This window comes from Glandiceps talaboti, chromosome 5 (assembly GCF_964340395.1).
Source record: "Glandiceps talaboti chromosome 5, keGlaTala1.1, whole genome shotgun sequence".
In the NCBI taxonomy this organism is placed as follows: Eukaryota; Metazoa; Hemichordata; class Enteropneusta; family Spengelidae; genus Glandiceps; species Glandiceps talaboti.
In genome coordinates this window covers 22,732,709-22,876,887 of record NC_135553.1, presented here as the reverse complement: position 1 = coordinate 22,876,887, position 144,179 = coordinate 22,732,709, and the positions used below count along the sequence as shown (strand labels likewise).

Here is a 144,179-nt window from a genome sequence, read left to right as displayed (position 1 = left end):
TCATATTTGTTCTGTGGGTCGGAATCCCGAAATTAAGTACATTTTGGCTCGGGTATTGGAGTCTTGGCAGTGTGCTTTGTCGAATTGTCGAATAGGTTCGATCCGTCCATCAGTCTGTAATTTTATATGCCATTTCTCAAACGTGCAATGTTCAATTTCAATCAAACCTGGCACAAACGTGACATATCCTATGGGGCATATGCACGCATATACAAATTTGACCGAATGGTGACCATGCTTGTAGTTAAAATTCTATATTTTAATTGCTTAACTTAAAAACTGTATTAAAAAAAAGAAGAAAAAAAGGACTCCATTTAAGCGGGTACCCCTATATTTTCAGGTGCAAGCTCTCTTTTCAGACATTGACCTTAGACCTTGACCTTGATCATCATGGTCAATCATCAAGATCAAGTTAGTTCTTGCATATTGCAGACACATTGTATTTTATAACATCTTGGGGACAGGTATAAAAACAAACAAGTACTAAATCAAGCTTTAAGCAATTGTGTAATAACTCTGGAAACATTGACATTGAGACTTTATTCCGTTTGTTAGTCACACAGATGTATGGTGAGGGGGGGGGGAGCTTGTTTTTACTCATTTGCATAACTAATTTTTCTTAAGAAAGGAAAATTCATTTCCATATTTTTTATGCATATTACATTGATGAAACATAGTGAACGTGAATTTGCTTTATCAATCAGTTTTACCTCTAAAAAGAACAAGAGATGATGTAATTGGGTGACAGAAAGTCTGTGTGTGTATGTTTGTCTGTATACAAAAAAAACTCAATAACTACTCAGGTGATCGTGATGAAACGTTGCACACTTATTTGTTACATATATGGCGAGAACCGATTAGGTTTTAGAGATATTAAATTTCCCGTGGTTCGAAGTAAAGCGGGAAATTATTGTCTTGGCATGACGTAACTACTGGCCAATAGGAGGCCAGATTTGCACAGGTGTTCTGTGCAACGTAGTGGTATTTAAGTGAAAGTGTGATAGTATTCATCAGTCTAGCATTGCCACCAGTACGTTGTGCATATCCACTTTCAATTTTTCGAAATAATTTATTTCGTTTTGCATGTCTGAGTCGAAGTTCTCGATCATCTTTTTATTTTCGTTCCACAAACGTCACTTTTCTGTAAAAAGATGCCCAACTTTTTTCAGCACATGTAGCATTGCTTTTGGGTACAGGTTTCCAAAACTTTTTTCCTTAGAATTACATGGTTTTTATTTCTGGTTTTTCCTGGGCGGCTCTGTGCTCTCTGGACGTTTTCAGCCTTGTAGATTACGTGTGCCTTTTCGGCAAATTTACTTTCGTTCATGTACAATCTTTTGCGCCGTCAAACAATTTCGTTTCAAGGCTTTTTCAGTCAGACTTGTACTGTTCAATAAAGGTTTGCGTAGCCGTGCACATTACTCGGGCAACGCTTCCCCCTACACTATGACTTGTGTCATGTGTGTGTTTGTTTGTATGTATGTATGTATGTGAAGTCTGGATAAGACAATCCATGGGCTGGTTAGCGAGATTTAGTGAATTTTCGTATGCTGATTCTTGATGCGTCAACATTTTCACACTCAAAACCTAGCTATTGATGGTCCTTTGTTCTCGATCCTTTGTTTAACCTTACCTTATGTAACTGTTGGTGCATTATATATTATTTAAAGCCTTATCACTTCGCTTAAGGGGGGGGGGGGCGGAGGTGTCAAATTCAAAAAAGGTTTTTGCATACTAAACACCTGATCTATTTTGGAATTTTCTGATCTTGTAATTTCTTTAAATTTTCAGTGTTAAACCTTAAAAATTTAACAAAACAATTCGTTTTCTCCGTTTTCACATTCAAAAAGTGGATTCTATAAAATATGACATGAAATCCTAAAATTCCTTTAATCAATTTTGAAGTATATCAAAACTGGTTGCTTTTAAGACTTCTACTCTTAAAACAGAAAAATGATCAACTTCTTGAAAGCATAGATGGGGCTGTATCAACCCAATATGTAATACTAACCCAATATGTAATACTAACCCAATATGTAATAACACCTTAACCCAATATGTAATACTAACCCAATATGTAATAACACCTTCACCCAATATGTAATACTAACCCAATATGTAATAACATCTTAACCCAATATGTAATAAAACTAAACCAATATGTTTTAACACTTAACTCAATGTTTCACTAACCCAATATGTAATAACATCTTAACTCAATATGTAATACTAACCAAATATGTAATAACATCTTAAACCAATATGTAATAACACTAAACCAATATGTTTTAACACTTAACTCAATATGTTTCACTAACCCAATATGTAATAATACCTTAAACTAATATGAAATTCTAACCAAATATGTAATAAAAATGACTATATTTGTCATTTTGTTAAAGTTACATAATTTAAGTGAAAATCGACAAAAACGCAGTTTTTGGGTAAAAAATCATTTATTCTTGAAAATGTAAATAATCACCACAGAAACCACAACTTCAAAAATAGACTCAACATAATATATGAAACACATCAAATTCAATCGAGCAGCATGGAAAGAAGAGACACAACTGTGATTTTCAAGATAAACTCAATTGATAAGACCCCTGTATATAAACAATTACACTCTTTGAAAAGTTTGATTCAAACAATCAATGCCACGTGTGGTATTTGATTACAGAAGGTCGTACAATACGACGATGCATTTAGCTAGACGGAAGTTGATGTTATTACACTATTCTTATAGATAATAATGCAATACAATGGTTTGAACATTAGACTGAGATTGAACACAAGACAATTATTCCAACAAGAGATACATGTAAGTGTCAAACGACCAAAACTCAACTCGACTACAAATCAATGTAATCAGTGTCAATAAAATACTGCCGTGTGTCACCAGATGTAATCAAAGAAATTGCATCATAAACTGCGATGGCTACGTTCTCGTGCAGCAAAGTTCTGTATTGGTCTCTTTTTAAAAAGTGCTTTTAGCTTATTAAAACAATTTTCCGCCAGATTAAAGTCAGGTGAGTATGTCGGAAGATATATGAGTTCAATGCCATGGTCATCCAAATAATTAGAAAGAAGAACTTCAGCTTCGTGGTGATGAAAGGGAGCGTTGTCGACTATAACAATATCTCCAGGAATAAGTGACGGGTTTCCTAGATCAGTGAATGCATTGTTCGTTTCCACAAAGAAGTTTACAAATTCATTGGTGTTTGATGCTCCGTTGTTAACTGCTGAATATTTGATGCCGTCTGCACCTACAAGTAAATTTAGTGTATGATTTGCACCCGGTAAATAACGCCCAATTTCAACACATATCGATCCTCTCAGTGAGTGAACATACGTTGACTGTCAACTCTGGAAATAACATCGTTGCGGTTGCTTGCTTGTGGCAATGAAGAATGGGGCAAGTTTCAAGCAAAGACTTGTAATATAAACAGTGCAAGGGTTTGAGGCAACAATTCTGTTGTCTATAACAATATATAATATTGAATAACGCCGTGAATATAGACAACATCCGTCAAGTTCTTGTTTATCATTATATTCAGTATCTTGAATCGCTAATTAATATATAATTATAATATGCAGAGAAATACATATATTTAACTCGATCGAATCGCACTGGAATACAAATAGAATATACGGGACACTGTGGAGTGTACCGATTGAATAGCGCCCCCAACGGTCGTAGAATTTACTTCTGTTCTTGTCGCGCGATCGCGAGATCGAATGAAAATTCAACCTCCACGAGCTCAGCATTTGCTCATTTGCTAAAAAAGAAGGGGTAGGACACTTTGGTGTGTTTTTTTCAAACCACATCGCCCTCGTTCACGGACGCTTTCTGTTTCCGGCAAACTTACGAGTATTTGTTTACTCAGTCAAATGATGTTGTTACGTTTTCTCATTCATTCAAAGATATATTTTGAAGAGACACAGATATGGCGACAAGCGTTTAATGATTATTTTTACGTAATTTTATGAAAATAATATAGACCAGAATCGACTATGTGTTAATGGTCGAGCCTACCTCAACTCTACGGCACCAAATATTGATTAAACTAAGATATTATCAATTGTGTTTTTGTTTATATCCCTCGCAAAAGACGCACCGTTTCGGAGCTTCAGTTCATATAATATGCTGTTTCGGCAATCTGTTTTACTGTCCCGCAAACGCCACAATGTACTGCAACATGCAAAATATATATCTCACCACAAGAGGGCAGCAGGTGGTATCAAGCTTCGAGAGAAAATTCATGGATCACATGTTCGATTTTAAGTGTCCTGATTGGTTTATTCGATGCCGCGTCCCACCCCTCTGTATTACAAGCAAGGAATACGTTTGAGCTCGAGCACGCCAAAGAGCGGAGCGCGTCAGCTGTCGCAAGCGCACTAAGCGTCGATTTTGCACCATGTCTATCGTTATACTTTCTTTTTTCTTTATTCTTTTTTGGAGTCTTCCATATTTATATAAACTTTTTTCCTGCGATTATTATAAAAAAATGTTTCATTTCATTTTATTTTATTTTATTTTTTTATATTGTCAAAAAATTTACATAACACAGTATAATAGTAAGTATTCAATCAAAGAATTTTTTTAAAATTCATTCCAGTACACATAGTGGGAGACGTTTCCCATCGCTCTAACCTGATAAGCGTCTGTGTTCAGAAAAGGAATCAGTCCATTCATACTTGGCATCACTTTTTTACAACGGCAATTAAACAGAAACTTTTTAATCAGTAATTAGAAATAATTCATTGATTTCCAAGTTTTCTTGGACAAATACAGCTCAGAATCTTTTTTTATACCTAGTATAACATCAAAAGGAGAAAACTCAAAAATTATGTTGCACTTGTTCTGTAATCCAATCTCTACATGTTTCCATAAGTCTAGAACATAATTACACTCAAAAAATAAATGCAGAATACTTTCCTCGAAACTACCACAGAATGAACAATTATCTGAGTCAACCTTTCCTCTTATTTTCAAAAAATTGTTAGTGGTAAGAATTCGACTGAAAATTCTGTACTGAAAGTTACGTAACGTACAGTCCTTTGTAATAATAAATGGCAAAGAGAAATACACTTTAGCGTCAAAGTTCCCAAATTGGCGTTCCCACTTTTGTTTACAAATCATCGGTTTCAAATGTTCTGTTGAAAATATCTCGAACAGTAGAGCATAACTTTTTTTACATGATCCACTAGACAAAAATATATCAGGAAGTATGTCATTTTCTCGAGTGAAAGGTGACCGGCGCAGTTTTCTTAACCAAGGTCTAGGAATTGCATTTACTAATCCCATGTATTTGAGACGGTTCGGAGTAAAACTATATTTATCACAAAAACCCTGAAATGTCAAGAAAGAGCCAGTCTCATCCAGGAGATCAGACAAATATTTGACTCCTTTATGATACCAAGTATGGTAGAACACTGTGTCATTATTCACCTTCACTTCCGGGTTAAACCAAATACATTCTGGGGAAACACAGTCAGCTGGTTTCTTACATTGTATTTTGGACCAACTTAGTAACACACCGTACCAGAAGCTGTTTTTGAAAAATCTTTTTCTTGCAAAATCAATTGTTTGGTCGGCCGACAAATGTGAAAGATTAGTGGGACTGATACCACCCCAAACAGTAAACAATTTAGCCCACTGTGAATCTTGATTTAGTATCAATCTGTGAATCCATGACACGTGAACTGCTTGAATAAAAGAAGGGAGATGTGTCATTCGTAAGTCATCGTGCTCATAATCACAGCAGAGGCGCAATCTGTTTACTTTATCTAGCTTTGAATTCCAAATAAAATTATAGAAAACTTTTGACAGAGAAGTTACATTGCTATTAGAGAGAGGGGTAAAGAAGTGAAAATATGAATAAATTTTGAAAGGGCCAGAGTTTTAATTACAGTGACTTTACCACATAAAGACAATGGGCGCCATGTCCAATTGTCTAAAAGAACTTTCACTTCCTGCATCCTATGTATAAAATTAAGATTCTCAAGTCTGTCTAAATCAACACTAAAAGCGATACCAAGTACAGAAAAGGGTTCATCAACCCAAAGCAAATTCCTTTCTGGTAACATAATGTCCTTAGAATGGCGCTTAGAACCTATCCAAACAAGCTTTGTTTTCTCATAGTTGATGCGAAGACCAGATAATAGTGAAAAATCGTGTAATACATTTAGCAAATTTCTTAACGAACTTTCAGACCCATCTAGAAAAGAAAATGTATCATCTGCGTATTGCCCAATAAGAAAAACTTGATCTCTAAGCTTAATACCCTTTATGTTCCCATTTGTAATGTGACTAATATGCTAATGAGGAGTGAACGTGGTATTCAGCGCTCTGAAAATCTGTACTTTTTTGATGATTTACAAGTCAGTTTGGAAAGTAAGTTTCTGCTGTCTGCTTCGTAAATAGTTAGAGACGAGGTTGGTTGACAAAGAACGTGAACTTTTGGATTTCGTGACGATTTATCGTGGTTTTGCTGTTTCGCTATTCTGAGTGGACCATAACCAACGCTGCGCTGTACGTGCGAGAACGCACACACACCTGGTGGTGTTACATAATCCCAGGCCTTTATAATACTTGTGGAAATTTTTTCTCAGTGCTGTATGAGCTGTTTTTGGTGTCAAGACTGGTGAACTTTCATGCAGAGTCAGAATCTGTCAGGGAGATATGCATTTGTGTCCACCCTGTAATGCCGAGCGTTTCGGAGGGAGCAACAGCTCCAAACAGCAGGAAGACGAGGAAAGTAGGATTTCAGCAGATGGTGTGGTAATCAATGAACTCTTATGTTTCATCGTAAACAAAATGGATATACTCACAACCGATATTATTGTAAAGTTGTGCAGTGAGCACTTCAACGACGAAGATGTGGAACTAGCTAAAAAGACTCTGTTCGACTTGTATAGTAGTGATATAACACGGTTTAAAAAGAGACAGGGTCAGAACAAAAGGGTGAACAATATGCTTGACATGGTGAAATTGCTACATGAGATAGAGGAAGAAGATTTGCCGTGTTTCGTTGCTTAGGACTTATCGAGGCTTCCCCCTATAGATGTGTCGCATGTAGATGTTTCAGTTCTGCTGGGTGACCTGAGAACTTTAAAAGATGAGGTAACCCAACTAAAACAGGCGATAAGTCGGCCTGGTTCGGGTGAATCTGTCAGCGAAATTGAATCTTTGCGGTTGGAAATTTCCCAGTTGAGGAACTGTATGGAAAAGTCGCAGGTAACACGTGGCAGAGATGTGGAGTCGACGTTGGATGAATGCTTGAAATTAACATGTGGCAATGTGCCTAAGCAGCTGGGTGATAGTGTTGAGGAGATAACAGTTTGTCATGGTATTAGGTTTGAACAGCCTAAAACAGTTTCCTATGCTGAGGCAGTGTCTACAAACATACCCGCCAAACCTGGTAAGACGACCGTTTGCCGAACGACGTAAACAACGAACATCAACATCGACTCCTGACAACAAAAGTGCGGACAAGTCCGGTTTTACAACTGTAACGCCTCGTCGTAGAAATTGTTCACATGTTGCCGTAGGCACAGCCAAGGTAGGGGATAACTGTGTAATCAAGGTAGCAAATACTGCTCCACCGTTTAAAGTTTTTGTGTCTCGGTTGGCGCCTTCGACTTCTGGGGAAGATATACAGCGCTATATCAACGACCGCTGTCGGGTACCAGTGTCTTGTGAACAGTTGAAAACAAAGTTTAGTACGTACTCGTCGTCAGTGTGGCCACATGGTGTGTTGGTTTGGAGATATTATTAGAATTTTTTAACCTACTGTATGGTTTCAAATTTAATTTCTTATAACTGTCGTGGGTTTAAATCGTCCATTGACGTTATTCAAAGTCTATGCGATAAGAATGACATTATTTTGTTACAAGAACACTGGCTTACGAAATCCAAGCTCGGTTTAGTTTCTAATATACACAGAGACTTTAGTGCATGTGGTGTATCGGCTATGAACAATGAGCTTGGCATACGAATAGGTCGACCCTACGGCGGGGTAGCAGTCATGTGGAGAAAGTCGCTTGGAAAAACTATTAAGATTAAAGACTTCAATGACACTAGACTTATTGGAGTTGAATTAACCACAGATGTTGCGACTATATTTATACTCTGTGTCTATTTACCGACATGTTCTAGAGAGAACTACGATGGATATTCGCGTTATTTGGCTAAGATTAATAGTATCATTCAGGAAGTTGAAACCGTTAATACAGTAATTCTTGGGGACTTTAATGCCGATTTGGGATCACTGTTTGGGAATGAATTAGAGCAACATTGTGGAGAGAACAATTTGTTTATTTCTGATATCGATATTTTGGGTAGGAACGAAGACAATTTTACGTTTTATAGTGAAGCCCATGGGAATACATATTGGTTAGATCACTGTCTTAGTACTCAATCTGTGCACAAAGCCATTTGTAATGTAGAGATTTTTCATGATTTTATCTCGTCTGATCATTTCCCCATCGGTGTTAGTATTGAAACATCAGGTTTAACTCGTTTCGCTTCTGATTCTCAAAATGGCATTAATGCTAGGCCAAATTGGCAGAGAGCAAAGTATGACAATTTGACAAGTTATCAGCTTATGACAGGAGAATTACTTTTACCTTAGCAACGTTTGCATTCCATGTAATACCCTTAAATGTCTGGATCCAAATTGTACCAACAGCGACCACCTTGCCGATTTGAATTTGTTTTATTCGGAAGTAATTAGTGCCTTGAAGCAGGCTGCTAAAAATAGCATATGAATATGAATAATTTTCGTGAAGTGCCGGGTTGGAATGATCACTTACGCGATCTACATGATAGAGCACGGGATGCGTTTAAGATATGGGTGGTTTATGGGTATATACGCATTAACTCCCCTCTGGGAGTTAATGCGTATAACGCGAGCCAAATTCAAGCTAGCGTTTAGGACTTGTAAGCGGAGGGAGAATACGGCTAGCGGCAGATGCTTTGGCTAATAACCTTGTACAGAATAATTCTCGGAAATTTTGGAATTCTGTAAGGGCTTGCTCTGGAGCTACTAACTGTCCTTTACCTAGTACAGTTGGTGGTTGTACAGGCTATAGGGATATTGCTAGTTTGTGGAAAACACATTATGAGAGTTTACTTAATTCTGTTTCTAACAGTCAGAATAAGGAATTTGTTCAGTCTACTCTGTCTAATATCGAGTTTGATGGCGGAATGATCGTTACGCCTAATGAACTTAAAGAGGCAGCTTTTAATCTAGAAAAAGGAAAAGCTATGGGGAGGGATGGCATAATGTCTGAACACCTCATCTACGCAAACCCGATCGTCTTTGTCTTGCTCAGTATGTGTTTTACTGCATTCTTTGTCCATGGATGGCTTCCGAATAGTTTTATGGATGCCACAATTGAGCCAATAGTAAATGATAAAGCTAAATATCTCACTTCAGTAGATAATTATAGACCAGTTGCTATAGTTACAACAGCTTCTAAATTATTTGAAATGTGCATTTTGAGTCGCATTGAGCAGTATATTGTGACTAGTGATTTTCAATTCGGGTTCAAAAAGAACCATTCCACTGACATGTGCATTTTTGTACTCAAAGAGATTGTTGATTTTTTACAAAAGACACAATTCCCCAGTTTTCTCTTGTTTCTTGGATGCGAGGAAAGCATTTGATAGCGTTAACCACTCAACTCTGTTTAGGAAACTAATTGATAGGAAAACGCCATTGTTTATTGTTCGCATCCTTCAGTACTGGTATCATGCTCAGCTGTTTTTTGTACGCTGGGGTTCTACGGAATCTAACCATTTTAAAGTCATTAATGGGGTACGCCAGGGAGGCATAATCTCTCCAAAGTTATTTGCAGTCTACATCGAAAATCTTACCAAAAGGCTGAAGTTGGCAGGAGTCGGGTGTCACATAGCTGGCAAGATTTTGAACCATTTGCTTTATGCAGATGACATTGTATTGATTTCGCCTTCGATTCAGTCCTTACAGAAACTAATTAAGATATGTGAGCAATTTGGCATGGAACACGATATTCTGTTCCATACAAATTGCAACAAAAACAGAATGTGTGTCGTTTATTCCTAGGCAATGGAAACCAACCAGAATGCCTTCTGTTTATTTATATGCCAAACAGTTGAATTTTGTTACAGTTAAAAAATATCTTGGATACATAGTGACCCAATGGGTGTGATGAAGCAGATGTGCAGAGACAACTTAGAGCTATGTATGCGAGGGCAAATTTTATTGTTAGAAATTTTATTCATTGCTCGGAGCGTGTGAAATGTACACTTTTTAGGAGTTTTTTTATATATAGTATTTACTGTTTACAAGTTTGGTGTAATTATAGCAACACGATGCTTCGTAAAATACAGGTGGCATATAACAACACGTTATGATTAGTTTTTGGCCTTAGAGGGGCAGTTAGCATAAGTACAATCTGATTAAAATCCGATGTGGTGAAAGCGGCTAGATGTCCTTATTTACCTCTATTCATCGTGTTGTGACGTTTGTTTTGTTCGGAGTGATCGCCGTGGGAAGGCGGCGATCACTTCGAACAAAACAAACGTCACAACACGATGAATAGAGGTAAATAAGGACATCTAGCCGCTTTCACCACATCGGATTTTAATCAGATTGTACATGATACATGACCTGTGTGTTTCTCGGAGCACAGAAAAACTGCTGAAAACAAGACCCAGAAGCTAGTGTTCTGTACAGCAGTTTAAATTTCCTGCATTTGCATAGATTAGCCATAATCCTCTTTATATAGGGCAGTTCTGTCTTTATTAATGGATGACAAAATATTTCATCATGTGCACCACATTTGTCAGTTGTTGGCAGTATTTGGTAAATTGGCTGCAAACTAACTTCATACAACCGCAAGTCAAAACTTTGCACAGGACGTCAGTCTAAGTATAGTACTTCCGGTTAGGCCCTGTGTAACTTTCGGTCGGTTGGCCCGTCTTCCCTTTACTTGAGACGCGACGAGACCACTCATAGTTGCAAACCACGTCCTGTTTTACGGCACCGTTCATAACGAGTCGTCTCACGTTTTTTAATTCGAAGTGTAGCAGAAGAAATAACAGCTCTGGTTTGCGAGAATGAGACCGCTCGGACTGGCTGGTTCCCGCAATATTAACGCATGTCGTAACAACCTCTTTCAAGTAGTTTTTTGAATAAAGGTTATAATTAGAACCGTAAGGCATTTGATTACACAAATATATATCAAGTAGACCTTTTTTTAAAAAAAAAAATCTGTACATCAAAGAGTATTTCTTTGGTGGGATTTCTTTCACCAATCCTTTTCTAACCGACAACAGATATAAACTTGCAATCTCTACTGTTGGAACGAGTCAGAGTATGACGTAAAATTGCAAGGTTGACCTATTTAACGCGTACGCTTTTAGTGACAGGCTTGTGACGGAGGGTCGATTTCGTCGTCGATTTTCTCCGCTGTTTCGAGCCTCAGATTCAGGAGAACGTACAGTTCTGTTTTTGAAGACATGTGAAAATAGAATTTGAACTTATTTATCGTATTTTTTGAGCGTGAAACCCAGGTCCATCCTCTGAACTCATGATAGCAGAATCACATTTTCTAAAGACTGTTACAATAAAACTTCGTTAAAAAATTCAACACATGAAGAAGGTACTATTGTAAAGATATTGTGGAAGTTTCGAGCTGGTATCTTTCTTAGAAATATCGAAAATGCTCTTTTGAAATCTAGTTTAGTGTGACGTGAGTGTATTCAGTGTGGCGGTTATTTTCAAATTGATTCCTTCGATCTTGCCGGCCATTTCCGCAGGCTAGCGATGCGACTGTTAGTATTCATGCTGTTTCTTGCCAATTACTTTGTAATAGAGAAACATTCCATAATCAAAAATACACACCACTCGGTTTTATTTTTACCAAAATTACAACCTGTAAGATGTAACATTTCAAAATTCAAAGACCAACCCTACCGAGAAATACATGTAGTATGTGCTATGGTGCGTCTTGTACAATCTTATCTAATGTTATCAGCAGTAAAGGAAGTCACATGGGATTAATGTAAAAAGTCACTGCGGGCAACGTGTTACACTGTACCACTTTTGATCTTGGATGGGCAAGTACAATCCACAACACAGCTTGCTGTTTATGTAGTAAATTGTTACATGTCAAAGTCAGAGTCAAACTACATTGATCAGCTGGTACTAGCGCGTTAATTTGAAACGTGTTAACATTGATAGTCTACCCTGTCACTTCATTCAGTCTATTGTAGATCTATGAAAGTGAACTTCATTGCTTCTGGAAAATTCTCTCCTAAAATACTCTTACATATAAAATACAACTGTATTCAGTAACATCGAGTCTATAAGTTCCTGACAACCGTATTCCGATTATACACTAGCGATATCTTCATAATAGGTCAGGAACTAGACTGTACAACGTTAGGACTCAGACCACTAGAGGCCATGACAAGGGTAGTGTCATTATGACAAGGGTAGTGTCATTATGACAAGGGTAGTGTCAATATACATTACGCAAGTACTAGTAAATGAGTCGGCATGAACAGTCCTAGAACACCGTGGGAGTTTATTTTAGAACATGACAGATATAAACACAGTCATACGCTTTCCGTCAACCGACATCAGAGGCACCGGCTGTTGTTTTATGTCACTTATCTTGTTGTCTTTACGTAAATTTTCTCTGTTTGAAGCTCACTTAATGCAAGCAAACGCAATGCTATAATTTCCAGCGTTAACACATAAAACCGTCTGAAAACACTTTTTCATTTTCAGTAATATAAACATTACCATCAGCTGACAGGGTGTCAACTTCGCGCCACATGTTGGAATATACCATTACAGGAGGGATAAAGGGTATTTAGTTTTGTTCAAGAAATTTACAATTTTCAATGAAATTATTGGTGGATGACTTCATGATTTTATTTTTATGCGTAAATTAACATTATTGCATACTGTTAATAAAGTTCATTCTACACATACAAGCCTAGAATAAATATCCTCCCCCAATACGTTATCATATACAAAATCCGTCTTAAAATGGATTACTCTCAAAATGTAAACATTCTTTCCTGTCAGTCTCCCATCACGAATGATAGTGGTCAGTGAATCCAGTGCCACATTTCAGTCCCATCAGTGTTGGAGACAACGACGCCACCCGTCACAGTCACAGTTTCGCAAAGCACTCCCTATTCGTCAGCAGCTCTTTCATCATCGTTATATCAGACACCAACTTCTCATATCATACCACCTATACCATCGTACGGGTCATACCAGCAACCATTCTACAATCCATACTTGGTAAACCAACAATTGCCGTATTATTTACCAAGTTCAACTTCACACGCAAATGTTTCACAAGGTGTACCATTACATTGTATCCGAATCCTATTGTCTATCAGCCAGTCCCTGATTTCTATAGCTCCATGTATAATCAAGATACGTCTAATCAAACTCATTTAGCCGTATCATCGCTGGATAATGTATCTGCAGCGCAAGACCAAGACGACACGGTGCACATGACGGGAGAATGTCAATCATCACAGCAAACTTCGGAATTGCCTTTACCGTCAGACACTTCATCGCACGGGAATGAGAAATGATTACCATCGGCCATCCGTTTTGAAAAACTGGCTTTGCACTTGTACAATTCAACGTTGTTGTGTGTTTTTTTTGGTATTTCATGATCAGTACCTCCTCTGAATTCAACCTGTGATCGTTAGTTTTATATGAAAATTAAACCCGTCCGGTGAACGATTGTGTCAGTCATAGATGCAGCCAATACAAGCTACTAATATGTTTTTGTAAGATGTGTTTCAATATATGTATTCGATATTTTAGTTTACATGTAAAGTTATTGACTTTGTTTGGTTGATTATTACTTGTTGTTCTGAAGTTCAAGTTTTGTGGCAAATTAACTGTTATAATGAGGGGCTTGCCATGCACAGTGTGGCAAAAATGTAAAGAACCGTGGTCGACACGACACGTACGTGATTTGTTTTGTTGTGAAAAAAAATGGTACGGTTTTGACATTTTTTAAATTGTTTTGTTTTGACATCGTTGTTTCATTGTTCATGAATTATTTACAATAATATTTTATTTGTTCCTCACTAGTCGCTGTTATTCTGATTGAAAGAACATTTTTGAATTTAAAATACATTGTCCTTTTTCTTGGGTCTGTGTTGTAATAGTGTAGTAATAATAACATCAACTTCAGTCTAGCTAAGGCAATGTTGTATTTTACAAACCTTCTGTGATAAAATACCACACACGGCGTTGATTGTTTGACTTCAACTTTTCAGAGAGTGTAGTTGTTTATATACAGGGGTCTTATCAATTGAGTTTATCTTATCAATTGAGAAAATCACAGTAGTGTCTCTTCTTTCCACGCTGCTCGATTGAATTCGATTGTATCTTATCTATGAAATATTATGAAGGAAAAGTGGGCCAACGAACCTCCATCCGATCCTTAGTTTTGGGACCGAGATGTTAATGGTTCCCATCCCCTGCTTATGGTCCACATCCTTTTCCTTCCACTTTTATAATATTTTCTCCCAAACCTTAAAGGTGATTCAAAATGATCACATTCACTATCGCTAATTTGCTAGACTACATGTTTGTGAATGCATTCTGGTTTTAAAACTTTTCAAAAGCGTCTGCAAACACCTTAAAATGACCTTTTTTCAGTCACTTCCCTTCGGATTTACTTCGAGAGTTTTCGGGTATTTCCGGTCCCACCTAGACCACGGGATTTTATGACGTCATAAGGAGACATTGATAGCACGTAGCCTATGACGAGCGTAGTCAACAGGTGAATAAAACTCAACAGCCTTGTGAAAAAATACATTGCTGGTGGTTGTAATAGACATCAGTAAACAAAAACTACACTCTACATGTCTTTTTAACCAACATTTACTGATATTTACTCACACTTTCTCAATAATTGGCAGTGTCTGTGGGTATAAATGCTAAAATATGATCTCCCCATATTATGGCAAAATAAATCAAAACGGCTAGACTAGATATATATAAACACTTGTAATGTCGCGTGTTTCACATTCATTGACTTTTATTTATCTGATTTTTTATTATTTGCCGACAAGAAGCATTACGATACCATCGTGAAGTTTGACGGCATCCCCGGGCAAAGGACGGCATATTTTAGCCCAATCGTACTCGCGTCGCCTTTTGAACAGTGCATTTAACAACAAAGTAAACATATTTCATCTCGAATAAATATACTAGCTATTAGAATACCAATGGGAAACTTCAAGAAGGCATATCGGGACATGTGCCACAATATATTTGTTGGTCCCATAATACACTAATTGATTCGATTTGCTCCCAGCATATGGAAGTACGCTCCGAGTCATTGCATCATGCAAATGGAACTGTGACCGACCTAATTTTGTTGTCCATATATAAAATGAGAGTGACCTGTAAATTTTTCACAGTTTTCGTTGTGGTCTTGTATTGTCACATGTTTGGCTTGTGAACACAAGTTTACATCTATTATTGTCTAGGGCGTAATACTGTAGTCCGAGTCTGAAACCCATATAAAACCTAAGAAACTCGCATTCGGATCGGACAGAACAGAAGTAGGTCTCATCGACTTGTTGGGGACTCGAATTATTGCTTGTTTTTATCACGGTATACAGGTGATTATTATATATCAGTAGAGGGGTAGTGTTGTCAAGTTTTGTGCAGTCACCGCGGCCGCGGCAGTAAGCTTATACTAGGATAGTTCTGCCGATCAAAGTTGAAGCAGTGTATGTACAATGTACGTATGGAATCGGGAGAGCACAGCGCACATTTGTGTCGGGTTAAATTTATCCATGTGTTGATGTAATCCATATTTATCAATCAGATATATTGTAAAATTCTTCAAGTCGTACAGAAATAACGTCTCTAACTTCAAAACAAACCCTGAGAAACTGGACCGGACGTGGCTAGCCAAGTATCTAGTTGCAGGCTTTCTTTCATGACCATGTACTGGGGTCACGACCTTGATTGCCGACGTCAATATTATCCAATCATATTTAATATCATGAACACATTTGATTTGTTGGTTTCCTAAACTGTATACTTCGAGTACCATGATTCGTTACAGAATTCTTCTAATGAATATTAAATAGGCCGCTTGTTGCATTAAGTGATATCGCAACAAGGGAAACCATACAAGTTTTCTTCCAGACGAGTTGCTAAAGTCATGTAAATGACAACACTAAACTCACGAAATTTCCTCAATTCTTTACAATTTTATTGCTGATAATATGGCAATCTAATAGCTAGTATATTTATTCAAGATAAATATGATTACTTTGTTGCTTAATGCGCCGTTCAAAAGGCGACATCAGTGAGTATAGTCGAGTATAGTGGGCTATAATATGCTGTCGACGCCATACCTGTCGAAGATATTGTAATGCTTCTCCTCGGCAAATAATAAAAAAAATCAGATAAAATAAATTGAAACACGCGAGCGACATTACAAGTGTTTATGTATATCTACACTGTAGTCTAGCCGTTTTGATTTATTTTGCCATAATATGGGGAGATAATATTTTAGCATTTATACCCACAGACACTGCCAATTAGTCAGGAAGTGTGAGTAAATATCGGTAAATGTTGGTTAATAAGACATGTAGAGTGTAGTTTTTGTTTACTGATGTCTGTTACAACCACTAGCAAAGTATTTTTTCACAATGCTGTTGAGTTTTATTCACCTGTTGACTACGCTCGTCATAGGCTACATGTTATCCATGTCTCCTTATGACGTCATAAAATCCCGTGGTCTAGGCGGGACCGGAAATACCCGAAAACTCTCGAAGTAAATCCGAAGGGAAGTGACTGAAAAAAGGTCATTTTAAGGTGTTTGCAGACGCTTTTGAAAAGTTTTAAAACCAGAATGCATTTCACAAACATGTCGTCTAGCAAATTAGCGATAGTGAATCTGAGCATTTTGAATCACCTTTAAAATAGGCTTTTCCTAATCCACTCATTATTGTACCCCATACCCCATTCCAATACGAACACTTACATAAGACACAGCACTACATACTTCATCCCAATACTCCATCATCACACTTAAGGTGTGGCATTGTCCGCAAATTTTACTTAGTAACACTCTGCTGACCGCATCACTGTATTTCCAACGTTGTCGGCAAAGTAGTGTCTGTTACCGAATAACTGATCCTGGACCAGTTGAAATTCCGCTGATGCATGCATTGCTCAGTTTCCATTGTGTTCCAACTCAAAACCACTAACTGTTCCCCTGTCCTACAACCAAAGTAAATAAACTAAATCCAACTCCAAACCTTATCACTAATTCCAGTATGTAAGCGTTCTGATTAGTCTCCAGTAAGATCCCCTGTTGAACCTCAGACCACTCATTTTCAGTAGTCTGAGGTTGAACAATTTCGCGAAATCAAAGTGCATACATGTACATATCAATTAGCGATGGGTGATTCTCGTCAACAGATTTGATCACGTGTCCCAGTAAAATACTGCCAAATACTGAACGTGAACGAGCTCCCTTGATATCATGTTGATAGTCCCTGATAATATTAACTGTCGACAATCACATTGCTAATAATTTTTTTCACATAATGGCTTACACCTTTAGTAACCCTTCTGGTTTAATTCTTGAAAGATATTAAAATGAAAAGATGCATTATTCTTACCTTGCATTATCTCCAATTGAGAAATTGGCAATACACAAAAATGTTGTTAATGGGGTGTATGTGCCATGAGAATCTGTTTGGGATCCACCATTAAACTACCCGTACAGCTAATCTTTCATTGCTAATCTTTACCATTGACGGAATCTAAATCGTCAATGACACTTGGCATCGAAAACTGATTTAGTATTTTCTTGAGTACTGCTTCAGTTATGCTGGAATGAAAACCAACACCTTCAGTCGACATCCCACATAACTGAAGCAATATTTTGTGACTTGTCGTTTTTCTTGTATCAACATCCTTCGACGTATGCCATAATCAGTGGGCAGCTCCCAAAGCTTTCCACTACCCTGAGATAGTGCATTGCCATGAGGTCTTAGGTAAGCACTCCCACTGCTGGCAGTTGTGCATGAATATCGCCTGTAGAAGATATTAAAGAGACAAATAATTAATGCCTCTCAATATTTAAAAAAAAATTCACAACTTGCCAAAAAGCTTATGCCCAATATTGTATGTTAGCTTTTTAACACATTTAAACAAATCTGCCAGTTCATGGCCACAGATAGACACAGAGACCATTCTTGTGACCCCTCATTCAAAGGCAACGCTCTATTTTCAAAAGCTGCAAGTATGATATCATCTCAACGATTTGTTATACACTTTAGTATCTCATGATTGACTGATTTTACATTTACTGATGTGAATACACGTATGAGCTTGGTTCATTATATAATGATTACATGATATCATAATTTCATATACTTATGATTGATTGGTATTGAAAATTATTGGTGTCAGTAGGCACACCGTCACGATATGCATGAATTTTGTTTTATATTGAGCATGTATTTCTTTCGATGCAAAGTTTCTGATGTGCCATAAAAGAGGCTTGGGGTTTACGCTGACGTTACATCCCCAGTCTGTATGTTTTCCTCATTTGCTTTGATATCCCCAATGATGAGTAATCCTAAATCTTCACTTCTTGTATTAACAGATGAATACCGTCTTCCCAATGATTTGATACATGTATTGATCTTGATCAAATTATACAGACGTATATACAGTATTTATTCAAACTGTCCATCACTAGACTAATACAGGTTGAACACAGGATTCGTGGGTGGAAAATGCGGGAAGCAATGAGTGGTTTCAACTTGGCACTCGCTGTTTTATAGTATACTTTTATTCTCTGGCTACACCACCCATGGAGGTACACTAATTGGACAGAGGGTACTTATCTCACTTGTTGATGTTACTTGATTAAATGTGGCCTATATCAAACATATTTGACCATAAAACCTGAACTCTATTTTGAGAAGGGCTGTAATACTCTGCTGACCGCATCATTGTATTTCCAACATTGTCGGCAAAGTAGTGTCCGTTACCGAATAACTGATCCAGTTGAAATTCCGCTGATGCATGCATTGCTCAGTCCATTGTGTTCCAACTCAAAACCACTAACTGTTCCCCTGTCCTACAACCAAAGTAAATAAACTAAATCCAACTCCAAACCTTATCACTAATTCCAGTATGATAAGCGTTCTGATTAGTCTCAAGTAAGATCCCCTGTTGAACCTCAAACCACTCATTTTCAGTAGTCTGAGGTTGAACAATTTCGCCAAATCAAGGTGCATACATATCAATTAGCGATGGGTGATCCTCGTCAACAGATTTGATCACGTGTCCCAGTAAAAAATGACAAATACTGAACAGTCCCTGATAATATTAATTGTCGACAATCACATTGCTCATAATGTTTTTCACATAATGGCTTGTACCTTTAGTAACCCTTCTGGTTTAATTCTTGAAAGATATTAAAATGAAAAGATGCATTATTCTTACCTTGCATTATCTCCAATTGAGAAATTGGCACTACACAAAAATGTTGTTAATGGGGTGTATGTACCATGAGAATCTGTTTGGGATCCACCATTAAACTACCGTACAGCTAATCTTTCAATACCATTGACTGAATCTAAATCGTCAATGACACATGGCATCGAAAACTGATTTAGTATTTTCTTGAGTACTGCTTCAGTTATGCTGGAATGAAAACCAACACCTTCAGTCGCCATCCCACATAACTGAAGCAGTATTTTGAGACTTGTCGTTTTTCTTGTATCAACATCCTTCGAGTATGCCACAATCAGTGGGCAGCTCCCAAAGCTTTCCACTACCCTGAGGCAGTGCATTGCCATGAGGCCTTCAGCAAGCACTCCCACTGCTGGCAGTTGTGCATGAATATCGCCTGTAGAAGATATTAAAGAGACAAATAATTAATGACTTTCCATATTTAAAAAAAAATCACAACTTGCCAAAAAGCTTATGCCCAGTATTGTATGTTAGCTTTTTAACACATTTAAACAAAATCTGCCAGTTCATGGCCACAGACAGACACATAGGGACCATTCCTGTGACCCCCTATGGGTGGTTCAAAATCTCTGCATCTGCTATTGATACACTGTGACTACTAAATGTGCAACTGTTGTCAAGGACACATGACCTGTATTTAGTCCCATCTTCTGCTGCTAAATGGTCGCCAATTTAACAATAACATTCCCATCAAATTTCAGGCTAATCTGCCCAGTAGTTTTGGATTTTAACTTTCTTGACCCAAATGGCTCTAAGTAAAAAATATGCATCCAATTTTATATATATTAATCCACGAGTATTCAAATCAATCATAACAATTTGTGTAGTGGTTGTTCACTGTTGTGCAATGGCAAATCAATTGTTGGCACCAAGTGCTTGGTATCCTCGGTCACTATAAATTTCATGTCGTCCAATATAACTCCTTGATCAGAGAACTGCAACTGTTTCATGAAACCAAGGATTAAACATTACAGCATTCTTTCATACACTGTAAAATACTAGTAAAGTTATATAGAGTTAAGTTCACATTCCCCAAGTGTCAGAAGTAAGCCAACGACTACATGTATACCGGTATACATTGTATATATGTTACACCAATCTGTGAAATTGCCCAATTCATAAAATGGGTAGGTAACTTTGCCCACTTCTTGAAATAGGCAATCGCATTGCCCAGGTTATGAAATGGGTATGGTAAGATATTCCCAATACATAAAATGAGCATCTTTTATAGGACACACACACAAAAGAAGAATACTCAAACAACTTTATTATAACGTATAGATTACGATCTAAAAGGGGCGAAATTAAATTTTTGGAGCAAGAGTTTTGAACTGGCATGTTGATTATCGAACTCTATAAAAACCACAAGCTACACTGAATTATAATAAAATAAGAATTGTGAAGTGATATGATGAGTTTGTAAATACTCTCATTTGCATAAGGTTTACCATTTCATTTCATGAATATACATAAAATCAATTTATAATGTTTTCCTTACTTTATGAATCAGTTTGGTTAAATTAAACATTCGACAGGAATGTTTCAGTCTTTTTACAGTAATTGTGACATGCTAAGTGAAACTCAATTACATAATGTTTCAATGTAATGTAATTTAAGTAGTAACTTACTGTATTAGAGAGAACAAACACCTTGTTCGCCTTGTCGTATCCAATGCAACTTGTGCTGATTTTTTGGTCTGGTGTCTTGATTTTCTTCTAGGGCTTGTTTATAGTACAAAGCTACTTTGTTTTGGATGTAATTATATAAGTCAGTTTTCCTTAGGTTGCAGATCAGCCCCAACTTCGTCTGTTTGTTCATTGTTGTAATGAATTTTTCTGGGTTCATTATATCATTCATTGTTGCCAGAAATTCTCTACAAAAGAATAAAATGCTATAATATCAGTGGATGTGAGCTTTATAACCATCTCCATTATTTCAATGTAAAACGTTCTGGCGGAGTACAGAGTACTTGTGAAGTACACAAAGACATGTACATAATGATAGATTTGAGGTGACAAACAAAGGTTGTAGAAATTTATACTAAGGGGTGGACCATTTAATATTCTGGGGGAGGGGTGGGCTTGGACGATTGGGGGGAGATGTCAATGGAGTTATTGTAAGAAAAAAATTCTGGCTATAAGTGGGTGATGAAAAAAAAATTATCGACAGGGATATGCACAACTCTTGGTAGGGATATGATTCACAACATCCAAAAATATTCTGGCAGTAGCCCTAGTGTGATATGCAGCCTAACACAGTTTCAGGTTAAAGGAACAATAACTTATAATTATTTCTACATTCACTTCTGTACATAAAAAGATGAAAATCTGATAAACAATGTTACATCAGAAACAAACACAAGCATCATAACATGTTTTACACATATGTGCGATGTGAAGTAGAATGGAGAAAATCAACAAATATTTTACTCCAAGCTGTCCTGAATGTATATCAATGAAGGAGGATGCTAAAATATACCATAAAGCCTTAAAACTATATAAATTGGTTTATGTTAAACATCTTATACAATTTCAACCACATAACACCAAGTATATTGAAACAGAGAGTGTGTTAACATACACTACATCAGATACTTTTTTTTGAACTTGTGAAGGAAAAATAAAATAGCTCAAAAGCCAAGTTGATTGGCAAGTATACCTTCACTTTGGGAAATTTAACTTTTTTTCTTTTTTTTTACAAATTTAACAACTGAAAATAACAACTCTTCTGGAACAAAACCAACTGTTGTGGCTAGACTTATATTTGTCAAAAAAACTGGAAAACACCAAAACATTTAAAATAACATAATAACTAAAATATTTTGAGAGTTGAAGGCTCTATCATAAATAGTGTCTGGTGCTCTCAAAACTCATGTACCACATGGCACTACTACATATATAAAAGACAAAAAGAGAGGTACAAGGTAGAACACCAGATCACTGATCTCTATGAAATACAAGATTTATAGTCTTTAATTAGTTTTCTAGATACAATCTGTGATAGAACAGCATTTTTTAATTCTATTTGTTAATCGGTGCGAAAACCGAATTCACAAATGTGGCAACACAAGTAGGTATTCATCATTGGCACAAAAAGAACGGTCTGTTTCTTTGGCCTAGGGTGAGGGGGAGGGATAAGTAGTAGGGATTCTTGAAATTGGCAATAAGTGGGGTCATGCTGTTTTGAAAATTGTGGATGGGGTGGTTATTGTGTTTTGGATTGTGATGGAAGAAAAAAATCCTTTTCTACAATGCCTTGTCTGAAATGTGGTACATGTATATATTTGTTCTTGTCTCTGTTTCTTGCATAAATTCTTTAATATTACTTCACGTAAGAGTTCAAACATAACTATACATAATACATGCATTACCTAGCTACCACGCTAACGCTAGTTACAGAACATGTCATGTAAATGTTTGGCTGTTTCACAATCAATGCTTCACCTATATTGCACTTTGGGGCACAAGTGAACTTGAAGGTTTTGTAATGGTAATCTTCATCAACCAACAATAAGGTGCGCCAACCTTTTTACTATCATATTAGGTTTTTAAATATTTTCACCCTATGACGATTTGAGATGACATCATATTTTAAAGAAGTGAAGGTTTTGTAATGGTAATCTTCATCAACCAACAATAAGGTGCGCCAACCTTTTTACTATCATATTAGGTTTTTAAATATTTTCACCCTATGACGATTTGAGATGACATCATATTTTAAAGAAGTGAAATGTATGCCAAAATAGTCTCAACATTGCCTTTAAATTACAAATCTCCCCTACAAATGAGACTACACCATTAGATGTGCTGACCTATACTGTAATGATGCCATTTGAACATATTTCAACCCTATGTACATGTACGTTATAAAGAATAGTTTCTGATACTTGATGGTGCTGTCTTGTAAAGCTTGGAGGTTATTGCCAGTAAAGACAAGAAAGGGTCTGAATCACCTAAAAATTGCCTTTAAGAATAAAAAAAAAACCAAGAGCTTCTAGGAGGGACCCCTCCCCAAGAGGTGGACACATCCCAGTCTCAAACTATTCCCCTACCTCTTAATGTCAAGATGCTTTCAAACTTTATTTCAAAAACGTTTAAACCCTATAATGTTGGTTGCTTTTGACATTTTGGTGCTGTCTTTTAAAGCTTGAAAATTATTGTCTGGAAGTGTCTCAAAATTGACTTTGAGGGTAAAAATCCTTCAGGGCTTCTAGGGGGAGACCCTAGAATCCCCCACGACAGGTGTTCATATTCTCAAACTTTCCCACTACCTTTCACTGTCAAGATGTCAAGATATTTACCAGGTGTAGTCAATAATTAATATAGTACTACCCTGAGATCTTAGAAAGTATTTGTAAGACTGTCAAACAATGTGTCCGATCAAAAACATACGTCATGTGAACGTGTTATATTGTGAGAGGAGGGTCATCATGTTTTAGAATTAAGTGATAGGGGTCAAGCCTGTTTTTGGTTTTGCAGATGGGGGGGGGGGGGCAGTAACTTTCTGTCGGCCCAATGGAAAACCAACTGAACCCCCCCTCCCCAGAACTGATTGGTCCCTAAAGTAAATCCCATTATCTACTGCATATGTCAAGGAGAAAAAAATGTATTCACAGGCAGGCAGGAAAAAAACAATGACGCCACCAATCTTTTAAGCCTCCACCCCACATCAAATGATCCACCCCTAAAAGCATCCATTTACATGGTGCAGTAAACTTGTTCCCATAATTGTAATCGTCTTGTTTAGAAATACTGACCATATTGACGTTAATTTATAACACAAATTCCTTGACGACAAATTCTTACAAGAAAACATTACTGAAAAATGGTTAACTTATAAAGTGCATGTAACTGTTTAGATGAAAACTTAACAGGGAAATTAGTTCCTTTATGTAAAATAAACAAAAACATGTAAAAGAAGACTATGCATTTTCAAAGAAAGACCATAAATTGCCATTTAGAATTCATTTATTAACCCTCAATTGAACTTTTAAAGAATCAACAGTGACCAGAAGAGAGGCCACCAGTAACCTGCACTGAGGATGAATCCATACAGAAATAATCATTAAAGGTGTCACTGTATAAATAATAACTAACTTAAATAATTATATAATAAAACAAGGCACTGGTGATTTTGTTGTCACTGGCACGTGTGCAAGACAGAAGAAACATGTTTTAACTTTAATTTTAAAATAAGGAGCCCCCATTTTGATTTCATATTTTAATTAACATAACAATATTTGAAGTTTGAAGTTTTTTGCTAGAAATGGCACCAACTCCATGTCATATGCAATTATCTACATAAATTAATATAGTAATACATGTAAATGATCACTTCCAAACATGGTTTAGAGTTGTAACTTTTTCAGTCATGACATCACAATACTATATGTGTTTCAAGTGAGATATGCTTCACGAAATCGCCGTAAAAACACTATTCCGATACATGTTTCAAATTAAATAACGTGGCATATCATCAGTCAAGGTTATCGATTTCAAAGAATTTAAAATGATCATCGCTTGTAAAATCACAACGAGTCGAGTATAAAAGGCCCAACAATCATATGACATGGAGATGGTATTTCTAGTAAAAATCTTCAAATATCTAGAAAGTGTGGATGAACAACTGAGCACGTTAACACGATCTGGATAGGAAGGCGATATGGTAAAGGCATTAATACTAGGTAAAGAACGCAAGAAGGTTCGTAAATTACACAAATCAAATCTTGTACAAAACATATGAACCAATAATGTCAATTACACATAACAACGACAATGTTTTGATTTCAATAAAGTCAGTCTTTAAATTTATACATTGTAACATTGGATGTATTGTAAAAGTTAAAAGAAGGAAAATAGTTACCTTTCTGCAAATTGCGGCGGTCGAGAAGATGTTACCTTTAATAGGTGCCCTTGAACGTGTCCCTCAACTTTCGATTTTGCCTCTAAGGTAAAATCCCCTCTAAGGTAAAATCCCCTTTACTTATAAATCTTTGGCCAGTTCCAATTTTACCAATCTCCTTTCCGTGCGACGGGAACTCGCTAGGTATTTGCTGATCAATTCTACTTGTCATTTTGGTTCTCACACACATATACAGCCAGATCGACCGAACACTCTATACTAGGTCTACCGTCTAGTGGCAACTAGCTCTAGTTAACACACACATGAAACATGTGGAACAAATGTAATCCAAACACTCTGTATTCATACGTACGCGAGTTAGATGTTATTTTATTAGCTCTGGATTTATACGCTACAGGGTTTCGACAGTCTTCTCCCACTCCCATATGGTTCTTCCCTATTCCAAACAGCGATACTGCACTTTTCACGGATATTGAGAATAAAAACCACCCATACCTTTGCTGATGACAATAAAAATAGTCCTGTTGCCAGATGGCATTTTAAAAACATAACCGTGCATTGTGTTAGAGGGAAGGTTTTATGGTTTTTATTTGTTCTCCAGGGTGTCCTGAACAAGAATCCACCGGGTGCCCTTGAGCATTTTTTTTTTATAATTTGCATAAATTAAAAAAATTATAAATTCATGATTTGGCTATTTGATAGCACATCTATACAACATTGCCATGTATGAATGGTCAATATTTGGGAAAACAACTTCTTTTGAATGTTGAAATACAATACAACTTCCAAAGTTAAAAAATAATATAATTTGCATAAATCGTAATCTTCTCCCTTCTGTAATCAAATACCACACATGGCGTTGATTGTTTAAATTCAACTTTTCAAAGAGTGTAGTTGTTTATATACAGGGTTCTTATCAATTGAGTTTATCTTGCAAATCACAGTAGTGTCTCTTCTTTCCAGGCTGCTCGATTGAATTCGATTGTATCGTATCTCTGAAATATTATAAAGGAAAAGTGTGACAACGAACCTGCATCCCATCCTTAGTTTTGGGACCGAGATGTTAATGGTTCCCATCCCCTGCTTATGGTCTACATCCTTTTCTGATCCAGTTGAAATTCTGCTGATGCATGCATTGCTCAGTTCATTGTGTTCCAACTCAAAACCACTAACTGTTCCCTGTCCTACAACCAAAGTAAATAAACTAAGGGAAGGCAGATATATCAAGTGTATCGTAATTACGCGTTAGGCCGCGTTACGCCGGGTAAAGACGAGTGAAGACGATAAAGGCCGACGAATATTCATAAGGTTTCACGCATATTCATGAGCCAAAGTTTGTACATAAACATCTATTGTCTGTCGATCACTAATCTGAAAGACGCGACTTTACGTGGTTTTACGGGTTAAACAATACATATAGAAATTAGTATGTGTCTACAAAGAGTAAACCATTTGTATTATTTCGATAGCTTCCGATCAAACAACATGTCATACGTACGTCTCTTGTCTAATTCTCAACGAAGATCAGAAGGTACAGGGAATATTTTCCGTGTCGGCCCTTTTCAGGGCCCTGATCTTCGTTTCAACATAACTCCATTCAACATGCTGCCGTTCACCCCAGTGGTCGACAAGGAATACACGAAAGCCAAGCCACGGCCAAAGCACGGCGGAAAGAGAGAGGGTGCTGGAAGACCTAAGATAACGGAGTTGTTCCCTTTAGCGGTGCAGGAGGCAACTTCGTTCATCGAAACAAATGGCTTCAAGGCTCACATGCGACGACGTGAAACCACCGGGAGTTGTGGGGTGACGATCGAGCAGATCAAACAACACCTCTGCAACACAGATCAAAAATTGAAGGAACGTGGGATCAGTGAAACAACGGTGGCTCGATGGATGGTTCCCCCCAACAAAAGAATGTGTTCGGCAGCGACATACAGTTCAGAAATCGACGCCAAGACAGCCAGCATTCAAAACAACACCAGAAAGACGAACGAGAACGACCACTACTATTTGAGTGTAACTATTGTGCGGTTTGCGGGCTGCTGCGGACCGCTGCGGGTCACTTTGTTCAGGTTGCGGGCTGCTGCGGGTCGCTGCGGGTAACTTTGTTCAGGTTACGGGCTGCTGCGGGCCTGGGAATGTAACTGTTGTGCGTGTTGCGGGCCACTGCGGGTTACTGTGGGGAGTGAGTTTAACTATTGTGCAGGCTGCGGGTTGCTATTTTTACTCACTTTTCAAAATCAAAGAAACTTGTTGGCTGGCCACTGGGGATAACTTATTGTACAGGTCACATGCGACATGCACTGTATTATTCGATAGAACCTACCTGCTGTGCTAACTGCACTCATAATTTTGTATATTATACCCCCACCCCTAAACGTGATGGCTATTTTAAAACAATGATTATAGTTAGCGTAGCATTGACCTCAGAAAATATCTCAATTCCACTATTACAATGTACTTTAAATGATTACATAACATTAACTATATACTGTAACAGAGATGACAGTGGACCAACTTACCAACTTTGGACATAACAGCGTTGCGGTTGCTTGCTTGTGGCAATGAAGAATGAGACAAGTTTCAAGCAAAGACATACAATACAGTGTCGGTAACTTTTCAAAGTATAAACACCACAGGATCCCCGGTGACACACTCTGTTTACTGATTAGGACACTACATGTGATAATGATCAAATGGGACAGTGTGGCTCATACCAGAGGCTCATACCATTATGAAGTATAATATTAAATTCAATTTCGTATACAACAACAACAACAACAACAACAACAACAACAACAGTAACAACTTCATCTTATTATAATTCAAGCTACATACAACATGTTATTTGTTGATCACTGAAATCAGTATTGAAATGGATTTATTATTTTGTCTATTCATGTACTTCGAATGATTTATTTTGTTATCCAGCAGGCGCACACATAGCATTACTTTTACAAAATGAAGTCATCCCTCGGAAAATGGTTCATGTAAATTTACGCTCAAAAGTTGTGAGAGTTGGAACAAAAATACTCGACATGTTATCAATTTATCATTATTTCAAACCCAACGGCTTGTCCGACATGTACGACTTTGGCTTTCCCATCGGCATGCAAGGGTAAACAATGCCTTCTGTAAACATGCTATACCAAATCATGTACTGTTGTCCTCGCTTGGTACATGTAATTCCGACATCTTTGCTACCTCTGATTTGCAAAAAGATGACTTCAATTCTGGTCGACACATTATGTGACTGTACAAACACGTGTGTGGTGTCCGGGCCTTAGTTTGCTGTCAGTATACGTAAGTTATATCTCTCTTTCCATCTCTCATTCCATTTTGGCTGTGTGTTGTGTCGGCATTGATAACACTAATGTACGTGTATCTAAGTAATAAATGCTATTTCTTGCCAATTATTTTGTAATAGACTAAACATTCCATAATAAAAAATACACACCACTCGGTTTCATTTCACCAACATTAAGATGTAACATTTCAAAATTCAAAGACCAACCCCACCGAGAAATGGTATATGCTATGGTGCGTCTTGTACAATCTTATGTTATCAGCAGTAAAGGAAGTCACGTTGACGGCATGAACAGTCCTAGAACACCGTGGGAGTTTATTTTAGAACATGACAGATATAAACAAAGTCATAAAGCTTTCCGTCAACCGACATCAGAGGCACCGGCTGTTGTTTTGTGTCACTTATCTTGTTGTCTTTACCTAAATTGTCTCTGCTTGAAGCTCACTTCATGCAAGCAACCGCAACGCTCTATATTCCATAGTATCATCTCTGAAACAACTCTTACTGATAACAGGAAGTTGTCCCGTTGTTTTAAAAAACACCAAGTCAAGATTATGGCTGAAATATATCTTTTACAATCAAAGTAGTCTGACTAGTTACACAATGGCTCCCACACACTACCCTGACCACGGTAAGATGACAACCAGTAGTCAGGCAGTAGTTTAATACATCACTGAGGAACAGAAAGGAATAGCGGAACAGCCACAACCTTGAAAGTGAATAATGAATAATTGAATAATCAGTACATCCAGTAATTTTGTCTCTATTATTGTCACAACAGAGCTCCAAAAAATTAATCATCATCATAGTGAGGTTGACCACCATTGACTGAATACTTATGTGCTCATACAGATTATTTACGTATATATGTATTCATTTGTCATTATTTTTTGTAAACTTATATATGTTTTGAATGATTTTATACAAATAATTGTCGTTTGAACAACCCGCAGATCGACCCGCAGTTAGGCCTGTCGACCCGCAAAATAACGATACTGTATACTATTTTGCCCAAGTTAGATATATTTTGGAGTTCGGGGCCAAGTATTCATCTCAATCGTTGTTGTTGTCATGTGACAACATGAACAAAGTCAGAATCGGAGGAACCGCTGTGTCAAGGCACTTCAAAACTGCCAGATATTTTCCCATGAACGACAGGCCAGACGTACCCGATCATGATTTTCCAACTCCGGGGTATTTAATAACTCCTAACGGCTACATGGAACTGGAAAAAAAAACCGGAGAACCAACCGTGACGAAGGACGAACATGGACGTGAACATTACAATTATGGGCGAAGTGGACCGCTGTTCGTGAAAAATCGTGTCGAAGATTTTCACCCCACCAAAATATCAACTTATATTACAGACTTGGCAACAATTATAAGAGAACGCTGGCTGCTGGCAGCCTATCGTTTGCAACGTAATAGACGGTGGCTCCGATTTCAATACAAACTTCATTACCAACATATTTATGTATATGAGACTCTGGCGTGACCTCGATCTTGACGCACTACTACTGACATCATTCTGCCCCGGTTATAGTTGTTTCAACATGATCGAGCGTGGATGGGCCACTCTATCTAAACGACTGGCAGGGGTAATGTTACCCGACACAATAGAAGGGGAGACGACAACGCCATACACACTGCGTCGGTCTCTGTCTCAGAATGACCGAAGAGACAAGGAAGCGAAGGTAAGTTCATGAATCTACACCCTGACTTATCCAAAGCTAAAACTGATACTTTCACTAAAATTGGTTTGGCAACTAAATAATAATAATAATAATAATAATAATAATAATAATAACAATAATAACTTTATTACACAACTATGTTGTCTGAGAACTAAATAATGCCACGTGTTCTCATTTGGCCATTTGGGGAATGAACTTGACTACGAATGTACAAAATGATATGAGGTGCACAGTAATATAACGAAAGTATTCTTCGTTTATTCTTTGGGGAAATTGAAGCGACAGTGATCGTGTTGAAATAAAAGATACGACAGTGCGTGTCTGTCAGAATTTGAATGCTTCCATTTCAGACTGATTTACTTTATCATGTTTATGTTTGTGCACTTGTATGGTTTTTATGTTGATGGACTGCAAAGACAATGCATACTGGCATTCATTAATGTGTATTCATGTTTCTAACTTTTATGGCACGAAAGAGAACGTTGTGGCTGTAGCCTATTTTTTTCCCGAGCATGGTTGGGGTGAGCAAAATGCGATATTGATTTTGCATCAATCAAAATTGTTCATACCATGTTGTGAATGTCGCCACTTTACCGAAATATAGCCCAAACTTGTCTTTGGCCTTCACTTACTTATGAAAAGGTGTGGTGTTTCGCTTTATGGGGGGGGGGGGTGTCACCGTTTAGCCTTGCATTCATTATTTGTGATTATTACATTTTGTTGATGATGGTGATTATGATGACGACGACAACTTATTTTATTGTTCCTTGTTTTCAGGTCTTTGATAACGCAATGGGAATGCTATGTCAATACTGGAATGGTATTGAACACCATGGCTATCCGGTGACAGCAACTTATGAAAAATGCAACGAAGACTCGAACCTCATGTATACGGACTATGAACGCGTCCACACTTTGTTACAGAAGGGCAGCGCCAAGGAACTACACAAGCCAGAAAACACAGACATCAGAACTCAATTAGAATTCTTACTCGATCACGTTGACAAACGGATCGGAACTTTGATTTTCTCCAAATGTAAAAACGACACGTGCGACCATTGCTCAAGTCACCCAACGATCGCTACAGAGGCAGTCACCGCAATTCAAGCTGGCTTTCCTGCACCAGTTCAAAGTTTACAACACAGCGACCACTTCGCCACATTTATTGAGGCTACTGCTGCCCCAAGAGTATCACCACCGAACTTACACATGCCGAAATACCAGAAGCTTGGTCTAGGTGCCTGCAAGTTTTGTTCAGCGTACACATTTTGGTCAGCCGCTGAAAAAACGCGTCACTACAGATTATGTCATTCTAGTCGTCGGTAACTACAAGTTGATCTGAAATTAGGCCTATTGACTGTTAAAACAAATTTCGTAAGACATTGAAGAACAATAGTAAATATACCGCGAATTGATGTGAAGTTTTGTTTCAATGGAGAATGTAAGACACCAGTTTTGAGTTTATGTTTTGTTCGACATTGTACTACAATTGTAAATTTAACGTGAATTGATGTGAAGTTTTGTTTCAATGGAGAATGTAGGACAATGCCATTTTTGTAGTGTGTATTTTGTGTTTTAATAAATATGTACATGTATTTTCTCATGCACAACTTTTATTCATTAAACTTACATCTGTTTGGTCAAATGAATGGACGACTGTGTTCAATAGTTTGTGAATTGAATGAACTATTTTAATGGGGTATAATAACACACTAAATAGTAAAACATTTTGCCGTCCCACTTTTGAGCCCAAATGATGTTCCGATCTTTAGAAAGTAGAACACGGACAGTATTAGGGTGTTCGGTCACGTGACTTTGGGCTTGCGAACAGTGCACTACAGTGCACGTGCGTAAACTGACACATCCACAGAAATAAACGTGTTATCTATGGTGCCATTTATACCGTTATTACTGTTGGTTTGGAATGAAAACCCGTTCGAAGCGGCGCTATTTGATTTGTTGAATTACGTTATATAATTAAAATTGAATAACTCGAGAACGGGTGGCGAAGTTTGATGGGGTAAACACTGTTGTGCTTGCAATTTAGTTTTCTTTAGAAAAATTCATAGAAAAATGTGGTAAAATGAGTTTATAAATTTCACCAGAACACCGTATCAGTTATTTTGCTGGCTAGTTTCTCCAAGTGCTCAAGACGATGGGTATACAAAAAATAGGCAAATGAAGGTTAACTTCTGGCTGACGAACCATCGCACTTCTTCAGATTTCAAAACATCGCCATAGAGACGAGGTCTTGTAGATTTGCTGTTACTTTTCAAAGAACAAATTTATTAGCACGTCATGCACACAATCATAAATACATAAAACACACACACATACGCCCGGTACACTCAAATGACTAATACACAACAGTCTGTGTTTCACGGAGTGATGTTTATTTTAATAAGTGCTCAATTTAGTTCTGAAGCTTTACACAATAATTGCATTACAATAAAAAGAATCGTAAATTCATGGCTTAATGTTACTGGAAACATAATGATATCCAAAATTAAATAAGACTAATACAGTGAATGGAAACTAGTAGAAACGTCGCCATTGACACAATTTCTTTTATAGAATAACTAACTGTAGTTTGTAGGAAGGATAAAGAATAGTAATAAAACATAAAAATTAATGAATCACACAGGAAAGGCGTCAACATAAATATATTGGTTTGCGGGTCCAGTACGGTATAAGTAAACATATGATAGTATGTAAAACAGCAAATTTTAAACAGATTTACTGTTGTGTGGAAATTTCAGTTATTATTGTTCTTAAATCTGGCTAATTATTACGCTGCCGTGCGTGCCATAAATGGCGACACTTGCCATTTATAGCGTCTACGATGGATTGTTGTTGTGTTATAACAGTGTTCGGGAATTGGAGGTTTGCTTGTTGCATCAAGGCTTCGATGACATCTTTGTTCAACCTTTGCTTATCTACAATACCATTCTTGCATTTGGTTGGGCCACCAACTAAATTTGACGTTGCCATTTCATCTTTCGTGAAAACCACGTCCATCATTTTTAGAACGAGTTTTTGTGCGTTGCTGGACTTCCTCAGACAGTCGCGATATTTTCAGGGGTAGGTAACAAATATTAGTCTAGAGCACGATCGATATAGTAACAAGTACAAATATAAAAGTTGCGGGAAAATTCTACATAGTACCTGGTACAAGTCGTTTAGTTACGAGCAAAGTCTATATTGCGACGAACACAAAGTCCTGTTTTTCCCACCGTCCATTGCGTATTCAACATGGCGGCAAGTAAGATCGACAATCCTGATGGTAAGAATCAGTCGATTTCTACTACTAAAAATCGAAAATACGTATTCCTATAGCGTGCGTTCTGGGAAGAATTGGTTGGAGGAACAACAGGGAAAATTTCATTGATCGATTCCACCGATTGTGGGAGGAGTTAGCGAAAAACTTTTTCTACCGACGGATGTCCTATTCTAAACACACGTCCCTATGCCAATGCATGTACAATATTGACAGTAGTACTATATTTTATGTAGACAGAATAACAAACCCATATGTTGCCTGCAAATTCTATGTAAAAAGTAAAGCATACAATATTTACAACCAACCAGTTAACAAACCCCACAGTACTCTGATAGAAGATCAGTGGTTCAAAATACGTATGTACATGCATTCGGTATAGGGACGTGTGTTTAGAATAGGACATCCGTCGGTAGAAAAAGTTTTTCGCTAACTCCTCCCACAATCGGTGGAATCGATCAATGAAATTTTCCCTGTTGTTCCTCCAACCAATTCTTCCCAGAACGCACGCTATAGGAATACGTATTTTCGATTTTTAGTAGTAGAAATCGACTGATTCTTACCATCAGGATTGTCGATCTTACTTGCCGCCATGTTGATGAATACGCAATGGACGGTGGGAAAAACAGGACTTTGTGTTCGTCGCAATATAGACTTTGCTCGTAACTAAACGACTTGTACCAGGTACTATGTAGAATTTTCCCGCAACTTTTATATTTGTACTTGTTACTATATCGATCGTGCTCTAGACTAATATTTGTTACCTACCCCTGATTTTTCGATATCCATCTTGACCCCACTGTCAGGTCGCCCTATCATCACGTCACTACCTGTAACAGCTGAGAAAACGGGTGCTGACTGTGCAAATAATTGTCTTGATGCATTCTCACACTCTCCGGAAGGTAGGTGGTGATTGATCAACGGCGTTGAGACTCCAGGTTCGGCGAGATGGTTAGGCCATCTCACAACGGGATGTTGACGACCGTATTTTAACTCTGCTACCTCTTTCTGCAAGTCTACTAACATGTTGTAAATGTGTACCAAAAGTTCGGAGTTCGAAAGACCAGGATCGGTTGACTTCGTCAAGGATGTATTAGTGAGCGATCCCAGCAAATAAGGCGAGAGATTATCTAATTCTGGCAGTGAAACTTCTGGTTGGATTGGAAATGGCAGAGGACCGTCGACGTTTGTAGCTGCTTGAGGATGTGGAGTCGGTGATCTTGGGGGTGATGGTGGAGGTGGTGTCGGTGATCTTGGGGGTGATGGTGGAGGTGGTGTCGGTGATCTTGAGGGTGATGGAGGAGGTGTTGGTGATCTTGGCGGTGGTGTCGGCGATCGCGAAAGTGTAGGTGAACGCGGAGGCGGGGTTGTCGATCTATGTAGTGGGGTTAGCGATGGTAGAGGTGGAATTGGTGTGTTTCTAGGTAGAGGAGTATCTGCTGGGTTGACAACTTGCCGGTCTGTAGTTATTGCTTGTGTTTGTATAGTTGACTGTTTTGAAATAGGTGATGATGAAACCATCGGTTGACAGACTTGATCTTGTACTGACGCAAGAACTGGTGTTAATAACTTTAATTTTAAAATAAGGAGCCCCCCCCCCATTTTGATTTCATATTTTAATTAACATAACAATATTTGAAATTTGAAGTTTTTTGCTAGAAATGGCACCAACTCCATGTCATATGCAATTATCTACATAAATTAATATAGTAACACATGTAAATGATCACTTCCAAATATGGTTTAGAGTTGTAACTTTTTCAGTCATGACATCACAATACTATATATTTGTTTCAAGTGAGATATGCTTCACGAAATCGCCGTAAAAACATTATTCCGATACATATTTCAAATTAAATAACGTGGCATATCATTATTCGAGGTTATCGATTTTACAGAATTTAAAATGATCATCGCTTGTAAAATCACAACGAGTCGAGTATAAAATGCCCAACAATCATATGACATGGAGATGGCATTTCTAGCAAAAAACTTCAAATATCTAGAAAGTGTGGACAAACAACTGAGCAAGTACGTGCACACGATCTGGACAGGAAGACAATATGGTAAAGGCATTAACACTAGGTAAAGAACACAAGAAGGTTCGTAAATTACACAAATCAAATCTTGCACAAAACATATGAACCAATAATGTCAATTACACGTAACAACGACAATGTTTTGATTTCAATAAAGTCACTCTTTCAATTTATACATTGTAACATTGGATGTATTGTAAAAGTGAAAAGAATGAACATAATTACCTTTCTGCAAATTACGGCGATCGAGAGGATGTTACCTTCAAAAGGTACCCTTGAACATGTCCTTCTACTTTAGATTTACCTCTAGGGTAAAATTTCCTTTACTTGTGAATCTTTGGTCGGTTCCAATTATACCAACCTCCTTTCCGTGCGAGGGGAACTCGCTAGGTATTTGCTCGACAATTCTACTTGTCATTTTGGTTCTCACACACATATACAGCCAGATCAACCGAACACTCTACACTAGCTCTAGTGGCAACTAGCTCTAGTAGCAACACACATGGAACATGTGGAACAAATTTAATCCATACACTCTGTATTTATACGCGAGTTAGATGTTATTTTATTAGCTCTGGATTTATACGCTACAGGGTTTCTACACGTCTTCTCCCGTTCTTCCCTATTCCAAACAGCGAGACTGCACTTTTCACGGATTTTGAGAATAAAAACCACCCATACCTTTGCTGATGACAATAACAAGTACAGAAAATAACTTTAGATCATTAAATGCAACCTACACTTATCTATTCTGTCATTTCTTGTCTAACGTTCGCTCGGCTCGGGTCGTAACATGGTTCGACTTGCGCATGCGCACAACTTCTACTTCTCCTGAGGTCACCTGAACACTGAAGTAATTGCAGGGGAACCTTCCTCAAGTCAACATCTGAAAATAGTATTATTTGAATGAAAACCCATATAAGTTCCCCATGGAAAACCCCAACAATACAAAAAAAAGGAAAGTTGGGTCACCATGCAGAGAAAAAACAACAAAGGTAAGATATGCTGTGTATATTGAAAACACTTCATTTGAATGAACTAATTCATATGAAAAATCTGTAATAACTTCACAGAGTATTGTCTTTTTGGGGAAAACATTCCAAATGTCATTATCATGAAAATATCAGAAGAATATATATTTAAAAAAAGACATGAAATATATTAGATGATGCTTATATATATATATATATATATATATATATATATATATATATATATATAGTTTTGGTAGTACTGGAACTCTTTCTTGGTTGTAACTCGGAGTTTCACGCATTGCGCGATCATCAGACAACTGCTGGTTTCTACTCTCTGGGTGTGTGTTTATATAGAGTGCAGACAATAGAAATATCATCACTATTGTCTGTGTTGGTGGGTTGGTGTTGTGTGTGTTGAGGTGTTGGTTGTTATTGTGTGAGTTATTGGGTGCGGACAAGTAGGTGTTGGCGGGTTGTTACATGTTGGGCTTTGATGTTCCGTTAGTTAACGGGTTTAGTTTAGGTGATAGATGCTCTATTGAAGTTGGACAAATAAAACTTATTCTCGTGTCGGCATTTGGATATCAACTCAGTTCTTTTGTTTAGTGTGGAGTTTTTGTCTGCTTTAATGATGGTTAGTTTTTCGGTTAAAGGTATATTAGCTGCAACGGGAACTAAGGCACTCTAGATAACACAATATGAGAATGTTTAAACTGATGTAGATAATTTATGATAGTCCACACACACTGTGTTTTCAAATTACCGTGAACCATGGTGAAAAAAAGTTATTTTTATTTTCTCACAAACAACACACATTTCAGTGTAGCTTGAAAACTATCAGTTGGCCTGAAGTCTATATTCAAACACTATAAATATAAAATATATATTTCTGTTCCTTCACCAGGAGTTCACAGTACTTATTTTGAACGAGGCTGTACTAGCCCTAGCAAGAATATACCGACGGGATATCCTGGTATATCCAGACGATGACGACCTACCAAAAGCAAATCGTCATGCTGCCTACAGACAGTTTGTCATGTGACAACATGGTCGCCTTGGAGCTGGGGTGAGGAGAGTCATCCCCAGTTGCTATGTTTGGACAAAAACACTCTCATTCTAAACCATGATTCTTATTGGTTCCTTAATTACTGACCTATACTGATAAGTGAAATGCAATGTACATAATGATATTGTGTGTCACATCTACTCCAAACTTGTGTGTAAATCCTTCTACTACTATATTAATAAAGACAATACTACAGTGTGGTTACACTTAGGGAGCAGTTACATTAAATTCAAACATTTGCTAATATTGTTTAAAGAAATGAATGCATTATTCTGTCAATTGAAAATACATTATAATTACCAAAAATACTTCATAAGTTGAAGCCTTTTTACAACAATACCAGAAGTGGTTAACAATGTGTCTACCCCATTTCAATAATGATTTGCATTCTTTGTTTTGACCAGCCTGTAAAATACAAAAGTATGACCTTTTCAGAGGAATAGCAAAAACATTTTGTTTGCCACTTATAAACAGTTTTGTTTATAGAGACTAAGAAGTAATTGAAATCAATGTAAACTACATCCACAACTTGCCATAAAAGTAGCACATACTAGTCAACTGAATAAGAATAATAGAGTTTTTATGCTAAGTAAATGCCAGGATGGTGTCCTGCTTTTATTTGTATATATCATGCTCATGAAAATAAAGGAGAAAAAACATCACTGACTTCAAGAAGGAACATATCTTGATTTGCCACACTCTAGATTTGTATTGTATTGATCGGTTTGCCCCAAACAACAATTTTCACAAACATACTGGTGCGTTTACATTCTTGCATATACATGCACGATAACACAATTTACAACTTTATTTGTGCTCTTGAAATTATTTATTGCATAAGAAGGAAATGTATTATCTCTAACACAATACAATGCTTCAAAAGTTTGCATCAATTTCAATGTATTTATAATTACCTTAATTATTTTCTTGCCCAAATTCTTGGCTGCATGCCATATATCAAGGAAATGCACAATATCTTGGTAGTTCTTCTCTGTATAAAAATATTGGATTATTTTTTCATAACTTTATTTGTTGCATACTCTAGAGCCAAATATGCATTCAGCCAACATTATTTCAGTAGGCATTTTTAATAATCTGATTTATAACATCAGCAGTGTTTTCTTTTTGTGTATCAACTAATAGAAGAGTAGTGGTATGATAAAGACCATTGAACATTTATCCTGACTACAATAACTGTACTGTTTTACAACATATAAAAGAGAGTCCATACAATCTTCAGCAATAAAAAATGATTTTTCAAAAGTTTGCAAGGAATTAGTTATATGATGTAGCAATTATGGCTGTTGTAACAACATATGCGAGTCTTATCTTCGCATATGACAGAATAGTTTGCTGTATCACTCCCTCAAGAAAACAGTTTTTAACAAAGGTATAAAATCCATTTTGACTCCACTTCATAACAAGGTGGGGAAAAGTCATAACTTTCTCTACAGTTGATAATAATCTACATGATGATATGGCATGGAAAAACTTCAGCCTTGATGCTCTTTAGAATATTTGAATGATAAACCTAAACCCTTTCCTCGCAACTCTGTTATACTCTTTTCAAAACAGGCCTTCTCAAGATTGGTAGATTTTCTGTCAGTTTCCCTTTTGTCCATTGTTACAATGGAAAGAATGTCTTTGACTCATTTTCCATACAAGTGTATGAGCAATACTGTGCACAAAAACCTGGTGAGTCCATTCTCCCATCACCTGCAAAGTAAGAAGCACATACATGTAACACATCAGTCACATATTGTATTGAAGCACCACTGATAAAAGTATATAAAAATACCGCCAATGGCATTGTAGCACAACTGTACAGATTTTTAAAATGTTGATCCATCTGGTAGTCCATGCTAACAATAAGTGTTCATTTTTTGAATGACTATCCAGTTGCCTATCCAACCATGTTGCTATCTTTACGATATATGCTATCATTTGGCTGTTGCTATGGACGTGGTCATGTTGTTAGATATATTTGCATACATTTTTGTATGTTTTTGTTCACTTGTGTATGAATTCCTGATATTATCTTTGCAATATACGTGATCATTAGGCTGTTGCTATGGGTGTGGTCTTGTTGCTAGACATATTTACATACATTTTTTGAATGTTTATTTAATTGTCTATTAATTCCCGTTATCTTTGCAATATATGTGATCATTTGGCTGTTGCTATGGGCGTGGTCTTGTTGCTAGGCACATTTGGATACATTTTTTGAATGTTTACTCATTTGCCTATCAGATGATGTTATTTGACCAAAATATACTGCCATTTGGTTGTTGCTAAGGGCGTGGTCATGGTCGCTATGGCCAATTTTGTCAAAATATTTTGAAGAATATTTAGAGTAGCTTTAGACTAGGTGACCAAGTACTTTTTGAGATATAAGTTTTTGACCAAAAATCACATTTTATGACCCAACATCACACACCTGTAATCATTTTGATTTGAACAATTTCCCAACTAGACACCCAAGGTAATGGACCCACCAAACATCATGGCAATCGGTTCAGCGGTTTTTGACTTTAAGTTGTTTACACACACACACATCCACACAGACAGACGCCGGGCGATCCCTATAGAACTACTGAACCTCAGTTCAGTTGTGCTAAAAATAACATTACTTTAGGTACAAACAACTTACCAAGTACTACAATGCTCTTATCTTTGTATTTACTTAGGATGTCTTCTTGGTGTTGTAGCCAATACTCATCCACATAGGGGACCAAGTAGTGTTTCTGAATTCTATGGAAGGTAGATGCTGACACAACTTTCAAATTTAACATGTTTGCAAACAGAGCAATCTAACCATAGTTATTCCCTGACATTAATATTGTAGCTGATGTCAAGAGGTCACCACTATGGAGTCTTCTATTCAATACTGGTTGGGAGCACCACATGTGGCAGATATGGCCTGAAAGACATACCTACAAAGCAAAATAGTACTTCTAACATTATATATTGTACTTCATTAAAACTAATGTTTTTTATATTATCAACAAGAAATAAAGAAACTAGGTCTCTGGTACAGAAAGAGTATACAGTAGCTACTACATAAAGTACTTTAGTCTCTCAATTTCAGCAGTCAATCACATAATGTATGCAAATATTGTTTGATAAAATATGACATGTATGAATCTACAAATGCACACTACCTAGCATAGTAGTAGTGTATTCTTTTATTATGGTGACATAAGGTTATAAAATAATTCCCAGCCAATCTGAATTATAATTCACCGTGAGGATGAAAAAGATACATTGTGACAATAGTTAATTTACAGTAAAAAAACTTCTACTTTCAAAAAATAAATTAACTCTGATGCATATTGCGACTCAATGACATCAACCTACCCATTTCAAATACACAGCCGATCCTACAGATTCTGTTATAAGCTGCACTACAGCCTTGCAGTCTTTAGTACTACAAATGTTGGCGACGTTCGTTTTGGACAAGGCAACTATCTGCTTCATGAAAACAAGGTAGACACCATCATCCAGTAACCTTTTTACATGTTCATCTGACCGAATTCTGTTTACTCCTTCACAAACATCCTCGGGTATATCCATGTCTTCCTCATCTTCACTCTCTATGCCTTCATCCTCTATGTCTTCATTGTCTTCATCCAAACTACCATCTGTTTCAATTGGCATGTTTTCAAAATAAAAAACTTCAGGCCTGAAAATAAATGTCCAATCCTTACTAAAATGCAGTATAATAAGTACAAAATAAATATACTTTAACTTTTGTTTTCCTCAGACTTATTATAGTTTTTCTCAATATATTGTCTTGAAATCATCAATTCAAAATTTAAAGTATGTCTTATACCTGAAATGTACTAAATTGAATTGTTTTTGTACAGAATATGTTTACTTTACATGTAAATATACCTTTTATCGTTTCATTTTGGTAAACGTACAAGATAACCACCTGGTCTGCTGTATCATGCTAATGTACTGTGACTGAGAATGGGAACAAAATATCAGTGTTACTTTAGAAAATTGCAGTTATATTTATAAAGCAATTAACTATAATGAATTGTAAGTACCCTAATTGAGATCATTTCAATGTTATTAATAAGACTGGGACAGAGGGAGGATGTACATTGTTTTACACATTTGCGATAAAACAACAACATGGATTGACTCATGACATCTTGTTTACCCACCTAATGGTTATATCAAAACTAGGTTCATAGTCTGAATCATCTTCATCATCATCTTCTTCATCCGTGAATTCTTCAAGTGTAATATCTATAGTAACATCATTAAGTCTTGGAAAAGATAAAACTGTGAGTGATATATATATATATATATATATATATATATATATATATATATATATATATATATATATATATATATATATATATATATAATGGCTTATTTTTTTCATGCATATTAAGCTTGAGAAGGGGCTTGTAAAAATAACCACTGTAATATGTGAATGACAATGTCTATGCACTCATCTAACACATAATTATCATAAAGCCAATACAGCAGTGATATTCCCATCAGTACTGAGCATAAATCCTGGTGACATATCACCCTACTGAGTAACTGAAACAAACATTCAACTATAAGAATCTTTCTTTTGGCATCATTCATGGGAAATGTTCCAAGCTTAGTTGCCTTTTGTGAGAAATATATAAAACTTACAGTAGTACAAAGAGGTATGATCATTCTGAACACTTTACCAAAGATTGCAATGTGATTTAAAATGCAACATAGACAGTGTATTGGGATCACATTAATAGTATTAGCAAACAGCAGATATGCATAGGAATGAAAAACGAATACAATGTGCAAACACTGAGTAGTATATAAATCCTCAGTAAGTACATATACTAACATTCCAACCATGTATGCATATCCTAGAGGTAATGGGTTATTGAATAGTTTACCATGCCTGCATACATTGCCCAGCTAGCCCACAACATGTAAATGTTAGTTCAAAGGAATTGTGTAAAACTTTTGCTCAGCTGTAATTTTGGACTAACAACCCCCCCCCCCCTCCCAACTAGCGACCTTCGGTTGCCTTAACAATGTGTTTATATCCGTTGGTCTTTTTGAAAGAGGTACAGGTTTCTGGTTTTATCGGCTGGGATGATCATTTCGCGGGAGTTTTTGATTTTTCTAACATCGTTTCTAAGTGTGGTTTGGAACGGGTCGTTGATTTTACGGAATTTGATGTCTTCTATGAGTTTTAGCATATGCTAAACCAGAAACCTGTACCTCCTTCAAAAAGACCAATACAACAAACTCCTTAGAGATAATATAACCAAACACTACAAACCCGCCAGCGATAGAGCCTACAACAGTATTAATGCAGAAGCAAAAAGTATAGCACAAAAACTCAATTTAGATGATAGGACTGAAATACTCGCCAAGAAAGAAGCTTTTATAACGTTAAAGGACCATAAAGACAATTTCGAACACAGTTTACCTTGCAGACTGATCAACCCTGCAAAAAGCGAAATAGGCATTGTTAGCAAAAAAATACTTGACACCATCCTCCAAAACATAAGACCAATAGTCGCCGTCAACCAATGGAAAAATTCTATGTCAGTCATCGATTGGTTCAAGAACTTAGAGGACAAAACAAACACACTTTCGCCTGCTTCGACATATGCGACTTCTACCCATCCATAACCGAAAAATTGTTATTAGAATCCCTCAAATTTGCCGGCCAATACACCACCATATCAGATGAAGACAAACAAATTATCGTGCACGCACGGAAATCTCTCCTCTTTGATAAAACGAAACCATGGATAAAAAAGAATGGTAATGGGTCATTTGACGTCACAATGGGAAGCAACGACGGGGCCGAAATATGCGAACTGGTCGGAATATTCATGCTACACAAATTAGCCAAAAAATACGGTAAAGAAAACATAGGTCTCTATAGGGACGACGGACTCGCCGCCTTCAAGAACATCACCGGAAGTGTATCAGAAAAGACATAACTAAAACCTTCAAAGCCATGGGGTTAAAAATAACCATACTCACCAATCTGAAAACCGTCAACTTTCTAGACATAACGCTCAACCACAACAACGGTAAATATTACGCATACAGAAAACCCAACGAAAACCCCATGTACATACACACGCAGTCTAACCACCCACCCAGCATCATCAAGAATATATCGTCAGCCATCGGCCGTAGAATTTCCGACATATCATCCGACGAACACATCTTCAACCAGGCAGCCCCACTATACCAAAATGCACTAAACACCAGCGGCTACAAAGAGAACATCACGTACGTCGCCCCGCCACAGAAAAACAAGAAAAACAGAAATAGAAACACCATCTGGTTCAACCGACCATACAGCAAAAACGTAGCCACCAATGTAGGCAAACGATTCCTCAACCTAATCGCAAAACATTTCCTAGCAGACTCCAAGTTACACAAAATATTCAACAGAAACAATGTCAAAGTCAGTTATAGCTGCATGCCAAACATGGCTACCATAATCAAAGCGCACAACGCCACCATCTCCAACAACGAAACCAAACCCACTCAAAAACCATGCAATTGCAGACAGAAAGACACCTGCCCTTTGAACGGCGAATGCCAAACGGAAAATATCGTATACCAAGCCACCGTCCACGGAAAAAAAACAAACAAAAGTATATATCGATCTAACAGAGAACAACTTCAAACAGAAATACGCCAACCACAAACAGTCATTCAAACATGAAAAACACGAAAACAGCACAGAACTATCAAAAATACATTTGGAAACTGAAAAGAAACAACGAGCCCTTTTCCATATCCTGGTCCATCAGCAAGACAGCCCAAGCATACATCAATAAAACAAAACGATGCAACCTATGTTTAACCGAAAAACTAACCATCATTAAAGCAGACAAAAACTCCACACTAAACAAAAGAACTGAGTTGATATCCAAATGCCGACACGTGAATAAGTTTTATTTGTCCAACTTCAATAGAGCATCTATCACCTAAACTAAACCCATTAACTAACGGAACATCAAAGCCCAACATGTAACAACCCGCCAACACCTACTTGTCCACACAATAACAACCAACACCTCAACACACACAATACCAACCCATCAACAAAGACAATAGTGATGATATTTCTATTGTCTGCACTCTATATAAACACACACTCAGAGAGTAGAAACCAGCAGTTGTCTGATGATCGCGCAATGCGTGAAACTCTGAGTTACAACCAAGAAAGAGTTCCAGTACTACCAAAACTATTGCGCTCTGCCACTGCGGTATAGAGCACTGTCTTAGCAGATTGACACTCACCGAGTTATATATATATATATATATATATATATATATATATATATATATATATATATATATATATATATATATATATATATATATATATATATTATAGATAAACATAAGTCATATGGTAAAGATAATTATCACGAGAAACAAACCCTGTTGAATGATATAATCTGGAAAGCAAAATGTGATTCTGATTTTCGAAATGAGCAGAACTACATCAAGGAACAATTAGTAGGGACTGTAGATGAAGAGGCTTTCGTGCTACCCGAAGAACATGTTCGTAAAGTGCTCAAAGGAATTAAGGTGAACAAAGCACCAGGTCCAGACAAACTAAGTGGACATCTCTTAAAACAGTGTAAGGATAGTTTATTTTATATAATCCATTATATATTTGAGCTATCGTTGTCAACATGCACATATCCATCATCTTGGAAGATTGGTGAGATAGTACCTGTTCCAAAGAAAGATCTACCACAGGTTATCAATGACCTTAGACCTGTAACCCTCACATCTATTCTGTCTAAATGTCTTGAACGAGTTGGTTTAGCATTATTAATGCCACATGTAAAGGATAATTTTGATCCTTTGCAATTCGCATACATACTTGGACGTTCAACTGATGACGCAATTTGTACTTTAATACATCGTCTTACTAAGCATCTAGACGCCAAGTCATCGGATACAGCTAGAGTTCTATTTATCGATTATTCCTCAGCATTCAACACTATTCAGCCACATCTAATGCTTAATAAACTGAATGCACTCAATGTACCGGCATACTTGAAATTATGGATCTTAGATTACCTCACCGAAAGATCACAATATGTCCGCACTAAGTATGGTGTATCCGACATAATAACAGTTAATACAGGTGCACCACAGGGCTGTGTGCTGTCACCAGTTCTTTTTGTACTTTACACAAATGATTTGGCATGGGACACTAATAGCGCGATGATTGAGAAATATGCAGATGATACAGCTGTTGTCGGATTTATATCAAATGATGATGACAGTGAGTATGTGGAGTGTATCGAGTTTGTCAACACCTGGTGTAAAGATAACTACCTTGATCTTAATGTGCCAAAAACAAAAGAATTAATTTTTGACTTCCGACGGAATAAAGCAGAAAAACAACCTGTTGAAATTAACAATATGCAAGTCGAAAGAACATCAGTATATAGATATCTTGGCTGTATGGTTGATGATAAATTGTCCTTTGCTCAACATGTGGACAATCAGCTCAAAAAAGCATATAAAAGGTTGTATTTTGCAAGGTCCATGAGGAAATTAAATGTTAGCTCGAATGTCATTTCTTTGTTCTACAATTCAACTATTTATACAGTCCTCAGTTATGCGAACATTGCATTCTATGATATGCTGCCTACCTATCTTAAACACGATCTTAACCGTCCTAGGAACATATGCAGAAAATTAGTTAGTAATGAATTCTACGAACTATCTGATAACTCTACATTGTATAAACTCAAATCGTTTAAGACTGCTACAAAAATTATCAAAGATTCAACACATCCACTACATACAGAATATGAATATCTACCAAGTGGTCGTCGCCTCAGAGTACCACGTGCACGTACAAACAGATTTAAGTATAGCTTTGTTCCAAGATCTATTCATCTCATAAATAACATGTAACCGCTACTGTCTGTATGTATGTATTTATATGTATTGTAATCCTAACTTTACTTTTCATGGATTATGTATTTAAGTTAATGTAAACTGTGTGGATATGTAGTTTGTCTATTTTCTGTCAACGAAAATTTCATGATCGACATGACGAATAAAGTTATTATTATTATTATAATATATATATATATATATATATATATATATATATATATATATATATATATATATATATATATATATAACTCGGTGAGTATCAATCTGCTAAGACAGTGCTCTATACCGCAGTGGCAGAGCGTATATATATATATATACATACATACATACATACATACATACATACATACATACATATATACATACATACATACATACATACATACATACATACATACAGCTCAGACCAACTGTTCACTAAGATATCAGGAAGATCACAAGATGCTTTTCCAACATTTATACACAATGATGGAATAAAGAATAAAGAAGCCATCGCATTGATGGAATTTCAGAAAACGCTGCCTCACTTATGTCAAATGCATGGAGACAGGGTACATCAGCCTCTTACGACTCCACTTGGCGAAAGTGGAGTAGCGGGTGTTTTAGACAGGAAATTGATAAATTCCAGGCCACTCTGGGAAATGTAAAAACTTTCTAGCCTACCTATTCTGTGAAGGCTATGAATATAAATACATATAGATCAACTCTCTCAGCGTTTCACCCCACCCGCCCGCATAGATAATTACAGGGTGGGGCAACATTCCAAAGTCAAAACACTACTTCAGGCAATTTTTAATTGTAGACCACCACAGCCATGGTATAATACCACATGGAATGTAGACACTGTACTGCAGTATATTCTAAACTTGGTGATAATGCTGACAATCATATAAAGAATCTGACATTGAAATTAACCATGTTACTTTCCTTGACAAGTGCTGGTAGACAGTCTGAAATTCATGCATTACAGATTTCTAACATGGCAGACTATGGTGATACAGTAACCTTCGGTTTTTCAGTGTTAACCAAATCAACCAAACAGTGTAAAACTACTAATCAGCATGCTAAACATCCCTTGGGTGCTATCACATTCCATGCATTCACAGCTAATCCAACACTCTGTGTTGTAAACTGTTTGCAAAATTATCCGACAAAGTCAAAGGTCTGGAGGGAAAAAACATGGTATTAGTAGGGATCAATTACTGCTTAGTTACAAGAACCCCCACAAACCAGTAGTCTCATGTTCAGTTGCTAGATGGTTAAAAACCCTAATGAATTTGGCAGGGATTGATGTGTACATTTTCAAAGCCCACTCTACACGCTCTGCAAGCACATCAAAAGCACACAATCAAGGTGTGTCAGTTAAGGATATTTTGTCTCAGGCTAATTGGTCAAACACAAACACTTTTCATCGCTTTTATTGCAAAGAAATTCAAAAGTCGTCTTTTCAAGATACCATATTGCTAACATAATAAGCTTTAAACTTACAGAATGTATGTTTAAAGAATATATATATAATATAATATATTTATATGGAATTGTAGATTTCATAAACACACGAAGTGCGTGAAATGGAATAATAATTCCATGAAATAAAACCGAATTAAGATATAACAATATCTCATCCTCCCATCCCAAGGTGTGTGGTTGACAATAACTATTCTATATTTCTTCATATCATTACAGGTATAGTAAAGGATGCCAACAAATGCCTTTTGCAATGAATTCACTTTGATGATTTCCAACCCGTAGTTAAAATTTCAAGTGTGTTACATCCATGTTACAATGGAAACCTATAGACATAATGAACAGATATATGAAATACTCCAGTAGGAGGAACTGATATTGACATTTTTCTGTTTTAATTGTTCACGTGTTATTGACAATTGTTAAGTTGAACGTCATTGAACAAAGGACTTAAAAAAAAATACATATTTGACAGTTGTGTTGCTATCTTTTAAGCTGAATAAAGCCATAATTGATATGGTACATTGATGAAACAATTCGCGCAGTCATTTTGTAGAAGGATGGTATTGAGAATGTGCAGTAGGAAGTTTGCTTTGAATAGCTTGATCGGTTGAGGGTGCTATAGTCATTTGGGAGAATACAGTGTTATATCTTAATTTCATGGTATTATGATTCCATTTCACACACTTCGTGTGTTTATGTAATCTACAATTCCAGGCACAAACGTGACATTATCCTATGAGACATATGCACGACACTTTATTTAGCAACATATATAAATTTGGCCGAATGGTGGCTATACTTATAGTTAAAATTCTTGTTTTATTGCCTAACTCACAAACTGTAAAACATAAAGACTCCATTTAAGCGAGGATACCACTATATTTTCAGGTGCAAGTTCTTTTTTAAGACATTGATCTTAGACCTTGACCTTGATCTTCATGGTCAATTATCAAGATCAAGTTAGTTCTTGCATATTGCGGACACATTGTATTTTATAACATCTTGGGTACAGGTACAAAAAAAAACAAGTACCAAGCAAAGTTGTAACAACTCTGGAATCATTGACATGGAGACTTTATTCTGTTTGTTAGTCACACAGATGTTCAGTGAGGGGGAGGACTTATCTTTTCTCCTTTGCATAAATAATCATTTTCTTAAGAAGTCAAGATTCATTTTCATATGTTTTATGCATACATTGATGAAACACAGTGAACATGAATTTGCATTTATCAATCATTTTGGTAATATGGCAATATCCTTGAAATGTTATATTCAAATAACATCAAATGACATTGCAATTTCTATTGATAAAATAAACGCGTGATAAGTTATTTATACATTGTCTGAATTCAATTATCTTTGGTATCGCTTAAAAATCGGTCTTAGCTTTTGAAATAAAAAGATCACGTATGTCGCCATTTTGACCTTAAATACCGCACACCAATGTTCACTTTGAGAACTTATGGCATCACGTCATCCTAACACTGAGGGAAAAGTATTCCATGGATAAAACCAGTAAATGTTACTGGCTCCTGATCAATTTTCCTGAGTTCCACACGGGTATGGCCATGATCAAAGTGAAATCACATAAAACATATAAAATGCTTTGAAATTGGTGTTTTAAAATATCTTCAGTATGATTGTAATTTTTTTTAAACAATGCATAGTCCGATTGTACATAATGCAGTGTTTTCTCTTGATATTGCTAGGCCTGCCTGTCAGACTTTAGTGCCAACCATCTCAACCTAAGTTAATAGACCCAAGACTCAAAATCCTGGTGAGTCAAGTGGTGTTCATGCAAGTACTACTAAACCAAGTTTAGCAGCCAGTGATATACCTATAACTCTAAATCCTAATGTGTCAGTTGATGGAAGTTGTACTAAGCGAAGTTTAGCAGCCAGTGATAGCATAAAGCTTTCTTGTGAAAGTGTAGTACCGACCATCCCAACCATAGTTAATAGACCTAAGAGTTGTACTCAAAATTCTAATGTGTCAGTTGATGTGAGTAGGACTACACCAAGTTTAGCAGCCAGAGTTATAAAGAAGACTGTAACCAATAGTATCAGTGTTTCCCTTAAAGAGCAATGTGAAACCTTCTACTGACATTGGACATTCTGATGATAATTCAACTAGTACAATGTCTGATATGGTACAGCCTCCTCATCTGTGATACCTAGTAGTGTTATATCCTCAACAAATTGATCAGATTCTCTTAAGTCAAGATCACACAAATGTACCTCAATAAGACTGCTAAGTAAATCTATTGATTGCTTTACTGTAGGCAACAAATTGTTCATTGATTCAATTGTGCTTACACGTGCTGGATTACAAAGACATATAAAATCCCATGGATATGTGCGAATACACAAGACTCTTGAAAAGCTGAGCATTGACCCTTCTCTGTCATTTGTCAATGGGTATGTTGAAAAATTTGCACTTAAAGCAATACTGAGTCATTCAAAAGCTGGAAATAGCCAAAAAAAGAAGAATCTCTTGTTAGATCTTGAGAAAACTGAAAGCTGTAAAGATAAAGAAACTCCTATCGACATCCTCCTCATCGATATAGGTGGCAATGAAATAGATGATATGTGTAGTGATAATGAAATGTTTTTGGATGCCAGAGTTGCATTTGATTCAGCAGATCTTGGAAAACATGTCAAAAAAGAAGGTTGTAGATACATCAAGAGGCTTTTGTTTCAAAGTCAGTTCACTGGTGGTAATTTCATTGAGCACAACTCCAAACAGTACATTAGGATACTTGCATTAGAGTTTGTTTTGCGAAAATTTAAGGGGGGTGATTCAATTAAAAAGGTTAAATTTCTAGAGAATTTGCTTCTTGTTCTTGAGATGGAGCTTTTGCCAAACATTGCCAATAGAGGCCACCTTGCAACTCCTAAAAGGAAAGGTATTGAAGTAACTTCAGCTATAACCATAACTTCCACCACAAAAATGTGCTCGCCCAAAAAATAACGTAGATTAAAGCGCAAACTGAATTATTCACAAAACAGATTCTCAAAAGAAGCAGATGAGCTTTCAAAAATTTAAGTTCAGTTTTTAAAAGACCATCTTGCAGGGAGTAAAAGTCAGCTGATCGAAACAGTGGCATTATTGACCAAAAACAGCTCTGTAGGCCCAAGGAAATTAACAAAGGAGGGGCATATTTTCTCAGGTTCTTTTTAGTAAGCATGACATGATGAAATTGGTCTCCACTGTTGATTCATCTAGTTTGTGCACTTTGTCACAAACTTACTGTGTATTTTGGAAGAGAACAGGTCAGGGTAAAGATTGACAGATCACCTTAGGAAATTGTTGCCTCAAGCCATTCCAAGTTCTTTAAAAATTAGGAAGTTCAAAAAGAAGTGTAGAAGTGATTTCAATGCTGTTCTTTTGCCAAAAAGAACATCTACTGGCTGGTGTGTCGATCCCGTTCGATTAGTTGAGGTTTTAATGTTTAAATACAATTTTTTTGAAGAAGGTCAACAACTCCGCTGGAAGGTCTATGGAGACGGCAGAGAAATTGGGGGCGTATGAGTACTTATCTAGCTATAAACTGCATCAATGATGCTCTCATTTTGAATAATGTTAGTTATCAAAGCACTGATGGTGTTTGGCCCCTTTATATTTTCTATGAGAGTGATTCCAGAGATAATTTAGAAGAAATATAAATGGTACTGTCCCACTTAACAGTTTCATTAAAATGGTCAATGGTAGAGGCAATTATGCATATTTAGCCGGGGACGAGATATTTTTAGAAGCTGTTCTCAGTGATAGCGGATTAGGGCCAACTACTGATACAGGTTGGAATATCCATATAGAATGTAATAAAGAATCAAGAAAGTTGACCTGTCCAACACCACAGGTTTGAGAACAAAACTTGTTCAATCCGTAAATAGAAAACATCCTTCATCACTTCTTCCAGATATACCAATATCAGGGACAGTCATGTGCCTCCTACATGGCTTAGCTAGATGTGCTGAGAAACTTTGTCTGATGCAAATAAATTTGAACAAAATGGATTAAATACAGGTCAATTATAAAGGATAGAGTTGTAACTTTAGAACATAATATCAGTAAAAGATGTGTTAGCCATGGGAATTTTAGATTAGTGTTCAATGGTAAAGGTGAATTAGAACCAATCACCCTAAATTCCGATCATGCAAAAGTGATATTAAGTCCCCCTCCTCCCATGCAAGAATCCTTATATCCACATCCACTTAATGGTGTCCTTGATAGGAATAAGGTCTTAGCACTTAAAGTGTCAACTCATGTTAAAGACTATATTGGTCTTGGTGATGAAATTTCAGAATTTGAATTGGTAAAAATGATCTGGAACAGTTTTAATGAAATGCACCAAATAGTCAGTACAGAACCTAAACCATTATTGATTGACGGGAGACCCAAGGGTTCAAAAAGGCCTCGATTACAAATTTGGCTATAGTGATATAGATAAAAAAAGGTATCTAGTTTTGGCCGAAACATTCTATCAATTATTTGTTTTTCGTTATGGATATACAGATCTGACCCCATATATGATGAAATTTATTGATGTACATGTAGTTCCGAAATTGACGGAATTGTTGCCATTTCCATTGGCCAGATTTCAGTCACAAGGAGGTGAACATGCCAACTACCAACATGCCAGGTTCGCCAGGATCCTATTTTATCCACATTTTTCCATTTGTGGAAAAAATACATGTACAATATCATGAATGGTGCAAACAAGCAGGCATGGGACTCCTTTGTGATATATTGCCGCCAACATGCTGTTGCTTGTGCTATACAAAAGTATTTCAGGGGTTTCAAAGTTAGGAAACTAATGTCCCATGGTTTATCTACTCTCATACAGCCTGTGTCAGTCAAGAGTGACAGCACAAAGATTTTTAAACGTATGACATTTGTGCTTGTTGGCTCTATTCCTCGTTTATATAATGTGAGTTACACACAGCAAACATTCAAGAAATGGAGGTATTGTCAAAAAAAAACTGCCCTGTGGAAACTCGAAGGGAAAATCGACTAAAGAATACACAGTTCTGTTTCATAAACAGGCGTTAAAGAAAAACAAACCTGTTTATGCTGCGATCAAGACACCAATACATAGTCAACACAAGGTTCGTGCAGGTCAGAAATTGGCATTCAATGACTATTTGATCAATTTCAGTGGGTTCACAAAGATAACTCCTGCTCCAGTGTCGCTTCATGATCAACATTTTAGGTTAGTTAAAAAATGATAACTAATAAAAGCAAGAAGTGTAAACAACGAGAAAATATCTCTACAGTTGTGCATATTCCACGAGTTCCTCGAAACCAAGCTCAGTTTTATGCCATGAGGAAAAGAACAGAAATGAAATAATGCAAACCCATAAAGGTAAACTGTCTTTCAAAGATTCCCATAGAATTTTCAAGGAATTGTTTCAATCATGGAAAAGTCTTAGCTTTGAAGACAAAAACACATCATAAAGATTTGTGGAAAGAAGAGAAAGCTAGAAGTATAGTCGCCAAGAAATTAAGGGAAAACACCATGATAGCGATAGCAGAGTGTAACACAGTTGAATCCCCCATGTATGAACAATATGTATGCCACTTCCGGAATGAATAACTCATTTATTTAGGCACGGTAACAGTTCTCTGGTGTGTTTTGTTTTTTCAAATAGCATTGATTCATTTTGTGTACAATTTCTTTTATTTTATTATAAAGTACAATTTTGTCTAATGTCACTGTTGGTACAGTGATCATAAACTGTAAAATGAGCAATGTTGTAGGGGTCCTATGATATTTACTTTACATGTATGATTGTGAATGTAGAAAATATTTGGGAAAGGTGGAATTGCAGGATATGTCATGATGTACAATGATTCTCATATGTGAGAGTCATTGTACATTAATCTACCTATATATTTTCTATATTTACACTCCAAAGTGTGGTTTATTTTACCTTTTCAGTACTGACAACTTTCTTGCCAAGTTTTATTTTGTATTTAATTTAGTTATTTCATGAAAAAGTGCTTAAATAAAGATGTCATTTGTAATATGAATTACTTGGTTCGATTATACTGTTGGTGTGTTTGAGATTTGGGATGAAACAAAGGATGATGATGATGATGATGATGATGATGATGGTGATGATGATGATGATGATGATGATGATGATGATGATGATGATGATGATAGCCAAGAGTGTGTTTGTACAATGATGAATGTGATTGATCCTGTTCTTTTACTTAAAAGAGATACATAAATAAAAATAAATAAAAACATGTTTTGTGGTTGAATAAAAAACCAAGACCGTATAGATCTCTGACCCAGCTCTTTCAGTATTAGTCAGTATTTGACACAGTTCTTTTGATACAGAGTTCCCACTATAATATGTCATTGAAAAACGGTAATGAATTAAAGTAAATTTCAAGGTGGCCATCACATTCCATTCACTACCAGTCAAGAAAGTTTACTATACATCTATTACTTTAACCAGCTGTTTTCAATCTCAGGTTTTAGTTTTAACAACTACACATCCACCTCCAGCAACGTTCAAAAGTAGTACCAGTAGACAAGCATCTGTTGACATTATTACATAAGAGTTCCTTATCAGTAGTGTTTAATCCCTTCAAATATTTGAATTTGATTAATCTCTTGATAACAATGTGAGGAAGTGAGGTCCAACTTTTTACAAGGGCTTTCCCGTCATGTGATCAATTTTCCTGAGTTCCACACGGGTGTGGCCATGATCAAAGTGAAATCACAGAAAACATATAAAATGCTTTGAAATTGGTGTTTTAAAATATCTTCAGTATGATTGTAATTTTTTTAAACAATGCGTAGGCCGGTTGTACGCTTTGCTGTCCGTGACCGTGGTACCGAAAGTCGATTGTTTTCATTTTGATACATGTACATGTACATCAACTGAAAACGACACAACACTATAAATGTGAGCACAGGTAGCGATCGTGCTTTTGAAAGAAGATGGTGAAACCCCTACGAGTCACTGTGGTATTGAACCCAATCAAAAGAAAATCAGAAATAAAGGCAAAACTAGTACAAGGTTTTCAAGAGGGATACTTAGCCAACAAAACGTTCTGCTATGATGAATTCACACAATACGTCTGAACCACAGGGAAAAGGATGAATATAATCAATTTTGTTCTCAAGATTTTCCGGATTTATAATATGATTTTCTCTATATTTCAAATAAAGTTTTAAATATTGATTCCTCGCACTGTATTTTTCAAATTCCTTCCGTTATCACTGTCGTATAAGAGTTTACCAGCTTTGCATTCAGTAGTAGCTATAGCTTATTAATCCGAGAACAAACTCATAGGCTAATTGCCATATCAACACATTGCGAAGTAGTGTAAATCTACTGATTCGACTAATGGAATGTATTTCGCTACACACTGCAAAAAGTTACAATTTTTAACTGGTCACACTTTTATCCAAAGTTAAGCTAGCGTACAAGTACGGTGGCCCACAAGTGACACAGGAACAATACATTTGTGAAATAAATAATTGATTTTTTAGAGCAAAATATTTAATTTCAAGGATAAAACTTTTCTTTCATATGGCAAGACATTATATTGGAAGGGGGGGGGGTCAAATTAGAAATATCAAAGCAAAAATTCAAAATTTCTGTGACAAAACATTCTTTTTACCATGAGATAACCAGTATGATAAAGAACAACACGACTTATGGCCTGTTATTTGGGTTTGGTGGGGCTAGTAAATTGACCATAAATGTTACCAATGTACACGCTGTAATCACAGCTTACAGATTAATGTGTTGACGTATAGGTTTAAACGTCACCCAGCAACTCCACGAACTCCTCACATAGAATAATTGTGGCCTTTACATGCCTTACACGGTATTCATGTGCGGGATTATTTGTCGTGATAACTCACAAACTGAATGGAAATAAATATCAAAAATCAAGATATGTGTGTGTTACAATCGTTTTTTTTTCAGGAATTGACGATCTTCTCATTAACTATGGTTATGTCACGTACCCAAATATCGATCGTACATCATGAAAACCCTTGCACGCATTAATCTAAACACATAACCTGTACTGTACTTAGACCAAGTTGACGAGTGCGCATGGAATTTAAAATTGTTCAGAGCACACTGAGTCTGTCTGAAATGGACTGCTAGTTTTCACCTACTCTGAACCAACATCGCTGTGGCCACACCAGTTGTATTTCAAGTTGGAGAAGAGGTGGAGGCAGTTCACCACGAATGTCGTTGGGCAAAAGCTAAGGTCGCTGCCTTCAAAGACAATAGGATATATGGATATAAATGCTACAATCTGGCTGTTAACCCAGTTTATACAAGAAAATTAACAGAGACTGTGCAAGAGCTCGGTAAGTGTCACTAAACATTTATTTTCTTCCAGTGAAGATTTCATTTTGTTGATAGCGTTTTTCGTTGTGGGAAACTAATATGTGTTTCTGAAGTGATGGAATTTTGAAATGTGGGTCGTCCATAAAGAATGTAAACAAACAACATGTGAACATGACTTGGCCGCAGCTTGTAAACCATTCTGTGCACATGCATTGTTAAAATAGGAATGCAGTCATAAGTTTAATAGAAAATATCAATGGAAGACAAATATGAAATCAAACTTTCCTTTCAGCCTGGTGTTTGATATTTGTTTTTTTGCGAGAGATGACTTGTAAATTCTCTACTGTCTACCATGAACCTGTACCTCTACTCAGCCTTGCGCCTCGATCGACCATGTCATGCTTTTCTGGTCATGTCTCCCAAATTTGTGTGAATTTAGCTAGCGTGTATATATTTGAGTCAAAGTTTCTTATTTCAAAGGCCTTAAGCAGCGTAAAATTGTCGGAGTGCTGTATTCGTTACTGTATAATAAAAATACTACGTGGGATGTCTCTACCGGAAGTTTGTCGTATATCCCCGGAAAATGCTTCATCGATGATCATGATTAGAATTTCTTGTTTTCTCCCTTCCAATGTGACTATTCATTGATACATTTTGTAAAATGAGAATGAAGAGTTAACAATTATTGTTTGCTAATTGTTTTTGCAATTTACCACTGGTGAATTGGTAAAAACTTCAGCTCTACACTTCCAAGGTATATTTTCATGTTGTTATGTTTAATGTTACATATAGTATAGTTTTAACAAATATGTCTCAACGATATTCTTAGTAACAATGAGGTGAATGAGTAAATACGAGTTTGCAATAACATACATATGAAGATTTACACATTTGTAAATGATGTTTAACTATTAAAGTGGCCATATCGATGAGGATTGGGTATTTATTTTGGATTTTTAATTTATAATGCCATTATAAATTAAAAATCCATGGCTTCCTATTCAATGTGAAACAACATATTACTAAACGCATGAAATGTTTGTTATCATACATACAATAACAACTTTTTATAATTTGTTTTAGCTTTTTGCAATGTATTTAGTTACAGACACAGACTTGTTCTTTGTTGTTTCATGTTATTTTTTCAAGAAGGTCGCCATGATAAAAATTATTTGATGACTTACATATCTAAAGTGAAGACCAAATCCTCATCCATATGGCCACTTTAAAAGTACCTGCTCACTTCTTTTATTGTTTTCACATTGGGTTGATACTTTCACGTTTACTAGTTCAACACTACTGTTTACTTTTTTTAAAAACCCATAAAATATTTATTTGCACAGAAACTTGAAGATCAATTGATGTGGCCATAGCGATGTGAGAGTTCATAAAATGATCTGTATACAGTAATATAATGGATATTGTAGAATTCTCCACTTTAGGAATGAATGTAATTTTGCGAGTGGGATGCATACACAATACAGTTGTGCAGTTGATGCATTTCTTGAAGTGTACTATTTTGTAATGTTCCTGAAAAGTGAGAATATAAGGGTAGTCTTGCAATTTCATGATTTATGCAAGAAATTTAGCTCTACATCTGTGATTTTTTCCAAGTCCCAGAGAAAGTTAGTTGTTAAAGACGTTGTTCAAAAGCCAGGAAAGCGTGCCATCCTCGACTGCACTCGGCTTCCATGATCCCTACATACCTGGGACATGTACACCCCTTTCCACGGAAAATAATAAACGAAATTGAAACCCACATAACATTACTAGTACGTATCAGAAAGTTTACACACTTCATGGTATGCATTGTAACAGTTGAACAACTTTAATACAGTGAAGTGATAAGGTATTATTGCCCTACTTCGTCCCTGGGTAAAGTGTATACATTCAAATCGTATACATGTGTGACAGGTGTGAAGTGAGTAGCCAATCGTGACTATATTTTTGCAATAAAGCTTACAGATGATGTATATTTTCAGTGCTCACCAGTCCTTGCTTTGATGTAATAATCTTCATCAGATTCAACAAAAATATCAACACAAACACTTGAAACCCCTGAAAACAGAGTCTTTCTCAGTGTAGAACGACAGCGTGTATCCACTCCATAGCTTCCTGGTTTACCTTACATCGACATTGGTGGCACACTTTCGAAACGAAGCGCGTATGCGACCAGATGATCGATCAATTAATTAAAATTGCTCATTAACATTTTTACCAAAACTTAATCAGTTCTTGCCATTACTCAACAGAACAGTTGTGCCAAATTTCATTCGAATTGAGCAAGCCGTTTTGGAGAAAACAATGACACAGACAAACACACACACACACACACACACACACACACACAGACTTTCACTCACTAATACATCTCTTCCTTACGGAAGAAAAAATACATATACTGTAAGAGAATTGTTTAATAAAAATGATGCATTTTGTTGAGTGTACCATCTCACTTTTATAATCACTCACACTGAATGTTGTTGAAATATGATGGTGATGTAGCGGTGATGATGATGATGATGATTTAGTTTTGAATGGCATAGAGAACACAGACAGTGATACATGCACTGACTCAAGTAGTACCAGTGAGTCAGATTAGAGTGACACTGATAATGGCAATACTGAAGGTGAAGGTGATGATGATGATGATGACAATGATATCAGGGAAGTTTTACAAGTGACCAGATTAGGCAGAGTATGCACAACATGGTGGGCACGTTTTAAATACTAACTAGATTGTGTATGATTATATGAGAAAGGTCACTAGCCAGGTTTTTTTTACTGTTTGTCACTTATATGTTCAAATATTGCTTTCGAATACAGATTCAAAATCATTGTATGTATACATATAATGGGAATACTGATTAATGTTCAGTATATGCAATTGTCATGGGTAGGGTCATGTTTTACAAAATGGGACAAAGGGGAGGGTCACTTTTTACAAATGGAGAATGGGGGAAGGTCATGTTTTTCTTAACAGACGATATGTGATTTCCTCCGGCCCTCTCCCTTTAAATACTGAAGGCTCCCTTACCTGGCAAGTGAACGGAAGCCAACGTTGTCCCCATCTTTAAAAAAGGGGAGAAATTTAAACCAGCAAATAATAGGCCAATTTCTCTCACCTCAGTACTCTGTAAAAGACGATCATGGGAGTACAATTGCTGTTCACCATCCAAGATCTCGCCAGCAGCTACTTGGATTGCAAAGGCCAAATCGACAGCATACTATTCGACTTCTCAATGGCTTTTGACAAGGTGCCTCGTTTCTGATTAATTCACAAATTTGAATTCTATGGTATAAGGGATAACACCTGCAAGTGGGTTAGTGACTTCCTTACCAACTGTTCCCAGCGGGTTTTACTTGATAGAACTACCTCAAAGATGGCACCCGTTCAGTCAGGTGTTTCACAGGGAAGTTTCCGAGGTCAGCTGCTGTTTTTGTTATTATATGTTCTCCATGTCAACAATATTCAATAAGAAGAAACCTATTCAGAAGTTAGTATCATACAGTATTGTATCCATGTCCATAAATCCGAGGTGGAATTAACATTTAAACCAAATAAAAAATAAAGCAAACGCAACCAGAGCCTTCTTCCAACACAACATCAACCAGCCCCCCCCCCCCCCCCGCTACACTATAAAGTTCTTGTGCGCCCTATTATAGAGTATTTGAGTATTATTTTGGACTAAATACAGCCAGTGACATCTGCAAATTGGAGACGGTTCAACGTCGTTTTCTCTAAAGAGATTACAGAACAGATAGTAGTGTTTCAACCATGATAAATCAACTACTGAGGTCACAATCCTGTAAGAACGACGGGCGTAGGCCAAGGTTGTAATGATGATGAAAAGTATGCATCAATGTCATAAATGACCAGTGTGACATCATTTACCAAACCACATATCTCATCCCAACAGTGACAAGATTTTACCCACAACTCTCTCTGATTTGTACTGTTGGACATCAACTCCTTGAAGTCAGACAACTCTCACCTGTGTACAGGATTTTGTAAAAATATTTTTGCCATTTTCAAAATATAGAATTGACACTGATGAGTTTCTGAATATATATTTCCATTGGTTCTGGTATAAATGGTTTATTGTAGAAGGAGATTTTCTTGAAAGACATGCAAAATATTTTCAACAAACCTAAGGAAAATATATGCACCTGTTAATGTGTTTGCCAAAGATATAGATTTATTTGAATAGGTATGACAAAAGAAATTTACATACTAAAACTCATCATACACACTGTCTACCCAAGTTATTGATACTTTGACATTTAAAAGTGTTTTATTCACAGTACGTTTCATTTACTTGTTAGCACATTTTATGCAAAATTTCGAACTGTATTTTTGATTCCCAAACGTACTTTTGTTACATATTAATTAAACGTAATTACTATGCTTACAATGTTGACAAATATGGGTTATTGAAGAAGTTATAAAATAAGGAACTTCCAAATAAGAGAGAGTTGTGGGTAAGATATTGCACAGTGAATGCGTGGACATACGCACGCATTGCTCATGCCCACTACTACCAGAACTGTACTTTATTGTCCCTCATTTGTCAGATTATTGCTGTTTTACAGACTTTATTTTGATTCAGAATTTTTTAAGGATGATGTATATTTGAAAGTCAAAATACTTTTCTTTTTAAATTTTCTTGTTTAAATAAAGTTTTTGGCAATTTTTTCCGAAGATAATTAATTTTGGATCGTGCCCCCCCCCCCCCCCCCCCCACAACGTTTTTCTTCGGACCACTTGTTTTCCATGGCACACAGGAGTGTAGTGGAGTAACTCAAAGGACTGACTTCCGGTAGCCTAACATCGTTGCAATTGGTCGCCGTACTGTGCACTTGCATGGACAAATACAAACACTAACGAATGCATACAATGGCACTCCTACTGGCAGGTGATAGCCCTTTCTCTGTTCTAATTCTTCTTCATCCAACCATTCAACTCAATGCGATAAACGTTCAATATAATATTGGTCTTATTCTCCCCCCTGTCAACAGAGGGAAAATGGCAGATGTTAGGGCCAGGTGAAATTCTCAGAGGGGTTGGGGGTGTAATGAATTTTTCCATCAGGCCAGTAAAAAGACTCTGAACATTAACCTGGGGCATCTGACCCTGGACGAAGAACAATTAGAACAGAGAAAGGTCTATCATCTGCCAGTAGGGGTGTCATTTTATGTATTCAAGGTTTTCAACTCTGGTAAGTCAATTTGGACAATAATGGCACTTATATAATATAAAATACTATAGCTAAAATAAGAATAATACTTTTGGCCTGAACGGCTTGCCATATCGTTGTACTAAGTATAAGTTGTCTCTTTTTCTCATTTCGTATTTTAAAAAAGAAAGAAAATTACTTTTATTTCCAGGCAGTCCTTTAATATGAACACCATATCTGCTAATGTTTGTACATACCATTTTTGTACAGACTATGCAGAATGTATTGATTGTTAAGTGTGGAGTTTATCTATCAAAATGAGTATAATAATCTGAGTTTTGGTCTATTGGTTTGGGTTACCCAGAGTCTCAACACTGGGGGTTCTACTAAGAAACAACACAGACAAGAGTCTGGGAAGAAGTTATCCAAAGTCGCCTGCAACTGGAGTCACACAGTACATTTTTTTAAAGTCATGGAGAATGGACTTATGAGACCCGCTCGTCATAACTAAGATGTATAAGTTACCCGAGTCGTGCAAACCTGTCGCGAAGAACCTTTCAGTGTGCAATGTTTGACGTATAGTATTCTTAAGAATGCAAGAGAGATCCAGTGCGGGGAACTTGGGACTACGTTTCTCCAGACTGTCATCTGGGTGGTCTCATAGTAGAGCCCCCAGCGGTGAGAATCTGGGTAACCGAGACGAGAAAATTTGTAGAGACAGTTGCCACTGAGCATGCAGTGGTGCCCCAGTGTCTTTAAACACGGGGAATAGAGAGTACATGTACAGTTCTTGGAAGGGTAAAGTTGAGCATCATCCTTCTTATACAGACCTGGTTAATTTATTCAAAGTAAGATAACACTTTGAAAGTACGTTCAGTAATAAAGCCACATGTACACAGACAATAATGTGGAAGAATTTTTTATTTCAAATTGTCATTTTTTTTTATTTTTACACAGGAGACGGTCTTGAAAAACTTCCTTACAAACAAATACTTTGTAAGTTTACAAAGAAATGAAAAAAACTGACAAGTCCTGAAATTAATCTTGGCTACAATGGATATTTGTGATGATTTAAATATTAAATTATCCTGAAAACAAGGTTTTCAACTCTTGGCATGTCATTGGACAATAACTGGCACTAATTGGTGGGTGAATGCAACTGACATGCATGAGGCCACTCTCTTAATATGTATCTACTTCTAAAAATGGAAAACTTTGCAATGATTACTATCCAATTGGTCAACATAGCCTACTGACTGATGTATATTAGTTGTAAGCCCATCAGAATGATGTTCACTTTGTGTAGCACTACACTTTGAACAGAAAAAAAACCAGACAACACTCACAGACATTGTAGGTTGCATGATAAACATTGTACTAAGGAGACAGATTTCACCGCTTCTTTACAAAACTGGACAATTACATTGTAAGATCTCTCTTCTTTTTTTTTACATGTCAAATTTAGGAATCAAATCACTGATCTACATCATTGCTACGGTTACACACCAAAATAAAGTCATGATTATGTGAAAAGTTTTGGAAAAAGTGAAATATTTGTCAGTGTAATTTAAGCGGGAGAAAGTTCATTCCATCATTACTATTATACACAAGTAACTAATACTACAGGTAATTAGTATGCAGAGCAATCAAAGAGGGCATGATGACAAAGATTAGATACACTATAACATTCAATCAAGATATGGCACTAAGTTACAAATATCATGTTTTCTGCGAAGATTCCTTCACATAATATACACCTTTGTTGTTACAACCTTTGAAGTACAGCCTTGAGTAATCCAAGGAGGGCATTAATGATGACATACCTTAAATAAACTATTAAAGACAACAACCCTAAATATGGCAAAATTTACAAAACAATCTGTTTTCTACAGACCTACAGAATACTGTTCACATTTTGTGGTTATACCACAAAAATCACACAAAACTGATAACAGATTAAACAGAACATATGAAAAGTATGCAGAAGTCTGTAGTCATTGAAGTGGTAAAGACATACGTTTGTATAGAATCCTGTAGACAAAATGGTGAAAAACAAAATTCTAAATTTTAAATTTTGATACACCGAAATAAATGATGACAGGTGATTGGATTCTACACTGATCAGCTGACTCTAACAGAAAATGAAATATGAATAGGAACTATATTATTTTTTGTACTTTTGCATAATTAGTAACTTTCCTAGTGAATCAAATATGATATGATAAAAACAGCCATTAGTCTGGTAAATCACATAGTACAAAGTTACTACACATAAAGAACTTGCAATTAGTCATTCTCAGGAGGGTAGTCAAATGGCACAGATTACGTTTGATAGTATTTACAAGAGTTGGATATTTTGTGAGCAATGCTCTATTACACACATGCACTCCAAACGGGGTTTACTCCTTGGGTACAATATGATATCAATAATCTACAATGCTTTGTATTAACGTAGGGCACGCCTCAGAAATGTTTTGCCTCCATTTGATGATATACTGTATCAAACATGAAGCTAAAAATCAAACTCTACTAGCATGTCAATTGCAGGAAAAAGGACCACAACATCGTCATAAACCAATCTCTTTCATGGTACCGATTAAGACTTGTTATTTTGCAGTGTCGCTGAAGAAATATCATTTCTGGTTTGCAAGAAAGGACCATACATGATGTAAACTAAGGATAATGAAGGAATGGCTTACTCACATGCATGATTGTTTTATATTTTCCATAAGAAGCAACTAAATACAACTACAAATTCCTTCTACAATTTGTCTTGAAGGATTTACATTTGTAAAGTGTATATAGATTACAGAACTGTCTTGATTCTTTACCAGTGCTTCATACTGCCCAGCAGATCGTAACATTTCTAATGAGCTACATTCTGCCCATGAGATCTTGTTTACTGTGTGACATACTTCCCAAGTCATAACTTGTTTTAACTGCCCAGGTCACAATTAATAAGACTTGTAAAAATATGTGGTATTGACATTGAAAGCACGGTATGCATGTTATCTGCATTAACAAGCTGAGACACTTACAGCTCATCTCTTGTCCCTCTCTAGTACAATATCTTAGTTTTGGCATAATCAGATTGTTTGTTGAAAAAAAAACATGGACAAACACTTACTCAGACACATCATAAATAAATGTGAAAATGGAACAAGTTTGACAACTGTGAAGTATATTTACACAATAACAATGAATACCTAGCAAAGAATATATAATGAATTATATGTACTGCAAAGGGTGTCTAACAGTACACTTCCATGTCAACAAATACAAATCAATGGGGAATAACATAACGAAGTATAACTATATCTAATATGATATTACCAGAAGTGATGTTTGTTGCATATTTGCAGTGCTAGTTTCTTCAGTCTGATGTCATTGTCTGTTGTAGGGTGTAAGATATGTTGCATCACTCTGCCCTCGACGACCTTGCTCTTGTGAAAGGAGTTGGCAGATGTGAGAGGGTGCCCTGACATGTACCTTACAGACTGTAGTCCTGTCCTGACTTGCTATTTGGAATAGGTTTGAAATTGAATCAAAGTCGGTTCTCCTTTCCCCCATATGCACTAAATCCAATTTATTTAAATGTTTGAAACCACCTCTTGAACCAGTTTGATGTAGATCAGTTTGACACAAAAGCAAAAGTGAATCAACTCAAATCCACTGCTCAGTATTCTCGTGGGGACAGAAACCAGTTTCAATCTGAATTCACTGAATCGATTCATGAATTGGGTTTGAATGGATTCAAAAAGGGACAGGGTGTATATGTCTGTTGATGACAAGTTTGACCTACTCTTCAAAATTACAGGAAGTGTTTAAATAACACACAACAAGCTTAGGGTGAAAGGTCATGGATATTTAAATCCAATTTGTTTTGTCTCTCTATATCAGCATTTCTTCTTACTATCATTTTCATGTCTCCATTGATAGAAACATCTAGATTTCAGTTCAAAGACTATACACAGGAGGACACTTTTTTCATAATTCTACTTTTATCACAAAAAAGACAATTCTAGTTTCAGTGTGAAGACAATGTTGCACAATGCAAATCCTGAAATTTGCCACAAAATATTTATGGATAAGTTGAAAGGCTTGTACCATGGAATATTTAATTTCAACATGATGCAGCCTACTGGAGGCAACATGAAAAATTATGTTGAATGTCAAAAATTATACTCATTATTTCCTAGTACTTACTAGGAATTACTTACATTATTAAATAGTTTGTTTACACAAAGCTCATAGCATGGAGGTTCATCAAGACACTTGAATTTGATAAAAAGTTCATCCAATTAGTATTCAGCATTGGGAATATGTGACTTTTATTTTATTTTGTTGACAATTGATTATTTTCATTTATATCAATAAGCACATATTATATTCTTCGATAACACAGAATGCAATTTCAACATATTTCTGACAATTTATTTATTTCACAGTGTCTATGTAACCTTGTTTGAACAAATACTACCTATCAACAGAAAAGTGACTTGATGATCTAAATGTCTGCTAAAATTTGCAAATTTCATTTTCATATATCAGGAGTTGCTAGTCCTTTTATGTGATAGTGTGACAATACCCCATATTTCAGTTACCAAATTTAAACCACTCCACATGTAACGATCGCAAGAGAGTGTACAAGGTTTGGCAAAGTGAGGGCTAAATTTGATCATGGCAACTGATTGGCTAGCAATAGATAAAAGCCATGAACAAAATGTGTGTATCAAAGCACTCGTGTGTTCTTAACAGAGCATTACATAGTAATTAAGAATGTTTTCATTACTGGTAGCTGTTACTAAAACAGTACATCGAGAACATGACAAATTTTAATACTCAACTATTCTGGCATTCATTTCCAGCACCCCAAAGAGGTTTGCAAACAGCACCCCTAGTGGCCCAAACCATGAAATCTATCATTTCTTTGCTAACTGGAAAATGGTATATTGTCATAGGTCAATGCAGTAAATTTGATGACCCTGTCTGTTAAGATAGCATAATGAGAAGAAAGTCAAACCACACAGTAACAATGAGAAAGGCAGATACTCATAACTGTCACACATATATATACCCTACAAAAACTTCAATAGTATCATCTTTAGAACATAATCCTTTGTTGTGTACATGTACATTTGTAATTTTAGCCAACAAATACTTTGAAACTTGCATTCAATATTCACCTGCGTCATAGTAGTTTGTATAATATTCATTAAACACATCAACTACTAACAAAGGAACATTGAGACAAATGATCAGTATATCATGTGACAAACAGTTATAATACTGAGGAAGTACACCATTTTTACTCACGACTTTGAATTCTCGGTACCTGCAATAGCATTTTCCCTCATGCTAGAGGGTCAAAATAGAACAAGAAGGTTGACTTATTCTCACGCGGACCTATATATAGTAATGTATGTGAAGCTTGTGGAGTGGAAGCTATGGTGTCGACCAGGAAATTGAATATTCGTTATTTTTACGATGCGCCTACTACTAGTACTAGGTAGTAATATTCTATTTCAGGTACTCAGAATGTGACAGTTGTAAAGCCCCTTTAAGGATGTCGAGTTTGAACTCTACTATAAAGCCCTCTAACTGTATGGCTTTTCTGCACGTGCCAATTCAACCTGAATTTTACTGATAATTCCAAATAAGCAAAACAATTGCAATGTATCTTACTTTACATTAAGCTGCCTTGGTTATGTTGATGTTGATAAATGAGTCTACAAAACACTCACAAGCCACTTTCTGTTACACTTAGTACCACACATGCCATTTCAGATAATGCCTGTGAACAGCATGTCTTTGGTAAGCTTGTGGGCTACATGCAAAGCCTGACCTTTGACACGGTGATAACACACTCTTAGAACAACAAAAGTAAGTTACCTTAAAAAAAAAAAAAAAGTCTATAAAATGTGACAAAAAATTTAGCTAACATGACTTTTAATGACACAATTATAATAGCATGTTGTGGCCAAATAACACCAGCCCTAGCAGGTCTTTATCGGGCACTATGGACTGCAAGGGGTTAGCTATTTGTTATCATCTGCACACTTGGATATAAATGTCATCTGACTACAGTTCAATATTTCTAGTGGGTTTTCAAGTACATTTTTTTTTAGAAAATTTTAAAGAAAATGTTGAATGATACAATCATGCATTTAACTTCAATGACTTTCTGCTATCTGTGTATGTTATTACAAAGGTGACACTTGGCTAACTGTCGGCTATTTGTGTGTATTATACATTTCTATTGTATACAGTGATATTTTACTTAACTGTCTGCTGTGTGTATTATACAATGTATTCTAAACGGTGACATTTGACCACCTGTCTGCTATCTGTGTATATTATACATGTAAAATGTTTCTAAACGTTGACAAATTAGCCATGGGTAGTTTAGAAATACTGAGCAATGATAATTCAAAGTATCACAAAGTCTGCCCATGCTGCTGTGTAGGAACGCAATAATCAGTTTTCTATGCATATCACTGTTGCCTAAGGAAGTCTCACCAATACGCCAAAGCCAGTTATTGGAAAGACAAAAGATTGTACAGTTTGGCCACTAGGGGTGCTATTTGGATGCAGTGAGACCATGATATTTTGGTAATACAACCTTTCACAAAATTTATCACCCGTCCATAACATTCTGGACAAAATGTTTAGGAACTGACTTGTTTTAGATACATTTTGTTGATGTGGGCACCCTCTTGTTACACTTCTTTCCAAAATAACTGTAATGTGGGTAACCAGAGTACGGTGTATAACTCAACCTATTTCTGGTTATGTTCTGTTTGGGCAAAAATTCATTTTTTTTTGTTCATTATATTAACTTTCAAAACTGGTTGATACTGCCATTCAATTTATCAATGATCTCTCTGCTATATTCAATATCTGTGCTGATATTTCTTGTTTCAGCTTGGCTACTTTTGAAGACAACCAATGTAATTATTGGACATGCTGTGTATCACATTCAAGAATTTTCCAATGTAGCGCCATAGTAAAGACCTCTACAATCATTTATAGTTGATAAAAACCATTACTTACTACGCTGGCAATCAAGGTCTCGGTTTACTAATACAAACTAGTTGTGACATGTTGATATCAGCTATTGAATGGATGTTTGTTTCATTATACTCACAGTAGGGTGGCATTTCTGATGACATCCATTATCTTGCCAAGCACAGTTTTGGGGACTTTTCAACATTTACACTATCTTGATCACAGGGTGATTAGATCATAAGATTAGGGTGATTAGATCATAGCACCTACCCTTTCATGTAGGGTCTATGATTAGATTCACACAACAGAGGAACCACTATCACCCATTTGTGTAATCTACCACATTGATTCACTATTTAGGTTGGGTCCTGTGTGTCCTCTAATGATGGCACGATTTTGTAGTTGTGAGTCAAAAGAACTGGGATTTCTTGGAGTTGCCACGTAGTAAGAGATTGGGGAACACCAAATTTTTGTTGCGTCACTAGAAATTGTGTCCATCCGTGGCAATTCAAATTGGCTTAAAGGGCACACTGGTTGGGTCTATCTTAGTAAACTGAGACCTCAATTGCCCGAGTAGTTTTATCAAATACTATGTTTATACTAGTAACCTGCATGACAGTATCCAAACTTGAATTACCAGTTTGTTTACTAGTGCCCTTACAATTTTACAAACTACTAAGATATTGAAATTGGCTGCTACTCAGCAGGTATGGGCAGTTTCTGTGTCTTAAAATATTTAAATATTATATACATTTTATATCTAGTACTAGTTGCATACATTCATTCATTCACTCATTCATTCATTCACAAATGGGTGTCTGTGGCATCCTATCTAAGACATCACACAAATAATTAGCAACATCTATATCAATTTCTTCATATCTCTTGATGAAAGGATGTTTCTGTTAAAAAAAAAAGAAATGACACCAACAGTTTACAATGTTTTCTGTTCACTGCACGTACAACTGCCAACATTTAAGCATTGACAAACGAAACCTGATACAAACAAGGAAAGTAAACAAATGAATTGGATTGGCAGCACTTGTCACTGCATATTGGAACAGCAGACACTTTTGTTACATTTCACGCTTGATAAGTACTTTTTTATGGCCTCTTTATATGTGTGCATGAAATGTCAGGGGAATATCAAATTTGTTAGTGAACATGAACTATTATGTAAAGAGGTCACTCAGCTGTTCTTATCAAATGATGAAATGTAATTTATACAAGTCTCTGTACTTCCAACATGTTGTGCCAAGTTTTATTTAATCCAATTCAGTTGTTTACTTTCCCTGTTTGTAACAGGTTCTGGTCATCAATGCTTCAATGTTGGCAGTTCACAAATGTATCATAATTAATAACATCACTGTGACAAGGTAACCACAAAGTAACGATGGCTGTTGTTGTAATTTACCAGCTATATCAGAAGGAATGTAATTACCAAACCACAACCACATGGCCAGTAGTTTTGCTAATTTATGGAAGCCCACAATAACAGAGATGGGAGAAATCTGATAAAACTTGAAAAGAGTTCCAATTCTTGTACCAGAATTATGGTGGTGTGCCCAGATAAAGTACACATTGTCATGAAACTCTGGTAGATTTCACCTTGTTATTGCTCTTAATGAAAACACTAGACAGCATTTTCAAAGAGACAGCAGACCTGATTGTAACTCTCTACACTCCCTCAACTAACCCCATCCACCCACACCCACACCCACACCCTCCCCACATACACCCACAAACACACACACACAATTTACAAGATAAAAGAAACATCCTTACCAATAGTTCCCTGTATTTCGGCCTCTCTGTTGCATCTTTTGTTAGACTAGAAAAGAAAGATCCAAATAGAGGAAATTAGCATTAATAATTCTGTGATAATCTTCCACAAGGAGATGAAAGTTCACTTTAAAAGATAGAAATGTCAATGGACACCATATATCATCATATTGATTTTTTTTCCTATAGAAATGATTATCCCTCATGTGAGAGGTGATACATGATTTGCATTCCACCAGAAAGTCTTGAATCTGTAGTCATCATAGTCTAACAACATAAATTTCCTTTTACAAACCACCTTCAATGAGATTTGCTGTGATCATACACACTGCATTTTTTTTTTAATTTTCGATTTACCACAAAAAAACTTCACCAAAAAAACTTCCACATGGTAAACTTCTGCAGCATAGAAAACAACAAGTTGGGAGCAACAATGAATGATTACTAAATTAGTGAGTAGTGATCTCTCTGTTATATGATGACATCACAGTCGTAGAACTAAATCATGAACTTTGGTGTTGAAACTCAAATATTGCCAATCTAAATCATGTACTTTGTTTGAGGGTGAATCTCAAAACCTCTTTACACAAATATGTTACCAATAATATCATATATCAATATATTATATCGAATTGTTTCTTTTAAACTTACCAACTATTTACAAAATTGATAAATTCTGGAGAAAAAAGTCTATCATCATTGTGAAGTTGTGGTGCAGCTCCTTTGACAACTTCTGTTAGTTGATCAAAGACACTATTCCACTTCCTGTAAGGGAATTTACCAGTGGCTAACTCTATCTGCAAGATTGAAGACAGACACCCTGGCATATAACGAACAAGGAACAAAACACAATCTTTTAACAAAATTTGCATCATAGTTTCAAACGTATTTTTAAGCAGTTATTACAAATGATGCCAGCTGCTTTTTATGAATTGTGTCAGTGACTCTATTACAAATTACATATCTTACTAGGGCACAGGGGGTATTATGCAGAGAAAGTATTAGAAATTACGTTCTTACTACATATTTTTGGTACCTGTCATTGCATTTTACCTCATGGTAAGGGGTTGAAATAGAATAGAATTAGAACACAAGTAGTACGTGGAACGGAAAATCATGGTGTCGACCACAAATTATTACTTTTCTGACATGCCTAGGTGGTCAAATTCTGCTGAATTACTGTTGTACACAGTACCTTATGTGAGGGTTGTATGACGGTTGGGCTGCATGACAGTAGGTTGTAGGTTAGGTGAATAGTTTTATCTCCTGTCAGTTAGCATCACCTTACATGAGGGTTGCATGACGGTTGGGTTGCATGACAGCTAGTTGGGTTGAATGACAATATGTTGGGTTACATAGCAGTTGGGTTATATGACAGTTGCAGTTGGGTTGCAGGACAGTACAGTCTGTTAATGAATGGGCTTCCAAAGTAACTGTCGATTCCCTGCTTTTGATAGGCCTAACTTCACAGGATGGGTGTACTGTTTGTCGGGCAACGACAAGATTTTCATTCAGCCATACTTACCAGTGTAATACCTAGACTCCATACATCTGATCTGACATCATAACCTTGCCTTGTAGCTGTAAGATCTATCCTCTCAGGCTGTCAAAAAACAAATATATCATCTGATTAAATTTCACTCAACTTCAGTTTTTTTTGTCGCCCACTCAAAAAAAATTTATTGAAAAAGTCACTAGACGGTATCAGGCACTACTCTGTGGCATTCACATTCATTATATATAAAAATGGCAGACATCTACAATGTATGTTCAGTAATTTCATATAGTTGAGAAATAGAATATTCTTCAACAGTTCTACTGTTTTTAGTGGATATCAATACATGTATACAGACATAAACTACAATGAAATTTTAGGCAGCAATATTGATAAAATTAGTCAACATTTAGGAAGTCATAGGGCAACAAAACATCTGACAATATTTGAATTTGGCAATAATTGCTCCTATTTATTAAAGCCAAACTATCCAATCAGCAAATTTGAAAGTTAACGAATGGCACTTGTTAAATAAATTTTGATCGTTCAAATCTTTTCTTTTTATTGGATTGTTAATGCATACATTTTGATTTTATCAACAAATCTATCTGACGTAACTTACTGCCTAGGCCTAGTCTAGTGCCTATATGATACGAGTTATGATTGCTAAGATCATGGAGTGGAAATGATCGTAGTAATAGTTAAATCGTATCATATAGAAACAAGTCTACTTACTGCCATGTATGGTCTGCATCCAGCATCCCTTGTCTTAGCTATTGAATCTACAAGGTGACCACTTATACCGAAGTCACATAACTTGATGTCTCCTTTGCGATCTAAGAGAATATTGGATGGTTTGACATCTGAAAAATAAACAGAAAATCTGATGTCACAACCAGAGAGATCCTCCCCAAATAGTCAAAAGTGGGACTGGCCATACCATACACTGTGCCACGACTTTCGGGTATTTAAAAAAAAGTTTAAGCAATAAACCACACCATGGGGCTGGTATACCAAGAGGTTTTGACCAGTGAACAAAATATATGCATGAGCTATAGCGAGCTATAAACGGCTCCAGACTGTTTCATTTAAAAACTCTTCCTCTGGCAATTCACAGAGTTCACTGCCGACAATGACATTTAGAGCAGATGACAAAGTGAACTAGAAGTAGTATTTGTAAATATCACAACTTGGACGTGTGCCAACTGTACACATATATCACTATTTTAGACGTGTTAGTTTGATGTCTAGACCAATCAGATCTTTCTGCGCCATCAATATACTGGTATGATATAAATGTAGTATGTATCTATTAGGGTAAAAATTACGTCAAAAGTATAGCAGAGCTAAAGAAAATGTTGGTCCAGAATGATCCTATTTTTTTAAATCCCTTTGGTTACACTGATGTAACAATGCGGTATTCAAACATTGGCCTTTAATAATTCCTTGTGTACAATACTTACCTCTATGCATTATTTTTAGTGATTCCTTGAGGTAATTTAGTGCTTGAACAGTCTGAAAAGGAAAACATACATGAATACAGTGGTACTGCGACAGAAAAATCACCCAGTAAAACAAAATATGAAAGAAAACACAGTCATTTAGTCCTAATTAATGTCAGCTACAATTATTTAATCACATGTATGAAATGACCAATCTACTTGTTATATTAAAATATCACATCTACACATTAAAAATATTCAAATACAGTGCAAATTGCACCTTTGTACAAACCACCTTACATTTCTTACTTTAATTACTCAGTTTGACATTTTTATATCAACCTTGCTTAACATTTATTTATGTCTTGCCTCGAATTTTCATCATCTTGACATCCCTACCAACGATCAAATCAAATGCGGTGTAACTTCCAAATTAACGATACCGATCAAAAATTAATTTGCATGTCACCAGGTTATCTAATCTTGCTCCGATCAAGTTCTCATTCTGATATCCATACAAACATTTCAATAAAATAACACACAAATCTGTCAATTAGTCTCCGAGTACAGATTCATTTTGTGTGGTTACTACATGTATTTACAACTTGATACTGTGTTAATGTGTACAATGTATGTTGGATGCTAGATGTAAAATGTTTCTTGAAAACATAGCAAAGCTAAACAGCTTTATGGAACTTACTGCTAATGTTACTTTGCCTAGAATGGGTTCAGGAATTGTTTCATCTTGTCCATACACAAATTTATAGAATTTATCAAATGAAGTTGCCATGAGCTCCATGCAGATCCAGCAATCACCCTGTTGATTAAGAGATAATAATACAATGAGATGTTTGTATGTGTTAGGGAACTGTTGATAGATAATAACGTAACAAGATGTTGTCTGTGTTAGGGAACTGTCGATAAGAGATGGTAATGTAACAAGATGTTTGTCTGTGTTAGGGAACTGTTGATAGATAATAATGTAACAAGATGTTTGTCTGTGTTAGGAATTGTCGATAAGAGATGGTAGTGTAATGAGATGATTGTCTGTGTTAGGGAATTGTTGATAGATAATAATGTAACAAGATGTTAGTCTGTGTTGGGGAACTGTTGATAGATAATAATGTAACAAAATGTTTGTCTATTAGGAACTGTTGATAGATAAAAATGTAACAAGATGTTTGTCTGTGTTGGGATAATGATGTAAAAAATGTTTCATTTTGCTGATATGAATAGTTTTTTTAAATGCAACTACATGTATTTGTGCTATTGATATAGAAATAGTGGATAAAAATATCCTGCTTTCATTGAGAAGAGAAAGGCTTCAGAATATCTCCAAGTATATGAACATATTTGATCAACACATTAGCCTAAAATTTGTAGTCAAAGTACAACCATGTACGTGCAGCAGCATTTTATTTTATAATAACATTACTGCTAAAATATTGGTGTTTACACTTGAGGATCAGATGGAAGAAACGAAAACTTAATTTTGCATTTATGATTTTCCTTGCCAGACTATGACAACATCTTGCAGAAATTACACAGTTGATAAGGCTCTACTTTTTCTTGTACATGTACATTGCAAAAGGGCTGATATAAGCTTCATTTGCCAAGTATCCCAAATGTTCTTGTCTGACACAATAACAAGACAACATGTGGATGCAGCATGTAGTAAACTGATAGCTTGTCTTAGAAGTCTACTTACCTCTTTGAATAGAGCACCATAGAATCGTACAATGTATGGACAATCACTACTTCTCACCACAACATCTAAATCCATAAGGAGTTGTTTCTGTTCTTTTTCATCGACTGTTGATCTTATACGCTGAAAGCAGACAAAACTTCAAATTAGTACTTAGATATTTTATATTCCCCAATATTTGTCTTCATTTGTCTTAGGAAATTACAAGTGACTTAAGGGGCCTTGTCACTACAAGTTGAAGACAAGAAGTTACAAAACCCTTATGTCACACAAGCATTTTCAAAAAATATTGGGGAATCATATAATCACACTCCCACCAGCAAATTGTATGAAATATTGTTTGGGGGAAAATGATGATTTTAGCAGTTGTAATAGACATACATGTATTTTGAGCATCATAGACCAAACAACGTAGATGAGCACTGTCACGGCATAATATGTAGAATAAGAAGAGTATAAATTCCATGTTTTTTCTTATTATCACGCTTCATCTTCTCTCAAATTTAGAGCGAAACACCTTGTGCCTGTACTCCATAGTTGGTCTAATTCTCTTCACTTTTTTAAGAAATTCAGAAAATTTAATATGGAAGTTACTTTTAAATTATCAAACAATCTCACCATAGAGGGCGCCATATAAATATGACTACCGTACTTCCAGCTAAGACACTTGGTCAATTTTTTGAATCACTCTACATCAAAATGAGCACACAAATGTCATCATGCCTACTTCTGCCCACACTCAAAACACACCACTTGTGTGATCTTGAAATTTGGATATACCTATTGAATGTTTTTATTTGAAATTACGCATTTCCACGTCTGTCAAACTACACTTTAGCAAATAACTTCAGATGAGACTTGGTCTTTGCAGTGAGAATGATCCAAAATAAAAAGATGTTGAAATAAATTTATGAATATCATAAACCATGGACAAATGCACACCGATTACTGCTCTGCTCCATACCACACATACAACTAAATGGGCACGTTTTGACATGATACAAAACATATACATTTCTTACTCTCTTCTGTTTTTCTTTCTACAAAAAGTCCCTAGATTTATATTACCTTTACAGCCATAACTTGTCCACTTCTTTCATGGAACATTTTGTTGACAGTACCAAAGGCACCTCGTCCTATTTCACCCTCATCTGATAGATCATCAGCAGTGAATTCATATGTCTGTCAATCAAAACAGATTTATAAGGTTTCATAAAATGTATAAGATATACTGAATGTTCATATTAAGACTTGATCGCCTACTAGTAGAGAGTCAAAGTTAACTTTAAGCTCTGTAATCATGGACTTGCTTTCTTGCAAGTTTTTGTAATTACACATATACATACATAGGTTGTCAGCCTTTTGAGAAATATTGCAACCATTTGCACCATTGATAAGAGATGACTGTGATCAGAACATTGGTTTATTTGACAAAAAAACATTCTGTTTTAACAATTTTGTGAACCTTCAACAATATTTCTATAACATGAAATTGAACAACATTTACAAATTTAAGAAATAATGTGGTTTTGTTTAAACTTTGACACTTGACTTTTTCAATCAGGATTCACTACAAGAAATAGCAGACATTTGGTGGTACTATCTGAATTTTGATATCCTCTTCAACTCTGGGTTTTAAGAAAGTCATAGATATATTATAATTCACCTGATTTCAACTTTTCCACAAAACCCAATCCTTTTACGAGTTCAAACCAACAAGCAATACCTACCTCTTCTGGTGAAATGTTGAGTTTTCCAGTTGATTCCAAACGATGTGAGGACAATCTTTCACTGTTAACAAACAAACAAACAAAGCAATTACAATCACTTTCCTTACAAACTGAATTGATTGATACATTTACATAACAAGCAAGTTTTCGTGAAAGACACCTAGGCTAACATCCGGCATAGCTTTGAGGATTACTTGATGCCAAATTCTAGACAGGTTCACTGTTTAGAAACTGTTTAGAAACAGTGATTTCATCATACACAAATATTAACAACACTGCACTATACTACATTGTATGTCCGGCATGTGACTCTTTCCAAAGAAAGTTAACAAATTACAAAGTGGTATGTGATTAGTATTAGTATGATAAGCCGATATTTTAATTGTGGTGGTTTCATTTTATAGGACCTTCACGCTAACTGATTTGATTATACTGTGTGGAGAGAACATGGTCAAAATCCACCTATCCGAAAGCTTTAAACTGAGCCATGCTGGGATATATCATGATACCTATACAAATGAAAATCCAGAAATTACCAATGCAATGTCACACATTGGACGTGAATTCTCACATCTCGAAAACAATGTGATTTATTGCAAACATTTTTTTTCGGCATTAACAACAAGTTGATTCGATCGATTGATGTTTATTAAATCCTTCTATTAAAGTGAAAATCAAAAGTTTGATTGTCTACAGGGTTCGTACACTTAAAGGAAAACAAAATTCCAGGACTTGCCAGGGGTTTCTCATCAGTTTTCCAGGGGTATTCATATTGATTTTGGCCATTTTCCAGGGGTGTTGACACTAAAGTATATTTTTTGAATGACATCTAATTGTCTGATGTGGACGAGAAAAATCAACAACAGTTCCCATATGTCACAAAACATTTTAAAGACAATCGACACTATGCAAGATATTGGTTTCAAAACCATGTTTACACGCTAAGATTAACGGAGAAACCTCTGTCCTACCCCCTAAGTAGCCGTTTCGTCAAGCTGGTGCATTGATCGTGTAAGATTGAGTCGCAGCATTCGTCAGTCTAATTCAGACATATCCAGAAAAATAAATCAAAAACTAAAGTTTGTCCTCGTTATTGTATGGTTTGATGTTACTAGATTTATAAGCCACCTAAAATAATTTTTTTCTTCAAAATTGTGAATAAAAACGTCATTTACTTAACGAAATTTCGAGCTATGAATAACTGAATACATTCATCGCTTGCGTCTCGATGTTTATGTACCGATGCCACGAGTTGCGGAACATCGCGACCATTGACGAATGTTACTGTACCGACAACATAAAACAGTAGTTTATTCTTTTAGAAAATGTAACACAAATACCCATTTATCGACAAAATAAAAGTCACAACCGTACTTCCACAACCCGGAAATTCAACTGAACTTCCCTAGCCCTAGCCCTAGCTTGTAGTATCAGTCGACTTGTGCGCTGAGCTTAAAAATTTCTAATTGAGGTTGATGATACTTTGATACTCGCTACAGTGTTATGATAATCTTGTTAACAGACCTACTGTACATGTTACCCCCGGCCGGGACTGTTACAATGTCATGTCCCTGAAATGATGACTGGGAGATGTACGGAGTAGCAATATATGCAAGATCAAAAGAAACACTGCGGCGCCCATTCAACTAATACGCACGGTCTGTGGGGCAAAGTGTCTCGTGGAACGATCGCTTGACTGTCTGGGTTCAATCGGCGTGAATTTTGATTCATCACCCTGCGTGGCGAAAGACTTTGAAAATATTTTCGCGATTTCACATTTACGAGATTCAGAATGATATGAATGGGTGGCTCGAGCACGGACATGACGATCGTCAATATTAATCGATCGATTGAACATGATCATTTTCCAGGGTTTTCCAGGGGTAGGGCGCATTTTTCCAGGGTTTTCCAGGGTTTTCCAGGGAGGGTGTGAAATTCCAGGGTTTTCCAGGGTTTTCCAGGACCGTGCGAACCCTGGTCTAAAATACTTGTTTAGCAATACATGTAGGTGTAGTAATTCCAACAGATTTGTAAATTTTTTCACATGATCGTTAAAACATGTCAACTTGATTATCAAACATGGTGGTTCATTAACCGTCAAAATCAACATGTAGAAATAACGAAAATGTGCGAATAAAAATGACAGAAACAACATGAAGACTATAAAGGCATGAGAACTGGTTCAAAGTTCAAAATATGTTTTGCAAAGACAGTCAAATGTTTTACAATTTGAATTGCAAGTTGAGTTTATTTACCAACGAAATGGTATATGAAATACTGTAGCTACATGTACATAGCACAGATCGTTCATTTTCCCATCTCGCATTAAAAAAGGGGGGAGGGGGAGGGGAAGGGGGATTAAACTAAAACATAGGAATTATGTTTCTTGTGTGTCAGTTGTAAAATGACATGGCCCCTAAGGGTATACAAATGGAATATCGTATGTTATCCTGATGCTATGTTTGCACATAATTGGCGTGTGCATGTCAGAAGTACATGTATGTGTATGGTTGGATGGACAAACAAGTACTTGGAAAAAAACTTGTCCCTACAGTACCTGTGGATTTCATTCATTTGAGCTAAAAGTGATGATTTCAACATTTGAACATAAAGTTCAAGTTCATACTTGACAAGGTCATGTCGCATTATAAAAGTCAACATTGATAATGTGGCGGTAGACACTTGAATAGTATCTGTACGGACATACATGTAAACTTTGAGGAGTAAGAAAAATGTGCAATTTTTTAGGATAAGTATGGCCACCATTTTTGCCACAATGGTAAAGGTCGCAAAATAAAATTAGTGCGTATTTACCCAGTAGTGTCTAACATTTGTGCCAAATTTCTTTGAAATTAATAAGTGGGTGTCTGAGATATGGCCATCCACAAATGGTTGTATGCATGTATACACACACGCACAGACAGAGACATGAGCAGATGGACAGACATGGGTCATTCCTAATATGAATCGGGTCTCTTTACAATGTACATGTACATGTACATCATAGTTTCTGAGCTACATGTATTGTAGGTGTAGTGGATTTTTAAATGACAAATACGGTCACCACTTGGTTAAATTTGATAAGGTCATGAAAGTGAAATGCATATTATGCCCACTAATAGTATGTCACAGTGTACATGCAATGTTTGAATAAAATTAACTTGTGCATGTTAGAGATACGGTATGTCTGGACACAGACAGAACACATTCCTTCAACCTGTCCATTGGGAGATACGAACGTTTTGTTGATGAAGTAGATTGACTGCCTTTGTGGGAAAATGTTTCTACTCTGTAATAAGCAGGCCTTTCATAGTGATGTCATAACCTTAGTTTTGTTACATCACATGTTATTTCAAAGGAATATTTAAATGAAACGGTTGTCATTATTGAGATGTGAAGTAAACAGATAACACAGCTGAGCACTGCCACCATACAATGTAGCATAGCATTCTACTGTGTCGGAGGTTTTAAACTGATTCTTGTTGAATTCTGTACAGACATTATCATCTGTCAAATACACAAGTTCAAACTTACAGAGCTACATGACAAGTACCTCAATGGCCAAACACATGCAAATACAGATTACAATGGGCAAAGGTTCAACTATATATCTTTCCAGGTGAAATTCCATGTGCAACAAAATTATACAGTTACCATAGAAACTTACAGACAACAAAATAGCTTTTTTTCAACACTAGCCCCCTCCCCTTCCATTTGTTTTATGTACAACATCACAATCACAAAAGCAGTGTTCTCATGATAGTTTTTTGAGGGGTGCACCACCCCTCTCATGTGGGGCCACCCCTTTATTTGTGTTGACCACCCTTCTTTCTTTTTGCCATGATGAATTAACCTGTTTATAAAGTTTGAAATTGTTGAATTGAAATAAGTTCCTTGATACTTTCTGTTTTCTCATTTGCTTAACAGATCAATGTTGGAAATAGGAATCTAACTGATTTTAAACCTTTTTTGATGTTGAAAACATTTTAATTTCATTATCAAATGTCAAGATCTGAAAATATGCTGATTGTATGCAAATTAATATGTACCCCTTCATTTCTCAAAATTGTGGTAAACCCTGAAAAGGGTTCCTAAAAAGTACCTATGGGTGAAAAAGCATATATCTTAATAAAGAAAACTTTGTCATAATATGGGTTTTTATGTCTCGTTGCAGATCTTGTTAGATATGCAAATATGCCTAGTAACAACGGTTGTCAAACGTGATCATGGTCAAGGTTTTGCCATGGCCATGTGCGATGATGTTGAGAACAACTAGTGTTGCTAAGAGTTTGACACTTTTAGCTTGACCACCCTCAAGTGGTTGCTATGGATACGTCTCATGAGATCTGTCGCAAGATGAAAAAGAGCTTATTCTCGTTACCTACAATTTTACCAGGTAGGCTCATCATAAAAAAATAAATCAGTTGATTTCTGGTCGGCATAATGACTTCCAAAGGAGACTGCTAACTGGCATCAGTAATAAAACCACAAAATACATGTACAGTAAAAGTTAAAACTAAGGAGATTTAATAATCCTAAATTAGCTAGCTTGCTGATTCTGATGGTCACATGAAATCACCCCCTCAAGAGATAAGTACAAAATACGTTCACTTACAATTGTGTTGGACGTCCAGCAGTGAAACTGTCTGTTGGTGATTTTGCAGTGAACTTGACAGTGTCAAAGTTCAATTTCAGATTTTTTCTTTTTCCTGTAGGTGGTAAAAAAAGAGAAATATGATACATTTGTAAAAGGTGTAGGGAACAAACTGTAAGCTCAATTCATGATAGTTTACATTAAATTGCATAATTTTTCTATGTTTGACGAGGCCCCAAAAAGAATATGCTACAATGTAGGTCCAACAATTGGCACATAAGACAGGGTCTCCCCTTCCACTGCCTACAGCCTGACTAGACAGCCTTTCTGATAATATGGGTGTGGAGGCTTAAATGCTGGCCCGAAGAACTATAAATACTTCCATGTTTATTATTGTGCATTTCACAATATGACCTTGTTACAGTGAAGGTCAAAAGGCAGTGTCTGACAAGAAAGCTTATCTAACAAAGTGGGTGTAGACACCTGAATGGAATTTCCATGTACAAAACTTCTGAAGTTTTGGGCAAATTGCTGTTTGACCTCAAAGACAAAGGTCAAGGTTAGTGTCTGATTTGAAGCTTATTTCATGACACTACATGTAAACTATTACTAAGGTACAAACATGTGGCATTTGGATAGTGTGTGTAAGAGGTAGAGCTTTCCATGGACACATGGACAGCCAGACACTGTCACAGACAGAGACAGACAGACAAATAGACACAAGAAGGCAGAGATAGACACACAGAGACAGACAGACAGACAGAGACAGACAAACAGACACACACACACGCGCATGCACACACGCACACACACATACACACACAAACACACACACACACACACACACACACACACACACACACACACACACACACAGAAATGTGTCATTCCTTATTAAACCTCTCACTTGTGCCCACTGGGACTACGGTAATAACACATTTCTTGCTGTGCCAAACCCCGATTCTCCTTGAGGTACAATGTACATGTTTGTATGTAAAGAGTAGCCTATTCTGTGCTACTGTGCGAGTCTGCAATACTGCACTTCTCATCTTGACATACCTATTTATGCAAATTCAGAGTGGAACCACTTTACTGAAGATCCCCTTTAGGCATAGACCCTACACAGAATACCATGTAAGGTCTACATGTGGTTGTCAGTGGTTAAAATGTACATTACCAGAACTTTACAATTTCACTGAGAAGTATCACAAAGTGTAATTAGACTGTATGTTGACAGTGATGGATGAGGAAACACATACAAGGGTGTACATGTAAAGTTAGTCTCAGATTCAGAATCAGATTTAGAATCAGATTCACACTGGAGAACAATATGACTTTATGCTAATCTCATACTGAGCCTCAGATTCAGTCGCATATACATTGTCATTGTGGTCTCATATATGAGAAACAGGAAATCTGCAATAACACCAAACGAAAGCTGTCAAACAAGAAATAACACCATAGGGGCTGTAGGAATTCTCACACTTCACACCCACAGTAACTAAAATAGTATTTCTAGACTTTCAAAATACGATTAAAATCTTTTTAAAAAGCTGCAATACATACACCATTGGAACAGTGCACCTACCAATAAACAAATCAGCTGAACTTTGACCTTTCTCAAATGTCTTGATGACAAATGTCTTTGATTTTTTCCTGTAAAACTTCAAGCTGAGTCAACCCCTCTCCCATCAAGTGAGTGAAGGGGAACATTTCCTGTGGCTTCACCATTATTATTTCTTGTTTGACTGTTCTTTCCTGGTGTTATCATGATTTTTTGAATATGAGGCTGAATCTGATGCTGAATATGAGACTATCTCATTCTGAGACCAACTTTATATACATGAAACACATTCATAAAGGATGATGTTGGGGCTGTGCCTCTCTCAATCTCAGGCAAATAACTTGAAATTGACTCAATGAGTTTTCTGTTACTTAGTTTCAGTATGTTTGATAGAAATGTTTGTACATATCTGCTATATACTCTATGCTTCCTAAGTCATGCAGTTCAATCTGCAATAAAGAAACTATCTTTATTATTGCTATGTTTCTAAAAGTCCATCTGATTTGTTGAATATGACAGTTATAAACAATCCTAACACCTGATAACAACACCAAGAGTCAATGAAGCTGAAGACAGGATTATGAAACCATGGATGAATTGTATTGTATATCCATGATGAAACTAAAGCGTGGACGCCATGTTAACTACACCATAGACCCTACTTTCATGTTGGGTCTATGACTACACTGGGCATTTCCTTCCTATACAATGTACAGTACACAGTTTGTTCTCCCTCAGTTATAACTTATAGTAAAGCAACACAGTCCATCATATATGGCAAGGTCATTAGCAGGCTATCACTTAGAAACACATCTTATATTTATACTACTACAACCTCATTTTGGGTGCATCTTTTGCTGAAAAGTTATTAATTTGGCATCGTCATTGTGATAAGAAGCCATGAGGGTCACTTCCAGCAAATGGTAAATCTGCATTCTTTGTAATCCTGTCATCACAGACATAATTTGTAAATTGTATTGACTAGGATAAACTAGCTTACCTCCTGACATCCCAATGACAAAAAACACTTAGTACTAGGAATACATGACCCCTTATGATTTGTCCTATATTATACATACATGGTTTCACATATCTCCACTTCCCTTTGTCTACATCTTTACACTGGGTAAGTGTGAACAATGGTATTGTTACCTGAGTGAGTAATACAGGATGTCTGCACAAAAGTTTGAGTGTAACACTGAGTGCTAATCTCAATATCCCATTCTTATCCCATCATAACAACAATAAACTTGTCAACAGTTACTACAACATTAGTGGCATATGGACACCCCCCCCCCCCCCAGCTGAATTATGTGTCATTGCATATTTGTTTGTTTGTCAACATAAACTCCACTTTTAATGTATGATGTCATGCTACAATCACTATCAAAGTATGTGGAGCAGGTAAACGTGGAACTGTTCAAAATAGATTTGCAATGAGTCACGGTATATGTACTTCTAACCCCGTATGATTATGAGTAACGTTTTTAAGGCTACATGTATATATATAATGCATCCCATGCAATGCATCGAGGTCAGTTGACATGGTGGAATTCTCGCCCACGCTGTATAAAGAACAGTAAAACAGCCACTGTTGATAACACTGATCTAGTCTTCAGCACACAGGGAAGCCTCCAACCTTGACCCGTAAATACTGTGTTAAGCCATCTAACATCTTCGACTGACATCAGTTTTTTAGTGGCATGAAGAAATATTAATATTTTTGATTAAATGGTTCATCGAAATTGACACAATTTTGACAGCGAAAATACAAATAAATAAGCAACAACTGCAGGTAGTAACACACAACATTGGCACTTTATAGTAATAAACAATTACATGCATGTGTGTAATACAGACGTGCAGAACGTTTGAACACCGAACGACTAAACCAAGCACATTCAAGTGACGTTTGTCAAGAAGTGCTTCTTCACGTCAGGTATTCCGAAACTCGTGAAAACGTCTCTACGAAAACAAATTGTTCTAAACAAAATACACTGTAGTGACATTTACCTAAAAGTACCTATACGTATAAACACGTCAATCCAACGGTTATCGTGCAATATTATTTTTAGTTTACCTGTATCTTCGGGCATACCTGTTTGCGGAGGAGCGGCCATTGTCACCGTGTCGTCGGTACCGCAAGGGGACCTGTTCGTCCACAAGAAATTGTCTCTCCTGCAACTGTCGAATCTCCTGCTACGATACAAACTTTCTAAAACCAACCAATGTATTATCACTTTCAAAGGATTGCACCCCCACTTGTATCTGATGGTGTTCGGTGGATATATTTGTGATCAAAATGAATCGATCAGAGGCACACACAAGGTAAATCAACATTGGGAATATCCCCGTAAAGGGAATTTGTGACGTCACGGGTCATCTATTACGCATGTCCAAATGATATCTCGTGATTCTATAAGAACACCTAAGTTACTGGTTATTTACGAACATTTAACGCTGAGTCCATATAGTCAGTGGCACAGAAAGTAACATGAATGGTATAAACGTTGTTTTGCCTTACTCGTTTTATATGTGGTGAACCACAGACAATTGTGGTTTTGCCTTAACTCCTCTTCTATGTGGTGAACCACAGACAACTGTGGGTGAACTGTCGCATTTATTTGTGAATTTCTAGGTACTTTGCGATTCTGTTCTCTTTTGTGAACTTGTGCTATATACATATTTCTCAAGACAATGCCTTCGGGAGAATATTGTTCTATTGTACTGGAAACCACAGACAACTAAGAAGTTGTCTGTGGAAACTGATGACTTGATAAACTTTTTCTAGGTAATTTTTGGTAGAATAAGAATATTCAGTTGACATCACGACAACAACGGCTGCATCACTTCATGTTGTGGATGACCTTACCCATATCCAGTGTCTGTGAGGGCAAGCAATCATTTATCGAAACTAAGAAGAAGTGGATCATCTCTCATTAAACAAGCTGTAGTATAAATACATGCACAATTGAACGTTCCCTAAACACACGTGCGCGTCTTGATACTTCAATAAACAGCGAAACCTAGTACTTGTCACGAAACTGATGTGAAGACAGAACACAACTTGACTCGGAACAGGACAATGTGTGTACTTTATTTATTTATTTATTTATTTATTTATTTATTTATTTATTTATTTATTTATTTATTTATTTATTGCATCCCTTTTTTATCAGGGAATCACTAAGCATGTTAGGAGCAGCACTAACAGAAACATTAAAATATACATTACTAAAGAATTAGAGAAGATATGACTAGTATAATCAGATACAGAAACAAACAAGCAAACAAACAAACAAACAAACAAACAAGACGAAACAAACAAACCAGATGCATGTATGAAGAATGAGAGAAAACGATTCACGCTTCAAGTGTTAGTAGTCAAAATATCTAACCTCTAAACAATTCTATATTAGTTTTAACAAAATCGTTTCTGTGTTCAGTGAATTGCATCAATAAGGTATATATTGTTTGATAAGTTTATGTATTGTGGGATCTCAGTATGGTAGCCCCCCCCCCCCCCCACACACACACACACACACACATACACATACACACCGCATACGTGTATGTGTGTGATTCGTCTACAAATTTAGATGAGGCAGCGAATACTTCATGAGGCTTGAATTATAATTTGAGATATATTCTGAATTTTGAAAGCAAATCGGATACTGCAACCGTCTACCCTGTATACAATTTGTTGTTTACGGTTTTAGTATTAAAAAAAAAAAAAAAAAAAAAAAAAAAAGCTTTAAACCTGCACGAGCTGCAACTCGGACATGTTTTCATCAAAAAACCAAAATATGTTCACTAAAAAAGTACTTACTGCAAGACATTGTATCTGTCAATTAGTGGTCAATATTATCTGTAGGTGACAAGACTAAATCTTGCGCGGAGGCTCGGTTTTTGAATGTCACCATGTTAACACTGCAATAGTTGTAACTGGAGTACCATTTTTGTTATCAGCCAACCACGCTAATTGTTAAAATACCAATAAATTAGACATTGTACTGTTAATCAGTGGTCGATATTATCAGTAAACAGTAAACAAAGATTGAAATCGTGATCGCTGATTTCTGGGTGTATGTATCTACGTGCATTGCTTAGGATATAACGGTCTATCAAGGGCAATACAAGAGATAGCCATGCTTGCATGCCATGGCGTGTACGAGTCCGTGACCGTGACTTGATTGTGAATGTTGTCACTTGACTCACTCGTCCCTCTCCCCATCCCACCCCACCCCACGCCCATCCAGCGATGCGAAAACCCATGGGAAAACATGGAAGTCGAAGTATAAACGACGATAGTTGAAAAAAAAGAAGCCGCGTATCATTCAAAGGACGAAGCTTTTTCCTGATTCAGAGCACTTCGGACAGAGCTTTCTTCAAAAATACGCTCAGATGAGTTTGTATGGCTGTAGATAGTGCAACATACATGTACACTATACCCATACAAGTAGGGCAAGGCAAGCTAGACATGCAAGCATATTAGAGTTAGCGTGTCACTAATGACATCGATGCACTTTGCATTGACTATATATATAATCAGTAGTCAAGCCACGTTCGAATGGGATTTTGGACTTGACGACTCGATAAAAGAAGTACATGGACATCGACCGTATATCTCTTTACCAGAGAAATATGCTGAAAGGGATAGATAAAAAGTAAAATAAAGTAAAGTAAACGAGATTCTCTATAAAATAATATAATTTCGCAGTAAAAATTAAGTATGTTTGGAACGAAAACAGGAAAATACACTATTAACTGAGTATATCGGGATATGTGCCATGACTTGTCAAGGATTGATGCTGTAGTCCGAATGACTGGAGATGTTGGTAAAATTCTTCTCAGTGCTGCATCCATGCAAGTCACTACACACAACGTCTGATGGTGCATGTAGAATTCGGTCGGTAATCTATTGAACTGACACCCAGGAACTGATATACACATGTATATTCTTACCCATATCATGGTCCATGAAGATACGCGAAGTATAAACATTGCATTGAACATCGCATGGCCGCATGGCTACCGCCTTACTTGTTTGTTTCTTGTAAATATGCATCAATCAATCTTTCATTTAACCGAGGATTTGCCAATAAGCTTAAATGTAAAAAAAAAAAAAAAAAAAAAAAAAAAAAAAAGAAGAAGAAGAAGAAGAAGCCATTTCCCTCATCCCAACGATCTGGAACTCATTGCCTATGCCCAGAACTCGGACCTGATGGGTACCTGGGATCTCGAAAGATCTGGTAAGCACCTGAAACACGAGGTGATCATTACCAAGCACGAGGGCGTCATCACATTATATTACCTATGTCCACGTGTTGAATAGCTTAGGTGGCTCAATGACTACGCTGTGGGGTCAAAGGTCATGATATGAGTTTAGTTCATTCAGCTCGCCTAGTTAGCATATATTGATGGTTGATGACTCATCCTGAGTCATTCCCCGTTTTTTTACAACCAAAGATCGTTGACAGTAGAAATGAGCACATTTCAGACATGAAACGCATCAAATTAAAATGCGCGGGAATAATTATCACCATATATGGTTATGCTGTGGTGTGGAAAATTGGTATGCTAGCATCAGGAGATAGATCATGAACAACAACAACACACAAACAAAATATGTCTTTTGTCAGGACTCCTGAATCTAATAAATATGTCAATAAACACACATTCTTTAGTGGAAAAATGAAATGATTCACTTTGGTCAATAATCAATGATGCTATTAAATTGGGAATTTAATACGGCAATTAGTAAATGCCACATTGTACTTTCTGTTTTATCATTTGATATGGAAGACTATTCAGGTGATAATTGATGTAGACTGCTTTTGGCTGTTACACCCCGTATTCAGTCAATTAATTTAATTAATACTTGTGTCATTAAATTGTTCCTGTTTATGTATGGATATATGTGTGCAATGAATTGGTGATTATTAATGAGGTCATGTGAATGAGGATTGGGTATTTATTTTGGATTTTTAATATGTAAAACATTCATTGTGGCTTAACTTGAAAAATGTGAAACAAGATATGCCAAGTTCTTCTTTGTAAGGCAATAAATTGCAAAGGATTGATAAATGTGTAAAAGGTTTGTTATTGTACATACAATAACAAAACTTTTACATTTTATTTTTTTTTAGCTTTTTGCAATATAATGAGTTACAAATACAGTCTTGGTCAATGTTCACATTGAGTTTTTTGAAGTCGGAAGCCACGATAAAATCATTTTATAAATCTAATGATCCAAAATAAATACCAATAGTCTCATCCATATGGGGTTAAGTCTTTGCACGCACGCACACACACACACACACACCTCATGCTTGCACATCTTGATCTCAATGTACCAACATCCTTACAGCTTTACAATGGAAGGGGAGGGTGTGGTCTTTTTCTTGGCTCAGCATATGTAACTTTCCACTCGTTTAACTCATGTCTGCATATCTGGAGTTAGAGTGCCACAGTATACAGAAAACTCTGTACATCTCTCAATTAGAACAAAAGTATGATTCCAAATTTTAGATTCTAGGTAATGACATCACAGTCCCAGCAAACAATGCCTTTGTATCTATCATCATCCATGGCCTTGAAGTTCAACCACAGTCCAATGACTAGCAAACAATCATCCATGGCCTTGAGTTTCAACTTATACATCCCATGATAAGAAAGTTTAATAATATGCTTTTGTCAAACTTGGTTGATGGGTGTGATCAATTGTAAAGTTGACAGAGTGGTACATTCTTTGAGGAATCTCTGTGGCACGCATATTATACATATCACAGCTGATTTTAAAAAAAATATTACACACACAAAGGAATTATTTTTGTAGTAGGGTACCTTCTCTTTATTGCACAATATCTATATTAGTTCCTGCAAAGAAAGTAATACCAAGAATGCACATTTCCTATAAATATTTACCTAACTTATTTCCTATCCTACTTTCAAATATTCATTCTGGAATCCAATGTACCATTTATCATTCAAAATGTACCTTAACCTGTAGATCCAACTGTAATTAATGAAGTAATGTAATATTCCATGCCAAAAACCACCATCTTGCAATCAGCACATTTTACCTTATCAACAACATATACTAACTATTGAAATAGCAAAACATGAAAAAAAATTCAATCTTTACACCCGTCTGTCTATGAGCAGTTTCACAAAGCAGCTTTCATTCTGTAGTGTAACAGTGTGTTAGCTTCAGTTTTAACACCACAGTGCCAACTCTTCAGGGAGCATCTTGACATGCCCCCTGTCTACATTAAGTCATATTCTTTGTGTGGAACCAGCACAGTGTTTTTGCTAATAAGGCTGGGAAGTAGGTAAAATCTACCAGGGTTCCCATGTCATTTCACCTGGGTTCCCAAAGAAAATTACCATAGACTTCCACCTTTACCCCTTTCTGTTACTGGAGTTCCCCAGCCTTAGCAAAAACTCTGCCAGCAGCATCTCAGTCAATCATGTGGTGTGCACTTGAATAGTTTTAACCTTGTAGCCACCCTGAGTTAAAACACTGGGCGTTACACAACTCTTAGACTCGGCTCATAAACAGACTACCTTTTAACATGTTTTGAATATTGACATTAAAGTACCCAACATTTCATCATGGTTTGTAATCAACACCTTACTCATTATACAATTCACATTCATTCAATATTACACGCTCACATTAACAAAGTTTTAAGCTACACTAAAAGACCACTTCGTTTCTTTTCTCCTGCTACAACAACTATGCCAAAAACCCATGCCAACTCTTCATGCACATATTAACACTTTGAAATTGAGGCACTTGCATTGTCTGTTGAACGTTCAAGCTCAAGTTGTGTATCACCAACCATTCAGTATTCTGTTGATAGCAAGTACCATTGATGACACCAAGTCGATGTTTTTTTCTCTCAAATCCTTTCAACTGAAAGAATCTATATAATACACTTCTGTATACCATGTATAAGCCAAGTTCTAACAATTCAAACTGAAAAAAAATCTCATTTAATTCTTTAGTTTATCTACATCTGTGTTACATAGTCTATAGCACCAGGGGTATATGCTTGAAAATGTTTCAAATAGCAAAGTTTCTTTTTAAACATCACAAACTTGGCTTGAACATGGTATTTCATTCTTAAAATACTTTTACTTTGCTCATTCAGCATGAACACATGATATAGAATGTTAATGTGGCACCTTTATCCTCACATTTAGTGACAACAAAGACAACCGACTTTAATCATATACTCATGCTGAATACCGAAGAGAGTTTAGGTATATAGCATCTCATTATTTGTTGCCTCACATTATGTATACATCTAGGCAAGTGTGGGAATCTCATGAGCTTTACCTTAACACAGCCCCCTCTATAGATACAGTGTATTGCAGGTTACCGTTCAATGGCCCTGTTTGCTACAACCAGAAGGGAAGCCAGTACGAAACTGCATATTCTACGCTTTAAGATAGCAATGTTGCAATTTCTTGCTACATTTAGTCAGAATGAAATAAACCATTTAAACATTCTATAACTAGACACAGACACACAGGCACCAATGTTTTGATATCTGCATTTGATTGTATGGTGACATGTTCATTTCATTTAGACAAAATGTAGCAAGAAACTATTCATTCAATCTTGCTATCTTAAAATGTAGCATGCAGTTTCTTAATAGTTTCTGTATGATTGTATCAAACACAGCCAGTGAACAGTAATCTGCAGTGCGCTGTAGACAGAAGGACAGTGACTCAAACGACGTTATGTATGCTCCTGCAATGAGGATATCAATATTACATAGGTATGACTACCATACCAACTTGGAAACACCAAAAAAGAATGTATCTTGGATTTTGTCCAAGGATGAACTTTTTTCCAAGACTTTTGATCTGTCTTTTCGAAATAGTGAGGTAAGATGAGCTTTCCAATAAATATAAAATGTATTCTTTACTTGCTGAAAACAAGTGTAAACTTATAATTTGACTTGACAGCCATGCCATAAGATGCGTTATTAGGAGTGATGTCCTTAATTTTAATGTAAATACTTTTGAACTGTTTCAGTAGTGGTCATGGCTTTTTTCCCCCAGTCTTATGTCCTTAGTTGACTATTGTCTGATAAAGCTTGGGAGAATACCCACACATACAGTTTATTCCTCACCATTTCATTACTGTTGCAGTAAAGATTACCTAAATTATCACTAACCACAAAGGATGAATAATCTGGGAGCTAACAGACACAAACTAAAAGTATTGTTGTGACATGATGACATAAACCATCAATGGACACTATCTAACCACACTTACAGCACGGTGGCATCCATGATAGCAAGTTTTCCTTACTGGCCACACAGTTAACCCCATTCAGTGTTTACATTATCTTAATTACAGGTGATTATATCAACATAGCCAAGGCACCCCTATCACCCACTTGTGTAATCTACCACATTCAACAATAGTTTTAGTGTGTGTCTATTGTACAGCTAAAATTATGTTGGCTTGGTGTTTCACGCATGTGACATGACATATAATACACACCCTGGCCTCAAACAGCTTCTAATGCAAAAGAAACAATTATATAGGTGCCATGTACTGTGGTTATGTAGAAGTAGTCAAGTTGAAATGTTGATTATCAATTAGACAATAAACAATTGCCGCCATTAAAATCATCAAGTCTGTGTGTAATGTTTTCATTAGAGGCCTGTTTCTACTACACTGTGAAAGAATAACAATGCTTATCAATGTTCAGTGTAACTGAGCAAAGGATCCTTCTGTGTTTGTTGTGTCTGTTATTGTTAGTATAGAATTGAAATATGTCTGGCTCTGTGTCAAAAACATAATGTCCCATGAGTAAAACACCATGCCTATATCATTTTAGCTATAAAATACCACAATGGTATCTTTCCTGTAGTTGTGTCTCCTTGGATTTTGGCTACACAAAGACTCCCTGTAGCACTTCTATTCAACACAACTCATCAATTAATTAATTAATCAAACAACATTGGCTCACAAGACACTTCTCTGTATTACTACTGTCTTGTTTATACCTTCAATCACATCTGGGTTATTTTCAACTTTTTTATCAATAACAACAATATCTTTTATATTATTAAATATAGAAAACATGATAATAATTAAAATGTTTTACTCATAAAATATGAACTTTTTTTTACTCTGAAAATATATGTAGTTTTTATGGCAAATATACAGAAAACATCTTGTTGGTCAGTGAAAATTCTACAAAACTTTCCAATTTCTTTTTTTTTAAATTACACGGGGTACAAGACAAGTAGGCAAAATGGTCCAAATATATAAATGAGCAGGTTCTTTTCTTTTTTTAAAAAATGTTTTTGCCTTTTATTTGTTACCTTAAATTAGAAAAATATTTATGGGCACTTTGTACTCAGGTATGCCAATTCAAAATATTGATCATACAATATATGTCAAGTACTTGCCACGTTATTGGCATTAAAAAATCAGTTGGTTTGGAAAATCACACATCACAAAATCTGTGTAGTAATTCTTAAAAAATTGTGATTGGGGAAGAGAGCTTGTTTATATATGAATGTGAAGAAAAAAAACCTATGAAATGGTCCATATAAGTTATAAAATAGTTGTGATACTGGAGCCAAGTATGGTGTATTTTTGGAAATTCAAGTACAAAGGCCTTTTAAGACATACAACCAACAAATAGTGTTGTCTCCTGTTGGAGAGGCTTGCATCTCATTGTAGGATATTGCATTAGTTTATACTTGACTCTGATAAAATAAATTATGTATAAAACTTGTGCAGGGAAGGTGGCAATAACTGTGATGATCACAAATACAAAAATTCTCTGTGTAGTAACAATTTTAAATTATTTCCAAACCTCTGAGAATAGCCTCAACCAACTATTGTTGAAAATTGACTAAAATATTTCATTCAAATGATTAGGTCTTGTTAAGTTGTCTGGATGGGGACGGTGTTATATATTTAAAAGTACATGTAGGGTGTTACTTTATATCTAGTTATTGCCTTTTATGTCTGCAGAGGCTGTTTATTACATAAGAGTTATGACATTGTGTTTACAACTGGAAGTCTTAGAAATAGTTGTTGATTTGGCTTGGCCATAGTTTAGTGTCTGTGAATGAACTAAACTTCTTTTAAACTTGTAGTCCATTACATAGGAAAAACTTGTTATTACTCATAAAATTTGTGGGTATGGCAGGCTTTTGTATGTGGATAGCATGATTGATTGCTTGTCATAGTTTTCCTTACAACCAAGGCAATATGGCTGAGTAAAAACACGAGTGGAAGGTCTGTGGTAAAAACAAAGAATGTGTTAGCAACAGTTCATGTTTCAACCTAACAACAGTATGGTAGTGGATGGATGGAAATCTGAAATTTAAATATTGTGGGAGAACAAAAATTGTTGCTATTCAAATCTGAAAATGACCATATGGAAAAAAACCCACATGTCTGATATAATTTACTTAGTCACATTGCAACCGAGGGGTGTAACAGAACAGACATTGAAAACATGAAGACGGTTACATTAGTCAAATCTTAAACACAAGTGAATAAAATCCCTGGTTTAAAAGGTTTCCGTGTCATGGTACCAACTCTACCATGATGTGACAAAATATCACTCGGAAAATATTAGTAATATTCCCTTCTTAAAAATGCATTTCCACTCGAAAATGTTCAAGGTGTTTTGTTCTAAATCTAAAAACTGTAGCACCTGATTGAAAATGTCCATCTCTCGATGATGGACAAAGATGATAGAAGAGATGATACTTGCAGGACAGCATACAGAATGTCTTCATGATATCTGTGACTCTTCTTTTTGATGATTTCACATTTGCATGGCATTAACATTTCTCATGCAAAGCAATGGCTTGCAAAAAAATTCAATATGGAAGAATGCTTTGTCAGGTATATTCAGTACAAAGATAAATCCAGATTTCTTTCTCTACATGGGTACAGTGATCTGACACTGAACTGACATTATAACTACTTCTACCCTCCTCTCTGCCACTGATGCACATTGAGTGGTATATTAGTATTACCCCCTGCCCTCCTATTAGTGCTACATACACTTTATGTTCACTCAGAATAACCACGCCCAGCCTCATCATGAGTCAGCAATTTCTTACTAACCTATGCATAATTTTCTGTTTCCACACTGAATTCATTTTTTGTGTTCAGAATTGGAAGGTTCAAGTATTTTGGTCCCAAGAATATTTTTAAATACAAGAAAATGGGAAAGACGGCTTTACCAATGCAGTAAGAAAGAATTGGAAACAATAGTTGAAAACAGAGCTGATGAGGGGGGATAAAGCTAAAAATATTTGAACTTATAATTTATCTAACTCTAGACAGCATGCTCCAGGTATCAGGATGAATATTCAGTATTTTGATGCACTCTTATTGACTTGAGCTGTCAGAATCATTTGAACTGATAGAACACACAGATTCACCACTTGTAGATGGCTTGTGTTCTTCTCTTTTCTTGTGCTTTGAGAATGTAGCCACAACTTGTATCTCAGATGACATTGCTTTAGGTTGACTTGCAACAATTTTCACTTTGTCTGAGTCCACAGATTGTGCAAAGTTTAAAAGTGCTTCATATTTTCGCCTCAACTCATCTAGTTCTGATCTCTGTGTGTTGTTTTCATACTGAAGCTTAGCCACTTCATCCAACAGAACTTGTTTCTGTATTTCCAGCTCTTCTTTTTGTGAGACACGCTTCTCACGGCAACTTGCAGCATATCCACGGTTTTTCAATGTTCGTCTCCTTTGTTTGAGTCGAGTGACTTCATCTTTAGGGAGTCCCTTCAGATGTTTATTAAGTTCTCTCACCGTCAATCTCACAAGCTCCCCATCAGAGATCTCGTTATACCTTTCTTGTTTAATCCTCATCTTGGGATGAGCCTGTAAAAAATAAAATCCCTGCAGTGGTTACATATTACATCAAATTTTGACAGACCTTTCATTTTGTTATCTTTCTTGTGTGGACAAGTAAGTTGGCAAGAAAAAACGACTAAAAACAAACAACTAAACAACATCAGTACTCCAATTTACAGTACTGTTTGCATTTTCCCTAAAGATGAGAAATGTAATATTTTTTCACTTGGCCTACATATGTGTAAATGAGCTGAATTATTCAAATTTGTTATAAATTGTAACCTGCAAGTCCATGATCAGATTCACCACAGTGCAGTAACCTAATCTTTTCATTCATCCATGTGACTTTTAGCTCTGTTCACTGCAAAGCAACAGATATGTACTATAATTTATAAGTAGTCACACACAAAATGAAGTTTTAATGCAGGGTATCAACACTCCCTGGTCGAGTATACACATACCCTACAGACCAGTCACTGGCTTTCAAATCTGGTGATCATTTCCCACTTTTAGGGTACGTAATCCAATGTTTATCACAACTTTCTGTGCTGAATTTCAGATTTTAGCATCAAGAACTGTAGTAATCCATCAGACATTTACCGACAACGGTAATTGGCTACATGGCTTTACTAAAACACAATCCTGATGCCAACGCTGATGTGTCATGAATTAAACCCGAACAACTACAATTCATCTTCTTCATTTGTGACTTGTAAATTCACAGTACTACAATCGGAATTTTTTTTTTTTCATATTTTTTTCTGACTCATCTGAATCATGTGTCATATATGTATAGAATATTTACCTTTAGAAAGTAAACAGAATAATGCAGTGTTTATATGACTACAAAAGCTCTGGTACATACTTTGTAATTATCAGTAATTTTCCTCCTAAAATGAACATGATACAAGCCGTAAAACCTCACCATATGCAGCACACACAGTATTCAGCCTTTCCTAGTATTGATATACAAAAGCCAGCTAGACACACTGTTTCTGCTGAGTCATCACTCTGCATACTAACACTGTGTACACAATGGGTCAAGTCTTTATACAGTCTCCCACATCCCCTAATATGGTATAACATGAATATGAATGAGGAATGTCAGAGGTCGTGTCTTGACCAACCAGAACAATGCTTGCGTAATAGTTACTTCACTGAGTATCCGCATGATCCGGACGTGTGTAATATAAACATTGAACACGTGTAGAAGACGAGCCAAATTTTCAGCAGTGTTTTTCACAAGGTAAGTGTTTCTTTTCACCAAATTTGTACAATTTCGACTTCCTACATTGAATAAGTCATAGCAGGTTGTTATTGATGAGTTCGAGAGTATGCCATTTTTACGAGATCTGCGAACGTATTTACATGTTGTGAGTGAAAAGCAGCTAGGGCAATGACATTGCCGCCGTACTCGGCGATCAGAAATAAATCAAAAGACAAGGCAATATCGAGTTTGATATGATTTACGATACCTAGGAGAGTATAAGGAGCATATCGTGGTTGTATCGACCTCCAATACAATATATTGCAATATGGATGCACAACAATTTATGAATCACCCGCGGAGTTCCGATCGCGATCCAGCTTGCCCGTGTTGAAAAAGTGTGTACATCATCACGGAGCGTGTATCGCATAAGACGCCTTTGTTTGCCAGAAATGACAATAGTTTGATCCTGTTCTGGCACAAATAACATCGATTTGTGTTCCCTATCTTATTGTAAACAGGATATCCATGATGTCTGAACAAGTAACGATTAAGATACGAAGTACAATTAGTGGGTGAGTATTTCTGCATATCCTGCACGGCCTAGCTTTAGCATTATTTTTCGAACGCTGGGGGTTAGTTTCGTGTAAACCGTCCTGAGTACAGTAACGCTACACTTATTGCAGCTATGTACGGCCATCCAATCGTGTGTCAAACTTACTGTGTAACTTTCAGTTTGACAAATTGATCACCATAAATTAGAAACGTAATACATATCTATAAAGATCCACCAAGTTATTTCTTAGTGCCAAGACAATTTCCTCGTTTTGGTGTATTGAAGTGTAGTTTGTCTGGTTTATTATTATTTATCTTGTTATTTTCAGGTATCACTACTTTCATGTGAGACCACATGTTGATGTGCCACTTCTAGTTGAGAAGGAAGAAAATAATAAAAAAGATCCCAAGGCTATGTCTGTCACGATGCCACCATTATCATCCATACCCAGCCATCTCCACACTTGTGTCACACGTGAAGCTGACAAGCGTTACCCCACTCAGATGGTATCAAATATTGCTGGCAAACAAGTTGGTCGTGTGCCAGCCAATCTGTGTGGCACATTTAGAAGAATTTTGGATGGAGGTGAAGCCACATTGTCTTGGTAAGTACTGATCAATATAATTACACACTGGATACTCAGTTGATTCCTTAACTAGATCTAGCCTTTTTAATATTAATGGATATTTTTTATTGTTTCCTTAAATTTTTCAGTCACTACCTTGGGACAGTGCAACTAAGCACATCACCACCAGCCCAACAGGCATACAAGCATCGGCCAAGATTTGACAGACAAGGAGGGGGAGCTGTGTGTACTTGTACATATCATGTGACAGTACCAGTAGGGAGAAGATGTGAGGTGTCTAATTTATTAGAAGATACTGTAGACAAGATGGGTGGTGACAACTATGTTATGAAAGAATAGACATGGAGTAGTACTGTTATGTTCATATGTTTATTGAAAATAACACATAAATAACTTTATATAATATAACATAATAACATATAAATAGTAATATAACATAAATATATGATTAAGGATCATTAGAAGAACAGTAAACTCTGATATAAATATATATTATAAAGCAATTATTTCCAATTTAAATTTATACAAAGTAATTATACAAAGGCCACTCCAGGCACATTTCAATCGTCATGATTTTAAGTACTGATTTTCATTTCTTGATTTAAAGTTTGATTTGCATGTCATTGTTTTAAGATTTGATTTGTAATTTAACTTAAACTATTCTAAATAAACATTTCACTTTAAAATTATAAATCTTTTCAGTGTGTTGACTTGTATAAATTATCACAATATGATATGTAAACACAGGCTAACTTGGTGAGGTAGTTCTACTTGAAGCACCAATTATGTGCAAGCATTGTTCAGATTGGTTAAGACACATCAACATGTGGTCTCACAATCATGTTCTGTCCCTTCAGGGGATGTGAATCCTGAGTTTACCTGTTCCGCTTGGTATGACTGTACACATTCCCTACAACTACTAAGTACAGACAAAAATGCATCCTTTCGTCTCGCCTTGGTGTACTGCTTGTTTAGCTCATTGATAGCAGCATTTGGGGGTATTAGTGACAGTAGTAGTTCAATTTCATCTTTCAACTGACTGATTGTTTTTCTATCATCTTTCAAGTTGTTTATTTCCTCCTCCTGGGTTACGCTAATTGGATTTACATGGGGCATTCGTTCAGGGTATTTATTCTGTGCTAAATAGTCACTTATAATCTTAAACCGCCTTGCCTTTGCTGTACTTTCAAAATGAATCAATTCTTTGGACAAACAATCACCGGTAACTGAAAGCAGTTTCCTACCAGAAGTTGGCATCAGGTATTTGGATCTACGAAGCAATGCCCTAAAAACTTGAACATCGTGACTATAACTTGGACGAGATCGAGGCCGTGAATCTTTCTCATTGAGAGACAGTAAATCAAATATCACCTTTCGAAGTTGACAGAGACTTTCATAATTTGTAATGACACGTACCCATAGGTCAGAATTTGCAGTATGGCCAACAATACATTTCTTTATGTTTTTATTGTACTCTTCCAAAGCAAAATCCAGCCCTTGGTGTTGGTCTGCCCTTCCTGACCTTGAAACAGATTCATAATTTGGCAAAACTGATGCTAAATCTGGTGGGTAACAGAGCCTATCAAATTCATCCCATGCTTCAATTACAGCATACTTTGGATGTCTACGTCCATTGAAAAGTGATGATGCAATTTGACGACCAGACCTCATCAGAACTGAGTCATTGTTTCTGACTCCCTTTCTAAACATAACAATGGCCATTATGTGCTGAAGCATTACCTCAGTTACAAATTTGTATGTGTCATCACTTTGTTTCTGTTGATCTACCCAATACATGAACTTTTCATATGAGTAGTCAGTTACACTAGTATCCCTTACAAAAGGATAGATCAACTCGTCCCACATACTATCATGAAATTTCATAAAGTTGTCAAATGCTACATGGTGATCATTACAGCTTTTAAAAAACAATAAAGCTTTCTCTGTCTTAAAACCCTGAGACTCACCAAAATCTCTATAAATCACTGGCCAATACATCTCAGCAAAAGCTTTAAGAATGTTCATTTCTTCATGGCCCGGTCCAGTTCTCAATAATACCCAATCAAACTCTCCCTCACCACAATGTATTACTTTTCTAACCAATCCCCATGGTAGGCCATCACATCGAATAAGGACCCATTCACGCTTTCCATCAGAGGTATACTGTTTGATGCCAGCATGTTTCCCTATAGCCTGCAAAACCTTTTTCACAGAAGCTAGGCTTGCTGGATTTACAAAAACCGGCTCAACTAACTGGATATTGGCTTTACTTACAGTACACGAATCCCTATAATTTTTGCTTGTTCTAGAGCTGTTGTTAGTTTTGGAGGGCCCTTCATATGTATGAAAAGTAACACGCTTATTTGAGGTAGGTTTCCTACTTGGTGGACTTATTCTTGTACTTGTGGGGTCATTATTATTTTCCATAGCCTTTGTTTCCTTAGTTATCCATATATCACATGAAGTGCACTTTTTTGTTTTCTTACTGTACTGTTTGTTACAGTTTGGGCAAACTTTACATTCTTCATGAATAATCTGTTTCGTTACTTTCTTTGCTACTTCATCATCAGTTTTGTCCTTCTCTGCCAATATACCATCAATGTGGGATTGATATGATGTCCTCATTTCCCTGTCAAGATAATGTTTCATTTCTGCACTGACATCATTTAGCTGATTAATTACTTCAGTGGACGGTATTCCCCAATTTGTGGGTTTGAGACTTGCATCTTCTTGCAGAATGGATGTAGGATCTAACTGGCATACAATTATGTTTGTCAAAATATCCAGTGTTTGTTTATTGCCCCTTCTTGACAGCCATGTTCGCATAAGTCTCTGTTCATTATCAAATGCGTATTCAATCAACCCATTTGGTGCAGGAGGGCAATTATTTTCCATAGATTTTAACCAATTATTTAATAGATTAGCACTGGCTGCAGTCGTACAATGACCGAATATGTTGGCTGACAGTTCACTCTTGGTTACTGAATGATTGACAGCTTGAACAGCAAAGGTTAAATCAGATACATAATTCAAATTTCTGGCACCATAAATATTTTCAATAGCTTGAAAGCGTTGGAAATCTGTTTTGGACGTTATTCTTTCTGTTGATGTACTTACACCTACACCCTTTTCAGTCCCTTTAGCTGTCACGGCATCTACAAATTCCCTTACAACTTTGTTCTTTTTTTCTATTTCTGTACTCAAAGAAATATTGCACAGTTTTTCAACATGTCGACTTGATTTGTTACTAATAGCCTGTAATGTATCTTCGTAAATGTTCTTATTTTCAATGTTACCGATTTCTCGTACTGCAGCTGTGCGTTTTTCCTGTGTGTCATACCGTGTATTCTTTTCTAATTCTAGTTGATTATTGAGCTTTCGTAAACCAGTGCTCTCTCCTCTTGACTCTGACAGTTCATCAAGGAGTTCGTCTATGTCTGCTGACATCAAGTCATTCTGCTCTTGTAAATGTTTCACCTGTTCTTCATACTCAAAGCAACTGCTACAAGGTTCCCCTACATATTCATCTTGTTTGTGCTGCTTTGTGCTGGTATCTATTCCTTGATGTGTATGCTGGATGTTATCACCAAAGTTGAGCTGTTTACGAGCAACACCACTAGCACCAACATGCACTTTTCTTGGGGGAGAACTGGTCGTTGGACTCGTGTTGTTAGGAGTTGGTTTTCTTTTGATAGCAGTTGTTTGGTTTCTTGCCTAAATCATAATTATAATAAAATATCAAAATTTAGAATTATTTTAACATAAAATAAATGTACAATATTGTATGCTACATGATCTGAAACTTTGAAGACATCAGAATTTTTTCCCCGACTACAGTAAAAATAAAATTAGTATCAATGGAGGAATGTGTTTTGACAAGTTCACTCGCTCTGTCACACTCCCAGTGCATGTCTCCATATTTCGAGTTACCAGACACTCACTACACTGTAAGATACGTTACAACAGTGTACTAATGAAACAAGTAATTACTTCAACCAAATTAATAAAAAGAAATAATTAATGTGAGTATAGAATCGTCGGAAAATATTCACCAGTCTCACTTATTCACTTGTCGAAAAACGCACACAGGTTTACATAGTAACAATGAATCTACTTCCGTATTTACCTTTGATTCCGTAATGACTGGATTGCTGACTTGGACGTGTTGTGTAAATTCGCGTTTCGTAGGAGCGATACTAACACATTTAGTACAATATTTTGCGTGTTTGGCACGGGCACCCAGTCCCTGGAAGCCTTTCTTTAGTGACTGTGGTACATAATGTGCGAAACATAACGCACTATCGTTCGGGAGAGTTTGTGTCCAAGAAGTGTGGCGTGGGTTCGCACACGCTCGGGCAAACTTCCCCTGCTTCCGGTATAAATGTCCACACTGTCCTGTTGTCGAAGACAATGCCGCCGTTACGATACAACTTCCTAGCAAAAGTAATACTACTATCATCACCAGGACCATGAGGATGTAGGAAGCCTTGCTACTTTCACCACCGGTGCCGCCATGATCTTCGACGGGAGGGACTGGAGCCATGCCAAATACACACGCATCGGATAGGAGAACGACACGGTAGATTTTCTAATGCTACGGTAGAATTGGCGCTAATATGGTCAGGTTTGTTATGGTGTAAAGCTTATGTATTTCGGCCAATCACAATTGATTTCACAGGCCAAAAACTAGGGGCATGTGTATTGCAGTCGTGTTCAGCGCTTCCACGTCAAAAACAAGCGATATGATTGGTCAAGAGTTCCCCTAGGCATTCACTTGCCGTTTGAGGGCGGACTATTTTTCTCATTAACATAAAATGCCATATAAGGGGATGTGCTTGACTGTTATATGCGGGCATGATGTATAGAGTACATTTGCATAATGTGTCACATGACCTTCCATTTTGTAATGGTAAAGCAAGGTCAGAATAGACTAGCCTATACTAGAAAGTTCTTTCACTTAGGGACGACATCGAAATCAAAAGCATCGTAATTACGCGTCGCTACGAGTAAAGACTAGTAACTACTAGTAGTTACGATGTACTACGGTGAATATTCATAAGTCTCAACGCATATTCATGTACTTTAGGTTGTAGACAATAAAAAGTAAACACCTATTGTCCGTTATTCATGAGCCCAAACTACGACCATTTACGCGTAGTCTTCATCATGAAAAAAATAACGAAACAAAAAGATTTTCTTTCCTGTGCGCAAATCAGTTTCACGCTTACTTTTTTCAATGTTATTCATTCGATGCCTTCTTAAAGTTCTATGGCATTCGTACAGTCGGCTAGTAAGTCAACTAAGTGTTTCAGATATATTCAGATGTTTACCTAATATGTCTTGCCTAAAAATACCTTGAAGAAGAATTTTTATTCGAAACGTCGGATTTTACATCTATTTATTCGGACTGCCTCACAAGTTCCTTATGCACTTCTCGGCTGGTCAACAAACATGTCGACCATTTTCGTCTGGCTGCTGAACGGTGCATTGATCGTGTTAGATTCTAGTCGCAGGATTCGTCAGTCGAAATCGAACATTGTCCACAAAAACAAATTAAAAACTAAAGCTTGTCTCGCATTTATATATCGTTTGATTTGATTGATTTAGAAGTCACCTAAAAACGTTTTGTTTCTTCAAAATTTTGAGGAAAAACGTCATTTATATAACGAAATTTCGGGCTACGAATAACTGAATACGTTCATCACTTGCGTCTCTATGTTTATATATCTACTGACATCATGCATCACGCCACGTGTTGCCGAACATTGCGATTTCTCAACTCAACCCCATCATTTAGGAATGTTACTGTACCGAGAAACATAAAAAATTAGTTGTTGTTTTAGAATATATAAAACAAATCCCGTTATTCGATGATATAAAAGTCAAAACTGCACTTCCGCAACCCGGAAATTCAACAGCATTTCTTGGCCCTACCATGGCCGCCAAGCGTACGCGTGAGCTTGTAAGTTGTACTGTTAGTTTGTACTGAATATTGAAACTTTGATTTCGTGCATATCTTATTGTTTTTTTTAAATGAATATCGCCCATGAACTTGCACTCATAAAAACATGTGCAGTACTAGTTTCATCAGCACATTACTGGCCGAGTACGTGGTTTTCTTTGACGATCGAAAATTATGACAAACTACGATCAACTACGATAGAAGACGATGTCATCATTGGAAACATGGAAGGTGAGAATCACTATCTATTGTGTGTTGGCGATAAAAAATCACGTGTATCTACGCGTAAAGACGACATCGTTAAGGGAAACAAAGAAATGTAAACTTATTATCTATTGTCAGTTATTCATGAACCTGAACACCTCATTATCTCCCGTTTCTCGTAGTACATCGTAGCTACTAGTAGTTACTAGTCTTTACTCGTAGCGACGCGTAATTACGATGCTTTTGATTTCGATGACGTCCCTTACCGACCACTGGTAAGCTCACTGCCTATTAGCATTGTAAATTATAACTGACTACTTTTGGATTACATATAAGATAGATCTATTAAATTAAATTCATCATACAGACTATAAGCAATTTAGTTTTTTTCTACTGGATGTATTTATACAATTTGAAGTGTGGTGAAACACTTCACCAGTGCTGACTCAGCAGTTTTCAACTGCACTTTTGTCGATGATGATATCCTCCAACCATACACTGCCAAAAAAAATATTGTTTTCTTTGTATTTCCTTTAGAATCAGACCATGTTTATACATTTGTCTACAATGTATAGGAATTCACTAAAAATTTCTGCAGAAGTGTTTTCCACACAAATTATGTTGGTTGTAAGAAAAACACAGAACAAAACATGTCATTCATATACACCAGACTGATTAACCATATAGAGATTATATGGAAACTGTTCAGATTTTGAATTTTATACTATCAATTATGTGATTGATAACATTGCTTGGTACATTTATATTACATGTATAATCCTGGTGTCTTTAGTGTAAACATACATGTAATTTGCCACACTGTCTTATTGTACTTTTTGTATTACCTGGTCATTATATTGCATCAGCCATGATGTACTGTGAATCAAAACACAAGTACTTATGTATGCTAATAACCCACATGGGGTCATGACATTAGATTTTGTAGTATTAACCTCAGTCCCAAACATGCCACCATCTCCTTTGCTTGGGCAAGCACAACACATTTTACCCAAACTAATGTAATTACAGGATTTATAGCTACTAAACCAGTATAGTTAGAAATATACTGGGCTTTCTACAGATGTAATAAATTATATTCTCCTTCAAAGGCCTTTTCAATTCCCTGTGATACAATTTTTCTTGTGACATTATTAACAGTGATAATAATAAATGTTGTTCACTTGAATGGCATTTCTTTCATTTAGGTTGTCATTCCACTAACTTTGTTGACTAGTCCTTATTTTACCTTAACTTGTACCAATTCAGTAGGATAACTCAATCTGATTAAAATCCGATGTATTGTACACTTCATGATTTCTTTTTGGCTGTTATGTCTACTGTCATGTGTTCTTTTGTGAGCGCTCATTATAGTACATCTGACATAACACCATAGTCATTCCCATACCAAATCTAAGCACTGATGAATTTCGCTCAATGAATGAGAACATGTAATGCGCCGAAAACATACGGGTACAGTTCTTCAGAACACTCTGTTAAAAACGTGCACGAGCACAGAGTGCAGACAGCGATGTTATCGTTATTGTTTGGTGGTTCACATTCTTTCAATTTGAAATATTGAGTGTATATATTGTAAGACGGATTCTGATTGGCTACTCTTAAGTACGAGATTTGGTATGGGAATGCCTATGGTGTCAGATGTATGTAACTAGTGCTCACAAAAGAACAAGTGACGGTAAGTGTATCAACCTAAAAGAAATCGCAAAGTGTACAATACATCAGATTGTAGCATAACTGTTAAGAGTACATCATAACAGTGGGCTGCAGTAAATTTTTCAAAATGCATTTAAATAAAATAATAATCTATGGATGAGTTTTGCAGGTTGTACAGTGGAAGGCCCGACTTTAGGAGGGCCTGTAAGCAGTACTACTGAGGTTTGCAAAACCCATATCCGGGCCATAAAGGTTTTATCATATACCCCATGTAATGTCACGGAAACATCATTTGAATCACATATTCATATAACTTGGCAGTGAAATACTATTTTATTTGCAAAATTATAAAAGTAGTGAAAAAAATTAACAAAGCCCAATCACTGAGCAGATGGATATGCCATATTTGGGCAAAGTGTGCTAGGGTGTGATACAGAAAATTACTGCCCCGGTTCGATGCACATGCTCTATATTGAATTGCATTGGAATCGATACTGGATGTATGATAAGAACAATTAAGAAAAGCCAATGGACTGAGAGAGAATGAGTCTGGGTTGTACATGATGATGTACTGAGTAGTAACAGACATATTTAAAGTTGCCAAATATGTAGTTTCTGAAAGATTATACCATTCATGTACTTGTGTGGTACAAACCCATACTAGATGAGTAGATTCCATTTATTTATCTATCTATTTATCTATCAACGTTGTTTGTGGTTACGAATACAAATGTATACTTGTAGCAAATAGTACCATGACTAACACATCATTAGCAAACATTTCAATATGCCATACAAACGATGCCCCTCTTCCAAATGAAATCAAAACTGGTACTTTTAATTCCAGTTTGATAAAATCAACTCCACTAATTTATTCATAAGGGATAATAGATAGGTATTTTGAATCAATTAATTCATTATTAGCTGCAACAAAATACGGATACCTGTGTATGCTCATTCAATTGATATTTAACAGTAAGCCCCATTACTCTTTCTACTGGGCGTTCTTTCATGTTCAACATATTGTGCCAAGTTAGTGGTAATGATATTACTAATACTATATACTTTATTGATCCCATGAGAGGATAATGGGAAACTACCAGCAGTTAAAATTACAATACAACAATACACAAACTAATTATAACAGGATAGACACACAAAAGGTGCACAAGGATATAAGAATTCAAATTGGCACAAGACAGCGACGCAAGAATGATATTTTTAAGGGCATTCCACAGATGGGGTGCAGCATGTGAGAACACATCCACCATGACACGAGCTTGTAGTACTTGGGTTATCGCAATAACATTTGGGCAGATGATCAGTGTCAGGAGAGATGGCTTCATGTGAATTACATCTGATATGTGGGTCGGTGATACTGATAGAGATTTGTATGTGAGTGGTACATGAGTTTTAAAATTCAATTCTATTCCTGTATTGGGAGTCAGTGAAGCTCTATGGGTCAACTACACTTGTGCATACACAATTTTGTAGACATAGCCTGGTCTCCAATGATTTGAATACATTTGAAAAGAATCAAACCTAATTTAAAGGTTATTCCTGGCAATTGCAGGTCTCAATGGAGCTGTTCAGAAAACAAATACTCTGGAAGAAATATCTGGCTAGTTACACATTGAGCCAAATCTGCCCCTAAAAAACAAGACCCTGTAAATTGTGCTCTGTACATGTATGTGTATTTATAGAATCAGTCATTATTATTTTCAAATCAGATTGGAAGTGGATTTCTAAATGCTGTATGCATAATAATCACTGGTAAAACAGCAATGAATGAAAATATAAATTATACATACCATAAGTCCAGTTTTCCGAACCATTGTTGAAACTCTTTGGTCCTTGTACACTAGTATTATTCAAAATATTACAATATATGACTGAAAAAGAAGGAAACAGGAAATGTTATATATATGCAGGTATTTGAAAACGAAATGTTTATGTGTTGGAAAATCACATAGTATTCTAAAAATTTGGAAACTCATATCTACAGATATTTTTTGTTTCTTCCTTATTTATGGCACTCTCTAACATACATGTTAAGTTCACAATGTACTTACACAAAAGACTAAACATATTATGGAATTACTAATTATCCACAATTCTAATTAAATTTTGAACCAGAGAGTATATTTTCTGGGCAGACCAAAACATGAGAAATAACGGGTATATTTTAACAAATGCAAGTCAGAACACTGGTTCCACGTATAACAGATTCTCAATTGATACCATCACTGACACAGGTCAGCACTGGCAGACAATAAATGGTTTAGTTCATCCAAAGATGAGGAGAAACCATGACCTATCTAGGTTACATGATGTCATTGCAATTTGTCTAGGGATACTTTCAAATTTTACTGATAAATTTTGTTTTGTTTATAATCTGTAACTACAAATAAAGCAAAAACGCTGCATTGTTTATCATCTCTATATGCATCATCTACACATGCTGTGACCTGATATACTGGCGAAAACAACTGCTGGTACATTTCTGCTTATGTGCCTGCACAATACATGAAATGGTGGTGCATGGAGACGTCTGTTCATCTCGCTAACAACAGAGTGAGTCATCGTTTTTATGCATAACACTCCACCCATTGAATAATAATTTGACTGGGCTTTGTTCTCCGTCTTACATGCCTGTTTCAAAATTTGGCAGAGAGTCATTTGAAAGAAAGCAAGCTATCTTAATTTTTTAAAAATATGCAATATAAACAATGCTCTTGTTTTGAAACCCTGTATTTTAACTGCAAATCTATGGGGGTATATTCGAATATTTTGCTATTCTACACATGGTTTTTTAACGTTAATGAGTCATCACAGACAGTCCACCCTTGTTGAAAAATTACTAGTCTAGTGAACGAACACAAAATTTGAAACACTTCTTGTGCAAATTCTTGAATCAAATGAGGATTGTATGCACACACACTTAACTGCAGGCTCTGGTCTGCTCATTTTAACCAATATTATGAAACTAACTATTTTCTGCTGAGTTTGCAGTTTGAGATCTGGTGGGGGCAATTTTTAATGCAGAAAATACCATTTATATGTATTTCACCTTAGATAAGGTGTGGTGTTAGAAGGTTTAACATACAACAATTGTTATCCATCATCCTACGAACACAAATCTATAAAATTCAAAACTGAAAAAAAGAAGGGCTGCCTTTTTTCTACTGGTCAATATTTTTCTCTTAAAAAGGCATTAGTCAATTATCAAGACGGCAAATAAATCAAACGTATGTCCACTTTCAGGCCAATTTTGTGACCATTTATGTCCAACTGTTGGCCCACAACAGGAAAAGAGTTTTGGAAACGTAAAAGTTCCATTGTGAAATTCTGAGAATGCTGCCAGGATATGTTGACAAAAAAAAATGCCCCGAATTTTAATCCACAACACCGAACAGGAAATGTGATGTTATCACATCATTATATTCCTAGTCCCCCCCCCCCCCCCCCAAAAAAGAAAAAATATATTATCATGAATCAAACATTATTGACCTCACGTAAATGTGTTGATGTTTTGAATGAGTAAGCACAAGACTTACTAACCAACATGAAAACAGAATAAACACAGATGGGCTGTGATAGTAACAAATATAACTCGCTCACAGAAGAATCAGAATCTGGTAACACTAATTGTATTTAGAAAAGATACGTGTTTTTTTTCGAAATGAACTTGAAATTCAAACTCAAATCAATCATATATTACATAAATTTAATAACTCACTTATTTCTCTATTTAAAGCTCCAAAAACAAAAAAATACTCGACGAAAACTGAAACTTCATTAAAAATGTCGGTCGGGTGTGTCATACATGCAAGCGCGACTTGAATGATCATCAAACAGGGTTGACGCTGAGCTAACGTCTGGTCAACAATATGCTGACCCAGACACTATGGTAGCTCTGAGTTCCAAACCTTTTGATTAAACCCCTCTACTAGATTTCACTTACCGCAAACTCAGCAAAAAAATTGTATACGATAGAAAGAAGACGGGGTACAGCGAGACATATTTTATCATGACCGATAAAAATGAATGACCCGAGAGTTGGGGGCCATTGGAAAATGCGAGCCGAAGAAGGAAAGCAAAAACAATATACCTCTAACGGTGGTATAACTTACAAAAAATACGTGCATGCGTTACATCGGTGACAGAGACACATTTGACTATTCACACTACACAAATATCTGGGGCAACACGAAGTCCAGATTGTGAACTGCATGCTATAATGATGATGATGCAACGTTTACAAAGCATCCACGTGCTTACTACTACAACAAAACAATAACCATAACAAAGGGCTTCACCCGAAATTGATACGAAAGTTCACTAAATATTTACCAAAATGTTATGTTTAGGTGAACAATTTGTCTCGTAATGTTGTGGATTCTATGTATGGTTAATTTCTTACCTTTAATACTGGAAATGGGGTGAAAATGAACCGGCAAACGAGTCAGTTTACGGCCAGACACGACGCGCCTAAAGCGTTTCACTACCGTTCCTGCGAATGATCAACGCGTGATCAGGGTGAGGGGAAAAGTGCTGATTCATCAAAATTGACCTTGGGCCATTACATTGATGTATAGGGAGTGAGGGATTCTACAGAGTGGGGGTGATTCAAAATGATGTTTCGATTTTGAGTAAATAAATAGTACATTGGCCAATTTCACCTGTAATAGATTTGAAGATTTTATTAATAAGAATGCGATCTGATATAATTAATTGCGTATAACTGTAATATATTGATTTAATAATAAGTGTGCGAACACCCCCCTCACTACGTTTTCAAGAGACCCACAACATGACCCAGAACGTAGTTATGAAACGATCGACTGCGTCCGAACGTCCGGGAAGTTTAAGTCAGGGATATGTACGTGTACATAATCGATGGCGAGAGCGCCAACAATTGATAAGTCGTGATCCCGGTTTTTTAAGGTATGGTTAGAAATTCTCACCTGTGTACTTGTAAGGGATCAATCGATTACTTACCGATTGTATCCATGCATTTCTAAATAAACAACTTGACAATGACATGTTGGCCGACGTGATGCAAAATTGGGCTCAACCTCAACTGTTGACTCTTTCTTGCTGGCACGACAATATTTGTTTACTTGATTGATTGAGTGATTGATTGATTGAGGGATGGATGGAGGCAGGTAGGGTGGGTGGTTGCGATGCATGTAATGGTGGCAATAAGGGATATAAAGGCATTCTCGATCTCTTAACTTAAATCTCCTTGGTTGGTCCATGGTTTGTTTGATGGTTATAGTTAGTTTACTGAAAAAAAAGTTGGTTGGGGTATTGATCAAAATATCAAGCATCACATTACCGAGTTAACAAATTGTTGCAAATATTCACAAACTCCTTGTGAAGAAGGCCTTAAATTTTGTTTGAAACCTAGTTGATTATGTGGCAAATATTGTAAATGCATATGTAAAAATTGTATGTGACAATTACTGTACCACAAACACTCCATACTGTTTGTAATAGAAATTACCACGTGCTATGGTGGTCACAACAATTTTTAATTTTAAAAGAAAGTATAGGCCAATACTATAAAATTATGCATAACTTCATAAGTTGATGTAAACAATATAGCCAGTACAGATGCAAATGCTTTCATTTCATATAATAGGACAAAATGACCCAATCATACATATATGCAAATTAGGACTAGAAAACTTTTGGTTTGGTCAAAAACTTTAAACTCAAAATCTAACTAAATGGAATCAAAAGTTATAGAGAACTTATACCCAGGGTTTATTTGATTTAATTGTGGTGTGCAATTTGAGGTTAACATTATAAAAACATCATGTTTGAAAAGTTCCATTTTCTGTTCATAAAGCTGTAATTTGGTAGAAACTGAGCTTTAATATAAGCTATTTGATTCAAGTGAAAAAAAAATCATAATGAATTATTGATGACACTGAAATCATATTCGGCATTGTTATTGTAAGTAAAAAACAATTGTGTGATTCCAATAACCCAACTGACCCTAGTGTTAAAGTGGCCATATGGATGAGGATTTGGTATTTAGTTTGGATTTTTAATTTATAAAACAATTTTATCATGGTTTCCTACTTGAAAAATCAATGCAACTTTGCTGTTTGCAACTCAATTCATTGCAAAAAGCTAAAAAATGTGTGGAAAGTTTATTGAACGTACAATAACAAAAATTTTACACATTTATTTTAAGCTTTTGCTAGGACTTGGCATATGTTATGTGAACTTGTTTCACATTGATTTTTCAAGAAGGAAGTCATGATAAAATTGTTATATAAATTCAAAATTCAAAATAAATTACCCAATCCTCATCCATATGGCCACTTTAAACTGGTGTCTGAGGTTCTTGCTGTCAATTAATTGTTTCAAAGGCAAAAATGATGGTTTTGACATCAGGTATCTCTGGTATGAGTATTTTGTTAATGTCACGATATATTTTACAATTCGTGTGTTCAAGTTTTATGGATTTTTATGTACACACTATAGGATTTAAAACCTTGAAATGACTGAATTGTTTTTTGCCTTTGTTTACAGAGTTTAAAAAAGGAATCACATTACCCAAGTGTATCAAGAGTATGCTGGCCTCCAGGAAGACATGAATGTAAAATAGCTCAGGATGGATAATCTCTGTGCAAATTGATACCATTCATTTCATGTTTGTTACCTGCATTCACTGGCTCTGTTTGATACAACTATGCAGAAACCAGTCAAATGCATATGCTACACTTAAAGATGGCAAGTTTGAATGAATACAGTTTCTTGCAAATTTTGTTGAAAATGAAATTAACTGACGTGAACACCCTGGATATGCAGACATCAAATGCAGACAGCGAAACATTGATCCCTGCCTGTCTGTTTCTAATTACTGTATGTTCAATTGTTTATTTCATTAATGAAACTTAATTGCTCTAAGACTTACAGTGCAGACTTTGCAGTTTCTTATTGGTTTCTGCATGGTTGTATCAAACAGAACCACTGAACGGTATCATGGAAGGGGCTATATGACATGGATTAAGTACCTGGTGAAAGAAGACAAACTTACATGAGATTGATCTTTGAACCAAAAATATGGATTATATACCCTGGTCGTACATTCAACATCACAATAACCTGTGTCTATATCACTGGTTTTGCGGTGTTCAGAATATTAATCAAATTGCCATGATTTTTTCTGATTTTCATAAGTTACTACCCTGGCCATAGATCTACAGTGGCATGGCAACCCTTGATATTTCTCAACTCCCTGGGGAGCATAAATCCATTGCAGTCTTTATAAATTAACACATAGGATGAAAGCATTCACATTGCAACCTCTATCCTACCAGGTCCCCAATTATACAGCTGGGTTGACTGAGGCACAGTCATGGTTCAAATCTTGGCCAAGGCCTTTAGATATTCAGAAACAAGTTGCAGAGATTGGGCTCAAACCTGCAGCCTGCAGATTCCAAGCCGGCCACTCTATAACCAATTGCCCATCATGACTCCACATGAGATATATCTTTCTTTTGTTCTGGACAATACCTCTTCCAAACAACTGTTTGTTTCACTTAAATTTTAATTGTAATGTGAAGTAGGCCTTTAATGTATCATAAATAACTATGTGCACTATTTATTAATTTCAAAGTAAACAAATGATATTCTACCTCACCATAGTTACTACGGCAACATGTGAGATATTAGTGCTGATTTACCCACAAGTCAATGCGTTAATCAAAGTGCAAGTCAACAGCTCATAACTTAAGGTTCTGCCTTAATTTGTCACTGTGATAACAACTAGATTTTAATCCTAAATGTGAAATAGGTCTTTAATCTACCATTAATAACTATCTGTCCACTTAAACTTATTAAATGACAGTAAATTGTCCTTCTGAGAAAAGAGTAAATTTCTCTTTTGTTAATTTTAAGTCATGTTCATATCCTTGCATTTAAAAACATGTTGGAATGTCAGCAGTTTTTTGAAAATACTTTTATACTTACTCCAATAAGCCATTGATAGTACAGGAATTCACGTACACTTTCAGATATGGAATTTAGAAGATTTGTTTTCATGAGAAGTGTTTTCCTTCATTTGCAAAAAGCAGAGAACATAGAACTGATATCTTGTATAACCAAATTTTTGCCTCTGTAATGTAAATATCACATTATTGATTGAAGGTAGATTCTAATGTTTTATATGAAAAGAAATACAAATTATGTTATCATTAATAGTTTGAGTTCCCATTACTCTGGATGTCATTCCTGCACGGTATACGCAGTATAATGCCATTGCCAAGTCCCATTTTTACATTCTTTATTAAACTTTAACTGTATATCATTTGTATACTGTAAAAATCTCAGAAACAATTGCCTTGTCACACGTGAAATTATAACGCGAGTGAGTCAAGTGAATGCAAGGTCTAGCTCTGGGACTACAAGTAACTGGGGGTGGGGGGGTGAAGGACAACATTTTTCAAACATAAGCTAAACGTCTAAACGTGAATAACAAATAAAAATGATTTGAATATTTATGAGGTGTTAACAACAATTCTTGTTTTGTTTTTTTTTGGGGGGGGGCACATTTTGAGTGACTTTTAGGGAGTGTCATGATTTTTTCTCCAATGTTATTTTTTCACTATTGTAAAATGTTTTTGTGTTGTTTGTGCAATATTTTATGTATGAGCTCGTACTCGAAATAAATTATTCTTTATTATTTATTTATTAGTTTATCATATATATTCCAATGACGGAGGGGAGAGGCAGTAATTACTGTACTCGTTCTTGGGTAAGGGTCAATCTTTTTCACGCACTGTAAACAGCGGAAAGGGCCAGTCGCCCCCCCCCCCCCCCACCTATAATTTATGTCTAGCCCCTCACAGTTTTTGACTTGCTCTCGCATTGCCCTATGGGTAATTAGAGTCTACGAACCTACGAACGTACATGTTCATTCTACTTACGAACGTACATGTTCATTCTACTTCCGGGTTTGAAATGCGACAGGAGGCACAATGATGAGCCCGTAAGGTTGTAAATAATGATTTTCTGACAGGGTGAGTAACCGTTAGATATTTTGGTTAGGATGTCGCCAACTCTGTCAATCTTGTCAATAGTTTTGATGTAAATTACTGGCATTGGATCGGGTCCAGAATGACCATCCCGTTTTCGTTTCGTTTCGCTGCATACTATACAAACGTAGACATTGCTCTGGATCTGGATCATGATTCATATTCATGGATGTACATGTATATGCTACGAGCTTCGACAGACTTGTCGTAGCATATACATCCAGAGCTATTAAACTTAGACACTGGTATGTGCATGGAACTTTCGAAGTGTAATCATGTGGGTTAGACCTCCATATTAAAGTTACGATGATACGAGGCCATGATAAATGACAGTTGTCCTCCGTCATCGCTCCTTTAGAGCTCAGCAGATAGTCGTTCTTTCACTGTCCTCCCAACAGTCGGAAGCGAGAGAATAATAGAATCCCACACCACAGTAACTTGTGAGCTAATACTAGTATTCTGTTCCAGGGTGGTAATATTCTAGTCTAGGATGATCATAATACTGTATATTCCGGAGCAATCACCGGCAACGGTATTTTTATTTATACAAAAATGTATGGATTCAAATAAATTGACACTCTATAACCAATATATATATATATATATATATATATATATATTCAAATCTCATCGATACCATCGATACTGCCATTCAATTCACATGCTGATCATGTACCCCAGGCTCCCACTCTACAAAAAAAAACCCTAGTAACATGTAGTTAATAGGGACAAGTAGACAGTAACATTATGCACAAAAGTACACTTGTACAGCAAAGTTAACTCTGACACATGCAAATCAGCCAAATTCAATCATGGTGGTCGACGTGTAGAACCAGTGGAACGGATATAAGATTAGCCTAGTCTGTAGTCTCGATGGTATGCTGTGACAGGACACCCTCACAGGATCATCAAAGCAAGATGGCGAGGGCAACGCAACATGACATATCTTACAGTCCATACTAAGCTGAGACATACATATCTCACAACCACTGGCACTGAACATAACAAAAAATTTGTAATACATGTATATTGGAAATTATAATATCTTTGTTTTCAAACTCTGGTTATCATTCAGGATGTTGCTGGTAAAAAGGTTGCATTAGCTTGAGAACGTACAGGATTTAAATATACAGTGAAAAACAACATCATCTAGAGATGGATTTCTTAAAGCAGGCAGCTGGCAGTCTGGTCAGTAACTTGATGAGTAGTATTCCTATGACATCAGCCTACATGTACACCGTTAAACAGCTAGAAGGTCCACACAAGTTTTCTAACATGCCGTTAGTGTGCCAAGAAAACCATATGATGCTGGTGAAGGATCCTAAAACACTGCAACTAGAATGCATATTGTATAACCCCACTATGAGCCCAAAAGTATTCAGGTATGGACAAATCTTCTTTTGAGTCTTTTCCTGATAGAATTGTATGTTCCTTGCTTATATTATACATTGTTTTATTAAATATAATCAAAAGATTGGCCTAGGTATGAGTAGGCATATTATCATAACTTGGCAAAGCCCATAGCTCGCACAGGGTATATTGATTTGTGATCGACTGCCTCATGATGATATCATAGATAGCGCCCTCAGCTTGGAGAATGTGCACAGTATATTAAATGCACATGCGTAGTCATCGCACCGCAATGCATCCTTGGGTAAAACCACCAAAAAAACCGCATAGTATATAGGATGTGCATGCGTATTAGTCATTGAGGTGCTGCGTGGCCGCTGCACGGACGAATGTTATATGCTGCTGGCTGGCTGTGAGGGCACTAGAAGACTAGAAGATATCTATTACCCTGAGGGCTGTTATGCAGCAACTATTTCCCCAAGGCTTAAAACTATTTCCCAAGGTTGAAAGCTGAAGGAAATAGTCACTACATAACAGCATGAAAGAAATATGATGTCTACCAATGTCTGAATAAAGCCAGGCAATAAGTGTTTTATAACACACTGTATTCTCAGGCACATATTCTTTTCATAGTCAAAGCAAATTGCTGATAGGTCTACTGCGCTACATGAATAGTGCCCTTGGGAAAATTGAACAAAACTTGTGACCCACTCTATGCAAATTGAGGTCACGATGGGTGACCACATGACACAATCTAATATAATCACTGGAGGCCTAGTCCACGAAACGTGTTTTAAAAATAACAGACTGGGTGAAATTTCTCGGAAGGTCTCTCTCTATAACATAGTGTGTATATACAATGTGACTAGTTTGGGTACTAATAATATGTCATACTTGTGTTTATCAATTTTCAGTCCTGCTTACTTGTCACAGGACCACACTAAGACTCCTTGTACCTTTTTATTTTTCAGTTTGTTCAGAGTATCAGACTTGACACAGGCAAGATCACACTTCCTGACAATGCAACCGAAGTTACAACCAATCTACTTAACATCCTATGTATGTTACACATTGGACACTTTACAAAAACTCTGTGATTGTGCTCGGGACCATGGCACCTGGTCAACAGCTCATATAGCTGTCTACTGTGGGGTTTCAGACTGTCTGAAGAACAATGAAATAAGCAGGTTTGTTAAATACCTGGTGAAATTATGAGTATAGAGGGCTTACTTGCAGTGCATGTGCATATTTTCAATGGCACTGACAGTGCAATACCAAAAACACTATTGAATACCTGTATACAAATGATATGCAAATTACCTTTGTTCCGTGTCTGTGAAACCACATCATTTCATAGTGTGATTTTTACGGAAGTTTGCTGTTTCAGATAAGCATATGTAATAATAACAGAACCCCCTCCCACATATTACCATAGTGCCAGTTTGGGTATTGAGGGGTATTTACCCCAGTCTTGTACTTGTGGTGTTTTCTGCAGTACTTTCCACTTCCTTGTAAAAGTACAGCTGTCACAGAGTCTGTGAGAACAAGTTGCAATTCTCTCACGCATCAAGGGGTCCCGACATGTTATCATATCACATCTGTCAATTGTTGATATTGTTACGTTTATAGAAAAGAACATGAATAATAATTTTGGACAAATAGTATAATTATTCATAATCATATTACCATATATGCAAATGAATGTAGTTTTCATAATTATGTCTCTGTATACTTTGAACATTATAGACTCTAATTTAAATCATTTTACAATGTTCCTGAAGTTACCCTCGTTATTAAAAAGAGGAAAATAGATCGATGCAGTCAAATGTAAAAGATGTATTTTCAATCATCCTGGGTTATTCTAGTTTCACATGCAAAGCTACTATACTTACATTTACTATTTTTTAAAAATTGTAAAAATAAGCATATGTATCAAGAGTTTAGTGTGGTTAACCTGAGTTGTCATTGTGATCATTCAATGACTATTTTTTTTCACCATTTTCCTGCCACTTCTTTTCTGACTCTCTGATCACTTGACATTACTAAGACTGAAACAAGGCCAACGCTATCATTGTGAGATGTTGACATTAATCAGACTACAAAATGTACATGTAGTGGGCATTGATATGATTACACTCACACAGTTATATGGTAAGAATGTAGCATGTAGTTTGATGTTGACTTCTGAGTGTACATTTTCAGGGTTGTAAGCTTAATATTGATCATTGTATCAACATTGTCAAGGCACAGCTGTCACCCATTTACGTAATCCAGTGTCATAGTAAGAGTTTTCGTAGTGTAGCACCAGTCCTTGAGAGATTTTTTGTCTCATAAATCTCTAAATGTTTTGAATTTTTTTAATCATTTTAAATTTTGGGATGGAAAATGTGTAAACATTTTTTAAAAATTTTTTCCAGTTACTAGTAGCCTCCCAAGGGAAGTTTCAATGACCAACTGGTATCAGTCACCAATGCTCAGATGTTATCGACCTGAAATGTGGTCACTAAACAGTGAACAAAGAGAGAATGATAGACAGATGCACAGATTACTCTAACTAAATGGCTTTCATTTGCAATTGTAGATTTTTGAACAGTACCCAGTGTGATTGGAAGAGAACACCATTGCATGTAGCATGTATGATGGGTAACGTGGAGTGTATGAAGGAACTACTAGACTGGGGGGCACGAATTGATGCCCAGGATTCTAACGGCGATTCTGTGTTTCACTATGCAGCTAGAAATGACCATCATAGATACATCGAGGTACCAGTACAAATATTTTTAAAAGTTTTATAGGCAAAAACAGCACTTCAGGAAAAAAGGCATTTTTGGAAACTTTGGGTTCTGTAGAGTCATTTCATGATTTCACATCATATAAATTTCATGTGATTACCAAGAAACATCAAATTAAACTTATTTCACATTCATTGAAATTTGTCCTAGTACGAGTCACAGTGGTCCAGTGTTGCCTCATGGGACATAGCAAACATGCATGTTATCAATTTAATACATATTCATGACTCCCAAAAGTGCTTCTTACATTCCGATAAATATTCATGAATATATATTGTTCATCTAATACACATGCATGTATACTAATTCCCATGCGGCAACACTGAATCTTTACTAGGACAATGAATGTGAAACTGGTTTGTTTGTTTCTTGGTAATTGCACAAAGTTTATGTGATGTTAAATTCCTGAATGACTCTCCAGAACCCAAAAATTATGAAAATGACTTTATTTATTGGAGTGATGTTTGCCTCTAACCTGGTTATTTTACAACACAGGCATGCAGTGTAGTACTAAATAAGTCATACTTGGTATTGTGAAATTTCAGTCTAAATGTCACTGAATTGCTCTATTGATTCTGCACTTCATAAGAGAAAAGTCTTCAAGCCAAACTGACTACTATAGTTACGGTGTTGATGCCTGCTGAATGTAGACCTTATTTAGGGACACCAACTTGTTAAAGGGCCAACTTTCAACCCTGAAACAATGTCTCAACACTTCCTGTACCAACATTTTCACAAATACTGTCCCAAAAACGCAACTATTTCAAAAATACGGTGACAAATTTCTTTCCTGTATATTCATAATACCGTAGTCCAACATTAGGAAATACAGAATCTGTAATACTCTCGAAAACTGCTGTTTCATAGGCACACTACAACAACCTTCGACTGACCTTAGCTCTAAGCCTGTCTCAAGCTGTGCTAAAACTACCTACCAACAGAGGGTATCTCTATTGATGGAAGGTGTAATATTCCACTCCCTGGTGTTTAATTGTAAACAAATTATCATGTTATTGATAAGGACAAGGCTTACTGTTGACTACACATATGACATGACACACGACAAACATACACTCAGGCAGTGAACTTGAAATGTCTGACACATACATTAAATACAATTATTTAGACAAACACTAAGAAATAAAAACCCAAGAAAGAAGAGGCATTCGTAACATTGAACGCTTGTCGCAACAAGTGTATACACTTGATAGAAGTTCACGATTGTTAAATGCCATCCAGTCTACTTTTTAAAAGCAACAAACTACGGAAACCTTTACTTCAATACACAATGATTCTGCTACATATGAATATGTATTAATATCAAGTTCATCAATGGGTCTCTCTATAGTAACATATGAATGAAATTTGTAATGTATTTGAAATAATTAATTGATAAATTAGTGTTCAATGAAAGATCGGGGCCATCTGCAAGTAACCAGTGTTCTGGTAGAACTAGAAGCCTGTCAATAGGTGTAATCTCGCCAACAGCATCATACACTGCAGTGTGAGCAGTAGGCAATAACAATGAACAAGCGTTACTTTCGTTAATTTATTTTTAATATTTTCAGTGGTCTAGTGTTTACACTTGTTGTGAATCATTTGTTAGTTTCCCTAGGTAATAAAGTTGTATTTTGTTCTATTTTTACTAACTTTACATCAAACGTTTGTGTTTGTTTACTGTCAGAGTGAGAGTGAGTGACTAATGCGTGTGTGTGTGTCGTGCAATTTGTGTAGTCAACCAGGCAACATTGGTCTTATCAACAATTTGTTTACAATTAAACACCAGGGAGTGAAAGATTACACCTTTGATCAATATAGAAACTAGCTGTCGGTAGGTAGTTTTAGCACAGCTTGAGACAGGCTTACAACTATAAGGTCGGTCGATGGTTGTTGTATGAGCTCTGTGAACATGTTACACAGTCAGAGTCATCTAGTGAGTGTCATCTTATTTGTATGCAAAGTAGGCCTTTAACAGCAGCATAGTATAAGTAGCTGTAACTTTGTATTATTTAAATTTTTTAGATCTTAGCGAAAAGGGATGCTAAAATGATCAACAACCAGAATCACATATCTGAGACACCATTACATGTTGCCTGTAAAGAAAACAAGGAAAAGAACGTAAGGATATTACTGCAGTATGGAGCAGATGTGGATATCATCAGTCGCCATGGTTACCCAATACACTATGCTATGAAAGCATCAAGTACAGAGTAAGTTGCCATGGGTACCCCATACATACATGTACATGTATGCTATGAAAGTATCAAGTACATTTTTAGTAAATTGTCGAGATTACCCTATGCACTATGCTACGAAAGCATCAAATGCAAACTAAGTTGCCATGGTTACCCAATACAATATGCTCTGAAAGCATCAAGTACAAACTAAATTGCCATAGTTACCCAGTGTACTGCTATGATAGTATGAAAGCAAATGCAAAGTAAGTTGCCATGGTTACCCAATACACTGCTATGAAAGCATCAAGTGCAAAGTAAGTTGCCGTGGTTACCCAATACACTATATATACCTGATCTCATGAGATGTGATATTTCAACCTAGCCACATCATACAGGTCAAACAGTCTAGACTCCAGCACCCAGAAGCCATACTCAGTTGTTGCTAAAATTTCACCCTCATGTTGAAATAGTCATTGACTAGTCTAGCTACTGGACTCTTGGTAATTGTGCTAACTTTTAAAATTGGCCGTGGCTCATATAGCCGAGTGATTGGGACTGTGAACAGAGGTACCATCATTCTTTGGTTTTTTTGTCTGTAACCTTCCAAACACAGATCTGAGGTCTTGCTACAAGACTAGTCATTGACAGTGTAACTGAATCGATATGAGAGACTTTACACATATCCAGTTGTCATTTAGTTTTTAATGGTTTGATGTGTCAACTATTGTGCTCTAGGTGTGTAGAAGTCATGTTGGAGGTCTACCCACAGCTAGCCAACAGGAAAGATGCCTTGTATGGAGGTACTGCATTACACTGGGCAAGGACTGCAGAAGATGTAGACAGGCTGCTAAAATATGGCTGTGACAAGGAAGTCGTTAACAAAACAGGAGACACACCGCTACATATTATGGTCATTAAAAGGAGAAAAGACTGTGTCATGAGTCTACTGTGTGCAGAAGCTAATGTCAATGCTAGAGGACAAAATGGAAACACTCCATTGCATGTTGCCGTTCAGGTATGTTTGTATTGTGTAAATTTCTTTTTCTTGTGATAGAGGGATGAAAAGTGAAAAGTGACTGAAATGATTACTTCCTCAGTATGTATGTCATTGTCAGGTGTAGAATGCTGAAGAAATAAAAGCTACATCTACGTGGGGGGGCACCTCTTGCAAAATGTTAATATTCCAAAAACCAATGTTTTAAAAATAATTAATAAATAAGAAATACAGCTTTTTCAGACATTGAGTGTAGGTATAGGTTGGAAACATAAACAAGTGAGGTATCTGCTAGGTGGTTGACAACATGTTGCAAGTTAGTGACATTATACAAAATAATGCCTATAAACTGTTACAAAGTAGTTTTTATATTTCAGAGGGATGACCTTGACCTTGTCTATACTTTGATAGTCTTTGGTGCAGATGTCAATGCCAAGAATAACCAAAATGACACGCCAAGACATCTAGTGGCACTGAATAACCTGAAAAATCGCAGCAAGATACTGTATGCCATGCACATGGTAGGGGCTCAAAGATGTCAGTCAATGATGAAAGGTTGTAATGACGGATGTCGATATGATGGGCAGTTTGATGGAGAACCACCAGGTGTCGTTAAGAGTGAAGCAAGTGCTTCAAATCAAGGTATATTACATTAGATTAGATTAGATTAGATTAGTTTAGATATTCTTTACTGTCCATAAAACATGGAAAATGTATAGATTCATCTTGGCACCAGGTAAACATCAAAGACAAGACACATGGACATATGTACGTATGTACAGACGCAAATCACAAGTGTCAGACTGTAGGTATACAAAAAGTAAAAGTGAATCATAAGTCATATATGTGAATCAATGAAAACGATAGTGGGGAAAGCATGACCACAAAATGAAGTCATTTTTGTAAACTTTGAGTTTGGAGAGTCATTTCATGATTTCAGTTGCTAAGAAACACCAAATTGAAACTTGCTTCACATTTTAATGTAGACCTTGCAGTGGTCCAGTTTTGTTTCATGGTAATAGCAGACATGGAGAAGTATAGCATAAACAATAAATATTCATGACTTTGTCTAAAGGTAATAAGGACAAAGAGTCATGAGTATGTATTGTTCATCTAATGCATGTATATGTCTGCTGACTCCCGTCCCATCAGACAAGCAATGAAACAGTGTTAAGACGGTCACAGAACAATAAATGTGAAACAAGATTCAGCAGCTTGGTTTTCTTGGCAATTGTGTGAAATTTATGTAATATGACATGAAATGACTCTCCAGAACACAAAGATTTCAAAAATGCCTTTATAAACTGGAGCGATATGCCCCTTTAAGGGTGTCCTAAAAGTTACTTTAAGTAAAAACTTTATAGAAATTTTTCATGCAAACATAGGCAATATCTACCTTGAGTAATTCATTGTTCTCTATTAAGAAACATCATTTATTGTTACTGTTTTCTTTTTGATGACTTCTATGTGTACTGAGAATGTCTTTGTTGTATTTTGACCTAGCCTATGATGACTTCCTAGCATTGAATGTGGTAGCAGCAGCATTGAAGAGACATGGTTCAGTGGACCATAAAAATATGGATGTTGATGAGTTGGACAGTGCAGCAGCTTGGAAGCCCCCCCTCAAACGTAATTTTGACACCGTTCTAACTCTAGATGGTGGTGGTATCAGAGGCCTTATCCTTATACAACTCTTACTAGCCATTGAGCAGTATGCTAAACGACCAGTCAGGGATATGTTCGATTGGATAGCTGGTACAAGCACTGGTGGAATTCTGGCTCTAGCTATTGTACATGGTATGGTATTACCTTTCTGTGATTCTGTCTCAATCTGACTGTCTGTCTGTCTGTCCATCTGTCTGTATGGCTGTTTGTCTTTCTGCCTGCCAGCTTGCAACAGTATATGTTTGATGTGTGATATACCACTGGCAGAATTCCAGCTCTAAAGGTATCAATTGTAATTGCATCTTTTCTGCCTGTTAAATGTATGTCTGTCTGTATGTATGTATGTACATGTATGTACAATGTATATGTATGTACAATGTATATGTGTGTGTATGTATACATGTATGTATGTATGTATGTATGTATGTATGTATGACTTGTATGTATGTGTGTGTGTGTGTGTCTTGATATCCTTGATAAAGAAACATCGGATTGCATTTGATTCGGACTGTATCACTGATTCCTTATGTATTTCTATGTATGTATGTGTGTATGTGTGTATGTATCTCTGCCTGTCTGTCTGTCTAGATGTATATCTATCTATGTCTATGTTTGTCTTTTTATCTTGTCAATATATGATTAACTGAATACAGCAAGCCCCTCTACCCCCTACATGTATCAACTCAGCTGATGACCCTTTTAGTGATGTATGCATGGCAAAGAAATATGTATGACTAAATGCCTCATACAATCACAATGTCATATGTACCAATATTTCCCAGTGACAATTCTTTCGCTTTTTGAACTTTTAATGCTTCATTTTAATATCCTTTTTTAACTGAAAAGGCAAGTTCACCAGTTATGTTTATTTTGACAGTTGCATTCTTTTCTTACAACCCTGGATATCAGTCATTCAATGAAAGTATAAATTTAGTTCTAACTGTAGAAATAACTTTCAACATCATACCCTGTAAATATTGATGATATTATCTTCTTTTCTCATATTTATTCATCTATACATGTATCTACCATTCATTGTTCCATTGTGCAGGTCACAGTTTGAGAGAAATACAGGGATTCTATTTCCGTATGAAGAATAAAGTATTCAAAGGGAAAAGACCATATGCATCAGAACCTCTTGAACAAGTCATGAAGGAAGAGTTTGGAGAAAACACCACAATGGATGCAGTACAACATCCAAAGTGAGTTTTGGAACCACAAATATTATATCATCGGCTCTGCCATGCTCAAAATATGAGTAGAAATCATCATCTCTTGATTTTTCATAGTTCATGTTTGTACACATATTTTATTTGTCCATATTTTTTGTCATTCACATACTCATAACAGAAAGGTTTTATCACTGTGTTTACAAAGACCTGTAGTGATATGATCTCTTCTGTCACTTCCTTTTATTTGACTGACTGACTGAATGAATGAATGAATGAATGAATGAATGAATGAATGAATGAATGAATGAATGAATGAATGAATGAATGAGAATGTTAGCTACAGTATACTGTAAATGATTTAACCACTTTATTTGTCAATAGCTAAGTTTCAAAGTTCCAAAGGTAATGCTTACCCCACATCATGTTTATTAAAGTATATGAAGGGAAACTTTCCCACCATTAAATGTGAAATATGAAATTCAATGTAGATATATAGCTCATTTAGCCATGTTATATAATTTTAGAACAGGACAATATGAATTCCAATGTACAGACTAGGATGAATATTAACATTGCGTTATGCTTTGATTTTTCAATGTGTTTGAAAACCTGGTATAAGTTCAAATGAATGTAAACTACATTGAAATACAAACCACATTGGCAACAAATATCTCCACCAAATTGATGTAGCTTGTCCTTTATTTCACTTCAAAGGGTTCTTGTAACAGCTGTTTTAGGAGACAGAAATCCACCAGCTTTACACTTCTTTAGGAACTTTGAAGCTCCACCAACCTCAACAACTGCTCAGCAGGTGAACATCGATCCACAAAATTTTGTACCTCCCCCTAAACCCAATGGTAAGTTGGTTATGTCAAAGTTAAGACCTCAAACTGTAAAATGGAAGATTGTATGCAAATATGAAACAGATATTCAAGATGAACACAGAGACTCCATGCAATTGCAAGAGCCTAAACCACACTGACAGGTGTAATGGTTTTTTTTAAGACCTTGAAAGTTGACCTTGATCTCCATCTTCATGGTCAAATTGTAATTAACACAATCACTGGAATTGTACCTAACAACTCCACAAGTGTCTCTACAGTATGTTTGTATATCTAAGTATCAAGCATTGAACCCAGACACTGACATTTGTCTTCAAAGTCAAATTGCAAGTTGTTCAGTAACTTAAATTTTGAAGTTGAGTACTTTGGGAAACTGTTCAAGTGTCTACATCAATGTTATCACTGTATTACTTTCTCGTAGCACACTAACCTTGAACGTAGTTTTCAAGGTCAATTAGCAAGCAACTTGAAATTTTGTTCTCAGACACCATTCAAGTGTCAACTCTCATACCTTTTATAGAGATAAGCATTCTGTTTAAAAACTGACCTTTGACTTCAACCGTCAATCTTTATGGTAAAATAGTGATTTGCCAAGTAAATTTGTCAAGCTTTCCATCAGACAATGTCTTCACCCATATTGTCATAGAAAAGCTGTCTAGTCAGAATAAATTTACTAAATAAACCCATATCTTTTACACTATTATAAAGTATAATTGTATACTCAATGTTTCATGGAATCAATACATATCACTTTTATGTTTGAAATTAACATAATGATTAGATTAGATTAGATTAGATTAGATTAGCTACAACTTACACAAGTGTAAAAGATATGAATTTGACCACATTTGCTGATATATATGACATTATACAAAAATGTTTATCATTATCATTAGACATTTATATTTTATTAACATACTATTGTACTCGATATTGATGGACATCAACATTTTTTCCTTTCATTATTTAACACTTTCAGAACAGTTAGTTTGGAGAGCAGCTAGATCCAGTGGTGCTGCTCCTACATATTTCCGTCCTATGGGTAGATTTCTAGATGGAGGTCTGATAGCTAACAACCCTACAGTGGATGTACTGACTGAAATACATGAATATAATATGCATTTAAAACAACAGGTAAGTGTTTACAACAATGATTCCTAAGGTTCTGATACAATAATAGCAGATACAGTGCAGAGATATGAGATATAGCCTAAAAAAAGTTATTTGGTTCCAGTTACCTGACCCCCACCTAGTTTTTCATGTCGATACTAAACTTTTTTTTTACGTACAAGAAAAAAATAATAATAATAATGAAAATTGTGAAGTTTCGCTAAGAATAGTGAGTACGGAAACTGGCATCAACTTAAGACAACATAAAACTGTTATTTCAATCTGTAATGGCTGTACATCTGATGGGAAGAAACCAATAACACAGAGACCATATGGAAAACAACAAAAAACATATTAATTACCTTAACTAAACACTCACATGAGAAAATAAAGTTATAAAAAAAATATATAAAAATCTAAATCTAAAAATTGAATGTAATCGGAACCACACAATTTTTTTTGTTAGGCCTATTCTAAGCAATTTTGGTAAAGAAATACACATTTATTACAGTTATATGATAATACTATCACGACAGAATTCCATGACACCTGAGTGCAAATGTGGCATACTCGGGAGTATTTGCATGAGTGTTTGCAGCCATACTTTCATAAGCCGAGAGTGACAGTGCTGCAGCAACAAACACTGTAAGCATGAGAGACAGAAATACAATCATACATCATGGGGTTCTGTTCCTATTACATCTGTTTATCCAAAATAACAAATTTTATATAAAAAAAAAAAATTCAACTGCGCATTCACGTCATTTTGTTTAAGTGTACAATTGTACACCCATTAGCATATATGTATGCAATAATATTACTGATATTACACAACAGTGCAAATACCGGTAGTTTTAATGTACATTATTACTACATACATAGTATTACATAAATTCATAACCTAATATTCCTTCAGGAGCTTAAAGGCACCAACTCATTTAGAAGAGTGGATTTGACCACCATTCTTTCTGCAATAACACTCGCAAAAATGTTTCAATCAAATTTCCTTATCTATTTGAATCTTCGTTAAACATAATGTAATGTACATGCACATCGATGCAAGTATTTACTGAATGTAATACAGCTAAAAGAAATATGAACCAAAGATCTTTGGTAGTACATTAGCAATGATGTGACTGGTGAACCCAAAGAGAAGATACTGAGATTACAAACTAGAGAATATTATGGTTACCATAGTTACCAACTTTACATTCAAGATTCCTTTTTTTTTCTTTTTTTTTATAAAACTTTTTGTGCTGGGAATTCCTCCCAGCGATTTTCTGTTATGCAGACAAATACACACAAACAAACAAACAAACATAAATGCTACAGAGATCCATTCGGGTTTGGGACTACATGACAATCTGTCAACTTAGTAAAGTGCAATCTTACACAGTGAGAATCAAATACAGAGGCTTGTGTTTTGTATTTGTTGTGATATTCTTTCAATCCTTGTCCGTATGTTTGGTGTTTAAACTTCAGGGTTATGATACAATAGCCAGAAAGCTTGGTGTTGTTGTATCTATTGGAACTGGGAGGATACCCATGAGAAAAGTCAAACAGGTGGATGTGTTCAGACCAGAAGGGATCGTTGAATTAGCTAAAACTGTCATGGGTGCTGCAAATCTTGGCCAAATGATGATTGAACAGGTACCACATTTTAAATATTATAGTTTCTATGATGAAGTAGTTTTATAATATTGGTTAATTTATAAATAAAATGAAAGTATTTTGTTGCATAAAGCTTGATTTTACACTTCGGATAATGTGATAGATTTTGTTCATCGTTGTCAGACAATGTAGTCCATCGTGCATGAAGTCTTGTGTATAAGTATTATTCTGCACTTAGTTAGGCTTCAGGTCACAAGTAACTTGTGATAGATTTTATTCAACTTTGTCAGACGATGGACTCCATTGTTTATTCTAAACCTAGGCCAGTGTTGTCTGAATATTATGACTGTATATCCTTTCTAAGAATTTTGTACTTATTATAATAAAAGAATATCTTATCGCAGTCACGACTAACTGATATATGTCTATGGACAAATTATAAAGTTTAATCTGCCATGGCAGTTATTCTGGCCAGCCAATAGCAAGATAGCATTGTATATATTGGTGTATAGCAAGTAGACCGAGGAAACACTAATTAAAGATATTATTCTCAATATTTTTTTCATTCAGCCAAGGAAAATATGAGTGACCTAAGGGGCCTTGTCACTGAGCCACTGGACAAGTAGTGCCAAGACCCTTAGGTCATGAGCATTTCCCAAATGAAAGAGAGAAAAAATATTGGGGAATAACATAATTAGACCTCTTCAAACTTATCAATTTATGAATAATCAAGGAAAATAGTGGGGATTTCGTGCACTGCAAAATCATTGGTGTAGACACAAGTTGTTGTGATGTAGAGCGACCAGAGTATATAATCCATATTTTCTTTTTGAAGACAATAACTTGTGCATGGTATGACAAATCTTGTATTACTGGTAATTTAGATTGTTTATTTGATTTTTGATTTCCCATTTCAGGTGACAGAGTCAGCCCACAGACCTAATGACAGAGCGAGAGCCTGGTGTAATATGATCGATGTCCCTTTCTATAGATTCAATCCTCAGTTATCAGCTGAGGTGCAGCTGGATGAAACAGACGACTCGGTACTAGTGAAGATGCTATGGGAGACTCAGTGTTATATCTATCAGAATCAACAGAAATTTGAACAGCTTGGTGTACTGTTGAAATCGTAAACATTAATTTATGCAAGATGATTGGTTACAAAGTGTTATAGATATCAGAATAGACGAAATTTTAAACAGCTGAATGTACTGTTGAAAAGATATTAATTTATGTAAAATCATTGTTCACAAAGGAATGCATGGGGTCAGATGTTTCATGATAAGGATGGGGATCAAGTGAATTATACACAGCCACATACTTCAGCACAAACTAAGGAGTAGAACCCAGGAAATTAGTTGCCTAGATCTCACCCGTGTACAACGTCCTATCAAACTGATTTGATCATATCATATAAAAATATACCTACTTACGTACTTACTTATAAACTGAGATTCAAAATAATTACAAAGTATCAGTTTTTGTAAGACAAAATGAATCATCAAGGCCAACTACGTCAAAAAAACCCCTGTCTTTTATTTAAATTAAATATGGTAAAATACTTGGATGGGGGTGTATACTGTGCATGTCTTGGAGGATTTGGTTCATTTCAAATAAATTATTATAACTACTACTATTATTAGTATTATCAGAAGTCTTCATCTGAAATATCTATTTACGTTTAAAAGACAATATTTGTATAAATGTTGAATCCTGAATTGTACTGTAGCAATTTGTTTTTGTTTAATACCAAGTGAGACTAGGGCACTATACTTGTGTATTATTCAACGATGAAATTTACAAACGTAAGCTTGATTATTTTCGTCAACTCTAGCTTTACGTAAAGGCCAGGTCCTTGCATTAGGTTTAGTTTATCAGTGGAGTCACAATATAAGGATTAGATAGAATTGTTCATTTTTGTTCTGGACCAACTTATTCTATGATGTTTCCAGACAAGTGTGTTATTTACACCAGAATTTTAATCCTAATAATCTAAACAGATGCAATTTATTAGTTTGAATTAGTAATTAATTATTAATTTGTTAATTTTCAGATGTGTAAATTTGTGTATGGATGCAATATTTTAATGTAGTGTGATGTAACTTTAAATAGAAATCAATGAATTGTTTTTTATTTCATATGAAAATCTGATTTTTTTAGCACAATTGAACTGAGGTTCATGATTCAGAGTGCTATAGACATGAAGTGTTGTCTTTGTGTGTGTGTGTGTGTGTGTGGTTACATGATTTATTTAAATCATGTTCACATGTAATATAGAGGAAAAGAAATATAACCAAGGATTACTTTAGGTTTTCATATAACTTTTTATTGAATTGTGGCCATATTCGGAGTAAGAAACCAATACTGCATAACTGAAACAATATGTAAAGAGTCCATTCAAGTGTCTAACCCCATATAATCATGTGCAAGCTTTCTTGTAAAACACCCAATCTTTGACCTTGACCTTTGGGGTCAATTATCTAAATCAAGCTATTTCTTGCCAATTGCAGTCAATCTGTAGCATTTAAGTGTTGCTAAATTTCTTTTGAAATGGTGATAAATAAAAACGTGCATTACTTTTGATGCTCATATAACATTTTACTGAATGGTGGCCATATTTGTTGTAAACAATCATGATTTATCACATAACTCAAAAACCTCAGTACATAGCGACTCCATTTTAAGGATCTAACACAAATATTATTAGGTGTAAACTTTCTTTTGAGAACTTGACCTTTGATTTTGACTTTGGTGTTCATGGTCATTTATTGAAATCGGGCAAATTTCTGCATATAATAATAATTTTTTAGTATTTACTTGTTGCCACTGATGGCTTTCAAATAATGTCACCTTCAAATCACAGAAGAAAATTGGCACAAGCTGAGTTTACGAGGTTTTTTTTTTACTCAAGCAAAATTACCTTTCATAAAACTGTTCTAGTATAACGTTAACATCATTGCATGCATTCTATGACATTACAATTGTCTTCTAGCATTGCTCGAACAGTCGGACTGCATTTCCTCAGCATTTTAATTTGTACCATAAAATTACATCATCATATATCATTTATATCTTACTACCAGATTTGAGTCCAGCCAACTTTACAAGTGATAGTTAGGTAAGCTTTAGTAAGTAGAATACCATAAGGACCTTCCGCCAATGAAGAACATAATGTTTAGGCATTGTAGAAGCAATATTTTCTTTTTTCGAAATCAGAACTTCAACTTACAAACTAGTTTGCTGCCGATTATATTTTGTCATATTTCGAAAAAGCCTTTTGCAGGGTTCGCACGGTCCTGGAAAACCCTGGAATGTCAAACCCTCCATAGAAAACCATGGAAAATTCCTACTCCAGTCGTCATTTCAAGGACATAATAGATTGTAACAGTCTCGGGGTAACAGTAGGTCTGTTAGCAAGATTATCGTAACGAAGTGAGTATGAAAGCATCACCAACCATGATCAGAAATTGTTACAAGTTTGACGAACGGGTCGGACATACTACATCACGCATGGTAATACTATTACTAAAAAAATTGTATGGTTCCGATTATGCTCAAATTAGAGTAGGTGGGGTAGGTAGATTTTTTATTTTATTGTATTATATTTATTATCATGTGTGAGTGTCTAGTTCAGATAGTTATCTTTTCTGTTGTTTTCCATACGGTTTCTTTCCATCAGATGTACAGACACAGATTGGAAGAACAGTTTTATTGTCTTTATAAGTTGATGTCAGTTTCCGCATCCACTATTTCTGGCGAGACTTCACAATTTTCGCGATTTCCTTATTTTTTTCTCGAATATGTAAAATTAAAAAAATTAAGGGTCGGAAGTAGGTCGGGTCAGGTAATCGGAATCAAGCATTTTTAGGCCCAATGTGTGCCACTTTATATTCAAATGGCGAAATTTTCAACGATTTATTCAAAATATTTTACCAAATTTGACGTTTTTGTCCAGACTTTTGTTTCCCCAAAGCAATAATTTTTCATACATCAATTTACTCGATATCTTTAAGTCTGTATTCGAAGTTTTATGAAAAATGAACGGTGAATATCTATATGAATGGCCTGTTAAGTCAATAATGAATGTACGTTACAGATAATCAGATCTACAAGCCTCGTCTGATCGCCGAATACCTTAAATACTAAGATAAATGTCTAATTCCGATACTACCGGGGGGGGGGGGGAGGGGGAGTTCTGGAATCCATACATCCTCTCATAATTGGAATGTCTATTTAAAATATACATTCATAGCTAAATCAAGAGACAGATATTTTTAATGTAATTTTAAATTAATATATTTTTTTTATTTTTTTTAAAAACGTTTTTATTATTAATGGTTCACACGATGTAAAGGGAACCTGAATATATACAATCATGAGAAGAGATACCACACCGTAAACACCGCATGCAGTCCATATATATGTATACAATAATAAAATATATACACTAGTATACATATACAGCAACTGGTCTGTTAGGTTTATAACTCAAAACTGCCTTCTCAGAAACCACACGACATTAAAGGTTTCAAAGGGGCTGTGGCCTTCTCCACGAATCAGATTATGGCGGCATTTCGAGTTTACCGTCACACCACATTCTGATAATTTCAACACCTGAAAATAAAAATAAAAAGATCGTTTTTAAAAAGTCATGAATTTATTAAATATTATTTACAATGGTAATAATGATATTATACAAACTATTTCTTAAATAAACACAACTGCTAGTCTGTGGGAAGAATTGTCAAATTTGACACGCCTCTGCAACTTTTGTATGCTGCATAGATACAGCTGTTAAAGCGAAAAATCTTCCATTACCATGGCAACAAATCGTTCTTACCGTATAGGACTACTGGGATATTTTTCATCAAATACATTAAAGTCAAATAAAGGCAAGTCATATAATTGTAAACGCAACATCTTTTTCAAGTAATATCAACTTTTTTTACAAATATATTGAAAATGCTTCAAATACCTGACATTCTAATCAGCTATGGTAGCAAGTAAATCCCGACTTGGTCGTAGCATCAACGCCAGTTTTAGACAATTCTCGCAACATCTCGTTGGTGAATCATCGCCATCCGTACTACCGGCTACATCCGAATCAAGTGGTGCTACCCTATGGTTCCTCATGTAAAGTCTTTTGTTGATTTTATATGCAATGCGATCGCTTAAAGAATCAACACCGCTCTTAGTGATGAACATAACACAGTACACCAACAGAAGATAGGTGATGACTGAAATAACAAAGAAGATGATGTTCAAGGTAGGGTACATTTTCCCAAGGATAGGTCCGAGTCTTTCAATATAGTACTCTTGAGGCTCTGTTGCAGACACAAAGTCTCCAAATCCAATTGTTGAGGATGATATGAAGACGAAGTAAGATGCAACTAAGTAAGACCATCCTTCGGCATGAGCATAGAAGAGTGTTCCTCCTGCCATCACCATACAATACCATACAACAGCAATTTTAATAATTTCACCTATAGAAAGTGAAGAGAAAAAATACATCATTACACTAATATTGCGATATCTAGAAAAACGTAAAATGTACTTGTTTTGGTAAAAGAGAGACGTGCTTTAATATATTTGAGAAGACACATATTACATATTGACCAGAGGGTGAATGGGTTGGTGGATAGTAGGCTAGGGCGGTTAGTTGATGGGTGGAACGGGAAAAAAGAGTATCTCAAAAAGGAAGAGTACATTCAAACACTTTGAGCATATTGATGGCAATGACGCCTTTTGCATATCTATCAAAACAAAAGTATTACGCAAAGTACTTGATATTGATGCTTTTGGCAACACAGTAACTACCAGCTGTGATATCGCTGTGAAAACAAACTGCTTATGATCCATTCTTAAGTTTTCCTTTGCTCTATTTCAGTCAAAAAATACAAAATCGTCTCACATGCAATCTTGAGACTGATAGTTGATCAAATAAATTTAGCATTTCCAAGTTGATTATTGCCTGACTATGACAGATTTATGTATATTACCTGTACTAAATGATTCATCCATTGGTTCCTGTCGTTCCTCATTTGATTCCTCTAACATTCCCATATTAATTACTGTATCAGTAGGTACCATATTAGCCGCATGATTTGACGATATACTTTCTATCTCATTGGACGCTGCGGGCGTACTATCATTCACAAAATCCTCCACTCCGACAGACACTGAACGAAAAATATAATATTTATATATTTATAAAAAGGTAAATAATTCACACAATTACTGTATCGACTTTATTATCACATGTATACATATATTATATTGTTCATGTTTATTTATATGTTGATTTAGCTTAACGTAAGGGTTAGAGAAATTTCGTTAGAACCAAAACTATAGAATTCAGGGAGTTTTCTGTTCAGCTCAGCTATGCATTACCTATAGGATAAGAATTGTATTTACTGAGTATTGATTGACTATATTTTTCAAATATTTGACATACTTCGGATGTAGGAAAACACAATCGCTGTCATAGCCATTTTAAATGTTAGCTTGGACCAATCTCAGGTAGATGAAATACAGCAGGACAAACCAAGCCACTCCATTTGGAGAAAATGTAGCTAACGTCAGAAATGACGAAATGAATGCATTTATCTTACCTTCTTCAAGTTGTGGATATGGTCTGTCTAGATTTGTTTCTGGTAAATTATTCATCCCTGCTGGAGCTGTAATAACACCGACCTGTACGCTGTTTTCTGCTGATGGTGTCCCCCTGCTATGGTGACTACCGTTGTCTACTACGGCCACTGCAGATTCTTTGTAAGTAACTGGTGTCGGTGCTTGTATTATGTCATCAGGTCTGAAAATAGGCTGTGCAAGTGAAACTCCAGAGATCATTCTGTTAGGAGATACTGGAATGGTTTGTATGGGTAGTGTAATTCCACTGTAACCTGTAAGAGATATAGCATAATCTAATTTCATTATATGATTTCGTTCCTCGAAGCACGTTAATCTCGAAAGAAACACAAAGGTGCTAGTCGGCGAAAGCGAAACGAAACACACACACCACCACCACCACCACCACCACCACCACCACCACCACCACAACAACAACAACAACAACAACAACAACAACAACACAACACAACACAACACAACACAACACAACACAACACAACAAACATCTGTTCCTGTACTGTGTTGAGTGACGAATGTGGGCTAGATCGGAGTTTGGTTGGAATTTATTTTGATCATGAAATGTGAGATTTGTACTGAACATAGAGAGTAGGTTAGCTTTAAACTATTGGGATCAAGGCTTGATCTAGACTAAAACAATACTTGAGGTAAAGAAAACTTTTAGACTCAGTCTGAAACATTGAGTTACTTCTAAGATATTGGTTGGACGTCTTGGAATTAACTTTTTTAACAAATGTTGATTGTGTGCGAACGTAGACAATTCAACATAATGTTCGAATGATCCTGGTTCTGTCGGTATGTGATTGACAGTTCTTTGATGAATGAAAGTTACTTAGTGTCAAATGATTAAAGTGACTGACTCATTTTGAATCTTGAGGTTGCAGGTTCGAGTCACATCGCAGATCTGACATACTTCAGGTTTAGGAAAATAGATTTTACATATCTTTGACATTTTAACATGCACAAATATTTTGCTGATTGGAATGCATGTCAAGTACACCACTCTGTATGGACAGAACGTCATTGGTCGAAATCATGACCATTACAAAATGTCATCTCATTTAACTTACATTCATCGAGTTGTGGATATGGTCTGTCTAGATTTGTTTCTGGGAAATTGTTCATCCCTGCCGGAGCTGTAATAACACCGACCTGTACACTGTTTTCTGCTGATGGTGTCCCCCTGCTGTGGTGGCTACCGTTGTCTACTACGGCCACTGCAGATTCTTTGGAAGTAACATGTGTCAATGCTTGCATTATGTCATCAGGTCTGAAAATAGGCTTAGCAAGTGAAACTCCAGATATCATTCTGTTAGGAGATACTGGCATGGTTTGTATGGGTAGTGTAATTCCACTGTAACCTGTAAGAGATATAGCATAATATAATTTCATTATATGACTTCGTTTCCACACCTTTCGTTGTTCTTTCCTCGAAGCACGTTAATCTCGAAAGAAACACAAAGGTGCTAGGCGGCGAAAGCGAAACGAAACACACACAGACACCCCCCCCCCCCACACACACACACACACACACACTTTGGGATTTTAACATGCGCCAATATTTTGCTGAATGGAATGCAGGAAAAATACACCACTCTGTATGGACACAATGTAAGTGGTCTAAATCATGATGGCGAAATTTCATCACATTCAAACTTACTGTCATCGAGTTGTGGATATGGTCTGTCTACGGCCACTGTAGATTCATTAGAGATGGCAAGATCATCTAGTGTCAGGGGATGCATTATGTGACTTGATCTGAATGCAGTCTGTGTAAAAGATAATCTTGGGACTATTCTGGTTTGCATTGGTAGAACAACATTGTTACCTGTAAAGCAAGAACACATACTTTAAATTTAATGATTAGATTTATTTTCCAAATGTCTTATTTCCTGATTGGCACATAGATTGGAAAGATATGCAAACAAGTTAGTTTGTGAACAGAAACAAACTCAGCATAAACACAACACGCATGCGCACGCACGTACACACACGCGCACAGTCACCCCCCCCCCCACCCATGGGCAATATTCCAACATCAAAAATGAGTACCAATGTCACTAAAATTATCCCAGTAGTAGAGTTAAATTACAAGACTGGCAATCGGGGTTTCGGCTCATCAAATTTACTATATAATTATTTTTGAAACACTGTGTTTAACCCTCATTTGCCCCTTCTATGCATTCAACCGGTGGAATTATTTGTGTTTAAGACATTTGCACTTCATGTAATATTACTGTTCATATTTTCTCTGGGCCACTATCCCACTTATTTTAAATAAATTAATTTCGTGCCAGGAGTTTAAAGTAATTTTTCTTTACTTTTCATTGGCGATGTATTTACTTAAATACTTCCTTTTACTAATGTGACCAACAATTGTTTTCTTTTGTGATAAATTTCCTTAAACTCACTGAAACAATGCATGCCACAGAAGTAATATCCATTCTTTATACACCAATTTACTAGTCCATGCTATACATATTTGCAACGACGTATCAACAAAACGGCAAAGTCAAAGGAAAACACATTGACAAAGGCTTAAGCTTCGATAAGGCCTAATAAAAAAACGTTTGTGGTTCCTGTCACATTCTTAATTTTAGAAAAGGTGGCGTAGGTAGATTTTTTTTTATTTTATCATGTATTTTTTTCATGTTTGAGTGTCGAGTTCAGGTTTTCCATTGTTTTCCAAATGGTGTCTGTGTTGTTTATTTCATCCTATCAGATGTAAAGCCATTACACATACGGAAAAAAAGTTTAGGGTTGGCAGTAAAAAGCTAGGTGAAAACCTAGGTGAAGACCACACTTTGCACAAAGCTGTGATCTCGGTTTATTTGTATCGAATTCATTAATTCTCACAAATCTGAGCAGATTTTTTTCCGTTTACAAAACGTACGTCGTGGAGTGTTTTGTACCGAGACGTAAAGAAATGAGGTCAGAGTTATTTACGATTTTTTTTTTCGCTGATACTTACTGTGATTGCGCCCTCTACAAAGGTAATTCAGTAGACGTCCAAAGAGAGTCGATATCCATCTTGAAAGTATGAGAATACGTCTGGCATACAGAAACGTGAACAAACAGAATAATGGTATACCAAAAAATGCATAGGGTATTAAAAATACTTTAGTCCGCATATCTATCGGTTGGGTAGTTCCAAATCCTGAGGGGGTAGAGAGAGAGAGAGAGAGAGAGAGAGAGAGAGAGAGAGAGAGAGAGAGAGAGAGAGAGAGAGAGAGAGAGAGAGAGAGACAGACAGACAGACAGACAGACAGACAGACAGACAGACAGACAGACAGACAGACAGACAGACAGAGACAGAGAGAGACAGAGACAGAGACAGAGAGACAGAGACAGAGAGAGAGAGAGTTGTTAAATTCAGAAGTTTTAAGAAACCATGCATTATTATTATAAGCTCTTCAGTATTTTTGCAATTATTTTTTTTTGAAGTATGTACGAAATTATGTTTAATTTGAAGTATGCATTTTTCAGATATATAGCCTAATTACTGAAAATCATTGATTATGCAAACGACTCCCTATAACTAAGTGTTACATAAACTTTATGACATGTGCACCCTTGTATCTTGAGTGTAAGTACCAAATTATATAGAACTTTAAGCTTGCACTATTCATGTATAGCCTAATTACTGAAAATAATTAATTATGCAATTGACGCGTTAGGTTCTACATACTTTGGTACATACATTTAAGTGCATGTTTACTAAAGTGCACGTTTTTAATTTTTAATATTTTTGTTTACACTTTTTGGTATTTTGCTGATAAAAATGCAACATTCAAACCTTGGATAACACTTATTGTTTCGCAGCATTTTCAAAGAGTAGGTTTTGAAAGAGAGGGAGATTGGAGGATTATTATGAGGTAAAATTTATCACATTTTCTCAGAAAATAAAAATCCAAACTAGATCAGAAGTTGTTTTGTATTAAAACTATGAAATAAAAGCTGCAAAATCTACATAAGTATTGTAAGGCAAAAAAAGGGACATTTTGCCTAAAGTGGTGCGACGACCTGGTTTGTTTTTTTATTCTCAACAAACCTGCCAGTTAATGTTCTTTTTTATTAAGAACTTTAGAGCAAGTACAGTGTGTGTGCTTGTTCATGATTGACTCTGCAGTTGCCTTCACTAAAGTAGGGAGGGTTATTTTTGTGTTTCCCCTCAGATCTGACGAGAAACACAATTCTTTGGCCTTTTGGCCTAACTAACTCACCAGTTGTTGTCAAAACAGTAATGGCAAAATTTACAGCACCAGTATAATCCCACATCGGAGCACGACTGATGAAAACTCCATGATGACAGGCATGTTGATGTGCTTCATCCAATATCGATATCATACTCTTTCCGTATTGACTAACCATATAATTATCCAGATGATCGTTGTATGCGGTGGTATCAGAGTCAGTATGTGCTTCAAAGTCGATAAATACGACAGATCCGATACAGAGGAAAACAAACAGTATGATCGATACAGTCACCACCCGCACGTTCTTAGTATTTTTCCAGGCAAGATGAAATCCCAATCTATTACCTCTTAATGTTTCACGTCTGCAAATAATCGGAGAGAAAAATATATTTTAAAAATGGCTTTAACCTATAATGTATCATGTCGCAGTAGGACTATAAACTAGTAGAGTGCTTGAGTCTGAGACATGGACGACAGTAGATTGAGATGCATACTTCCGAGAAATGTGGTGTAAAAGAGGATATTACCTGTACAGAAGTACTTATTCGTATTCTGTAACGTTTGATTGTTACGTACGGCTAACAATACAAAACTCATACTTTCTTTCTTTCTTTCTTTAAATCTTTCTTTGTATACTTACATTGAGTCTTTAAAACGTAACCTACAGTGGTTACATTTATCCTCGGAGAGCCATATTCGTTGGGTTTGTTTTCTATCGGCGGATCCACTTAGTAGAGCGCCAAAGATATCGTACTTATACAGTTTTGTGAAACTCGCAACGAACACAAAATTCACTAAAAAACCAACTATAGTCAGGATAATGCTGAGAAAATGATATGCAAACTCGGGAGTCGCACCCCCGTAACTAGGCCTTGTCATGGGAATGTAGTCACCGAAACCAATCGTATAGAACGTTGTAAAAGTGAAGTAAAGAGATTGAGGAAAAGTCCAGTCCTCGAAACTGTAGTACATTAATGAGGTCCCAATCCACAGTACCGTGTCAAACACAAACAGTTTCAACAGAGCCATCGGACGTTCAGTGGTATAGTTACACACTCTGTGGCCATGGCCGTGACGACAATTGCATAGTGCAGTCGTCCTGTTCGGATGATCAGAGACTATGAAACGATCATAGAGAGTAAGTGTTAGCTGAAGTAAAAGTGCGATGCCTACTGTGGCGTAGAACATACAAAATATCCTGCCTCCGGTGGTTCGGGGTGCTGTCCTGCCAAAACCTGTTAGAAAAGAGTAAGAAAGATAACTCTTGTAATAATCTCGGTCATGAATATGTATAGTCTATATATATATATATATATATATATATATATATATATATATATATATATATATATATATATATATATATATATATATATATATATATATATATATATATATATATATATATATATATAGCTATAGTGGACGTGTCAGCAAGACTTCGTCTTCCACCTTATCAGCCCATGGCGCCCATGACCACCCCGCAAGAACACACATGCGCACAGACACACAGACACAGACATACAGCCACTATATATATATATATATATATATATATATATATATATATATATATATATATATATATATATGTGTGTGTGTGTGTGTGTGTGTGTGTGTGTGTGTGTGTGTGTGTGTGTGTGTGCGTGCGTGCACACACTAAGCAGTTTCATTTGAAGTTGAACAGATGCAATTAAACAGTAAAGTGTTTAGAAACAGACATTTCGACAGTTTAAACCAGGTCCTGCACTAGCTGCAACTGCCACAGCGGCATTTTTTATTCAAAGATATATTCAGTAAAAAAAGGTGTCATATATGTTACTTTGTGATCAATATTAGCTGTAGGTAGTACAGTTTGGTTTCGAATCTGTCACTATATGCATGTTACTAGAACTTAACTGCACTAATTTGTAACTGAAGTATTACTTTTCGATCTTACAACCACAATTAATTCATTGAAAACCGTTCAAATATTAATATTTAGACAGTTTACGTGTTATTCAGTGGTCGATCTTCATAAGTTGTGCATTAGCAGGTTTAGACGTTATTTGATGTATTGTATCATATCATGTATACAGCTACAAAAAGTACGTTTATCCACAAATGATTCAATATTGTTCAACGTATACGATAGTCAGTACAAGTAAGTTAATACCTAAAGACTCGGTTTTTTTAATGTTCCCATTTGCAGCAGCTAGTGCATGCAGCTTTAAATTCAAATAAACATGTCATATTGAAAAAAATATAAAGTTGCTCGAGCGAGGGCGCTAATCTTGTCAATGATAGTAGTTCACCAACTCGCTCGAATGTGTCACACACAAAATTAGTGTCCACGAATTCTTACTCTTACCTATTGTTGAAATCACTTCAAAGGAAAAGTAAAATGCATTCAGAAAATCCCAATGTACATGTGATTCCTCCGACAATTCCATGGTTTGACATAGATGTTCATATGCTTGGATATTTGCGACGCGGTCATGTGGGCTCAAGCCGTACTGTTCTTCTAAGCTGTCATAGAGGTTGGTGAGGTTTGTCCGATGAGCATATTCATTTTCATGTTCAAAACTCCTAAACACAGCTGCTCCTCCAAGTAGACATGCCAACATCACAACAGAAACAATGACAGTGAAAGCATGTTTTCTCCAAAACCCCGCGGGACGCTCAGCAGCTGGAGACACTGAAGCCCGAGGATGGGTTCGGTCTGACATCATAAATATATCATAATTATATACTCGACAAGCTGTGCGACGAAGTAACGTGTTACTAAAGCAAGCGCCTTCGAGCAGAATAAACATAACATCGCGTCATCACGATTATGATAGAACATATGCATTGTGTTCCAAAAGTCGTCTGACGCGACGTTCGACATGTTACGATCTCTCCCCACAGAGGGCGCTACTTTCGTGCTGTTTACAGACGCAGACGAAGACCTACCTAACGATTAATATCGAATAGTGTACGACTAGATTTCTATACTTCTGTTGCCTTCGTACGATGTCGTTTGTTCTCCTTCTTGAGTTGGAAGAAGGCGATCACTGCCGAAACAATAAAATTGAAAACGGACGAGAGAGAGAGAGAGAGAGAGAGAGAGAGAGAGAGAGAGAGAGAGAGAGAGAGAGAGAGAGAGAGAGAGAGAGAGAGAGAGAGAGAGAGAGAGAGAGAGAGAGAGAGAGAGAGAGACGTGTGGCTCATGAATTGATCAGATCAGACTGAGACAGATGGATACCGTTGGTTATAGATCATTTATATTCACCAGATACATGATCTTGGAGAGATATCAACCTGTCAGATAAATGTCAGATAAATTCCTAACAAGAGAACATGTAACCCCAACTTGGAAGCACCTCGCACAAATATGATTGTTCAAATCCGATATGAAAAGAGTCAAATGAAGAAAAATATAGTCTACTTGCATGTACACTGTCGACAGTCGTTCGTGCCTTTTATGCTAAGTTTTATCTAAAACTAAAGTCGTCGCCTCGCTCCGATCCGGAGCAATACTGTAACCGCGTACTGATAGGAACAGTGAGTGCCGAAGGCACGAATGACTGATCGTGCCTTCGGTACTCGCTGTTCCTATCAGTACGCGTATTATTTAGTGCTGCGGAGCAAGGCGACAACTTTGTTTTAGATGAAACGTAGCAAAAAAGGCACGAACGGTTGTCGACAGTCGGCTTGCATGCTTTAGTTTGGCATTTTTTTTGTGCAGTTGTAATTCATGTTTATATAATGTGTCTGTCTGTACATGCATGTATATTAATATTTCATTAGTATCTGAAATACGAAATATACTATACGTACATGTGTATATACGAGTTGTGCTAAAAGCTAAAATTCTAAAACACAATTCAACTTGCTTTAATATTATGTAATTTTACTGAATGTAAAGGACATAAAACATGATTTGTGTAGGTAAGTTTATTGAACCTAGAAAGCAACACGGAAACAACTATTTGTGATCAATATGTATTCAACTTGTTGAATACTAAAGACATTTGCCACTGCATCAAGAAGTACATAAAATATGTAAAACATTCGTGTTTGTAAGGCAAAACAAATGTGTTACCGACAACAAGGCCTCAGAAAATAGGGTAGGTAGGTTGGGAGAGTATTTCATTTTATTTTATCATTTTGATTGTTTTAAATTTTTATTTTGTTGAAAAATATTGCTTCGACCCAAAAGCAATAAAATGTTGGTCAGAATACCCCTTCTGTGATAGTTTGATGAAATATGTACAGATATCGCTGGGAAAGAAAACCTGCGTGCATGAATGAATGTCAAGAAGACAAACCTTTTCTTATCTTTTTGTTTTAAAATGTTAAAAACTAATGTTTAGGTTTGGGGGCTTAAACTAGGCTTAGTAGTCGTGTTATGTTTAATAGTTTGCCAATTGCTTTCGTGCAATTGAATCCATGTTATGTGTCACACACACACACACACACACACACACACACACACACACACACATACATACATACATACATACATACATACATACATACACC

At 36.2% G+C, this 144,179-nt stretch overlaps 5 protein-coding genes across 13 annotated transcripts; 2 read left to right on the top strand and 3 right to left on the bottom strand.

Moving 5' to 3' along the window:
• Window positions 1–62,593: 62,593 nt before the first annotated feature.
• LOC144435976 (dual specificity mitogen-activated protein kinase kinase 4-like) lies at window positions 62,594–85,383 on the bottom strand. Of its 2 annotated transcripts, none has more exons than XM_078124623.1 (12): window positions 85,081–85,383; window positions 81,458–81,551; window positions 76,843–76,903; window positions 76,181–76,294; window positions 75,116–75,235; window positions 74,108–74,224; window positions 73,429–73,480; window positions 72,701–72,828; window positions 71,996–72,073; window positions 71,122–71,267; window positions 70,474–70,519; window positions 62,594–69,590 (listed from the first exon to the last, which is right to left on the bottom strand). In XM_078124623.1, exons 1-12 carry the CDS (start codon window positions 85,118–85,120, stop codon window positions 69,489–69,491), a joined length of 1,098 nt encoding a protein of 365 aa, XP_077980749.1. In that variant the 5' UTR covers window positions 85,121–85,383; the 3' UTR covers window positions 62,594–69,488. The 2 variants fall into 2 exon arrangements, with proteins under 2 accessions (XP_077980749.1, XP_077980751.1); XM_078124625.1 differs by having other exon boundaries at window positions 85,099–85,383.
• Window positions 85,384–89,839: 4,456 nt separating this feature from the next.
• On the bottom strand, window positions 89,840–110,605 carry LOC144435994 (transcription factor MafK-like). Of its 6 annotated transcripts, none has more exons than XM_078124653.1 (3): window positions 110,484–110,605; window positions 107,872–107,952; window positions 89,840–95,901 (listed from the first exon to the last, which is right to left on the bottom strand). In XM_078124653.1, the coding sequence occupies exons 2-3, from the start codon at window positions 107,893–107,895 to the stop codon at window positions 95,395–95,397; spliced, it is 531 nt and encodes a 176-aa protein (XP_077980779.1). In that variant the 5' UTR covers window positions 107,896–107,952; window positions 110,484–110,605; the 3' UTR covers window positions 89,840–95,394. The 6 variants fall into 6 exon arrangements, with proteins under 6 accessions (XP_077980779.1, XP_077980781.1, XP_077980780.1 ...); XM_078124655.1 differs by lacking the exon at window positions 110,484–110,605 and adding an exon at window positions 110,194–110,257; XM_078124654.1 differs by lacking the exon at window positions 110,484–110,605 and adding an exon at window positions 110,025–110,170.
• On the top strand, window positions 97,041–98,771 carry LOC144435995 (uncharacterized). Its single transcript, XM_078124658.1, has 4 exons — window positions 97,041–97,120; window positions 97,603–97,656; window positions 97,966–98,241; window positions 98,352–98,771. The coding sequence occupies exons 2-4, from the start codon at window positions 97,610–97,612 to the stop codon at window positions 98,560–98,562; spliced, it is 534 nt and encodes a 177-aa protein (XP_077980784.1). The 5' UTR covers window positions 97,041–97,120; window positions 97,603–97,609; the 3' UTR covers window positions 98,563–98,771.
• Window positions 98,592–103,209, bottom strand: LOC144435993 (uncharacterized). Its single transcript, XM_078124651.1, has 2 exons — window positions 102,350–103,209; window positions 98,592–101,937 (listed from the first exon to the last, which is right to left on the bottom strand). The coding sequence occupies exons 1-2, from the start codon at window positions 102,764–102,766 to the stop codon at window positions 99,043–99,045; spliced, it is 3,312 nt and encodes a 1,103-aa protein (XP_077980777.1). The 5' UTR covers window positions 102,767–103,209; the 3' UTR covers window positions 98,592–99,042.
• A 2,057-nt stretch (window positions 110,606–112,662) lies between the features above and the next one.
• Window positions 112,663–131,380, top strand: LOC144434845 (85/88 kDa calcium-independent phospholipase A2-like). 3 transcript variants are annotated; one of them, XM_078123358.1, is made up of 14 exons: window positions 112,663–112,676; window positions 114,777–114,836; window positions 116,192–116,498; window positions 117,438–117,653; window positions 119,048–119,228; window positions 121,281–121,468; window positions 122,171–122,450; window positions 122,807–123,071; window positions 123,933–124,226; window positions 125,146–125,296; window positions 125,957–126,123; window positions 127,088–127,242; window positions 128,701–128,868; window positions 129,747–131,380. In XM_078123358.1, the coding sequence occupies exons 3-14, from the start codon at window positions 116,272–116,274 to the stop codon at window positions 129,960–129,962; spliced, it is 2,508 nt and encodes an 835-aa protein (XP_077979484.1). In that variant the 5' UTR covers window positions 112,663–112,676; window positions 114,777–114,836; window positions 116,192–116,271; the 3' UTR covers window positions 129,963–131,380. The 3 variants fall into 3 exon arrangements, with proteins under 3 accessions (XP_077979484.1, XP_077979485.1, XP_077979482.1); XM_078123359.1 differs by lacking the exons at window positions 112,663–112,676; window positions 114,777–114,836 and adding an exon at window positions 114,975–115,101 and having other exon boundaries at window positions 125,981–126,123; XM_078123356.1 differs by lacking the exons at window positions 112,663–112,676; window positions 114,777–114,836 and adding an exon at window positions 114,975–115,101.
• Window positions 131,381–144,179: the final 12,799 nt, after the last annotated feature.

Excerpts from the sequence above, each read along its gene's own strand:
- LOC144435995 (XM_078124658.1), top strand. The coding sequence starts at position 97,610 with ATGATGTCTGAACAAGTAACGATTAAGATACGAAGTACAATTAGTGG. Across the intron at positions 97,657-97,965 it reads ATACGAAGTACAATTAGTGG|GTATCACTACTTTCATGTGA; the intron begins GTGAGTATTTCT and ends TGTTATTTTCAG. Across the intron at positions 98,242-98,351 it reads GGTGAAGCCACATTGTCTTG|TCACTACCTTGGGACAGTGC; the intron begins GTAAGTACTGAT and ends TAAATTTTTCAG.
- LOC144435976 (XM_078124623.1), bottom strand. The coding sequence starts at position 85,120 with ATGGCCGCTCCTCCGCAAACAGGTATGCCCGAAGATACAG. Across the intron at positions 75,236-76,180 it reads GACAAGTTATGGCTGTAAAG|CGTATAAGATCAACAGTCGA; the intron begins GTAATATAAATC and ends GTCTGCTTTCAG. Across the intron at positions 71,268-71,995 it reads GGAGTCTAGGTATTACACTG|ATAGAGTTAGCCACTGGTAA; the intron begins GTAAGTATGGCT and ends TCAATCTTGCAG.
- LOC144435994 (XM_078124652.1), bottom strand. The coding sequence starts at position 96,802 with ATGGTGAGGTTTTACGGCTTGTATCATGTTCATTTTAGGAGGAAAATT. Across the intron at positions 95,902-96,739 it reads AAATTACTGATAATTACAAA|GCTCATCCCAAGATGAGGAT; the intron begins GTATGTACCAGA and ends TATTTTTTACAG.
- LOC144434845 (XM_078123358.1), top strand. The coding sequence starts at position 116,272 with ATGGATTTCTTAAAGCAGGCAGCTGGCAGTCTGGTCAGTAACTTGATG. Across the intron at positions 119,229-121,280 it reads ACCATCATAGATACATCGAG|ATCTTAGCGAAAAGGGATGC; the intron begins GTACCAGTACAA and ends TAAATTTTTTAG. Across the intron at positions 121,469-122,170 it reads ATGAAAGCATCAAGTACAGA|GTGTGTAGAAGTCATGTTGG; the intron begins GTAAGTTGCCAT and ends ATTGTGCTCTAG.
- LOC144435993 (XM_078124651.1), bottom strand. The coding sequence starts at position 102,766 with ATGGCTCCAGTCCCTCCCGTCGAAGATCATGGCGGCACCGGTGGTGAA. Across the intron at positions 101,938-102,349 it reads CAGTCATTACGGAATCAAAG|GCAAGAAACCAAACAACTGC; the intron begins GTAAATACGGAA and ends ATTATGATTTAG.